At 43.0% G+C, this 144179-nt stretch overlaps 9 protein-coding genes across 13 annotated transcripts in view; 3 read left to right on the top strand and 6 right to left on the bottom strand.

The window, feature by feature from the left end:
* LOC135550285 (EH domain-binding protein 1-like protein 1) overlaps positions 1-17759 on the bottom strand; it is a 28325-nt gene extending 10566 nt beyond the window's left edge. For 3 of the 4 annotated variants that reach the window (XM_064980946.1, XM_064980947.1, XM_064980949.1), the window contains exons 1-13: positions 17109-17759; positions 10013-10070; positions 9787-9882; positions 9572-9625; positions 9254-9432; positions 8991-9130; positions 4369-4428; positions 4007-4220; positions 2714-3217; positions 1795-2403; positions 1241-1651; positions 517-987; positions 1-247 (exon numbers count right to left, since the gene is read on the bottom strand). The exon at positions 1-247 is cut by the window's left edge and continues 212 nt beyond it. In XM_064980946.1, the coding sequence (XP_064837018.1) occupies positions 1-247; positions 517-987; positions 1241-1651; positions 1795-2403; positions 2714-3217; positions 4007-4220; positions 4369-4428; positions 8991-9130; positions 9254-9432; positions 9572-9625; positions 9787-9882; positions 10013-10070; positions 17109-17212 (3147 nt within the window). In that variant the 5' untranslated portion in view covers positions 17213-17759. Of the gene's footprint in view, positions 248-516; positions 988-1240; positions 1652-1794; positions 2404-2713; positions 3218-4006; positions 4221-4368; positions 4429-6712; positions 8127-8990; positions 9131-9253; positions 9433-9571; positions 9626-9786; positions 9883-10012; positions 10071-17108 lie in introns of those variants that run through there. The other variant, XM_064980948.1, reaches the window with a different exon arrangement.
* Positions 17760-20338: 2579 nt separating this feature from the next.
* On the bottom strand, positions 20339-24598 carry fam89b (family with sequence similarity 89 member B). Its single transcript, XM_064980945.1, has 2 exons — positions 23567-24598; positions 20339-21180 (listed from the first exon to the last, which is right to left on the bottom strand). Exons 1-2 carry the CDS (start codon positions 23816-23818, stop codon positions 20896-20898), a joined length of 537 nt encoding a protein of 178 aa, XP_064837017.1. The 5' UTR covers positions 23819-24598; the 3' UTR covers positions 20339-20895.
* Positions 24599-24886: 288 nt separating this feature from the next.
* Positions 24887-29191, bottom strand: znrd2 (zinc ribbon domain containing 2). The gene is made up of 4 exons (XM_064980944.1): positions 29116-29191; positions 28041-28192; positions 26212-26296; positions 24887-25763 (listed from the first exon to the last, which is right to left on the bottom strand). Exons 1-4 carry the CDS (start codon positions 29129-29131, stop codon positions 25318-25320), a joined length of 699 nt encoding a protein of 232 aa, XP_064837016.1. The 5' UTR covers positions 29132-29191; the 3' UTR covers positions 24887-25317.
* A 9833-nt stretch (positions 29192-39024) lies between these two features.
* arr3a (arrestin 3a, retinal (X-arrestin)) lies at positions 39025-42023 on the bottom strand (the record flags this gene model as incomplete). Its single annotated transcript, XM_064979344.1, has 12 exons — positions 39025-39092; positions 39815-39888; positions 40006-40089; positions 40182-40319; positions 40430-40502; positions 40581-40665; positions 40786-40924; positions 41090-41163; positions 41272-41525; positions 41640-41684; positions 41786-41846; positions 41988-42023. Coding segments are annotated over 12 exons (1131 nt in total), but the record flags the coding sequence as incomplete, so codon positions are not given.
* Positions 42024-62536: 20513 nt separating this feature from the next.
* On the top strand, positions 62537-77438 carry LOC135550281 (proto-oncogene DBL). The gene is given in 28 exon segments (XM_064980942.1): positions 62537-62708; positions 68371-68499; positions 68777-68893; positions 69099-69248; positions 69371-69495; positions 69677-69791; positions 69890-70009; positions 70162-70353; positions 70532-70723; positions 71074-71209; positions 71212-71244; positions 71468-71553; positions 72516-72601; positions 72809-72875; positions 72965-73080; positions 73196-73265; positions 73388-73480; positions 73656-73748; positions 73856-73981; positions 74140-74355; positions 74461-74553; positions 74960-75080; positions 75240-75300; positions 75700-75815; positions 76047-76159; positions 76327-76439; positions 76535-76638; positions 76862-77438. Coding segments are annotated over 28 exon segments (3069 nt in total). The 5' UTR covers positions 62537-62657; the 3' UTR covers positions 76897-77438.
* A 786-nt stretch (positions 77439-78224) lies between these two features.
* f9b (coagulation factor IXb) lies at positions 78225-83473 on the bottom strand. Its single transcript, XM_064980943.1, has 8 exons — positions 83294-83473; positions 80459-80628; positions 80325-80349; positions 80082-80195; positions 79720-79851; positions 79255-79610; positions 79032-79158; positions 78225-78938 (listed from the first exon to the last, which is right to left on the bottom strand). The coding sequence occupies exons 1-8, from the start codon at positions 83358-83360 to the stop codon at positions 78358-78360; spliced, it is 1572 nt and encodes a 523-aa protein (XP_064837015.1). The 5' UTR covers positions 83361-83473; the 3' UTR covers positions 78225-78357.
* A 4285-nt stretch (positions 83474-87758) lies between these two features.
* On the top strand, positions 87759-109816 carry LOC135550280 (fibroblast growth factor 13-like). Of its 2 annotated transcripts, XM_064980940.1 has the most exons (6): positions 87759-87841; positions 88257-88379; positions 103164-103274; positions 103482-103585; positions 105808-106006; positions 106578-109816. In XM_064980940.1, exons 2-6 carry the CDS (start codon positions 88322-88324, stop codon positions 106718-106720), a joined length of 615 nt encoding a protein of 204 aa, XP_064837012.1. In that variant the 5' UTR covers positions 87759-87841; positions 88257-88321; the 3' UTR covers positions 106721-109816. The 2 variants fall into 2 exon arrangements, with proteins under 2 accessions (XP_064837012.1, XP_064837013.1); XM_064980941.1 differs by lacking the exons at positions 87759-87841; positions 88257-88379 and adding an exon at positions 99133-99812.
* A 13420-nt stretch (positions 109817-123236) lies between these two features.
* LOC135550279 (zinc finger protein ZIC 3-like) lies at positions 123237-127048 on the top strand. The gene is made up of 3 exons (XM_064980939.1): positions 123237-124473; positions 124707-124870; positions 125577-127048. Exons 1-3 carry the CDS (start codon positions 123513-123515, stop codon positions 125769-125771), a joined length of 1320 nt encoding a protein of 439 aa, XP_064837011.1. The 5' UTR covers positions 123237-123512; the 3' UTR covers positions 125772-127048.
* A 2003-nt stretch (positions 127049-129051) lies between these two features.
* Positions 129052-134455, bottom strand: LOC135549345 (pinopsin-like). The gene is made up of 4 exons (XM_064979343.1): positions 134077-134455; positions 132922-133250; positions 130049-130282; positions 129052-129915 (listed from the first exon to the last, which is right to left on the bottom strand). Exons 1-4 carry the CDS (start codon positions 134453-134455, stop codon positions 129682-129684), a joined length of 1176 nt encoding a protein of 391 aa, XP_064835415.1. The 3' UTR covers positions 129052-129681.
* Between the last annotated feature and the right edge of the window lie 9724 nt (positions 134456-144179).

Below are 144179 nucleotides of genomic sequence, written 5' to 3'. Positions count from 1 at the left end.
GGAACCAGACCCACTTTCACCTTCTTCACTCTCCGTGTTGACAACAGCACATTTTTCCAGGTATAATTGCTTCTTCTTCTTAGGAAGGCGAATGGGGGCCTCCTCTGATGGCGTGTACAATTCCACTGAGCTGTCACAGTCAAAGTAAATGTCTATTTCTCTATTTTCCTTGGAGGGAGATGGGAGGGGAGTGTCCTCTAGGTACTCAGTCAAGTGGATCTCTGCTACAGATCCCTGTCCAGACGGGCTGCCACAGACAGATATGAAATGAGACACTTGATTGGACACTAGTCTGACACCAGCACAAGGACCGGAATCCATAGATTTCTACTAAGGGGAATACGACTAGTCTCCAGAAAAGTTATAGCCTAAACGCAGTGTTATTGGCACTTTTGGGTGAGCATTAAAACATGTATGAAATGTCAACACCACCACAAACATGCATGTCTAATGTAAATGTACTTCACACGGACACTTCATGCCATGCCATGAGGAGTTAAATCCCCAGTAACTTACCCTGTTTGCAAGGTACTCTTTGTTGCCTCCAATGTGCTCATGCCTACTCCCTCTGTCCCTTTCTCCTTAGTTTTCTCTTCTAAAGCAGCCCATAGAGGCTTCTCTGCCTCTACAGCCCCTGTGCTGGGAGGACGCTTCATATCGCATAGGTCCTCTTCGTTTAAATCTGACTCTCCAGCTGGAGAAATGGCTGCTTCCAATGACACAAGCGTGTCTATCTGCAATGAGCGCTTCATGGTGGAGCTACTGAACACCTTCGTGGGGAGGTGCCGAGGGGGTGTACACGGTGAAGTTGATGGTTCACTGTCTTGACCCTCCTCTACAATAGTCTCCTTTAGAAGTGATTCAGGAGACTGGGGTGTGGGCTCTGGGGTGGGTGGTATTTGGAACACCTCTGATTCATCGGAGGTGATTGTCTTGTGACCTTCATCTCTGCTAATGCCAGCTTCTGGCTTAACAGCTTTGTCTGAGCTGAGAGGGCAAACATATGGGAATTACCTCAGTATTACTGTATAATTAGCCTACACACAGTGAATATTTTGCAAGTTCAGACACACTCAAAAGAGGTGTAGGACACGGCCAGGCATCGTCATACATTTGAAGTGTTGCCAAGGATACCCACCAGACTATAAATTCCCACCTTTTACGTTAAGCTTTAACTGGGGGAACTCTGAGGTCATCGATTCCTCTCAGTGGTATAGAGGTGCCTCCCTTCCACACTTACCCTGTCTCCGGTGATTCTACGCCCGGCACTAGCATGTTCTCATCGACTTTCCCCTGTTCCTCTCCGAGGACTTCATCTTTGATCGTCTCCTCTCCAGAGTCCTGCTCTGGTTTCGGATCCTGAGCGTTCTCCTCCAGAGCCTCCCAGAGGGGAAGCTCTGCCTGCGCCACTGCATCCTCAGCTATGGTCTCTAATGTCAAGCTGAATTGGACCATAGGTTCAACAACTTGATATTGAGGGGGTTCAGCCACATGGGGTGTCTCTAGACTTCCTGGCGTGGCATCCATGGTTTTCACTATAGAAATAGGATTACTGATATTTGATAGTAAATCTATTTCTATGGTTCTATCTACACTGACACTGCCTGACAAGGGAAATGTGTCCGCTTTTGATGACACGTGGTCAGAGGAACTGAAAGAGAGACGGAAGGTGAGACGGAACAGGATATGGAGTGGGACAGAGGAAGAGAGAGTTTAGACAATGAGAAAGGTTGACAAGGTTAAAAGGACATTTCGTAGAGAGAAAAAATGTAAACAAAATGTGCTCTCACTTACCGTTCTTTCTGAACACAGCCAGTATCCCCTCTGTGGGCTTCCAAAATGCCTGCCTCCTCTTCCGTTGAATTCCATTCTGAACTATGTGACTCCTCATCACTCCTGTTAGCTTGAACTTCAAGGGGGGGTGATTTGTGCTCATCAGCTTGTGATAATGAGGCCTTCTCATCCTGGGGTTGATTGTCCATCTGTTTCTTGTCCTCCTCTTTGGAGCCCATAACCTCCTCAGCCCATGATGGCCTTTTAGCTTTGATTGGCTTTTTCTCCAGAGGAGGGAGCTCTTGAGTATGAATACTGGATGACTCAGCTGGTGTGGATGTCATACTGGGAGGACAAGCCTCCAGGGCAGCCATGTTTTTCATAATTTCCTTGTCTTCATCTGACTTGTTGAGGTCATATAAACAGGGAAAATCAGGTGTCGGCCTTTGTTTCTCCTGCTTCTTCTCCACGGGCTTCTCTTGGCCTTTGCCGTGCTTCTCGGCTGTGTCTTCACACGTGATGTTTACAATCTCTGGAAGTAGCTGCGTGTCAACTGGCCTGTGCTCTTTTGATGTTGCCATTTTTGAATATGGCCCTGCCGTTGAATTTACATCAGCTTCCTGTTCAACACTGAGAGACAGGGACACTGATGTCAAGGGTTTGAGCGTCAATGGAGATATTATTCTCAGAAGTGGGTGTGTACGTGTGTGTTCGTGTGCATATGTGTAAACACATTTGTGTGTGAAGAAGAGAGGTGCCATTCAATAAATACTTAAAGAGTGCCTGTATAATATAGCCAAGTATAGCGTTCACTCTCGTAAGGATGAGGATACATCGTCACATAAGGATGAGGACGAAAAAAAAAAACAGACTTCTCTAAGAGGCTGCCTTGTGAGGAAAGAGCAGCACTGTCTGCTTGCTGACAGAATCTCACACTTACCCTCCAGCCAGATGTTCCATTTGAGTCTTCAAGATGCTGAATGGCGACCTCTTTATTGTGTCCGCTTTTGATCCCTCTTCGCCTGCGTTGTCCTCCAAAAACAAGTTACCTGCCGTGACTGATGGATCAGGCGTCTCTATGATTACGTCATCAAAGTCGAGCTCAGGCTCAGCCAATGGCGGCTTGTCTGCAATAAAAAGTGTTTTGTCCAGGGTCGAGGGAGAGGAGTCCTCTGGCTTGGCAGGTTGATAAGGCACTTCCTTGGTCTCATTGGATGTCTGTTTGAAGCCAGACTTCTTTCCGGCCAATGGCGGGATATCAGCACTAAATGCTCCCAGGATGTTGGTAGAAGGCTCTTTAGGGGTAGTGCTCTCTGGTGCTTCTGTCTCCGGGCTAGAGAAAGGCCATGGAGGAGGGAGCGCTGGAATAAGCTCTGCTGATTCAGAGACTTCTGTGGGCGTAGGGCCAGGGATACCAGTTGCTGGGCTGCCATCTTGCCCAGAACTGAGGAACAAAGATACTTGGTGTCAGAGCTCAGACGTTCGAGAGCAGGGAGGTTTCCCGGGGCGCACAGCAGGCAGGTCACACACACACACACACACACATCAGGGTCATGATTTGGAAGCACACAGTAGTGTTAGGGGGGGTTGTGTGTTTTATAGAAGGTGAAATGAAAGTAGCAGTAACAAGACAGAGGAAGGGGGTGAGTAATCGTGGGTGGGGAAGCATGCTATGTAGCTGGGTATAAATGGAAAACAAGACCCTACATACATAAATTCCACTCTCATGCCACTCTCTACCACTCCTCCCTGTTTGAGGCCATAAATAGGCCTATTTCTGCCCTTTATGAGTCAACAGAGATCCATCAATCAGGAAATCTCCCTACAGCATGTCTCTGCAACATTGCTGTGAAGCTGAAAGGCGGGCAAAGATTTCTTTCACTCCATTAAACGCTTGCAGCCATTGGCAACCATTTTGCGATTAGTCTCAAAATCATAGCAACCAATAGCAACGAAAAGGCTAAAGCTGCCCCATTTGTCAAACAATTGTGAAATACGATTCATAAAACGTGGGGCTTTCAAAGTCAGCACACACAAACCTCATGCATGTGCTTATCTCAAACTCACAGCAGACATGTTCTTCTCATGCTCATAGTGTACCACACACGCACAAGCTTAACAACCATATAACCTCGAACACTGTCTCACACTTCAACCACAGCATTTGAAAATGGAAGCGTTGAGGTCCCAGCTACGAAGTGGCTGTACAGTACACCACCCACTAGGAACTCACCCTTTAAAGGTCCCGCCATCTTTCAACCCCACGGCTTTCTCGGACTCCGGTCGGCTCTCCCGGTCTCTCTCCAGGGACGCAGAGGCTTGTTGGTTGGCGATCCTGATGGTGCCAGCAGTTCTGGGCGAGCGGAGAGACTCGTCCCCTCTGTTCAGGGCCAGGGGAAGGGTCTCACTTGAGACAGACAGGCTCTGCTGCTCCGACAGTTTCGGCCCTGGAGGGGGTCGGGAGACATAGACCAGTCAAACAAGGTTTAACAGCATTCTTAGTTATTATAGGGAAAACGACATATTATGCTAGAATACAATCCAGTACGTCAATATATTCTGTAAATATAGCAAGAACATGGCAGAATATCTCACCAAGTGTAGCAGGACTGTGGTATTCCTCTTCTGTGAGTGTATTTAACTCCCTCTGGATCTCTGTATAAAAAAATAAAAGAGGCACGCATAACGTCATGGGGATAACATAGAACAATGTTACTTCCGGCTAAACGTTGCATTAGTGAGTACAGTATGACATTGTTGACACTCAGCGGTGCATGACGTGGTTCACAGGAACGTCTTGTCTAGACTAAGATATTACTGGCAGCGGTAACAGAATGCTCTCCTCCATTGCAACAGGACGTGTTGCGTACTGACTACTAGTCCATGAGCCGGGGGGGGGTGTTGGTTGGGTTTACTAGGGGTGACGATGTCTCCTAGGGATTTTTTTTTGTAAGGCCTATGTCCCTAGAGTGGGAAAATGTGTGATAGCAGTGCAGCAATTGGAGCAATCTCCGGATATCACTCTTTCTTTCATCCCTACCAATGGCCTGTTAAAGCTGCCGCCGTGCATTTCATTTTCTTTACGGAGAGCTTCTCAGCTCTGTTCTGGAAGCGGTGCGTACTCTTATCTATTCAGTTGTGTGGGGTCGGAGTTGGACACGCTCTCTGCTGAACGACAGACAGTTTAGTTGGAGTTGAGTCGGGTCTCTCTCTCTCTTCCCCATGTGGTGGATATCAAGGGATCTGTCGAAGTGCTCGTAATAGTTTCCTACTTATATTTTCTATTAGTTTACAATTCTAAACTTTGGTGAAAAGGGAATTGGAACAACATCAAGTAAGGCACATGTAATTTTCTTACCCTCGGCTCGCAGGCCTGCTCCTGCCCATTACTACACCCCCCCAAAATGGATCCAATAAGACCCCAGTTTGGCTATAAAATGTCTGTTTTAGCTCTGTGTGCAATTTCATGCTTCTATCACCAATGTTATGATCCACAAACATAGCTGCCCCACTACATGGCACTCTGTGGCTAAGCTTCCAACATTCTAATGCCAATGGCACAATATGGCCAATTGCAGGTGAATTCAAAGTTGGCTATATTGTATATCATTTGAAAGGTCATTTCATGACCTTTCAGAATCACTTGCTTGTCAAATCATTTATACCAGGTCATTCTGATATGCACCCTAGAGGTCAAAGGTCAGAGTTCTGTTGACACGAACATTCCCCCCAAAAAATGTGCCTGATGGATATCTAAGTCTAAGCATTCCAAATGATATATGATTAAAGGGTATAAGTGAGCAATAACTTGTTGTATACTGACGCTGTTTGTAATAAGGGTCAAATCCCGAGGGGGGAAAATGAATGGGATGGAGAGATGAAAGGAAAAGTGATACCCAGTTGTTGTACTGTCATCACACACAACTCCAGAGACCTAGACCTTCCAAAAACAATCCCTGTGAGACATCCTCACCACATTTGGGGGAATGGCTCATGGACTATACAGACAACTGGGCCTTTGTGCAGGATATATTCTTAGCTAATTACACCACTTCATTGGTACTGTGCCTTCAGCACTGTGCATAGGCATTGAAATGAATTTAGTAACAGCTAAAATTGGCAGTGGAATAGTGTGCTTGTCTCAGTCCTTTGCCAACAGGCAGTGAACCGCAAGGGACAAACTGTCCAGAATGGTTTTATTGATGAAACGAGGCTGATGTCATAGACCTAGTCTTCCCCACCTCCCTCCCTCCCCCACGCCCTGATGGTATTCATGCTGTGAGACCTGTTGGTTCAGTACCTGACTGGGAGGCAGTGAGAGCTGCAGAAGCAGAGGCACGGACAGTCGCAGGAAGCAAAGGGACAGGCTTGGGTAGAGGGTCAGAGAGAGGGGCAACGACTAGGGCACGTTTACAGTGGTTGTTAGAGCGAGGAGAGGGAGGGTTGCGAGAGAAAAGACACTTGACGGGAGGTGAGGACTTAGGGAAAGGGATGGAAGGAGGACAGTGAGGGTCACACAGAGCATCCAGGTCTGGGCTAGTCAGCAGAGGGACAGGGGCCATGGAATCCCTGGGAGAGGGACAGGAATAGGAGGGGGACAGGCCAGAGACAGAGGGGACACTGGGGACTGACACAGGCCTGGGCCTCCCCCACTCCCTTTGCCGGATGGAGGCTGAGAGCAGAGAGTTGATGAAGGGGAGAGGTGGGGTGAACGGGGAGACAAAGATTCATGATTGCGGGTAAACAGAGGAAGAGCGGAAGAGAAAAAGTATATAATTAGCTCATCAACCACCATTAAGAGTACAGACACAGCAGCAAGTAAGCGTCGGCTCACCCTCCAAGACAATACAACGGAAGAGAAGCAATCTACACAAGCTATAACCACTGACGTTAAGTAATACAAAGTGGTCAGCGCTAGAGATAGAATGTGTTTCCATACTTGGTGGAGTGTTGGGGAGCTGAGGTTTGGGTAGGGATGGCTCTGCCTGAGACAGGGCAGTAGCAGTGTTTTCGTCTTGAAGAGATGCAGCAGAGGAAAAGATAGAGGGGGAGGACGGACGCTGTTGAGTCGATACAATCTGAGGACGGAAGACATTTGAGCGAGCTGCAGGAGAGGAAGAGAGGAAGAGAGGGAGGGCGGGCATCAGGCATGAAGGAGAAGACAGGACAGAAAGATGATAGTGAAAAACTAGAGCATTAGACACTCAAACCCAGTCCAACTTAAAGACATAGAATAGCCAATGTGATAAGCAGGTGGCCTTTGACCTATGACCTTCCATGCATCCGGTACCTCTCTGTGGGCCGGAGGGTAGAGAGGGGTGTTGAGAGAGGCCAGAGGCCAGGGGCTCAGCTGGTCTAAACTGGGGCCGATCGGGGGCCACTTGACCAACACCCCGGGGCTTCAAATCCACTGCAGGGCCACACAAAGCCCCCGGGAGACTACTCAGAAAAGACACGGGCGCTAGGAGCAAGAAGAAAAGGAAAATAGGGAAGAAAAATAGCAGAAATAGATAAATAGTAGAAACCAATGAGTGAGAGCGAGGACTTGGTGGAAAGAGGGATACTGCAAATAGACATGCAGTATGACATGCAGTGATGTTACTTTTACTTTCCTTAACCACAGTTTCCTGTTAATAACGCAGAGAACATTTCTGTTAACTTACAGTAACACTGGTGTTCTCTTCAGAAAAAGTCTTCAACACAAGCAAGCAGGTTCAAAAGTGCCACTGGTCGATGCTGCTAGTCATTTGTACGTTGCTCAACTCACTCTCGTAAGACAGCCCAACCCCAGACATTACTACACCATGCTCTTGCCTGGGGGATACTTTTGTTGAACAAAATTAAAAGGTAATTCATAAGCAATTCAGGGAGTACCATCATGCAGATTTAGAAACAAGTTAAGCTTCATTAAGCACTTGTCAAGGCAGCATCATTCAGTCCATCTGCCTGGCTGCAGGTACCTGAGCCGCTGCTGGGACGGAAGATTTTGGGCAGTGCCGGTGGTTGATAGTGGGTAAAGGCAGGCAGTGAGGGCGCTGATGATACGGAGGGTGGTTGATGGCGGGTAAACACTGGTACTGAGGGTCCTAGGGGCCCTAATGCCACTGAGGGAACTGGGAGTCCTAGGGGCCCTAATGGCACTGAGGGAACTGGGGGTCCTAGGGGCCCTAATGGTACTGAGGGAACTGGGGGTCCTAATGGCACTGAGGGAACTGGGGGTCCTAGGGGCCCTAATGGCACTGAGGATGAGGGCACCAAGGGGACTGGGGGCACTGGTGGCCTGGGGGGCTCAGGGGAGGGTGGCACAGAGCGTGCATGTCTGGAGCGGGTTTGAAGACGGGGAGAGGGGGTCAGGGGGACAGGCAGGGGGGCCTTGAATGGAGGACAGGGACAGTGCCAGCTTTGCCACTCTCTTTCCCACAGGCTATGGGATGAAGAGGGGGATGGAGAGACGGAGGGAGAGGTAGATGGAGATGGAGAGGAGTATAAATAGAAAAAGATGGAGAGGGGAAGTGGAAGGAAGGTAGGAAGGATTAAAAAAAAGACAAGCAAAGAAGTGGAATGATATGACAGGTTAAAAATGAAATGACTGTCATAAATCAGATACAACTTCACAACTGACATTTCCAAGAGAACTAGCTAGCTGCTGCATAGCATATACATAGTTTCTAAGTAATACTGTTGCTCTCTATTACTTGTTCTTGGCAGTCCGATATCTTTGGGGAAAGTATCTGATTCGATGGAACATTTGACGACGCAATGTGGTGACTAATGTGGAATCACATCGCTGGGGGATCCATCATTTTGTAATGTTACAATTGTCACTTGTACGGAAATCCATGGATATGGTTTCTCTTTCAAAATGATTGAAAATCCTCAATACGTGAGGTACTATGGTGGGATGATGGGAAAGGAGTCACAGAGGTGAAAACCAAAAGCGAGAACAAGACGAAGAATAAGAGGAAGAGAGGTAAGGGTACCTATGACAGAGGGATGTTTTAGAGAAGGCTTCCTTTCCGGGAGGCGCACTGGACGAGCAGGAGGAGCTGGCAGAGAAAGTGGAGAAAGAAAGCATGAGAAGGAAAAAGTAGGGCCAGGAGATTATGACAGAAATGTGAGGATGCCGTTATTCCAATCATGTGACAGAAAGAAAGGCAGACACAGAGCGCCAAAGAAGGTACGGTTTTGATCTCACGACATTTATGATTCAGGTTTACCTGCGGCCGCTTTGCTAATGCTCGCTCCAGCACTGAACCTCCTGTCGTCCTCCTCGTCGCTCTCATTGAAGTCGTCAAGGTTACCGATGTCTGTGGGTTTGACGCTCATCAGACTGGCCAGACTCTGCATGTCCTCGTCACTGCGGGAGAGCAACACAGCATTGCCACCTCGACACGTAATGTAGTCGTTACTGACGTTATTACTGCAGTACGGCTGCTAATTCTGTATCTACTGTTAGCGGGCTGTTATGGGACGGACTCACGTGGCTTTCCCTTCTCTGAGAAACACACAGGACAGGGAGAGCTTCAGAGTGGCCTCCAGCACCTTGACAGACAGCGGCTTCAGCTTCAATGTCAGGTCTTGCTGTGTGGGAGTGGGACTGGCAAACTTCTTCATGTTCACGTCCACTGAAGCCAACACCTTACGTTGGCCCTTCGTCTCCTGCAAGACAAAGCAGCAGGGATACATTCACAAGTGGGCTTTCGTGGCACCGTTAGCTGGCCTTTTAATGAACGTTCGTATCTCAATGCCGGCTGTTGTGAGCGACTGTAATTAGATTTGAGGCAGAAAGTACACTCACACTCTCAATGACAAACGTCCAGTCTTTGTCTTCAAACACGTCGGAATGGGGATCCTAGTGGGTAAGAATAGGGAATGAAAATAACAGGGAAATGACACGTTCCACACATTGTTGTACGTTGTCAATTTATAATGGAGATGTATACAGATGAATTATCACAGAAACAAACAGCTCTAGAACAGTGTACTCATGAATAGCCATGGGGTGAAATTTACCCTGAAGAGCGTGAGGGAGATATCCACATTTTCAGGTACGGGCCACACCACCATCCCCCTGTATGGGTTCTTGATGCCCGGCTGCCATCCATGAAGCTAGAGCGAGAAATCAAGACAACAAGACTACATCAAAATGTGATACAAGTTACGGCAATGCATCCTTGCCATCCAAGTGGGATAAGAGATCTGCTGTTTATCTTTTAAGTACATCTGGGTGAGTGTTTACCTTGGAACACATACGCCTATTTCTTCTGGTCCAAACCACCCTCACTTTATCTGGTTGCCTGAAATCATAGAAAAGGTATGATGCATCAAAACATGAGACAAGAGACAGTGAGAAATGCAAGAAATTGTTTTGTAACGTCCTTGCATTTCGCAACATACGAGAAACGGTTGAGCAGGAAAAACCCCAGCAGCGTTGCAGTTCTTGACACACTCAAACCAGTGCGCCTGGCACCTACTACCATAACCCGTTCAAAGGCACTTAAATATTTTGTCTTGCCCATTCACCCTCTGAATGGCACACATACACAATCCATGTTTCAATTGTCTCAAATCGTCTTTAACCTGTCTCCTCCCCTTCCTCTACACTGTCTGAAGTGGATTTAACAGGTGGCATCAATAAGGGATCACAGCTTCCACCTGGATTCACCTGGTCAGTCGATGTCATGGAAATAGCAGGTGTTCCTAAAATTTTGTACACTCAGTATGTTTCAAAAAATTGCAAACACCAACACACAAGTTCTGTATTATTTGTTTGTTTATGGAACAATTGTCTGAGAAGAACGGGGAATGCTCCCCCAGTCAGTGTCATTACTGGTGGTTAAGTTACAAAGTATGGTTTGTTTTACACAAACAGAACAATGCAACGGAATCAAGCCCAAACAAATGTTATTATTCACCAACAGACGAAGAAGACGATGGATAGCAAACAGTAAAGGGGATCTTGTGAGAGTCACATGATCACAATCAGCTGTCAATGCCCAGGGGCTGGAAGAGACACAGTGTGTGTGTGTGTGTGTGAAGCCAGGGATCCTTGCTTCTACAGTTCTATGCTACGCAACATACTGTAGCTTTGGTCCAGACTTCCTTTACAAATGCCTTTCAGATGCATCACTATGGAGAATGCCAAACATTGCCTCATACACATCCTCCCAGCGGTGCCGTATCAGCAAGCCATTGGTATGGCATGGTGACTACCTCTTTTAACACATGTGGACTAATTCGTAACATCACACAGACTTTCTCAATACATCTCACACCCATGCCAACTGAATTACTGTAAAACATAATATGGTTTCCTATATGTCTATTGGTAAACTACCAGAGGTGAATGTTGGCATTATTTTTTACATGACATAATAATGCATTCCTGAAATATGAATACATGAAATATGTCATACACTATTCTATCCTCCCTCAATATGTAACATTATAACAGTGTCGCCCTGACTGGGAGAAGTTTTCAAACCATTGTTTTGGCCCTTGTTTTTGTTAGAAAGACGATGAAGCTCTGGCTTCTGCAACACAGGAAGAATGGAAGGAAACTGCAATAAGGCACGTGACCTGGCTCATGGCACTGTATTCTTGAGGGCTTTTGAGGGTGGGGTACCTCACAAGAGGAAGGAACCATATTTCTCAATCCCTTTTAACCTACAGTGCCTTTGGAAAGTATTCAGACCCCTTGACTTTTTCCACATAGAATAAGGCTGTAACCTACCTAACCTAAAACTGATTCAATTTTTATTTTCCCTTCATCAATCTACACACAATCCCTCATAATGACAAAGCAAAAACAGGATTTTAGAAATGTTTGCCAATGTATTAAAAATAAAAAACTGAAATATCACATTTACATAAGGATTCAGACCCTTTACTCAGTACTTTGTTGAAGCATCTTTGGCAGAAATTACTTGGGTCTTCTTGGGTGAGACGCTACAAGCTTGGCACACCTGTATTTGGGGAGTTCCTCGCATTCTTCTCTACAGATGTCTCAAACTCTGTCAGGGTGGATGGGGAGTGTCGCTCCACAGCGATTTTCAGATCTCTCCAGAGATGTTCGATTGGGTTCAAGTCTGGGCTCTCCTCGGCATACACATCACAGACAAACTGAATTGGTCCATTCACAAAGACAGCATCGTGAAGAAGGCGCAGCAGCGCCTCTTCAACCTCAGGACGCTGAAGAAATTGCACAATCGAGAGCATCCTGGCGGGCTGTATCACCGCCTGGTACGGCAACTGCTCCGCCCACAACCGTAAGGCGCTCCAGAGGGTAGTGAGGTCTGCACAACGCATCACCGGGGGCAAACTACCTGCCCTCCAGGACACCTACACCACCCGATGTTACAGGAAGGCCATAAAGATCATCAAGGACAACACCCACCCAAGCCACTGCCTGTTCACCCCGCTATCATCCAGAAGGCGAGGTCAGTACAGGTGCATCAAAGCTGGGACCGAGAGACTGAAAAACAACTTCTATCTCAAGGCCATCAGACTGTTAAACAGCAACCACTAACATTGCGTGGCTGCTGCCAACACACTGACTCAACTCCAGCCGCTTTAATAATGGGAATTGATGTAAAATATATCACTAGCCACTTTAAACAATGCTACCTAATATAATGTTTACATATCCTACATTATTCATCTCATATGTATATATGTATATACTGTACTCTATATCATCTACTGCATCCTTATGTAATACATGTATCACTAGCCACTTTAACTATGCCATTTTGTTTACATACTCATCTCATATGTTTATACTGTACTCGATACCATCTACTGTATCTTGCCTATGCTGCTCTGCACAATCACTCATTCATATCTTTATGTACATATTCTTTATCCCCTTACACTGTGTATAAGAAATTAGTTTTGGAATTGTTAGTTAGATTACTTGTTGGTTATTACTGCATTGTCGGAACTAGAAGCACAAGCATTTCGCTACACTCGCATTAACATCTGCTAACCATGTGTATGTGACAAATAAAATTTGATTTGATTTGACATTCAGAGATGTCCCGAAGCCACTCCTGCGTTGTTTTAGCTGTGTGCATAGGGTTGTTGTCCTGTTGGAAGGTGAACCTTCGTCCCCCCAGTCTGAGGTCCTGAGAGCTCTGCAGCAGGTTTTCATCAAGGATCTCTCTGTACTTCGCTCTGTTCATCTTTGCCTTGATCCTGACTAGTCTTCTAGTCTCTGCTGCTGAAAAACATCCCCACAGCATGATGCTGTCACCACCATGCTTCACCGTAGGGATAGTGCCAGGTTTCCTCCAGAAGTGACACTTGGCATTCAGGACAAAGAGTTCAATCTTGGTTTCATCAGACCAGAGAATCTTGTTTCTCATTGTCTGAGAGTCTTTAGGTTCCTTTTGACAAACTCCAAGCGGGCTGTCATGTGGCCACTCTACCATAAAGGCCTGATTCATGGAGTACTGCAGAGATGGTTGTCCTTCTGGAAGGTTCTCCCATCTCTACAGAGGAACTCTAGAGCTCTGTCAGAGAGCCCATTGGTTTCTTCAGCACCTCCCAGACCAAGGCCCTTCTCCCTGATTGCTCAGTTTGGCCGGGCAGCCAGCTCTCGGAAGAGTCTTGGTGGTTCCAAACTTCTTCCATGTAAGAATGATGTTGGCCACTGTGTTCTTGAGGACCTTCAATGCTGCTGACATATTCGGCACCCTTCCCCAGATCTGTGCGTCGACGCAATCCTGTCTCGGAGCTCTACGGACAATTCCTTCAACCTCATGGCTTGGTTTTTGCTCTGACATGCATTGTCAACTGTTGAGACCTTATATAGACAGGTGTGTGCCTTGTGGAATGTGGAAAAAGTCAAGGGGTCTGAATACTTTCCAAAGGCACTGTATAGTCCATGATTTCTTATGGTATAAGTATCCCCTCCCTCTTTGTATAGCTTTATAATGTGTATCCAGAAAACAGTTGAACAGATTGCTCACTTATATTGGTTGTAAATTGTAATACAAGCAAACAGCAGGCCGTGTTAAATATATTTAACATATATTCGAAACATATTGGAGTTCCTCTGTAAGAGACTCCTTCCTAACACTAGAGAGTTAATAGGCTAATGGAGCCTGTTGAGGAGAACATAGAAAAGCAGGGCCAAATTCAGTTCTGTCTCGGGTTGCAGGCTAGTTATAGCAACATAGCGAATGGGAGCCAAAGGGCATGTTTGGGTGGGGAGGGGGCTGGTTTGAAAGCATAGTGGCATCACAGGGCACAGAAATAGACTGGCAGACTGGGACAGGCAAAGCCATTAGGACAGGAGGAGGCATGTCCATAGTCCTGAATAACCAGAGACCAATATGACTCACATCAAAAAGCAGCCCGCTGTGTCATACTCCAGCTGTCATAAACCCAACCAGAGACAAGACTGATCCTTGGTTGAGTCTGAAGACTTTGACCCACCTGCTAACTAAAAGCTACAATCAATAGCGAGGCTGTCTCTCAAAAAACCTTTGCACTTCATTGGTTCTCATGTTAGAACAGCTTCTGACAAAACATGAGATGGACAGTTTGATCACTCTTCCTGTTTGTGTTATTATGAGTGATATCCAGTTCAACTATTGGGTGCAAGGGTCCAAGGATTATGTATGGATATTGTATCAGATTCAAACAGTCTTTATTTAAGTCTACATCTTATCTATTAAGAAATAATGATCTAATCACACTAACGCAGAAGACACATTTCAATTGAATAGATTCAGTTGGACAACTGACTAGGTATCCCCCTTTCCCTTTTTAATTTATTTTACTGTACAGTACACAATAGCATATACTATTGCTCTGTTGCAACATGAAAAGATAAGCAAGAACGTGGCATGATTGGCAGGCCTGATTGCAAACTACATCGTCGTTGTATAGCCAACTATGGTGCAACTCAGACACTCATTGAAAGATCCCCGTTATCACGGCTAATGGAAAATAAATGTGCCAACTAACTTTAGTATTCCCCTAAGAGACACTATTGTTTTAATTTCATCAATTAGTAGGGTTTTGACCCAGTTTTGACCCAGGTTTTGACCCAGGCTCTTCTCCTCTTTGCTTAACATCAAAGGGTAATTGATGACATGTCAACACCGATGACATCAACACAGGTATCCTTATTAACAACACAAATGAATAAATACCAACAAATTCAATTGTGGTGTAAAAAGGAAAGCTAAACGTTATATCACTCTGGAAAACAATTGCCCTGCTACCCAGTATCTGGTCATGTCAGGGCATCATAATCATAATGATCCAGATCCTCCTGCCAGTTGAGTGGACTGAAGTAAAGGCTGTCATTAATCAGTCTGACAGTGATGTAGTAGGCTAGGAGTATTGATGCCTATTGGGTGCATAAAAGCTGCAGTAGGCCTGTGCCCATTGCCTACTGCCTACTATAGGTTCACTAAAGTAAACGTGGAAATGTAAGGGCTCGATGAGCTTGTTATTCATATTACTGTATCAGAGGAAACCAACCTGGGCTGTAATTCGGGACTCTTCAATTCGTATGATATGCTATGGTATGTATTAATCTGTGCTGTGAATGTCCATCATTCATTTTGTCTGACATGTGACGAATTGCGATTCGTAAAATATACTACAAATTTGCAAAACGGATGATATCATCCGAAATCCAATTTGTTGTGGTTAACGTTAGCTAGGTGGCTAACGCTAATGTTACCTTGGTGGCTAACGTTAGCTTGGGTAAGGGAAAGGGGGATACCTGGTCAGTTGTACAACTGAATGCATTCAACTGAAATGTGTCTTCCGCATTTAACCCAACCCAGAGAGGTGCAGGGGGCTGCCATAATCGGCATCCACATCTTCGGCGCCCGGGGAACAGTGGGTTAACTGCATTGCTCAAGAGCAGAACGACAGGTTTTTACCTTTCAGCTCGGGGATTCGATCAAGCTAGGCTATGGGTTAAAGGTAGGGTTAAGTTTAGGAGATGGGTTAGAGGGTTACGGTTAGGATTAGCTAACATGCAGTTGCAAAGTAGCTAAAAAGTATTCTGAAAAAAAATATATAAATGCAACATGCATCAATTTCAACGATTTTTACTGAGTTACAGTTCATATAAGGAAATCAGTAAATTGAAATTAGGCCCTATAATCTATGGATTTCATATGCCCTCCCAGGCCGCCAATGGTGGGCCTGGGAGGGCATAGGCCCACCCACTTGGGAGCCAGGCCCAACCAATCAGAATCGGTATTTCCCCACAAAAGGGCTTTATTACAGACAGAAATACTCCTCAACTTCATCAGTTCTCTGGGTGGCTGGTCTCAGACAATCCCGCAGGTGAAGAAGCCGGATGTGGAGGTCCTGGGCTGGCGTAGTTACACATGGTATGTGGTTGTGAGGCCAGTTGGACATATTGCCAAATTCTCTAAAATGACTTTGGAGGCGGCATATGGTAGAGAAATTAACATTAAATTATCTGGCAACAGCTATTCCTGCAGTCAGCATGCCAATTGCACGCTCCCTCAAAACGTGTGACATCTGTGGAATTGTATTGTGTGACAAAACTGCACATTTTAGGGTGGCTTTTTTATTGTCCCCAGCACAAAGTGCACCTGTGTAATGATCATGCTGTTTAATTAGCTTCTTGATATGCCACACCTGTCAGGTGAATGAATTATCTGGCAAAGGAGAAATGTTCACTAACAGAGATAGAAACACATTTGGGCACAAAAGAAATAAGATTTTTGTGTGTATGGAAAAATTCTGGGATATTTTATATCAGCTCATGAAACATGGGACCAATACTTTAAATGTTGCGCTTATATTTTTGTTCAGTATAGTTGCAAAGTTGCTAATTAGCTAAAATTGTCAGTGATGAGATAAACACACGCAATTTTTGGGTTGCTGGACGTCCACGTTATACACACACACATCCACCCCTGCTTTATCTTAAGTAACCTTATGTTTTAAGTAACCCTACCAAACGTAATTAGGTTTCCCGGTACTAACTTAGGCGTCCCGGTTTTGCGTTTATTATGTTAAGTCTAGTATATGAGACCAGCAAGGTTGCAACCAGGCTGAGGAAACAACGAACCACATCTCCTTCCTGAAAGTGTAACTAGTGTCACTTGTAATGACGGACTAGGGCCCGTTATGGGTTTGATCAAATAATGGAATAAGTTATTTGACATGAAGCATAAACAGTGGCCATGTTGTTAGGCTGCGGAAACCTACTTTTAAAATAGAAATATTACAAGAAGAAACGCCCGTAATGGGAGCAGTTCAGACGACGTGCATCAATGGGATGTTGTGAAAAGTAGCCTAGTTACTTTTAAAGCAATAACATAACCTACCATTTCTTAGTGCATTCCAACACAAGTTCTTGATAGGACGCCACAAACTGGAATTTTGACGCTTTCTTGCCAACGCGTTGTAATCTTTTCCAAACAGAAGTCATAATTTAGTTGAGGTAATAATAAAGTTTTTAAAAAGTAAGTTCCTCTTCTCTCTCCTTTCAACGTCGGCTAACCTACGGATGGCTGTACAATGACAGTTTGTGGTGCGTGACACCGATGTCTTCAGGCTGCCGTGTTCAACAGGGACACGCCGCCGATGAAGTTTCATCGAGTTGAGTCAACTGTCGCCATATCAACTAAACGCATTGAAGAAAAAACATGTGGCACGAAACTACGGTAGCCTCACTATTTAACAATTTATACGCGGAACGAAATCCACTTTCGTCCTCATCTCAACACTTCCACATGATTCGAATATGAAAAGCAAAAAAAAAAAAAAAAATGCAACAGGTAGTCAGTCCTATTCCCAAGGAAGTCCGTGTCGACAATTCGTTTAGGTATATAATAGTTATCATTCAGCCAGCCAGCCAGGGATAGAAAACTGTCCGATAAAGCCACCATGACACATTTTACATTATAGATTATAGTAAATTGAATACGCTCCCCAAGTGGTAGCCTATCATTTGTTGCGTCTGTGTGGTGCAGATAGAGAAGGGGAGCGGTATGCAAAGCATTGATGATGCGGCAGTATGCAAAGTTGTCTCTATCTTCTGCCTATTGGTACAGCAATGGTAACAACTATAACTCCTCAGACTTTGGATTGGTCCATTGCACGCTGCCACTGCCAGTATGATGGCCAGTGAAGAGCATAGACATTAAGGGTGAATCAGACGAATCCAACTAATCCAATTCTGCTGAACTTTATTCAAAATGAATACTATATGCTGAATTGTTCACTCAACTATCCTAGAAATTCTGCAAGATACATTGAAGCCATGTGTAAAGTTATCTTGCCTATTTGACACTTTTATCCAAAATGGCTTATTTACATTTTAGGAATAGCATTTCATTTCCTTACTTCTCTAAAAGGTTTTGTCAGTCAGTTTGGGTCAAGACACATTGTACAATAAGATAATGCATGAGTTTCCATGAGGAAATATGCCCTGGCCCACCGTGCGTATTAGGAGTAGCCTTGCATAGGGATTTTCCCTTGCTGTGTGGAGTATATTTTTAGGAAGGAGATGAGGGATGGATGGACAGAGGCAGCTGGGGATAGAGGAGTGTGATTCATCAGTGACCTAGAATCATCATTGGACTAGAATCCCTATACCAGCAGCAGCTTACGCGTAGGCCTACCTCTCCTTTCCACTTTGCAATACAGTCTAGTAACAACACTGACAGAGACAGGAGGCACGATCACAGGCTCTAAAATATCAAGGCATTCTGTTGATGTTAGGAGTTTCATTGTGCCCGAGTATGTTCAAAACTCTTCATTACTTAACACAGGGAATGTAAAATATATATATATATACTGTTTCCAGTATTCAGGGCTGAGTAGAGAGCTGGCTAGAGCTGAGATTTTCCTAACTCAACCCACCTTGATCTCGGATGTGCAAGTCATGACTTAACATGTCATTTACTGTGACTCAGGTGGTAAACACTTCACTATTAATCAGTGTCTGAGAGAAATAAGGCCACTGACATTTGCAATTGAGAAATTGAGATCTAAAGTGATTTGAATGCAGATTTCGCAGACAAAACCACTAAGAGTAAGTTATTAAAACTGGGTGATACTGGTCATTTATGTCCATGGCCAACCAGACTTAAAAGGGTCCTCAGACAGGCCACCTTGTTGTGTCTAACAATATCCATAGCATCTGTGGCCTATTTATAGAAACACATGGGAATTTCTAAAAGGGTTGTAAAAGCTCTCACCCTTGTTTTAATGTTCTGTTGCTATATGAGTAGTGAAATGAAATGAGAACTGACCGCCAATGGTAATACGATATCAGAGACTGTTACTACAAAAATAGAAACAAAGGGTGGGATATTGTGGCCTTGCACTGCGGCCATGAGGAAAATAACGATGGATGTCTGAGGGATGTAGGGGGCATCCTGTTTTCAGTTAGTCATTTCCTGGTGGTTAGTGGATCTGTAAAGTAGCTTGCTTAAAGGTATAGGTTTAATCTATTCCTGCAATTACCCTGTCACAAGTTACTATGTGCAGTTGAGCAGTACTTGCCTCTGACCTTTTGTATGTTTTCTTTGAAGACAGAATCCAAATGAATAGTAGCAAGTACTGTCTGACTGCATGTGTACTAATATACTTATTACACTGTGGTTACAGATATTATTCCATTATGCTGGCATAATGTCTGTGTGATGTACATGGACATGTGGTAGAAAATGGAAGGAAATATGTGGAGACAACAATAGGCCTGGCCTACTGGTAGGCCAATGCTATATTGCTTGATGTTGACCTTGATAAAAATAGATATGCGTTGCCTTACAACTTTGAAAGTCACTGGGGCAATGTTTTACATTAAATATGATGGCAAGATAAGTTACCTGGGATGCCCTGCTTGTATCCCTTTAATTCACCTTCATTTACCCCACATGTAAAGGGTGTTTCAAGTTTAAACATTACTTTTTAAATCTTTAATTCAAATTATCTTTCAACCACTCAAGAAGTAGAAATATTAGATGTTCGGGGTTAATTCTGTAGTAATGAATGCATGATGATGGCATTTGTAAATCCATTTAAATGTTTTTCAGCGCCTGTGTTCTGGGCTGCTCCTCCTTCTCCCCCAGGAAGAGAACAAGGATCATTACCTAATAAGACTGTGTGTGGCTGGAATGGTTTGTTTATACTGGCCAGACAGTGGGAGAGTAGTGATCTACTGAACCAAAACATGCAACAGCACAGCCACTGAAAGTTAACCAAATTTATCCACATATAATTCTAGGAAACGTTTTTGCCTTCTGTGAGACATAGTAGTTTGGCATAGTTAGAAACAAGTTGCATACTTTGCTATGAGCCAGAAAAACATGAACTATAGCACAGTTTCTGAAGCTGAAGGTCTTTCTGGCTTAATTTTGGGAAGCACAATATTTCAGGTTTGCAATAGCAGAATGGACCAAAAGCTGACATCTCTCAGGCACAACAAATGTTGCCATCTAGTGGTTAGAGTAAGTCAACAACCCTTTCCAAACCAATACATTACAGCTGAGCTTGATCCATTAGCCCGGGCCAATGAAGTAGAGTTATGAGACATAGTAATGAGACATTTGTTACCATTGCATTTTTATTTTGGGGCCAATATAAAAAATAAAATAAAAAGTTAAACATATAAACTGCGCATACACAACAAACAAAAACGAGTAATACAGGCTTGTGTGTATGTGGCTACGTGTCTAAGACCACATTCAATCTTAAAATTGTAGGAGAAAATTACAAGGCATTAACAATCCTAAGCCATTGACATCAGACACTGCCACTGAACCAGTCTTCAATCCAATCGTAGGTAACAAATGACACCAAATTCAAATGCCTTCAATTCATCAGCTATCTGAAATACTGTATGGCTTTTCTTTTCAAGATGGGCACAATCAGTCCAAATATATTAGCAAGGTCTTTTGAATATAAATTGTATAATTACAAGATTGTTGTAGAAAATGTCAGCTCCTTGTGTGATGAAGACAGTTCAGATCAGAATGGTGCCCGTTTGAATATGTCCTGCTGCCAATAGCCTAGGTGGGTACCAGTATAATACATAATATAAAGGCTATACAGAACAGGGAACAGTTAATATTATGTAAATATTGAGAGAAAAAATTTGTAAGTTTATAAGGGGATGTGGAAAGACTCTTTGATCCATTGGTCACGAGAGTTTTGAGTTGGCTGGAGAGTCAGTGAAGTGCCAGGTGGATCCCTAGGTACATTGTCAACATCGTTGTCCTCCTCTTCGTCATCCTCCTCTCCCTCAGAGTAACCATTTTCTGTAGTGAAGGTGCTCTCTGAAAGCAGAGAGGATGAGATATCCTGGAAGGCTCCTTTATACTCCTGGATAGACTCATAGAGAGACCACAGCTGACAGAGCAGAGACATGTCCAACTGCCTCAGGCCCACCTAGGACACAAGAGGAACAGATACTTGTGTCAATCATCTCATACATGAACTATAGCAACTTTGTCAATTGTGTAGAAGCAGCTATGATTCTATTTGGAAATGAAATATTGCATAATACTTCTAGTAGTTTTCTAGAATAATTGTGTTTGAAATGTGATGTATTTGCTTACAATATCCAAAGTAAAAGCATCAGTGACAAATGAAACTGTCGCTGTATATGACAAACAGGGCTGTGGCCAGGGTCTGAGTTTTAGTGAGGTCCGAAAGTGGGGGTATGACATTTTAAGAAAGTTAAATTGCATTCATTAATTTCTATAAAATGTTAAAACTAAAATGCTATTTGGACAACAGCAAAAACAAGCAAAAATTTCCCCAGCCATTATCACATTGGTTGCTGTAGCTTCATTAAAGGGATACTTCAGGATTTTGGCCATGAAGCCCTTTATCTACTTCCTCAGAGTCAGATGAACTCTTGGATACTACTATTATGTCTCTGCGTGAAGGAAGTTGCTAACTAGCCTTAGCGCAATTACTTGAATTCTATGGTATCTATTAGCATGCTAGCAGTTTCCATAGACTTCCAGTCATTGTGCTAAGGCTAGTTAGCAACTTCCTTCACGCAGAGACATAATAGTAGTATCCAAGTATCCTTCACACAGAGACATAAAATTGTATGCAAGAGTTTATCTGACTCTGAGGAAGTAGATAAAGGGCTTCATGGCCTTTAACCTCAGTCGATCTACAAACACATAGCCTATTAGCTATACAGTTAACCACTACACATTAACTCACATTTACTCAGCACTAGGATTAAAAACTATAATTTATTACATACAGCGGGACCTATGTTATTAGACAAAGTATTTTATTAACAAAAGCTAAACAAATATGTTTGCTTTACATTACTTTTTGTGTGTGTGCAGTTTTACAGATAATTTAGTTCAATTGTCCACATTTTGCCATGGGGTGGTGACACATTTTTGCAGTTTTTAAAGGTAATTTCCTGCAATTCTACACATTTTGCCATGTTAATTTGATCTCTGAGTCAGTGACTAACAAAATCAATGGGTGCTCCCTGGAGGTCAAGGCCAGGTTGCATAAAACATCTATAGGGTTTCCCTTAAGGAATAACTTTACCTTACCTCAGGGAATTGTTTAAGGGTGTTGCATAGAGCCCCTCAAATATTACCTTAGGTCAAATCAAATCAAATTGTATTGGTCACATACACATATTTAGCAGATGTTATTCTGGGTGTAGTGAAATGCTTGTGTTCTTAGCTCCAACAATACAGTAGTACCAACCAAAAAAAAAAGAAGCACAACAATACACACACATCTAAAAGTAAAAGAATGGAATTAAGAAAGATAAAAATATTAGATTGAGCAAATAAGAAAGATAAAAATATTAGATTGAGCAATGTCGGAGTGGCAATGATTAAAACACAGTAGAACAGAATACAGTATATACATATGAGACAAGTAAAGCCGTATGTAAACATTATTTAAACATTATTAAAGTGGCCAGTGATTCCAAGTATATGTTATTAGGACAGCAGCCTCGAAGGTGCTGGGTTGTGTAACCGGGTGGAAGCCGACTAGTGATGGCATACTCAAGGGGTTTTACAGTAGTTTGAAGGCATGTATGGCAGAAAGAGTATCTGGTTACCATGGAGACAGCCTGGTTCACTGATTAAATGCCTCCTCGAAGAGATGGCTCTTATTTTGTGAGATAGCAAGATAGAAATTCTACAATCAAGACAGGATAATAAACCACATTTCTTGTAGTTACTGTTTTATATTACTTTCTAGTATTTCAAGCTAGTTTACATAGTAGCTAGCTAACTAGCTTTGTAGCCATAGATTGTGCACCTTCCATTGTTAAGATAGCTAAGTAACGTTAGCTAGCTGGTTGATGTTTTCCTTTTGTAACCAGAACAGATGAAAGACAGATTCACCTCCACAAATGCTGTTTACACATTGATATTCATATTGAATGAAGCGTTTAAGGGGCCTCATGGCCACCCTTAACCCTTTCCCTTCATTTAAGGGGGGAATTCACATAACATGTTTTGTGCAACTGACTTACAGTTATTAAGGAAACGTTAAATCAGTTGCACTGGTGGGTAATTCGGCCATGAACTTTACACTAACTAGACCAATTTACAAATCTATGTAAATTACTGACATGGACTAATTGAGTGACATATAACAAGAGGAAAACTACTGATACATAACCAAGTTTCACAATTGCATCTTGTGTATTCTACTATACTACAGTAAATTGATACCCCGACTGAGGTCCGGTTCGACAAAATAACGGTGTCCTCATATATAGATAGTAATTTGTCTTCAGGGTCTTAGCTATCAGAAATGGCTTTCCTCATACCATTTCTTTGCGCAGCACAGCGAGCGCTGCATCCAGACTTGGAGGCTTGCTGAGGCCAAGAGAGTTGCTCACTCTCGACTTGCTGATGTCGGCTTGAATGCGTGTCCGTTTACTGTATACTTTTTCAATGTCTCTCCATGAGCCACCACTGGAGTTGAGGATGCCGCTGAGGCCTTTTGGCAAAGGGGGTAGTCCTTCGATTGAAGAGACGCTCCCTGGACATTCAGGAGGACTGGACTGGAACCCATTCATTTTTTTCTACCTCTACATCAATCTCTTTTTGAAAAAGAAAAAAACAAACTTGCCGCGCGTTTAATTATATAGCCTAATATAACTGACAGAAATATTCAATCGTATAGAAAATTCTAAATTCAATCATGGAAGAACACTATCACGTATGTGATTTCAAAATAGTAGTCTTCGTTGATTGCCTAAGATCAGCGTTTTACTTCTACCGACAATGAGCGTTTAGTTACAACAGAATGTTGTATATGTAAAGAGGGAATAGGTCTACCGCAACATTGTTTCAATAAAAAAAATCGGTTCACCTTCATGCCTATTATTGTAATTCCAACGAGTCCTCAATAGTACATTAGAGGAGCCGAGCACACAGCGTCCATCGTTATGTGGATGAAAAATTACTTTGACCATGAAAACATTATCGTATGTTTAAAAAAAAATCTATTAGCAAGATTAATTTATTCCTCGTTTCCTTGTTTTTTTTCCTTCTTCTCCAAAACGCTTTCCTTTGTCTCAACTGACAACCTCGCCCCTCGATAATATCCCCGCCCCATCCCAATTCATCGCAGCGAGGCGCTTCACCGCTGTCAAAACCACTCACTATATTTGGGGATAGAGGAAACAGGAGGATGTCCTTAGGAACAATAACGCTGAGGAACTCAACTATCCTATGTGGATGCCAGTGTTTGATGTAATCCTAGCAATACCAAATTCAAATTTCTAAATGCCTTTAGACATCGAGACACACAAAAAACACGTTGAAAACTCCCACAAAATATTGCTATTCATAAATACTGAATATTCAAATATTGTTTATAGCTACTTTACCTCAAATTCTACTCTATTCCATTTTTTTTTCAATTATACAAACAAAATACAAGTTATAATTATGACACTAAAAACTACTCCCTACAAAAAACATCCCAAGTGCTTCAACACTTAAGGAAACTCTCACTACTACCACAATACAGAATATTAAGTATTTCATCTAGTATAAATTGCTACTGTATCTACAACACTACACAATTACATTATATGGAAAATTGTTTTAAAATGAAGTAATAACCACAGAGAAATGAATAACGTGGATAAATTCTGATTTTATAAACAATTGACATACATTAATACCAACCAGTCAAACACCATTCAACTATATTTAGTTCAAGATATTCGACCACTCAGAGGTGCCCATTGTCATCATGCAAGTTTGTGTCAAAACGTTACCCTGCATCCACAAAGACTGCAAATAAAAAGTAACAGCAATGCATAAACAAAATATAACTACAGGTCAGGCCCTCAAAATGCAAAGTATGCATATGCAGACAGTTGTCCAAGTTTATTACAATAACCTTTACCGGCAGAGGCGAAGCAGCTTCAACTTGTCACAAAAACCTTTGCAAGGGAAACAAGCTGCTATGACTTCCGGTGTTGCTTATGTGACTGAGTGTGTGTTTATGCCTCGTTTCTGTTTTTATTTTTTATTATTTTTTAGAATTGCCATCAGTTCAGTCTCATGATTGGTGAAGCTCTTTCAGGCTGCGCAGTGAATCTGCACAGCTGCGGATCAAGCTGCACAGCTGGATACTGGCCTCTACTGAGGCTGAGTGCTGGAGCTCCTGTGTGGCCCACCGCAGCTTGTGCAGCACTACTTCCTCAGCACTGGATAGGGCTGGGTGAGGTGCAGGGGCTACTAGGGGGGCTGGCACCTGGACTGGCTGGATGGAAGGGGTGGACGGAGGGAGGAAGCTGGGGGTCACGGTGGATGCAGGAGAGGGGTTGGCTGGTGGAGGTAGAGGTCCTCTCAGTCCTGACGCAGCCCCCTCACAGTGCTCTGGTCTGGGCTGCCCAGTGATGGAGAGGGGGGCATCGCTGGAGGGTGCTTCATTAGCCTGAGGGACAGGCTGAGAGGCCAGCTGTCTCTCTCGGACCTGTGACAGGGCAGCTTGGGCATTCAGAGCTGAGTGTGAGAGGAGAGTAAGACAAAAGAGGGAAGAGAAGGATATGAGAGAAGAAAGTTTAGTTGCAAACCGAGTCATAAGTTATGACTCATAATCAGGGCCTGGCATAAAATAAGGAAATTCCTTTCCTAGCATTAGTACCCATACACATCACTCCAGCCAAACGCCATGCCCAATGGTGTTTCTTCTCCACGATGAATCTGGATTTGCTTTCCCCACGGACGTCTTATAGAATGCTAACACATTGACTGTTCTGATTGGACCCAAAAACCAATGGTTTGGGCCAGAGCAACATCTCTCATTTTGACATCAGCACAAACTACTTCGAGGATGACTGAATGTATAGAGCGATCAACAGAGCAGTGGAATTCAATTCAGGATGAGTCGTCAGGCAACTCTTTCACCTACTCATAACAGAAATGATCCTAACCCTGCACAGACTCTTACCTGGGTTGTCCTTGTCTACATCAGAGTCCAGCTCCTGACATGCAACACAGTAGTTCTTCTTCTGCTTGTCCTGAAGGAGAATCGTCTGGAAGCACAAAATACAAATTCTTCAACACAAGACCTAATGTCATACCCCTTATTAGTAAAGCTACTTAGATGCTGACTAAAACATCCAAATACAAGATTAATAAATCTCTTTAGCATAACATAATAAATATATTTAGTTATAGATCTCACTATATCTAATGTTGGCTAACATGTGGCAAATATACACTGCTCAAAAAAATAAAGGGAACACTTAAACACCACAATGTAACTCCAAGTCAATCACACTTCTGTGAAATCAAACTGTCCACTTAGGAAGCAACACTGATTGACAATAAATTTCACATGCTGTTGTGCAAATGGAATAGACAACAGGTGGAAATTATAGGCATTTAGCAAGACACCCCCAATAAAGGAGTGGTTCTGCAGGTGGGGACCACAGACCACTTCTCAGTTCCTATGCTTCCTGGCTGATGTTTTGGTCACTTTTGAATGCTGGCGGTGCTTTCACTCTAGTGGTAGCCTGAGACGGAGTCTACAACCCACACAAGTGGCTCAGGTAGTGCAGCTCATCCAGGATGGAACATCAATGTGAGCTGTTGCAAGAAGGTTTGCTGTGTCTGTCAGCGTAGTGTCCAGAGCATGGAGGCGCTACCAGGAGACAGGCCAGTACATCAGGAGATGTGGAGGAGGCCGTAGGAGGGCGGCAACCCAGCAGCAGGACCGCTACCTCCGCCTTTGTGCAAGGAGGAGCAGGAGAAGCACTGCCAGAGCCCTGCAAAATGACCTCCAGCAGGCCACAAATGTGCATGTGTCTGCTCAAACGGTCAGAAACAGACTCCATGAGGGTGGTATGAGCGCTCAACATCCACAGGTGGGGGGTTGTGCTTACAGCCCAACACCGTGCAGGACACTTGGCATTTGCCAGAGAACACCAAGATTGGCAAATTCGCCACTGGCGCCCTGTGCTCTTCACAGATGAAAGCAGGTTCACACTGAGCACGTGACAGATGTGACAGTCTGGAGACACCGTGGAGAACCTTCTGCTGCCTACAACATCCTCCAGCATGACCGGTTTGGCGGTGGGTCAGTCATGGTGTGGGGTGGCATTTCTTTGGGGGGTAGCCTGACTGCCATTAGGTACCGAGATGAGATCCCCAGACCCCTTGTGAGACCATATGCTGGTGCGGTTGGCCCTGGGTTCCTCCTAATGCAAGACAATGCTAGACCTCATATGGCTGGAGTGTGTCAGCAGTTCCTGCAAGAGGAAGGCATTGATGCTATGGACTGGCCCGCCCGTTCCCCAGACCTGAATCCAATTGAGCACATCTGGGACATCATGTCTCGCTCCATCCACCAACGCCACAGACTGTCCAGGAGTTGGCAGATGCTTTATTCCAGGTCTGGGAGGAGATCCCTCAGGGGACCATCCACCACCTCATCAGGGGCATGCCCAGGCGTTGTAGGGAGGTCATACAGGCCACACACACACACTACTGAGCCTCATTTTGACTTGTTTTAAGGACATAGTTGGATCAGCCTGTAGTGTGGTTTTCCACTTTAATTTTGAGTGAGACTCCAAATCCAGACCTCCATGGGTTGATGAATTTGATTTCCATTGATAATTTGTGTGATTTTGTTGTCAGCACATTTAACTATGTGAAGAAAAAATTATTTAATAAGAATATTTCATTCATTCAGATCTAGGATGTGTTATTTTAGTGTTCCCTTTATTTGTTTGAGCAGTGTATTAACTGGGTAGGTCTGGATTATCCCCCACTCACCCCACATTGCTCACAGCATTCTCCTAACATCTTGTAGCCTTTGAGGAGGTAGGCACCCATGAGCTTGCTTATCTTGTCCTGTCGTTCCCGCTGAGCATGAATAACCTTCATCTCAGATTCTGAAGGGGGTGTCCACTCGAAGTCATCATCATCTGACAGGGCAACCATGGTGGATGAGAGGAGTAAACCGACATTAAAGCAACCAGAACTCAGTCATATGGACACAGCCAGCAGGCTGGCTAGCTGTTTTCAGAGACGTGTGTGTATTTGCATACATTAGATGTTTTAAATGTTTTATTTAACTAGGCAAGTCAGTGAAGAACAAATTCTTATTTACAAAGACGGCCTACACCGACCAAATCCGGACGACGCTGGGCCAATTGTGCGCCGCCCTATAGAACTCCCAATATAACTCCCAATCACGGCCAGTTGTTATATTCAGCCTAGAATCGAACCAGGGTGTCTGTAGTGACGCCTCTAGAGCAGCGGTAAGCAGAGAGGAAGTGGGTCTACAACAGACCCACGTTTGGAACATGTGTTTAATAATATCGCCCTTTCGATAATGTCTCCAATTCCCCCACCGACACAGTAGCTAAGTTGAAACTGAATTGTATTTCACTTCTAGCGGACTGTTTCTGTGCAATACACCCGCGTTACTAAAAGCACCTACAGTAGTGCTGGCTTGCTCATCACGCAGCTAGCTAAATTAGTTAGCTTATCAAACTGATAGTCGATTTCAGTTAACCTAGATAATGTTAGCTGCTGATAATAAAACTTTAGATAATTAAGTTAACTCGATGGCTAGCGAGCAAGTATCACGCGACGTCAGTTTGTGCTAACTGAACTGGAGACACCGGTAGACCAAAACAACTAGCTGGCAAGCTAATTAGCCAACTAGCTAACGTTAGCTGGCTAAGCTAACCATGCTAGCTGTCAAAGTGGGCTTTCAGGCAAAACTTTAATTCCCAAAAACGTGAGAGTCTGGCATTCTGAAAGACACTTAGCAAAATAAACTTGTGAGAACGCCAACCAAAATAAATCATGAGTATTTAAGAAAATAAGTTGTCTTATTTACCTGCATTCAGTGCCATAATTCCACTGCTATGTCTGGTTGCTGCACGCCGTTTCTTCCCCCAAAAAAACGTTGTACACATGCGTGCACTGACTTAACTTTAAGGTGTAACGGTTGAGCTCCGCTACCGCCACCTTTCGTACTGGAAGAACACAGCCATCTCATAAACTGGAGAAAAATCAGATAAGTAAAATTTTAAAAATACTGCATAGAGAAATACCGATTTTTTTTTTTTACGCTATCTAGAAACATATAATCCATTCTCCACAATGTTGTAACATATGGCCATCTGGAACTTCAGCTCTTAAAGACATGCATTGAATGTTTGTTGTTTTGTTCGAGAGACTATGACACCATTTTTTCCCCTGTACAACCGAAGCATCAAGTTAGTGCAGAAATGCCTGCTAGTTTGTGCTTTGCATTTGCTCCTCCATCATCTCCAACCACGCTGTCCTCTTGTCATCCTCCTTGCTACAAACCCTCTATCCAGTGGACAAAACTGTCATCCCAGTCTCCTGGGAGCAACAGTGAGGTAGCCCATCACGATGATAGCTACTGCAGCCACTCTGACCTGGCTGAGCTGTGGGGCTGCAGCGACAGCCCCGCAGAGATACAGTAGGGGTCAGCCATAGTGGAATGCTGTTTGAGATGCCAACAATGACCTCAGGAAAACATGTATGAAGAAACACCATTGTTTCTCTTGATTTATTAGTGGGGTTTTATTTAAACAGATACATCTAATTATTCTGTACCTGTATTAGCTGGGATACTTGGTAACATTCCAAGAGAAATAAGGGTGGAGTAGGCAAGCACACTTCCTAGATTCACCAACACATTAAAAGCTGATGATGAGAGGGGAGGGATACGATTGAAAAATGTGCTAATTTAATATCTGGACAGAAATGAGCAGTGGAGTGTTGCAGAGGAGCAGGGAGGCCTTCACGCACAGTGTGTCCCCGAGGATGTAGTGGGTTAGAGGCCAGTACTCCACAGTACCCCACATAGGACAGCAAAACACCTGCCGCACCCGGCTGCATCTCTCCCACTCACTTTCTAAAAGACACCTGAAAACAACGAACACACAAATATGTCTGCCCGCCACAACAGTTAAGATTTTCCTGTTCTGAACAGGAAGAAGTCTAGTGTCCATGAATGAGTCGGGCGATGACCTGTGTCGGGCGAGGGCTGTGGTTGACGCTGAGCCTACTCCCAGAACCACTCCTGTGATTAGTTAGGAGAACTTATGCAGCCGGTTAGGAGATTTAGCGTAGCAGGTTAGAATAATAAGGTTAATGTTAGGAAAAGGGTTAGGGTTAGCAAAAAAAATCAATATCACCAAAGCTGTTTCCCGTCGAGATATGACCACACCACTAAGGAGGTGTTCAGAACATAGAGATAGTTAGAGGACTCAAAGTGGCCAAAAACGGAGATGGCCTCAACGGCGTTGCTGCGCGCTCACAGACGCCGTAATGGGACAAATACAGTACAAAGAATAGACCTCTATCATTCTCTATTGTTCATAACCCTCAAATATTGGCACTTTCATTTTCAGACTTTTTTAACACACTGCAAAGGGGTTTGGCTTGAAGTTACTGTATTTCATTTTGCAGTACAACAACTGTAGTCTAAATACAGTATCAAAACAAGTACTGTGTAAAGACGCACATTACAATACATTGACCCTGTTGTACTGTAAAAAAGCAAATGCTACTGTTATCGTAATAAATGAATGGATTAATTAAATTAATTGAAGGGATTGAGGTTTTCACAGTATTTGACTGTAATTACACTGAACAAAAATATAAACGCAACATGCAACAATTTCAAACATTTTCCTGAGTTACAATTCAAATAAGGAAATCAGTCAATTGAAACAAATGATTTAGGCCCTAATCTATGGATTTCACATAACTGTTAATACAGACTTCAGGAAACAGCAGAGGGAACACCCCCCTATCCACATCGATGGAACAGTAGTGGAGAGGGTAGTAAGTTTTAAGTTCCTCGGCGTACACATCACAGACAAACTGAATTTGTCCACCCACACAGACAGCATCGTGAATCTTCAACCTCAGGAGGCTGAAGAAATTCGGCTTGTCACCAAATGCACTCACATACTTCTACAGATGCACAATCAAGACCATCCTGTCCGGCTGTATCACCGCCTGGTACGGCAACTGCTCCGCCCACAACCGTAAGGCTCTCCAGAGGGTAGTGAGGTCTGCACAACGCATCACCGGGGGCAAACTACCTGCCCTCCAGGACACCTACACCACCCGATGTCACAGAAAGGCCATAAAGATCATCAAGGACAACAACCACCCGAGCCACTGCCTGTTCACCCCACTATCATCCAGAAGGCGAGGTCAGTACAGGTGCATCAAAGCTGGGACCGAGAGACTGAAAAACAGCTTCTATCTCAAGGCCATCAGACCGTTAAACAGCCACCACTAACATTGAGTGGCTGCTGCCAACACACTGACCACCATTTGCCTCATGCAGGGCAACACATCTCCTTCGCATAGAGTTGACCGGGCTGTTTATTGTGGCCTGTGGGATGTTGTCCCACTCCTCTTCAATGGCTTTGCGAAGTTTCTGGATATTGAACAGGAACACGCTGTCGTACGCGTCGATCCAGAGCATCCCAAACATGCTCAATGGCCGGGCCACATGTCAGATGAGTATGGAAGAACTGGGATATTTTCAGCTTCCAGGAATTGTGTACAGATCCTTGCAACATGGGGCTGTGCATTATCATGCTGAAACATGAGGTGATGGCGAGGGATGAATGGCACAGAAATGGGCCTCAGGATCTCGTCACGGTATCTTTGTGTATTCAAATGGCCATTGATAAAATGCAATTGTGTTCGTTGTCCGTAGCTTATGCCTGCCTATAACATAACCCCACGATGTGGCACTCTGTTCACAATGTTGACTTGACATCAGCAAACTGCTGGCCAACACGTCTGCCATCTGCCCAGTACAGTTGAAACCGGGCTTCATCCGTGAAGAGCACACTTCTCCAGCGTGCCAGTGGCTACCAAAGGTGAGCATTTCCCTCTGAAGTTGGTTACGACGTCGAATTGTAGTCAGGTCAGGACACTGGTGAGGACAACGAGCATGCAGATGAGCTTCCTTGAGACTGTTTCTGACAGTTTGTACAGAAATTCTTCGGTTGTGCAAAACCACAGTTTCATTAGCTGTCCGGGTGGCTGGTCTCAGATGATCCCGCAGGTGAAGAAGCTGTATGTGGAGGTCCTGAGCTGGCGTGGTTCCGCGTACTGTCAAATTCCCTAAAACGATGTTGGAGGCGGCTTATGGTAGAGAAATTAACATTAAATTATCTGATAACAGATCTGGTTGTCATTCCTGCAGTCAGCATGCCAATTGCACACATATGTGGCATTGTGTTGTGTGACAAAACTGCACATTTTTTAGTGGCCTTTTATTGTCCCAAGCACAAGGTGTACCTGTGTAATGATATGCCACACCTGTCAGATGGATGGATTATCTTGGCAAAGGAGAAATGCTCACTAGGAGGGATGTAAACATAATTGTGCACAAAATTTGAGAGTAATAAACTTTTTGTTGGACCAACACTTTACATGTTGCGTTTATATTTTTGTTCAGTATACATGGGATTTGTGAAAACAGATTGGCTGCCCAGTGATGTGCTTACCCATGACAGAATATCAATGAATATTCTAATATTATAACAAAGGCTTCTAAACTGGCAGCAACTAAAGGGCAACACAGACCAAAAGAGCTAAATGCTCAACCATTAAAGGCTTAAGACTTGCTGCCACACCAATGTGTTCCTTATACATTTTAAATTAATGGGGCATTACTACGACCACATACCAGTTAAATTGGTACAGCAGTCTCACTAATGGGTGGAACTAGCTCCAAAAATACAGTACGGTACTGTATTCTGTGGGATGGACATACAGTACCATTCAACAAACAGCAATTCTTTCCCTGGCCACAACATTTCCCCACAATGCACCATAATTTACTGTATGCTGCAGTAAAATGTTTTACAAAATTACCATTTAAATTAGTTTTACATTACTGTGCAGCTTTTGAGGTATTTGAGTTGGGTGGGTGTGGCCTGATCAATACGGGTGTGATCATTATACATTGCAATCTCCTGCTAAACACCATACACAATCGCCCTTTGGGCCACCATAATCACGTAGTTCAACTAAATTTTGCTGTAGCTTGGTGGAAGTTGAACTAAATTGAAATTTACAGTGGGTAGTGTTTTCAGTAGTTCATAACTTTTTTTGCCATATAGCGGTGTAGCTAACTACTGGAACTGCGCAATACTTCTTTTGCAAAAATAAAATAGGAAGAATTTCCTTTCTTTTTCCGGCATCAGGCCTTCCTAATTCTTACTAGATACATAGTTTTTGTGTTTAATAGGCTAAATTAAACATTATTTTAACATCTGTCTCCAGAATGATCTGTTCAATGATATTTCAGATTTAGATATGATTATTTTATCACAAAGTAGTTTTTCAAAGTAACTTCAGTTAAGTAAACTATATGTTTCTTAAATGTAGCTTTCGTTTTGCTTAACTTCTTCCAGTGTGCTCTAATTGGCCGTTCTTCAACTGGTCTTTCAGTACAGTACCTTTTCCATTGAATTAAACGTTGAACACCGTTCTGTCATACTGAATGCACCCGAGGTGTGAAGGGAAATCTATACCGTTGAAAATTGAATGGAATCTTTGATGCGAGTGTCGATGCTCGAGTGAATATCTAAATCTATAGATGCTTTGTGTGGCAATGTCCATCCTCCCCTTCATCCAGCACCAACAGATGTGATGCCCTCATCCTTACACCCAGCGGAGGTTCTAGCCTGTATGGCTCCCTGGGTGAAACCCCCCCCCACCACCATTCTGCACTAACTGTAATTTTCATTCAGACATTTGGAACAACACAAATAAATAATCATAACATTTAAAACTATATAAATATACAAATATATACAAAAATAAGACTCAGAAATATCCAAAAATAAGACTCAGAAATATCCAAAATAAGTAACAAAGACAAATAGAAACAAATTGTGGTATATAAATAAAAAAGAGAATCAAATTATTACACTATTACGCTATTGCTAACAAAATACACACTAAATTGCACAAATCCTATAACACACAAGTACACGAATAGAATAACACACTTATAAAGAAGAGAACACAAACTAAATTGCACAACTAATTGCATTAGTACTGTACAAAGTTAGAGGTGCGCTTTTCTTTTTTTGTGAATTTTACCCCTTTTTCTCCCCAATTTCATGGTATCCAATTGTTAGTAGCTACTATCTTGTCTCATCGCTACAACTCCCGTACGGGGCTCGGGAGAGACGAAGGTTGAAAGTCATGCGTCCTCCGATACACAACCCAACCAAGCCGCACTGCTTCTTAACACAGCGCGCATCCAACCCGGAAGCCAGCCGCACCAATGTGTCGGAGAAATCACCCTGCGCCTGGCAACCTTGGTTAGCGTGCACTGCGCCCGGCCTGCCACAGGAGTCGCTGGTGCGCGATGAGACAAGGATATCCCTACCGGCCAAGCCCTCCCTAACCTGGATGACGCTAGGCCAATTGTGCGTTGGCCCACGGACCTCCCGGTCACGGCCGGTTACGACAGAGCCTCGGCGTGAACCCAGAGTCTCTGGTGGCACAGCTGGCACTGCAGTACAGCGCCCTTAACCACTGCGCCACCCGGGAGGCCCAGAGGTGCGCTTTTTGATAGATTCCGCCGCTCCCCCTACCTCGGGCTTCCAGTGGGGAGACCTGAGGTCAACCGACCCCACCTCCATTCCCTTCTCATACTTCTGAGTGGGAGACCTTCCCAGGCAGTAGCCTGCCTAGCTCACAAACTAGAATCAGAGTGCCCACTCTGACGAGGTTAATTGACCCACAGTCCCCCATGGTGACATGATATCATTGACATGACGTGCAAATGAACAATAGAAAACCGATTGCTCAAATGTAACCATTCCGAATAGTTTTATTTTGTTATATTATTATGCGCCTGCCCATGTCGCCTATACCTAAATTCGCCACTGCTTACACCCACGAAGAATTTAAATAATAATTACAAGCATTTCGTTACACCCGTAATAACATATGCTAAACATGTGTATGTGACCAATAAAATGTGATTTGATTTGATGTTAAGTGGTCGTTGAGACCGATCCAGGAGAGTAGGAAGATGAAGGCCTGGCTACAGCAGAGAATGGTGCTGGCGTCGCCTGCTGAGATGCAGTGGAGGGCCAGCAGATACAAATAGCCTGATAAGACTCCACAGCACCATTCAGGATCACTCTTACTATCATTTTCTCCTCCACCAGTAAACTATTGCACTGCCTGAGACACTGGTGACCTGGTCAGCCCATAGGCCACGCTTGAGTTTCAAGTTTGGGGAAGCAAATTTTGACAATAAAAATGCACCTTCATAAATAAAGCATTCCATTCATCATCGCTGTCACGCCCTGACCATAGAAAGCTGTTTATTCTCTATGTTGGTTGGGGCGTGATAGTGACTAGGGTGGGTCATCTAGGTGAATTGTATTTCTATGATGGCCTAATATGGTTCCCAATCAGAGGCAGCTGTTTATCGTTGTCTCTGATTGGGGTTCATATTTAGGCAGCCATTTCCTCATTGTGCTTTGTGGGATCTTGTCGACAGATAGTTAGTTACCTGTGTGCACACCAGTAACGGTTCGTTTGTGCTTGGAGAGTTTCAATTTATTAAAAATATGTGGAACTCTTTGCACGCTGCGCCTTGGTCCAATCATTTCGACGAGTGTGACAATTGCATTTGCAGACTTATGTAAGAGCCTATATTCATAAGGTGATGAGTAGATTGTATAGTCATAATATAGGTTAATAATATAACTCAAATGCCGTTTGCAAAAAAATAATGTTCAATGCATGTCTGAGCACCTATAGCCTAGTCTATAGGCTATAATGTATTACATAAATTTCTTCTTTCTTTGCACTGAAAACATTTGGTATTTTATAAACACATTTCACGCAATTCTACTTCATTTTATATGACACAAAAACAATAGCAGCCATTAAACTCTAACTGTTTTAAAATCACCAGTGAAATCCCTGAGGGGTTTATTTCCTCTCCGGCAACTCCGTTAGGAAGGACTTGGAAGCCTGTATCTTCGCATTGAGTAGAGACTGGATGTATTAATGCACCATCTAAAGCCAGTTAATAACTTTCCCATGCTTAAAGGAATATTCAGTGTCTGCTTTTTTTTAACCCATCTACCAATTGGTGCCCTTCTTTGTGAAGCATTGGGAAGGCTCCCTCGTCTTTGTGATTGAATCTGTCCTCGAAAGCGTTCCACAGGGATGCTGGTCCATGTCGAGTCCAATGATTCCCACAGTTGTGTCAAGTTGGCTGGATGTCCTTTAGGTGGTAGACCATTCCTGATACACAAGGTAAACTATTGAGAGTGAAAAACACACCTTGCAGTTCTTGACACAAACTGGTGCACCTGGCACCTACTACCTAATACCCCGTTCAAAGGCATTTAAATATTTTTCCTTCCCCATTCACGTTCCGAGTGGAACAAATACACAGTCCATGTCACAATCGTTTCAATGCTTCAAAATCCTTTTTTTTAAACCTTCTCCTCCCCTTCATTTACACTGATTTAAGTGGATTTAACAAGTGACATCAATAAGGGATCATATCTTTCATCTGGATTCACCAGCTCAGTCTATGTCATGGAATGGGCAGGTGTTCGTAATGTTTTTTTTAGACTCAGTGAAAAATCAAGACATTTCAGTTATTTGTACACATTTACATAATGTTCTTCTCACTTTGACATTATGGAGTTTTTTGTGTAGATCATCAACCAAAAAATCCAAGGGGGGTGTGTACTTAAATGTTTTTTATTGTAGTAAAGTATTGAAAAAATATACATGGTTTGCTGGACATGTGCCTGGTGTATGTTAGAGAACACTATAAAACATTTATTGCTATGAAGACCCCTCATTACCCGATGCCAGTTCAGCGCCATGGACATCTCACCTAAATGCACTGCAATGAATGGTTGAAAAAGCAATCTTAGATATGTGGTGTTTTTATTTGGTTCAATTACTTATCAGCCAAAAACATACATCTCACAGAAAAACACAATTCTTTGAACATGATAAACTACCGGACAACGTGTCGGTTAGAGTAGTTTATGAGTAGGATTTTATTGACAAACCAATAAACCCCCCTGTATGTCGGATACAGTGGCAATTTTAGCATGTCAATCTTGTTGGGGCCAAAAAAATATATATAATTATGCATGCAAGCAAAGCCACTACACAACACTGAACAATACATTCATTGCACTATATCGGTGACAAATGGTGCCCCCAAACTTTTATGGACTGCATAAAGCAGAGCTTTCTTATCAGCACTATGGAGTGAATCCTTACCACAGTTACACCTGGCTATCAGTGGAGGTTTGTCTGGCAACGAAACAGGTAATTCAGCCTCATTTACTGCCTTTTCAAAAAACAATGTAACTATTTGTTTAGCAAATGTACAGTGACATATTCTCCCTGTACACCAAGTCAGAACCGTAGGAAAAATAAAGGGGGCATATAAGCAGACAATGAAAGCTCTTACAATATTTGATGATGACATTTCTCTAAAACAGGCTATAGGCTACATGTGCACCATCAAGTCATAACAGTAGGCTAAGTTATGAAGGAGGAAAGGGACCACATTTTTAGGGTGAGGCACATGGGAAACTACCAGCTTACTACACAACATACTGTACACTTAATATTACTTTCTTGGCTACAGTATACATATCTCCCTGGCTTATTACATAATGTATGCAGCAGCATAAAATACATTTTTGGACTCACCTTGTTGTGCTGTGCTCACTTGAACAGGAAGGTGGCACCCGGATGACGCTGGGCCAATTGTGTGCCGCCTTATGGGTCTCCCGGGCACAGCCGGCTGTGACACAACCTGGGATCGAACCCGGGGCTGCAGTGAGCACTCATTGTTGAATTTGCGATTTCCAACTTGTTGTGTAATGTCCAATAGCCGATGAGCACCGATACATTTTATCTGTAATTTCTCTTCAATGATTGAAAAGGATTTGGCAGTAGATTAGCGACTTGATGCATGACGATGACTGCTTGTCTAGCTTGCTAGCTAAGATTTTGAAAGTATGATGTTGACAGGATCAGTCCAATCAAAGCTACGGTAGATATAACGTGATTTAACGTCAATTTATCTGTGGCTAATGACCTTGAGCCTTCTTGGATGGGCACTTCTAATGTAAGTCTATGGCAGCACTCAAGGGGATTGAAATTTCAAGCTCCACCCGTAGATTTTTCAGTGACATAGTGTATTCATGAGTGACAGAACACTGAGGCAATCACGGCGCAACTCGAGAACAAATCCTATGCTCCATATTTTCCACTGGCTGCCCCACCACCATAAAAAGTACTGAGCTAGGCTGAAACACCTGCATTTAGGAGGTGCCTTGCTCAAGAAAGCCAAAAAGAGACCATGTTTTACATTATTTGCAAACTGATATGTGACACGTATGAATGCCAAAATAACATGCAAAACAGGCAAACAAAACAAAACGGGTTCAAAACGGCCTCAGCTGCCCTGAATGACGCGTCGCCACTGGTTGGATGTGATCATTGACTCCCCCCATGGATTTATGTGAGAAGTACTAAGTGAATGGTAAAGCGATATGATTCAGATGCATGGCTGGATATCAACATACAGTACAAGCTCACAAAACCACAACTGAAGACATGTCTGTAATAGTCAAAGAAATCAATATTGTGTGTTTTTGATGGATGGTCCTTCTTATGAGGTATTTCTGTTTCTTCTTTGGTTTGTTCGTAAGTCTCAATCTGAGCAGCTGTCAACGGCGTTGCTCCATACGTCTTTGCAGTCCATCTTTCTTTTCTCTACTGCTGAGGGAATTTACTCAACTTCAAGGGTAACTTCCCTTCTGGGGATTCACAAAACATATACAATCAATATCGCTGCTTGGTGACTGTCACAGATGACTACAGTGAATGACATGTGAACTGAGGCAGTGAACTCTGGTCCTGAAGTAATGCCACGATTACAATGATTTGATTTAGTCACAGGATCACCTGAGTAATCTACAGGTTTTTTTTTGTTTTACTTCATTGAAATACAACCGCGGATGCCTTCATGCTAATTCTATCCAGGGCAAAGCCTGGCCTCTATAAAGACCAGAGTTCAACAGCCCAACAATGAACAACAGGCACTTCACATCAAAGGTATGTCTACTGTACAGTAGGGTCTATAAGTCTGTCGGATAGAAGATCACCTTCACCCTTAGAGGTTTCTACTCTGGGTGGGGGGAAACATGAGAACAACACAAACTCATAAGGCAATTTTTTTTTAAACACTTAAGCTGAATACTGTGGTGTATGCTACTAATACATGCTTGTTAGTTGTATTCTATAATTTTATGCTCACACTTCTGTTCGTGTAATAGGGTTCATTATGGTAGAAGGGAAAAGAGTAGAACGGTTACATTAGCAGCAACTCTGAATGAGTAGAGAGAGAGAGACATTGCATCCTCAGCCCATCAGCTCTACTTTGACAGAGATTATTAGACATGGCAAATCGTATGATTTATTAGGTCATACTATTAGTTTACCTTGGGGTTTGGGATGCATGAGAATCAGCGGGAGCTCCACCTGTATGTCACTGGCTGTGAGACCTCCCAACAAGCTGAATGGGGGTAAAGAACGTAGCAGATTAGAATGTGTTATTTTCCTCCAATTCAATGGAAAGCATGACATTGGCTTACAAACAACAACAACAAAAACTTTTAAGCTAAGCCTTTACCCTCCTGAAGACACCATCAAGTTGACCTTGATTTTGTAGGAGACCAAGATTCCCAACACTTCCTTATCCATACCGGGTCTAATTCTAATTGGGGGAAAGGAGAAGACGGTGAGAGATGGACTCAGGTTGTTCCAGTCTAGATCTGAATGTGATAATATTAACGGACTGCCACTCACATAGTGTTGGAGGCCAGGTTCGTGTCCTCGTCCTTCAGTCTGCCTTCCAGAGCCAGGCCGCGCTTCTTCTTGTTTTCGGCCAGTAGGGGGGTGATGGCAAGGGATTTATTGAATGTGCTATTGGCATCTATTGTCTCTCTGTAAGAGAAGGTCGGAGTTGTTAGGACCCAAAGCATCAGGGGAAGAGCACTCCATAGAAGACGAGGTGGAGAGGGACATTGCCCGAGGGTGGGTTTCTGTCCACTCACCCAAAGTCTTGAGAAAGTACGGTTTTGGTGTATTTGTCTGCGGAGTAGAGAACCACGTCTGTAGTCTGCTCAACTGAAGGAAAGAGACCACCGTTACCAAATGAAGTAGACCATTTTAGTTTAGAATCAGAATCAGTGGTGATAGACTTACCTATGATTTTGATTTTTGTCACTGTTCTGGAGGTTTCATTTTTGACTTTGATGTTGACGTCGATCGGATCTCCATGATAGTAGATCTGACATCAATAAGAAGGCAAAATTGTCTAATGTCTGCATTCCCTTTTCATTATGTTTTCCAATAAAGTCGCTACAGTGGATGCGCTGTAGAATCCAGTGAGGCCTTCTGTGTAACTCACCTCCTTTTCCAGCGAGGCCTGTAGGTGGACAGGCTTGTCCGACATCATGAAGCTCTTGCAGATGTCGGCCCTGGGCCCAGGAGCACCAGTCGCGTCTGGGGCAAACTGGATCTTACGGATGGCCATGCGGGCAGTGTCCCTACAAAAGACGGAGGGGGAAATTAGCAAAGTGAAGAAGGGAGGGAGACAGGGAGGCAGAGAGGAAATAAGGTCAGAAAGAAACAATTGGTTTTAACATGCAGAGAATCCCTAATGTGCGTGAAATATTTCAATAAACAACACAAAGATTTGGATAGCCACTCACTTCCTATCAAGTTTCTCTTCGGGGTCTGCCTCAGTTGCAATGTACGTCTTGACTTCAAAGTCCACACCGCAAGCCTAGGTGTATACAAAAGGTCAATGTAAATATAATGAATCGTGGAATTCTATCTATCTGGGATAAAAAAAACAACAACAACTACAACTATTATCAAGGCAAGGGCCTACCTTTCCAGCATTATCTTGTCCTGGCTGGAGTGTGACAGAGCAGGGAAGGTTTGTGGCAATATCGAAAGTGAAGGCACGACCCTGCTCTCCTGCCTTCTTGAGCAGGCAAACGTGCATGGGAGTGAGGTTGGGTTTGTGGCCAGCATCAGGGTACAACTGGATGTGCTTGACCCAGATGTCTTTCCTAAAGGACAGTCCAATGACATCCAGGTCCTCGCGGCCGTAATGGAAGGCACACGCCAGCTTCACAAACACTGGAGAGAACAGGATAAACATGTACCAGTGCGTTATCATTCCGCAGAATTGCTAACACGAGCAACTTCTGTGTAAAAAGAAAAAAAGAAGGTATTTTGTGAAAGAAAGTGTACCTTTCCTGCCCGCAAGGCCTGCAGGATCAAGTTTCACCACTCCCTCTGTAACACCGATGGGTAGAGATTTGAGAGATTTGCCCCTCAACACAAATATCAAAACTGGATAAGATACATAAGTGCGAAGTCTAATAAGTAAGACTTACCGATAGGGTCGACATTCTGAACATGGTCGACATAGTCTCTCTTTCCCAGATAAAGGGTGAGCTGAAGAAAGGAAGACAACAACAACAAAAATGTCAACACAGAATGTAACTGGAGCTCTTTCACGTTCATCACAAATAGGGGATAGTCTCTATTTCCGTGGGGCAAGTATTATTAGGGAGACGGAAAAAGGTTTTCACTTACTGTGCCATTCCCAGAGGTTTTTTTGTATAACCTTAGCAAAGATCAAAGAGAAAGGAAACAGTCAAATTCAGCAGCATTCAAACCGTTTCACTGTATAATTGGCACATTCTGAAAGGATAAAAAACACACAAAGTTCCTTCCAAGTAGTGAAAAAGACATATGGTCAAATCAACAGCTCATCAAATGTGTGCAGGTGTGCAACTGATGACAACACAACCTGACATAAACATATTTATTCTAAATGATGATAACTGACATGTTTTGTCCAAAATGTTTCCCAATCCTGAGTTTGTAAAATGTGTTTTGTCAGGCCAGCCTGATGGCATGGTAAGTCATGGTCATATGTCGTCTTACAAGAGCAGAGCTGAGGAATTAACCCTTGAGCGTAGTTTTACCTAACCGACTGGATTTGACTTGAGCTGTAAGCCACCCTGCATGAGTGACCATTGATCACATAGTGCTTGGGTTAATCACAGATGCTCAAGTCAAAGCTGCAGCCTTGTCTGCCTCTCTCTCCAATACTGTTGAACTGTTTCTTATGAGAGATGGAAAAGTCTGAGGTAAGCCTAATGTCTCCGACAAAACAGACAAACCCTTTGTGAAAAGTAACACTTTGTGTTATTAATATGCCTGTGCTCAGCGTTGGATAGGACCCAAGTTATTTCTGGTGTGAGCTTTCTCCGGTTGTAGTCAGCAGTCCTCTGAGCTCTTAAAAGTATTGCTTGCCATATTTGTTAGAGACCTTTTCTTATTCTGCTCCATTTAAAGTATACCAGCAAGTAAGGTTATATCAGCTAGACCTACATGAAATAGAAAGGTATGTACCATGGAGTGTTGCTACCCTGTAACAGAAAAGGTTTGACTCACTTAGCCATTCTACAGCCACTTCAGGTATATTTCTGTGGAAGACAAAAAACAAACAAAAAAAACATGTGCAATGTGTGACTTTGTAAAAATGACACAACAAAAAGGTGAATGTAGATCACAATCAGGAATAACCCCTAATCCAGCAATGAGACGGAAGGATGCTCCGTCAGTGTCGAGTGCCAAGGGAAAGGCGGATGGCTAATCTGGTGGAATGAGATTACAGCATCACTGTGAGTTACCTTGAGCCAAATCTTGGCTGGGGATTATCTTTTCGCACTGCTGCAGTCTATTGGATGACAAATCTCATCATCCAATAGACTGCACAGAAAACCGGGACAAAACCTCAAAGTACCCGGGCAGGAATTACACGGTAGCGTATTTCTTATGTCACACTATTCTTCTCACTGCTCAAAGTCAATCTAAAAGGAGGGTTTTCATCCTCACGTCCCTGATGGATTCCACACACTGACCAAAGTCCCCCCCCCCTCCCAAAAGTATTTACAAGGTCACAAGGTGTCTTATTTTCCTGAAAGATTTACAACAGATAGATGAATATAATGACATGAGATCATAACAGTATCAATACACATAAGAGGAGTAAGAAGAAGAATAAGAAGAATCTCATTTTAGTCGAACTGAAGAATACGTTTTAGTCAGCGGCGGTCGGTGCCGTTTAAGATGAGGGAGGATTAGCATGGCCTTATTTCTATTACAGCATATTGGATGACTGTCATTCATATTCCATTCACCCAGCTCCATGTAGCATCGATAGGTTTAGGCTACTACATGATACTCTGATTTCTCCATGAAGGTTTACAACGTAGATCATTTTGAATAATCAAGGTGACATTCAACACCGCCTTGCACACTATTGCCTGCATCTAGCTGATCTAAGGAGGAATCATTAGTCGCAAATGTGAATTTCTATGAGACGAATTTCTGTATTTTTTATCCCCGTTTCATTCTGTTTGCTTTTGGTTCAGAAAGGTTTTTCAACAGAACCAGTGGAATAAATACACCCCTGATCACATGCAAACACAGTTCACTTTCATAGCAGCCACATAAAAACAGCATGATCACTTTGTTCATTGTATATATAATTATTTCTCGCAAACTATCTATGCACCCTCCTCCTCTCAACTTTTCCTTTCACTTGTGTACTTCAGTGCACAACACATCAGCTATCTTTGACCAGGCAAAAAAAACTTTCCAAGCTAAACCTTCATATCATGACCGCTATAACTGCTACACACAGCCTACATCATTGTCACGTCATAGTCAACATAGCTACTAGAACTAACGCGTTAGCTACAATCATGCAGAACTGTGTACAGTCAGAAAGCAGTTTAGCAGTGACACTGGTGGGTCCCAGTGGCAATACATCAATAAAACCAAAGGTTTACCTTCACTTACCTTCACTTGGAAGAGTTCCAGTGTTGGATAGCCATAGCCAGCTAGCTAACATAGCATCCCTCTCTGTTTGTGTTTGAGTAGACTAAATTAGCTAACTGCATTCTCTAGCTAAGCGAACGTATAAAAAAAAATACAACCAAATATTTTTTTGCTTCTACCTTCATATTGGAAGAATTGAATTTGTTCATAAGTGTTCAACTATAGTCTTTCTCTCTCTTTGAGTCAACTACTCACCACATTTTCTGCACTGCAGTGCTAGCTAGCTGTAGCTTATGCTTTCAGTACTAGATTCATTCTCTGTTATTTTGATTGGGTGGACAACATGTCAGTTCATGCTACAAGAGCTCTGATAGGTTGGGGGACGTCCTCCGAAAGTTTCCATAATTACTGTGTAAGTCTATAGAAGGGGGTGAGAACCATGAGCCTCCTAGGTTTTTTATTGAAGTCAATGTACTTAGAGGAGGACAGAAGTGAGAACTATATATGGAAGGGGGTGAACCATGAGCCTCCTAGGTTTATATGCCCAATGTACCCAGAGGAGGACAGAAGCGAGAACCATGAGCCTCCTAGGTTTTGTGACATGGTTTAGTGGTGTGAATAGATTTACTATAGTTTTATTTATGTTTCTCTTTTTTAATTTAATTCAATTCACTGAGGGGGATGGTCTTCAATTTCCTCCACTGGTTTTAGTGAACTAGTCACTACACACTTAGACAAAAAGGGTTCCAAAAGGGTTCTTTGACTGTCCCGATAGGAGAACCCTTTTTGGTTCCAGGTAGAACCCTCTGTAGAAAGGGTTCTACATGGAACCCTAAAGGGTTCTACCTGCAAACAGAAATAGTCCTTCAAAAGGTTCTCCTATGGGGAACGCCGAAGAACCCTTTAAGGTTCTATTTCGCACCTTTTTGTTCTAAGAGTGTACAAACTGGGCCACAGACGTCAATTCAATGTTGGTTCAACGTAATTTCGTTAAAATGACGTGGGAACAACTTTGATTCAACCATTGTGTGCCCAGTGGGCATTATCATTTCTCGTGTTTGTAATTTGGTACTGCATCACTTTCTATACTCAAGAATGGTGCTGTCCATGGTCCGAATCTCAATACCATGCCGGTATTCAATCAATTGATGAGATCAGGACCATGGAGAGTGCCCTTCTCGAGTTGCATTTGGATAGTGATACAGAGACAGTGCACCATTTACAGGTAGTAGTTGACTATATTTCAGTCGTCTACATGAGGTTAAGACTGGACTGGATTGTCAGCAGTCAGCTGTCTTCATAAGAGAGATATGTCCCGCAATGGAATAGTAGTCCATTTCTCCTACAAATGGCGGACAATACCAGAAGGCTGACAGAGATTGAACACACCTACATTTCCAGTGTCAGATATCAATCAATGAGACCGAGTAGTTATAAACCTGAGTGTTGCAAACGTTATGCAACTACAGGAAGGATGAAACGCTGCTTTTCCATCGTTGACCTGAATGACCAAAATAATCCTTACCAAGTAATTCACTAATACCTTTTACTATCCCTTACTAAATCAGACTGACATGTATTAACAGGCTAGACACGAGTGTTTTCGAACATAACATTTGAGGCTCATGGTTGTGGAGCGTGTAATATTCAATTAAAGGCGACAGTTCACTTTCAGCTCTGCAGATTTTGTTGCCTGGAGCTAACTATGCAGATAACACTACTGGGTGATCTGAAAAGTCATAGTCAATCGATCAATAATATAATAATACTTTTAGCAAAAATGTTTATTTTCAATTTGCAATATGTAGAAACAACTTTTGTGGAACATCACAGCACAGTTGAATATGGATGGTGTTAAGAGATAGATGGGAGGGGTTGAATGGAGCTGAAGGTTGGGACTAAGAACAACAAATAATAACAAGATAATTCATGTAAAACATACTGTGTCCGTAAAACGTAAATAGGTTAGGAACTTTTGTGAAAGAGCACAGTTTGAAAGAAATGGCAAATGGAAATCAAACCGGATGGACACCAGAAATAGATGGGGAGAGGTTGAGGGTCGAGGAAGGACATCAGAAATAGATGGGAGAGGTGAAGGTAGAGGAAGGACATCAGTAATAGATGGGAGAGGTTGAGGGTCGAGGAAGGACATCAGTAATAGATGGGAGAGGTTGAGGGTCGAGGAAGGACATCAGTAATAGATGAGAGAGGTTGAGGGTCGAGGAAGGACATCAGAAATAGATGGGAGAGGTTGAGAGTTGAGGAAGGACAGGAGTAAAAACAAACAAAATAAAACTATTGTCAAATAAACTGTGTCCATAAAATGTACATAGTATGTATAATCTGAAAGTAGAAGCCTAAGCGTTGTTGTTCACTATTTTACTCCAATTAGGGGATGGTTGGTAGATTTAGTAATAAAGGAAAATATATTTTAAAAAGGTACGTATATATGTATGTATATGTATGCATGTATGTGTATATGTATGTTTTTATATGTGTGTATGTATAATTATCTATGTATATATATAGATATTATCAAAAATATATATGGGGGATTGGAAGTGATGCAGACAATTACATTGATGGAAGCTACAATCTATCTGCAATATGAAAGCTGATATATATATATATATATATATACATATTTAAATCAAATAAATCAATCAATCAAAATAACAGTTCACTTCACCCATGAACACAGATGTCCCAATTTCAAAATGTAACTGGAGGGCTACATTTACAAATGAAAGCATTTACCAACTTCTTTCAGCTACATTACAGAGGTTTTGTCAGCATGAATTCGAGACTCAAACCAGAAGAAGCAAAAAGGACGGCGATGTCTTACCTTTTCCTAAAGGTATCAGCGCACCTCTGATGCTCAAACTCCTTGTATGTGTCCGGTGGTCAGAGAGTGTAGTCTCTGACTGCTGACATCACTCTTTATACCCGGACCTCATCCTCCTTCCCCGGCCTAACTCTCTTGTTTTAGACGCTGTTGTCCGTCTCTCAATCCAATTATTCAATCAGCAAACATCTTTCTTTTTGTTTCTTTTTTTTCTTTTTTTTACCAGAAATGGTTTAAAAATACCAATAGCCAACTGAAGTAAAATGCTCCATAAATGTAAAAAAAAGTTTATTAGGCAAAGTCAGTTAAGAACAAATTATTATTTACAATGACAGCCTAGGAACAGTGGGTTAACTACCTTGTTCAGGAGCCGAACAACAGGCTTATAACCTTGTCGGCTTGGGGATTTGATCGGGCAACCTTCCGGTTACTGACCCTGATCTAATGTAAATATGAACAACAGTGATGTTCCACAGCCTGTTGTTGGTGCTGTGGCTGATCTTGAAGGTCTAATCCTCACAGGGTATTGCAATGAATAGGAAAGAGCCTCCCCCCTCCCCCCTTTTGTAATTGACAACAAAACGTTGTATATTAACTCAGCTTTTGGCCTTTGAGTTTGCTTAACATGTCTGATATTCATTTGGGATTTTGGCGATGGCAATTATCTACAACCCGGAGTCAGATGAACTTGTGGATACCATTTGTACGTCTCTGCGTCTAGTATACAGTAAGTTGCTAACTAAAGTAAGTACAATGGCTATCTAGCATTAGCGCAATGACTGGAAATCTGTGGGACAGAAATAGCATGCTAGCTGTTCCTGTATTCTTCCAGTCATTCTGCTAATGCTAGTTAACATTGGCTTGCCAAACTACCTCTAACGTCCTCGATACTGGACGAAGATATATATCTGAAAAATATCCACAAGTTCATCTGACTCTGGGGAAGTAGATAAAAGGCTTCATTGAACTATCCCTTTAATCCCATTTGGTCTCACATGCCAAGCATCAGGCTTTGCTTACTGATGATATAGCTATACCATTACTAAACCAAGAGATCATCTGCCACAGCTGATAGTGTTGTTTATTTGTTTGGGTGGCTAGATGTCCTAAGGTCTGAGACACAGGAAATGACCCATTTGAACATCAGTTAGGAAGGTGTTTGTGTCTTTGAGTATGTCCAGGTATTTCTGGTAGAGTAACCTGGTGACATCACTAGTTCCCTCAGTGCAGTGAGGGCATGACAGGAGAGCTGTTGGACCTACTGTTATTCAAGAATGGACCTCACTATGTCTGTTCAGAGAGTATGTTCAAACAATAAGGATAAAAAGGCGGACATTATGTATGTTTACATTGGTATGAATCAACTATGTGAGGAATCTCAGAAGGTCCAGCATGCAGGAACTGTTTACACAACAGCGTGGGGTCATCAATCAGGTACACCGCAGAATCAAGGGAGATGACTTAAATTGGCTCCTATTTCCTTCCAACTACACTTGACTGAATGTAATTGGATTTGAAAAACACATTTTATAGTGTTCTCAGGGAATAACCAACGATTAAAATAATTGTATCTACAGTACCAATCAAAAGTTTGGGCACACCTACTCATTCCAGTGTTTTTCTTTATTTTTACTATTTTATACATTATAGAATAATAGTGAAGACATCAACACTATGAAATAACACATATGGAATCATGTAGTAACCAAAACAGTGTTAAAACAAATAATAAGAAATTTGAGATTCTTCAATGTAGCTACCCTTTGCCTTGATGACAGCCTTGCACACTCTCGGCATTCTCTCAACCAGCTTCATGAGGTAGTCACCTGGAATGCATTGCAATGAACAGGTGTGCTTTGTTAAATGTTCATTTGTGGAATTTCTTTCCTTCTTAATGCGTTTGAGACAATCAGTTGTGTTGTGACAAGGTAGGGATGGTATACAGAAGATAGCCCTATTTGGTAAAAGACCAAGTCCATGTTATGGCAAGAACAGCTTAAATAAGCAAAGAGAAATTATAGTCCATCATTACTTTAAGACATGTATGTCAGTCAATGCAGAAAACTTCAAGAACTTTCAAGGTTTATGAAGTGCTATGATGAAACTATCTCTCACGAGGACCGCCACAGGAAAGGAAGACCCAGAGTTACCTCGGCTGCAGAGGATAAGTTCATTAGAGTTACCAGCCTCAGAAATTGCAACCCAAATAAATGCTTCACAGAGTTCAAGTAACAGACACATCTCAATATCAACTGTTCAGAGGAGACTGCGTGAATCAGGCCTTCATGGTCGAATTGCTGCAAAGAAACCACTACTAAAGGACACCAATAAGAAGAAGGGACCTACTTGGGCCAATAAACATGAGCAATGGACATTAGACCGGTGGAAATATGTCCTTTGGTCTGATGAGTCCAAATTTGAGATTTTTGGTTCCAACCGCCGTGTATTTGTGAGACGCAGAGTAGGTGAGCGGATGATCTCTGCATGTGTGGTTCCCACCGTGAAGCATGGAGGAGGAGGTGTGATGATGTGGGGGTGCTTCACTGGTGACACTGTCTGTGATTTATTTAGAATTCAAGGCACATTTAACCAGCATGGCTACCACAGCATTCTGCAGCGATACACCATCCCATCTGGTTTGTGCTTAGTGGGACTATCATTTGTTTTTCAACAGGACAATGACCCAAAACACACCCGCAGGCTGTGTAAGGGCTATTTGACTGAGAAGGAGAGTGGTGGAGTGCTGCATCAGATGACCTGGCCTCCAAAATCACCTGACCTCAACCAAATTGAGATGGTTTGGGATGAGTTGGACTGCAGAGTGAATGAAAAGCAGCCAACACGTTTTCAGCATATGTGGGAACTCTTCATGACTGTTGGAAAGCATTCCAGGTGACTACCTCCTGAAGCTGGTTGAGAGAATGCAAAGCTATCATCAAGGCAAAGGGTGGCTACTTTGAAGAATCTCAAACATAATGATTTGTTTAAAACTTTTTGGGTTACTACAGTGGGGCAAAAAATTATTTAGTCAGACACCAATTCTGCAAGTCCTCCCACTTAAAAAGATGAGAGAGGCCTGTAATTTTCATCATATGTACACTTCAACTTTGACAGACAAAATGAGAAAAGAAATCCAGAAAATCACATTGTAGAATGTTTCATGAATTTATTAGCAAATTATGGTGGAAAATAAGTATTTGGTCAATAACAAAAGTTTATCTCAATACTTTGTTATATACCCTTTGTTGGCAATGACAGCGGTCAAAGGTTTTCTGTAAGTCTTCACAAGGTTTTCACACACTGTTGCTGGTATTTTGGCCCATTCCTCCATGCAGGTCTCCTCTAGAGCAGTGATGTTTTGGGGCTGTTTCTGGGCAACACGGACTTTCAGCTCCCTGCAAAACTTTTCTATGGGTTTCAGATCTGGAGACTGGCTAGGCCACTCCAGGACCTTGAAATGCTTCTTACGAAGCCACTCCTTCATTGCCCGGGCGGTGTGTTTGGGATCATTGTCATGCTGAAAGACCCAGCCATGTTTCATCTTCAATGCCCTTGCTGATGGTAGGCTTTGTTACTTTGGTCCCAGGTCTCTGCAGGTCATTCACTTGGTCCCCCCGTGTGGTTCTGGGATTTTTGCTCACCGTTCTTGTGATCATTTTGACCCCACGGGGTGAGATCTTGCGTGGAGCCCCAGATCGAGGGAGATAGTCTTGTATGTCTTTCATTTTCTAATAATTGCTCCCACAGTTGATTTCTTTAATCCAAGCTGCTTACCTATTGCAGATTAAGTCTTCCCAGCCTGGTGCAGGTCTACAATTTAGTTTCTGGTGTCCTTTGACAGCTCTTTGGTCTTGGCCATAGTGGAGTTTGGAGTGTGACTGTTTGAGGTTGTGGACAGGTGTCTTTTATATTGATAACAAACTCAAACAGGTGCCATTAATACAGGTAACGATTGGAGGAAAGAGGAGCCTCTCAAAGAAGAAGTTACAGGTCTGTGAGAGCCAGAAATCTTGCTTGTTTGTAGGTGACCAAATACTTATTTTCCACCATAATTTGCAAATAAATTCATTAAAAATCCTACAATGTGATTTTCTGGAGAAAAAAAATCTAACTTTGTCTGTCATAGTTGAAGTGTACCTATGATGAAATTTACAGGCCTCTCTCATCTTTTTAAGTGGGAGAACTTGCACAATTGGTGGCTGACTAAATACTTTTTTGCCCCACTGTACATGATTCCATAGGTGTTATTTCATCGTTTTGATGTCTTCACTATTATTCTGCAATGCAGAAAATACTAAAAAATTAAGAAAAACTTGAATGTGTGTCCAAACTTTTGAATGGTACTGTATATTTGATGAATGGCTATGACTTCTTCCCTAAACCCGTGTCACATTGGACCAACTTAATTGAGATAACTAAAAACAAATCATTGTGGTGTTCTTTTGAACTAATAAACTATTATTGCAGCCATTCCTACATTCGTGGACTCCCACTTATAAGACCTTGGAGCAAAGAGATGGCGTTTGACTGGTATCTTGCCTTTAAATGTTGGTTCTATAGAGCATATCAGAACACTCATGCAGGTCTACGTGTTCTATGTGAAATAGTCTCCCTAAAACCATCCTAAATCTAACCAATATAATCTTATTCTGGTCCCTTCTGGCCTCTCACTCAGATTAGCTCGCCAAACCCCAAACACTAACACTAACCACGTTTCAATCCCACCATTTAAAGTCGATGAATTACGTGACGCATGAAAAAAGTCACGACCGAGCTGATGGAAAGATTAAATTCCAGTACAATTTTATAAATGGCGACAGAGAATGCAAATTGGATGTAAAACCTTGCTCCTGGCCTTAAATAACTCCACTCAGACAGATGCAAACCTAACGGTAATGCTAACCCTAACACATAATGTACCAAGTCTCCAATACACCTCAAACATAGTGACATTATTCCTGATTATTTCGGGAACTTCTAAGAAACACTTATCAGAGCTGCCTTCCTTGATTAGTGTTACTATTCTTAATGGTGGATCTACTTCTACATTATCTGATTATCCTGTTTACTTCCCTCATGGCCTCACCTCTACTGTTTTCTGATTTCATGTGATGCTACACACACACACACACGTGCACGTGCGTGCACACACACACACACACACACACAAGGATTGGTTCATTGTTAATGAGCTCATCTATAACAACTTCACTGGGCCACCATTTGACTTCTAGAAGTCTGGGATTTCCTTCTCATCTAACTTGGATTAGGGATCCAATCACGTTCCCTAACCAGCAGAACAACCATAAATATGATTACAGGAGTTCCTCTGCATCAGCTTGACAACCTCTGTGGCAGGCCTCCAACACACTCAGCTCTATGTACTCATACGTTTGGTAGCGACACCATTGCCTGCATGTCGATCTGGAAGTCAATCTAGATGACTGAGGTATAAGATGTCAAACATACACAAGGCCAAGATGCTTTATGCCTTAGCCTGATACAGACCACATGGTACAGCACGAGTTTGGTAGCAGACTGGCTAAGAACGGCTGTAGAACTTTATTTCCAAATTCTAAGTGTACAATTCTAAGTCATTTCCTTAGTTAGTATCTGTGTTTGAACAAAGGCTTTTGTGGTTCACTGGGCAGCACACACTGCCACAGGCTCAATCGATTTCCAAGCAATGCCAGAGAGTGCAGTGCCTGCCCATAGGGTCCCTCTCTGATGCCTCTCTGTCATGGCTCCTCATAGCCTACACTGTATAGTTTTTTTTGTGAATTTGACAGTAACTTACAGGCATCTCAATGGCATGTAAAATGATGTATTTCATTTTACAGTACACCTACTGTCATATAAATATGGTATCAAAGCAAGTACTGTGTAATGACACACAGTACAATACTGTAAAATGTACGGTATTATACTGTAAAAAAAAAAAAGGGAAATACTGCCATAATCAGAATTAATTAATGAAATTCATTGAGGGGAGGGGTTTGTATATCACAATATTTGAATGTAATTACAAGGGTGCAAGCAGGTTGGCTGCTCATTACAGCCTATTAATAGATATTTGGTGTTTTTATATCACGTGCACTTTTAGAGGCCTGGCAGGACTACAGATCAAAACAGACCAAAAGGACTCAACCATTTAAGATTAAAGACATGCTGCCATACCCCTGTATATAGCCTCGTTATTGTTATTTTATTGTGTTACTTTTTTTTTAATTTGAGAATTTCTGTAAAAATAAAAATAAACATTTTGTTACTTTTTAGTTAGTAAATATTTTCTTAACTCTATTTTCTTAAAACTGCATTGTTGGTTAAGGGCTTGTAAGTAAGCATTTAATGACAAGGTCTACCTACACCTGTTATATTTGGCACATGTAGCAAATTGGATTTGATTTATACATTTTGAAATTGATTGGCTACTATAAAGACATAGAAGTTCAATTGGTACCGTATTAATATAGCCTCTTACAAGGCATGCCTCAAATAATATGAATGAGCCAGAAACAGCATTAACATGCACCAATCACCAGTGGTTAAAAGGTTTTGGGCACTACAAAGATACAGTAGGGTAATGTATCTGTGAGGTGGAATTGCAGTACCATTTGAAATACAGCAATTCCTTCCTCGCTCACAACAGTTTCCCACAATGCACCATAATATACAGTATGCTGCAGTAAAATGTTTCAGACTATTTTACTGTTGATAATACCCCAAATTACCATATATTATTACAGTTTTCCATATCAGTGTAAGCCTCATAATCTCTCAAAGGTGCTCAATCCCCTTGAGTTTGACTGGGAGACCCCTAGTACACAACTCTGATACACAACACAATCCGATTACAGGCTAAGTGAGACGGGGGATTGAGTGAGATTTATCTCTTAATCAATTTCAGCCACCTATATATAGACAAGCCCCAGCCAGTACCCTGCTCTGAACTTCAGACACGGTTACTAGCCGGATACCACCCGGTACTCTACCCTGCACATTAGAGACTGCTGCCCAATGCATATACATCGTCATTGAACACTGGTCATTTTAATAATGTTTACATCCTGTTTTACCCACTTCATTATGTATATACTGTATTATAGTCGAGGCTCATCCGAAAGCGCATTCGAAAGGTATTCGGTCGGACGCCTTGACTTTTTCCACATTTTGTTACGTTACAGCCTTATTTTTTTAAAGAGCAGAAATCTACACACAATATCCCATAATGATGAAGCAAAAACAGTTTTTTAGACATTTTTGCTAATTTATTTCAATTAAAAAACGGAAATATCACATTTACATAAGTATTCAGACACTTTCCTCAGGACTTTGTTGAAGCACCGCGATTACAGCCTCGAGTCTTCTTGGGTATGACGCTACAAGCTTGGCACACCTGTATTTGGGGGGATTCTCCCAGTCTTCTCTGCAGATCCTCTCAGGCTCTGTCAAGTTGGATGGGGAACGTCGCTTGCACAGTTATTTTCAGGTCTCTCCAGAGATGTTCGATCACGTTCATGTCTGGGCTCTGGCTGTTGGAAGGTGAAGCTTTGTGCTAGTCTGAGGTCCTGAGCGCTCTGGAACAGGTTTTCATCAAGGATCTCTCTGTACTTTGCTCCATTAATCTTTCCCTCAATCCTGACTAGTCTCCCAGTCCCTGATGCTGAAAAACATCCCCACAACATGATGCTGCCTCCACCATGCTTCACCGTAGGGATGGTGCCAGGTTCCTCCAGACTTAACGCTTGGCATTCAGGCCAAATATTTTGGATTCATCAGACCAGAGAATCTTGTTTCTCATGGTCTGAGAATTCTGTAGGTGCCTTTTGGCAAACTCCAAGTGGGAGTTTACCATAAAGGCCTGCTTGGTGGAGTGCTGCAGAGATGGTTGTCCTTCTGGAAGGTTCTCCCATCTCCACAGAGGAATTCTGGAGCTCTGTCAGAGTGACCATCGGGTTCTGGTTCACCTCCCTGACCAAGGCTCTTTTACCCCAACTGCTCAGTTTGGTCGGGCGGCCAGCTCTAGGAGGAGTCTTGGTGGTTCCATACTTCTTCCATTTAAGAATTATGGAGGCCACTGTGTTCTTGGGGATCTTCAATGTTTTGGTACCCTTCCCCAGATCTGTGCCTCGACACAATCCTGTCTTGGAGATCTACGGACAATTCCTTGTTTGCTTGTTTGCTTGCTTGTTCTGATATTTCTATATTTCCTAATTCCTTTTTTTCCTGGATTTTGTGTGTTTTATTTTGTATTGTTAGGCACTGTTGGAGCTACAGTAGGAACAGAAGCATTTCGCCGCACCTACAATAGCATCGGCAAAATAGGTGTACACAACCAATACATTTGTATTTAATTTGAAGACACATTGGGACTGGCAACCCTTGTTTCCAGAACGCATGAGTCCTGATCAGACATGTAACATTTATTTATTTCTGTGTGGTACTGTGCCAGCCAGTAGGACAGCTTCTAACAGATGTTTGGGTCGACAGTGTCAGGAGCCTGGCAACCTGCATTCTAAATATGGTCATTGGCATAGCATAGCGAGCAAGCATATCCTCAGAAAGAATGACACGAAATACTACTTAATGTAGTACTTCAAAAAACAACCGAATTCCCAAGGGTAAATATGTATATCAGTGTTAGGGAGAATTAGAGAGTATTATGTCAGTATTAGAGAGTAAAATATAGAGTAATGCTAGATCCACCTGAGATTAATGTAGGCTTACTATTATTACCTTATGGACATAGGGTACATTTGTGGGTGCAACAATTCACACAGTTGCTGAGATATAGTCGACTCAAAGCCACTGCTAACAATTCCTTTGCTAGCTATATATTTTTTGGCATTTTTCTGTTGTATTATGACAGAGTACTTACTGTGTGGTATAGTCTGGCAGCACGCTAGAATAGCTATATTATTATGTGAGGTATAGTGCCACCTACTGGCTGAACAATATTGCTTCTGATCCAAGGACTATATGAGAGATCAGATCACTGTCCAATGTCATGTTGCGTCAGACGGAGGGAATTCCACTGCTGTCCGTGGTGCTAAATCTCGGCTATATGCGGTTTGGTTAGCCAAGCATCAGTCCTTTTCCACTTGACAAAGTCACCATAGGCTAAATCGGCTTCTTTACTCGTCCCAAAACTTTAATATTACCAGCACTGAATTCAGTAATCCATCTATGTGAACGGATAGTGATGGTGTTGTACGAGTGATGCTTCGGTTAGTAACCGAAAATACCAAAGAACGAAATTACAGAGTTATCCAGGAAATCAGCCTAGGCCTACAGGTTGTGATTGAATAGGAACTTGTCAGGAGTCTAGTCAGAGATGAGTTTAGGTGAAAAGTTGAGCTGTTTGGCTCAAAAGGGACAAAAGGACCCAAAGGTGTACAATGTGTAGGTCAATGTGTGATTTAATTCTATTTTGGTATTTTTGTATTTTATTAGGATCCTCATTAGCTGTTGCAAAAGCAGCAGCTACTCTTCCTGGGGTCCACACAAAACATGAGCCATAATACAGAATGACATAATACAGAACATCATTATAAAAGAACAGCTCAAGGACAGAACTTCATACATTTTTTAAAAGGCATACAGCCTACATATAAATGCATAGAAACAGACTATCTAGATCAAATAGGGGAGAGGCGTTGTGGCACGAGGTGTTGCTTTATCTGTTTTTTTAAACTAGGTTTGATGTTTATTTGAGCAATAGGAGATGGAAGTTCCATGCGATAAGGGCTCTATATAATACTGTACACTTTCTTGAATTTGTTCTGGATTTGTTCTGGTGGGATAAGTGTGTATATCAGAGCTGTGTGTAAGTTGACTATTCAAACAATTTGGATTTTTCTACACATTGTTTCCTATAAAAACAAGAAGTGATGCAGTCAGTCTCTCCTCAGCTCTTAGCCAAGAGAGACTGGCATGCATAGCATTTATATCAGCCCTCTGATTATAATGAAGAGCAAAACGTGCTGCTCTGTTCTGGGCCATCTGCAGCTTAACTAGGTCTTTCCTTGCAGCACTGGACCACACGACTGGACAATAATCAAGATTAGACTAAATTAGAGCCTGCAGAACCCGCTTTTTGGAGAGTGGTGTCACAAAAGCAGAGCATCTCTTTATTACGGCCAGACCTCTCCCCATCTTTACAACTATTGAATACATATGTTTTGACCATGACAGTTTACAATCTATGGTAACGCCAAGTAATTTAGTCTCCTCAACTTGTTCAACAGTCACACCATTCTTTACCAGATTCAGCTGAGGTCTAGAACTTAAGGAATGCTCCTAGTTTTAGAAATGTTCAGGACCATTACTGGCCACCCATTATTACTGGCCACCCATTCCAAAATAAACTGCAACTCTTTGTTAAGGGTTTCAGTGACTTCATTAGCTGTGGTTGCTGATGTGTATATGGTTGAATCATCAGCATACATGGACACACATGCTTTGTTTAATGCCAGTGGCAGGTCATTGGTAAAAATAGAAAAGAGTAGAGGGCCTAGAGAGCTGCCCTGCGGTACACCACACTACATATTTGACATTAGAGAAACTTCCATTAAGGAAATGCATGAATACAATGCATGAATGCAATTGCTCACTGTTTGTTATTGGCATTTCCTGCCTAAGTTTGCCCACTTTGCCAATTAAATAATAATTAAAATAATTGGCAACATCAAATGGTTTTGTGATAAATAAGCCATCTGATTCGATGAAAGATGGAGTTGAATTTGTCTTTCTGCCCATAATTTCATTTAAAGTACTCCAACGTTTTTTCCCATCATTCTTTATATCATTGATCTTGGCTTCATAATACAGTTTTTTCTTCTTTTTGTTGAGTTTAGTCAAATAATTTCTCAATTTGCAATAAGTAAGCCTGCAATGTGCAGGCAGATTTATTAGCCACTCCTGTTGCCCCATCTCTTTCAACCATACAGTTATTCAATTCCTCATCATTCCATGGAGCCTTAACAGTTCTAACAGTCAGTTTCTTAACAGGTGCATGTTTATCAATAATTGAAAGAAGCAATTTCATAAATTCATCAAGTGCAGCGCCAGGATGCTCCTCATAATGGATTCTTCAATCAAAATGAGCTGTTTTCTGTCATGCTGTTCCTTATTTTTATCTTAGTGTATTTCTGTATTGTTTTAGTGTTTCATCATAGTGAAGACGTAAAGCTAAGGTTTGTTTTCTGGTTCTCTGTGTTTTTAGTTGGATTACGTTTCTTAGGTTTTTACATTCTTCATCAAACCATTTCTCATTGTTGTTAGTTGTCTTAGGTTTCATGCCAGAATGTTTATTTGATATGTTAGCTGATAGGTCAGATATATTGTTCAAGCTTCCTACTGCTACGTTTACACCTTCACTGTTGCAGGAAAACAGTTTGTCCAAGTAGTTGTCTAGGAGGGATTGGATTTGTTGTTGTCTAATTGTTTCTTGATATGTTTCTACACTACCTTCCTTTCATATACAGCATTTCTTAATAGTGTGCAGTTTGTTTGGCTTCGATGCCTTCAATGTTGATTATTGCTCTGTTTAAGTAGATTGTGGTTTCGCTGTGATCTGATAGTGGTGTCAGTGGGCTGACTGTGAACGCTCTGAGAGACTCTGGGTTGAGGTTGGTTACAAAGTAGTCTACAGTACTACTGCCAAGAAATGAGCTATAGGTGTACCTGCCGTAGGAGTCCCCTCGAAGCCTACCATTGACTATGTACACATACCCAATGTGTAACAGAGCTGCAGGAGTTGTGACCCTTTTTTGTTGGTTATGTTGCCGTAGTTGTCTCTGGGGGGCATATGGGGGACATAATGCTGTCTTCTCCAGGTAGGTGTTTGTCCCACTGGGTGTTGAGGCTATCAGGTTCTTGTCCAGTTCTGGCATTTAGGTCATGTTTAGATCATTCATACCATGTTTCTTGTAGGATAACAATGTCTGTATTTCTAATTTCTTTGGTGAAGTCCAGGTTCCTGTTCTTTAGGCCAAGGGCAGATGACTTCAGGCAATTGGATATTCCAAGATGGTAGTGACGGCTTTGGGTTCCAAGTGTCCAATGTTGTTAGTCATGTGGTTTGGCCTCAGACCAGTAATTGTGAGAAGAGCCTGCTGAGCATATGATACATGCCATTGGCTAGGGTAAGAGTGGAGTGAGGGGCATAGATCTGTTCTGAGGGGGCCTTTATGGGGTGTGGGCATGGTTGGCTTGGGGGGCTATTGATTGGTTGGGGTTGGGGTGTGGAAGTGGCTGGTGGTGCTGTGCTCTGGATGTAGGTCCTCTGGTTCTCTCACACTATCTCTCTCTCTCTCTCTCTCTCTCTCTCTCTCTCTCTCCCACCTCTCTCTTTACCATTCTCACTCTCTGGTTATCTCTCTCTCTTGCGCCCTCTCTCTCGGCAATAATTGCTTTAAGGTGGCGATATGGTTCTTCTGTTGTAGTCATGCTCAATGCTCTTAACTGAAAAAAACATGCTTATTTTTTTCATAATATACAACATTTAAAACGGTCAAACTCTATTCACAACAGTATTCAGTTGGTAAGACACATTCAGTAAATACTAGGAATAGATTGTCCACCATCTACAGTGCCTTGCGAAAGTATTCGGCCCCCTTGAACTTTGCGACCTTTTGCCACATTTCAGGCTTCAAACATAAAGATATAAAACTGTATTTTTTTTGTGAAGAATCAACAACAAGTGGGACACAATCATGAAGTGGAACGACATTTATTGGATATTTCAAACTTTTTTAACAAATCAAAAACTGAAAAATTGGGCGTGCAAAATTATTCATCCCCTTTACTTTCAGTGCAGCAAACTCTCTCCAGAAGTTCAGTGAGGATCTCTGAATGATCCAATGTTGACCTAAATAACTAATGATGATAAATACAATCCACCTGTGTGTAATCAAGTCTCCGTATAAATGCACCTGCACTGTGATAGTCTCAGAGGTCCGTTAAAAGCGCAAAGAGCATCATGAAGAACAAGGAACACACCAGGCAGGTCCGAGATACTGTTGTGAAGAAGTTTAAAGCCGGATTTGGATACAAAAAGATTTCCCAAGCTATAAACATCCCAAGGAGCACTGTGCAAGCGATAATATTGAAATGGAAGGAGTATCAGACCACTGCAAATCTACCAAGACCTGGCCGTCCCTCTAAACTTTCAGCTCATACAAGGAGAAGACTGATCAGAGATGCAGCCAAGAGGCCCATGATCACTCTGGATGAACTGCAGAGATCTACAGCTGAGGTGGGAGACTCTGTCCATAGGACAACAATCAGTCGTATATTGCACAAATCTGGCCTTTATGGAAGAGTGGCAAGAAGAAAGCCATTTCTTAAAGTTATCCATAAAAAGTGTCGTTTAAAGTTTGCCACAAGCCACCTGGGAGACACACCAAACATGTGGAAGAAGGTGCTCTGGTCAGATGAAACCAAAATTGAACTTTTTTGCAACAATGCAAAACGTTATGTTTAGCGTAAAAGCAACACAGCTCATCACCCTGACCACACCATCCCCATTGTCAAACATGGTGGTGGCAGCATCATGGCTTGGGCCTGCTTTTCTTCAGCAGGGACAGGGAAGATGGTTAAAATTGATGGGAAGATGGATGGAGCCAAATACAGGTCCATTCTGGAAGAAAACCTGATGGAGTCTGCAAAAGACCTGAAACTGGGACGGAGATTTGTCTTCCAACAAGACAATGATCCAAAACATAAAGCAAAATCTACAATGGAATGGTTCAAAAATAAACATATCCAGGTGTTAGAATGGCCAAGTCAAAGTCCAGACCTGAATCCAATCGAGAATCTGTGGAAAGAACTGAAAACTGCTGTTCACAAATGCTCTCCATCCAACCTCACTGAGCTCGAGCTGTTTTGCAAGGAGGAATGGGAAAAAAATCAGTCTCTCGATGTGCAAAACTGATAGAGACATACCCCAAGCGACTTACAGCTGTAATCCAGCAAAAGGTGGCGCTACAAAGTATTAACTTAAGGGGGCTGAATAATTTTGCACGCCCAATTTTTCAGTTTTTGATTTGTTAAAAAAGTTTGAAATATCCAATAAATGTCGTTCCACTTCATGATTGTGTCCCACTTGTTGTTGATTCTTCACAAAAAAAAATACAGTTTTATATCTTTATGTTTGAAGCCTGAAATGTGGCAAAAGGTCGCAAAGTTCAAGGGGGGCGAATACTTTCGCAAGGCACTGTATGTGTTATCAAGGCAGAAAAGAGAAATAGGCAAATGAACAATTCGATTTAGAGCAATAAAGAAATTGAATAATTTATCTGAGCAAACCAGAAACATTTCAATATATAAATTCAAACAATACTTTAAAACCATTGAAATATAATACATAGGAAAGTTGTGCTGGAATATGGTAGAGGAATAATCACTCTATCTTCTAGACTGTATTTATCTGGTCAATATGTCAGTCTGTTTGTAACAGTGTGTTAAACAAGAAAATGTGATTGTATTATAAATTGCATTTTTATGTTAAAGGACTCCTGGAAGATTAGTCGGAATTTAGACTAAAAGAGATCCTCATCAAATCAAAATCTCTCTCTCTCTCTCTCACACACACACACACACACACACACACACACACACACACACACACACACACACACACACACACACACACACACACACACACACACACACACACACACACACACACACACACACACAGTGAGTCCTATAGAAAATATTGCTCACACACAGCATGGCACAGGGAAATGCATTCTTTTGTAGAAAATGATAAAGGACATAATTCGTATTATTTACATGAATTTGATTTTGCAGTTGACGTGAAATGCGCGTGACAGTGACACTGACACACCCCTATTCTGAGTGGACGCAAGTGCGTTCAAGGTGTTGCAGACAGACAGCGCAGCCTGTTACTGGTGATGGGTATTCCGAGTCTTTTCGGTGAACCGGATCATTTGGCTCCTTTCACCTAAAAAGAGCCGTTCATTTGGCTACCAAACGGCTATTCGTTCAGTCGTGCTTGCAAAGTGACCTTAAACCATAAAAAAATAGCCAATCTCTAATTTAATGCCTAAAACGTTGCCTACCATTAGGTCAGATCGTGAAATGCGAGTTCAACTATATTTTTACCAGACCAAATATATGAACAAATATAATGCAATGGAAAAAAATAGCGTTGATCAGAATGAGGCTCTCTCCTCACTATATGGTTCCGGCATTGAGGAATGACCATCTTCAGATAATGTTTTTATAATTTGTCTGCAGATAATCGATGTCTGCAGCTGAAAAAAGCAACAGTAACAGTATGCAAATAAGGGAGCCAAATGGACGGCTTTTTCACCGATGCAATTCGATTCCCAACGTTCACCAAAAACAGCCGTTCAAAAAGAGCCGTTCGTTCGTAATCACTACCTGCTACCCACCCGGCCACTGCAATGCGATGCTGCGGCTGCTCACTACTGCCGAGAGTCCCGCGCAGTACTGATGGAGGGAGGGAAGTTGTGAGGCGGCGAGATATCCCCTTAAAATAGGGTGATATCCCCTAGAAAGGCCAACCCAAAACCATGGCGGAGGCCAATCCTTTTAGGGGACTGCCCCGTTTGCGGAGGGCCGCGGTAAGATGTTTACGATATAAGTATTTATTTGATGTTTCCCGAAATTAGGAATCAGGATCTGTCTATTGCAGCATAGCGAGGCGAACACTGCTTGGCCGGAATGTGCCCTACTGCGGCATCAGCTAGAAATCGCATGCGACTTAAGGCATATACAAATGTCAGATAACACTCGAGTTTCTGTCTGTTCTAGTAAGCGTGAATTTCAAAAATAGTTTACATAGTTGCACGTCTATACATGTGTTTGGAGATGTGGGGGGGTCGGACAGGACATGCCAATGACAAATGGTGTGTATGATGAGTCTTGCGGGATAACAACAGTAACATTAGTTGAAACAGGTCTTTAGGCATTGAAGAGTGATATAACCTAGTGTTTGTTATAGGAGGGTATTATCTTCAGTGTTATCTTTATCGACAGAGAGTTAATGAATATTGTATGACCTTAAAATATTATTGCAGTAGCCTAGTTGCATTTCTACAGCTGTCTGTATGTATCCGTCTGCATCCTTCATATACAGTTAGCTAATAACTGATATAGCCTATTGTACTATATTTGCTCTGTAGTTCACCACAGGGCATCACAGGCACCACAGCCAATTCCTACTTTGGCCGCCTTTCCTTCCAGTTCTCTGCTGCCAATGACTGGAACGAATTGCAAACATCACTGAAGCTGTTGTTTGTGTCACGCTGCATTGCTTTATCTTGGCCAGGTTGCAGTTGTAAATGAGAACTTGTTCTCAACTGCCCTACCTGGTTAAATAAAGGTGTACCGTAAGCAAGGTATTTCACTGGCACAGCAGTGTGGTTGCAAACGATGGAGACAGTAGTTTTGGTAGAGCTGAATTATACCAAAAAACTGTCTCTCATAATACATGCATTATGTGATGGTATTAGGGGTCTATTTGAGATGTGTAAAAGGCCAAAAAACTGTTGATATGCATGTTTCTGATCTGTGCTGCAGTGGTCAAACTAATCTTCAGCATGTCTCCACTAGGATTGACTGAGTGTGAGGGAAAGCTGATAGGCTTGGTGTCGCCTGGTGTGTTTCATTGATCACCTGTCCCGCAGACATTCAGATTGACTTTGCCTTATATCTATTTGCATTCACGCTGCTGCTCAAAGCTGCCCCTTGGATCACAGTGGCCTGTACATGGAAGTACATCTCCAATTGGCCTACGCAAAGTTCCTTTACTGAAGTCTTATTCACTTTTAGTGCTGAGCCTGAGGTGCATTTGCCTCACACATCTGGAGAGTCTGACATAGAACAACAGCTAGTTGGTCACAGGGATGTTATAAGAGTCTAAGGACCTCCACTGCTGTTGCAGTATGATGGAGGGGTTGCAGTATGATGTTGGAGGTGTTGCAGTATGATTTTGGAGGCGTTGCAGTATGATGTTGGAGGCGTTGCAGTATGATGTTGGAGGTGTTGCAGTATGATGTCGGAGGTGTTGCAGTATGATGTCGGAGGTGTTGCAGTATGATGTTGGAGGCGTTGCAGTATGATGTTGGAGGTGTTGTAGTATGATATCGGAGGTGTTGCAGTATGATGGAGGTGTTGCAGTATGATGTCGGAGGTGTTCCAGTATGGTGTTGAAGGTTTTGCAAAATGATGTTGGAGGCATTGCAGTATGATGTCCGAGGTGTTGCAGTATGATGTCGGAAGGCGTTGCAGTATGATGTCGGAGGTGTTGCACTATGATGTTGGAGGTGTTGCAGTATGATGTCGGAGGTGTTGCAGTATGATGTTAGAGTTGTTGCAGTATGATGTCGGAGGTGTTGCAGTATGGTGTTGGAGGCGTTGCAGTATGATGTCAGAGGTGTTGCAGTATTATGTTTGAGACGATGGAGTATGATGTCGGAGGTGTTGCAGTATGGTGTCGGAGGCGTTGCAGTATGATGTTGGAGGTGTTGCAGTATGATGTCGGAGGTCTTGCAGTATGATGTCGGAGGTGTTGCAGTATGATGGAGGTGTTGCAGTATGATGTCGGAGGTGTTGCAGTATGATGTCGGAGTTGTTGCCGTATGATTTCGGAGGCATTGCAGTATGATGTCGGAGGTGTTGCAGTATGATGTCGGAGGCGTTGCAGTATGATGTCGGAGGCGTTGCAGTATGATGTCGGAGTCGGAGGGCCTGCTGTTACGGAGTCCAGTTGATAGGTGTCTGTCTTTATTCCTTTATCCAATATATCATACTGAAACAGATGCAGTATAATGTTGGAGGTGTTGCAGTATGATGTCGGAGGCGTTGCAGTATGATGTTGGAGGTGTTGCAGTATGATGTCGGAGGTCTTGCAGTATGATGTCGGAGGTGTTGCAGTATGATGGAGGTGTTGCAGTATGATGTCGGAGGTGTTGCAGTATGATGTCGGAGTTGTTGCCGTATGATTTCGGAGGCATTGCAGTATGATGTCGGAGGTGTTGCAGTATGATGTCGGAGGCGTTGCAGTATGATGTCGGAGGCGTTGCAGTATGATGTCGGAGGGCCTGCTGTTACGGAGTCCAGTTGATAGGTGTCTGTCTTTATTCCTTTATCCAATATATCATACTGAAACAGATGCAGTATAATGTTGGAGGTGTTGCAGTATGATGTCGGAGGTGTTGCAGTATGATGTTGGAGGTGTTGCAGTATGATGTCGGAGGTGTTGCAGTATGATGGAGGTGTTGCAGTATGATGTCGGAGGTGTTGCAGTATGATGTCGGAGGTGTTGCAGTATGATGTTGGAGGCGTTGCAGTATGATGTTGGCGGTGTTGTAGTGTGATGTTGGAGGGCCTGCTGTTACGGAGTCTAGTTGATAGGTGTCTGTCTTTATTCCTTTATCCAACATATCATACTGAAACAGATGCAGTATAATGTTGGAGGTGTTGCAGTATGATGTCGGAGGTGTTGCAGTATGATGTTGGAGGTGTTGCAGTATGATGTCATAGGTGTTGCAGTATGATGGAGGTGTTGCAGTATGATGTCGGAGTTGTTGCCGTATGATGTCGGAGGTGTTGCAGTATGGTGTCGGAGGCGTTGCAGTATGATGTCGGAGGTGTTGCAGTATGATGTTGGAGGTGTTGCAGTATGATGTTGGAGACGATGGAGTATGATGTCGGAGGTGTTGCAGTATGGTGTCAGAGGCGTTGCAGTATGATGTCGGAGGTGTTGCAGTATGATGTTGGAGGCGTTGCAGTATGATGTTGGCGGTGTTGTAGTGTGATGTTGGAGGGCCTGCTGTTACGGAGTCTAGTTGATAGGTGTCTGTCTTTATTTCTTTATGCAACATATCATACTGAAACAGATGCAGTATAATGTTGGAGGTGTTGCAGTATGATGTCGTAGGTGTTGCAGTATGATGGAGGTGTTGCAGTATGATGTCGGAGTTGTTGCCGTATGATGTCGGAGGTGTTGCAGTATGGTGTCGGAGGCGTTGCAGTATGATGTCGGAGGTGTTGCAGTATGATGTTGGAGGTGTTGCAGTATGATGTTGGAGACGATGGAGTATGATGTCGGAGGTGTTGCAGTATGGTGTCGGAGGCGTTGCAGTATGATGTCGGAAGCATTGCAGTATGATGTTCGAGGCGTTGCAGTATGATGTCAGAGGCGTTGCAGTATGATGTCGAAGGGCGTTGCTGTTACGGAGTCTAGTTGAGAGGTGTCTGTCTTTATTCCTTTATCCAACATATCCTACTGAAACAGATGCAGTATAATGTTGGAGGTGTTGCAGTATGATGTCGGAGGGCGTTGCAGTATGATGTCGGAGGTGTTGCAGTATGATGTTGGAGGCGTTGCAGTATGATGTTGGCGGTGTTGTAGTGTGATGTTGGAGGGCCTGCTGTTACGGAGTCTAGTTGATAGGTGTCTGTCTTTATTCCTTTATCCAACATATCATACTGAAACAGATGCAGTATAATGTTGGAGGTGTTGCAGTATGATGTCGTAGGTGTTGCAGTATGATGGAGGTGTTGCAGTATGATGTCGGAGTTGTTGCCTTATGATGTCGGAGGTGTTGCAGTATGGTGTCGGAGGCGTTGCAGTATGGTGTCGGAGGCGTTGCAGTATGATGTCGGAGGTGTTGCAGTATGATGTTGGAGGTGTTGCAGTATGATGTTGGAGACGATGGAGTATGATGTCGGAGGTGTTGCAGTATGGTGTCGGAGGCGTTGCAGTATGATGTCGGAAGCATTGCAGTATGATGTTCGAGGCGTTGCAGTATGATGTCAGAGGCGTTGCAGTATGATGTCGAAGGGCGTTGCTGTTACGGAGTCTAGTTGATCGGTGTCTGTCTTTATTCCTTTATCCAACATATCCTACTGAAACAGATGCAGTATGATGTTGGAGGCGTTGCAGTATGATGTTGGCGGTGTTGTAGTGTGATGTTGGAGTTGTTGCAGTATGATGTTGGAGGCATTGCAGTATGATGTTGGAGGTGTTACAGTATGATGTTGGAGGTGTTGCAGTATGATGTTGGAGGGCGTTGCAGTATGATGTTGGAGGCGTTGCCGTATGATGTTGGAGGTGTTGCAGTATGATGTTGGAGGTGTTGCAGTATGATGTTGGAAGTGTTGCAGTATGATGTCGGAGGTGTTGCAGTATGATGTCGGAGGTGTTGCAGTATGATGTCGGAGGCGTTGCAGTATGATGTTGGAGGGTGTTGCAATATGATGTAGGAGGGTGTTGCAGTATGATGTTGGAGGTGTTGCAGTATGATGTTGGAGGGCGTTGCAATATGATGTTGGAGGGTGTTGCAGTATGATGTAGGAGGGTGTTGCAGTATGATGTTGGAGGTGTTGCAGTATGATGTTGGAGGTGTTGCAGTATGATGTTGGAGGCATTGCAGAATGATGCTGGAGGTGTTGCAGTATGATGTTAGAGGTGTTGCAGTATGTTGTGAGTTTCTCTGCTATTCCAGAGACAGTAGAAGGTTTCTATTTGACCGGTATTTCTCCTCTTTCTCTATCACTTGTTTATTTTAGTCATCATGTAGAGACAATACTTGTCATACTTGTTTTGCAATGCTTTAAAATGAACCGGAACCTATTTTCCAGTGGACAGAATTAGAACAACTTGGCCAAATTAGAGCCCATTACATTCATCCAGAGCCATATAGTTAACGTGTAAAATATGTATCAAAATATATCTCTGCATTCATCTATCCATGCAACATATGGGTTAACATTTCTACCAAACATCAACATGCGCGCTGGATGCGCGCTGTGCTAAGAAGCAGTGCGGCTTGGTTGGGTTGTGTTTCGGAGGACACGTGGCTTTCGACCTTCGTCTCTCCCAAGCCCTACGGGAGTTGTAGTGATGAGACAAGATAGTAGCTACTAACAGTTGGATACCACGAAATTGGGGGGAAAAAGGGGGTAAAAAAAATAAATAATAATAAAATCAAATAAACATGCTGACTTAGGTTTATTCACTTGTCTATTGCGATAGGGAGGAGGGCTTTATGTAAGAGTTATCTAATGAGCTAAGAAGGTCAAACGCTGTGAACGTCCACACTTACTGAGTAGGATGAAAACTAAAGAAGAACCGCTTGAGAACGGTAGTGAGGCAATAACCAAGTAGGAATTAAACAGAGCAGGCTGACACAACAGTCATGCCACACAGGCAATAAGGTCCAATGATATCAATTATCTTAACTGTTGTTCTCTTCTCCTGCTGTCTTCTTGCTGCAGATGTCCTTCCCGGGGAATCTCCACCTGGTGTTGGTTCTGCGGCCCACCAGCCTCCTGCAGAGTCCCTCAGGCACCGGCACTGACTTGGGCTTCCGCTTCAGCCAGGATGACTTCATGCTCAAGATGCCGGTAAGAAGTGGAAAATGACGAAACCAAGGCTTGTTTGAAATGTTGAGCAAATACCCGTAACAGAAAGTGGTTAAGGGGCCGTATTCGGGCGATCCCAGTAGTTGTTTCAACAGTCGGACAATATCAGGGGCTGTGGAGAACTCTCTTAGGTTGTGTTTACCCACACTCTCTCTCTAAGATGTATTACTGTAAGGTGAGGAGTGATTATGATCGATTCTGGTTGTCACGGTGGTTTTGTGCTGTACACCTCGGTCTGCTACTCTGCGTTCTTCCACAGGTGGTTATGCTCAGTTCGGTTACGGACCTGCTTCGCTACATCGATGAGAACCAGCTGACCTCAGAGTTTGGTGGAACTCTGGACTACTGCCATAGTGACTGGGTTGTCCTTCGTACGGTAAACATGCTGTCCCACGGTGTCACCTGAAGCAACACATCGATTTATAGGCAGACCTGGTATTTTGGTACACGGACCTTCGTCAACAACATGTAGACAATTACACCGCAAAGCAGCCTAGATGTGCAGTGTGGCAGAGTACATGACAATATCGGTGTTTATGGTATAAGGCAAGACGTTCATTACTCTTTGTCTCCCTCTGTAGGCTATTGAGAGCTTTGCCGTGACTGTCAAGGAGATAGCCCAGTTGCTGCAGTCGTTCGGCACCGAGCTCGCCGAGACCGAGCTTCCAGATGAGGCCGACGCCATCGAGTTCCTCCTCAGATCCCACACTGACAAATACAGGCAGCTGAAAGTAAGACACGCCTCCCATCACAACCTCGGAACTATTCAGAGTTTTTGTTGTTGTTGTCGCAAGGCCGTAGTAGTGCATGTTGCTGTGATGTCCCGTGAATAACTGAATGGCAACGATTGCAGGATGACATCAGGTCAGTGATGCGGGAGGGCCGTCACTTGCTCTCCAACCTAGAAGCCGCCAAGGCAGCTAAAACTGATGGCCAGGAGGACAAAGATATCAAACAGGACTGGGACACGGTGCAGAGGTACAGTACACTGTTAAAAAAAAGATGGTTCAGACAATTGTGTTTCTTCACATGCCGTTGGTGTGTATAGTTTCATTTATCTCGTGTTGTCTTTGCGGTAGCCATGGGATGGGGTTCTGGAGGAGTTATTGTTTTGATAAAGTGTTTGACCTTTAGCTTGTGTACCATCTGTTTTCTTCAGGCTTCTGGCCCAACTACGGGACATGGAGATGGCTTTTGATGGCTTTTTTGAGAAGCATCACCTGAAACTGCAGCAGTACCTTCAGCTGATGAGATATGAGATGAGCTTTCATGAGGTACAGCCAGTTTACAGTGGTAAAAGGGAAAAGTGTCAATCTGTACTATTTCCTACATTTAGTGCCAAAGGTCAAACCTCCTTTTTGCTGTTGCTCAGATGGAGGAGATCCTGGACCAGCTGTCTGGTCAGGAGAAGGAGGTCGCTGCCGTGGGCGGGACTGTGGTCCAGACAGAACAGCTATTAAAAGATCTGGAGTCACTGGACACCCGCGCACAGGTCAGGGTCCCACGACACAAACAAACCTCTTGACCCTTATCGAGTACATCTTGAGATTTCTGACAGAAAAACGTAAACTGCTCCAGATAGGTGCACCTATGTTGGGGATCCTTGACTGTTTTTTGTTGTTGTGTGATTGTGGTGGTTGTCAGGAAGAAATGGGCCGCGCCCAGATCATCATCCTGCGCGGCCACCAGCTGGCCACCGGTCACCACTACGCTCTGGCCCTGATCGTCCAGCGGTGCAACGAGCTGCGGCACCACTGTGACGTGCTGACCACCGCTATCCGAGCCAAACGGGCTACCCTCACCCGCATACGCCACCTGCTGCTGCGTCTGGAAGAGGCATGCGAGCGCACGCACCACACACACACACACGCACACAATTGTAACCCCCATCCTCCCATATCCACTCATAAAGCTTGTAGAGTCTGTGATGTCTGTGATGGTCAGTGTGTCATGCTTCCATGCGTCTCTCTGTGTGTGTGTGTGTCTGTGTTTGTGTGTCTATATCCGCCTTCAGGCCCGGCGCTGGTGTGACGAGGGGGCTTACCTCTTAGCCAATCAGCTGGTGGATAAGTTCCAGTCCAAGGAGGGAGCTCAGGGAGCGCTGCAGGATATAGAGAGACTCCAGGAGGAGACACCGTTGTGTCTGAGCCAAAGCCCTGATGTCCTCAGTCTGGAGTTTGAGGCCATCCTGACCCCTCAGCTAGAGGTATGCATCCCTGTGCCATAGTGTGTTCTTTGGTATCAGTCACATTTCCACCCAGCCTGGCTCCAAGTCATACCGTGCCATTTCCTCCCGTTATCACCGTATCATTTCATCCCAAAGCTCTTTGGTGCGACGACAACATCCTGTCGACACGGCAAACTTGATACGTACTCTAATTCTACAACTGCCACAAGCGTAGGGTATTACTATCAACAACCTGCTGTTGCCAGCACTTTCCACCTTTCTCTTCCCTCATGCAGATCCAATACGCCTGTCGATCTCTATCAGTAATCTCTCTCTCTCTCTCTCTCTCTCTCTCTCTCTCTCTCTCTCTGTCTCTCTCTCTATCTCAGTCTCAGATTGGGGTGGCCACTGAGAAGCTGTCTGCCATGCAGAGAATGATCCACAACAGACAGGCATGTCTGAGGAAGCTGGCTGACATTCAGGTGCGGCCCATCCAGCTGGTGGCCCCTCGGCCTGAGCACTCTCCCGGTGTAAATCCCCTCTCTTCTCCCCCAAACACAGTACGTTACCATAAATACACAACCACAAAACTCTTACCGAGGCCTAACGGACGCTGAATGTGAGTTAGTTCTGGTACTCTGATTATTAGGTGTGTGAGAAAAGGTTTTTCAAGGATGATAGTGGACATTCAGCAGCCTGTCTTCCTCAGATCAAGTGTTCATACTTGAAGTAATAGTCTTTTTTTATTTTTTATAATCATTCTGTGCATTTTCATGCCTGCAGGTGTAGATTTCAACTCGGTTCTCAACTCAAGGTTCTCTTTTGACCTCTTACCTGGCAAGAGGGCAGCTCGGAAAAGCCCTCGAAAGGTGAGAGTTGGGTTGTGACACCTACAGATCAGAAGGTTCCTTAAGACCCACTGCATTCATCAAGTGTCTGACACGAACGAGACCTGTATTAATATAGGCCTTTGGCTACGTGGTTGTTTCGAACCGGAACACGTCCGTTTTTTCCCCAATCGACGATTCGAATGGGATTCGTTTTACCAAACTGCCCCGGGAAATATATCATTTTTCTCAATTCAAAATGGACCATCGTGACGGGAGACAGGATGCTGTTCTAGGTGTGAATATATTTCGACTTACATGCGTGAACTGTATGCAGTCATTCAATTAGCTGACGTAATTGCCAATTGATCAATTCATTGGCACAATATCATCCTCTTAATCTTTCAAAAGAGAAATAGGCACTGCCCGCTGGTTGAGTCAACGTCGTATCCACGTCATTGTAATAAAAGGACGTTGAACCGAAGTGGAATAGACGTTGAGTTAAAGTCTGTGCCCAGCAGGCGAGAAAGTTGGTACATGACAAAGCAGATCCAACATCTGTACGCTACGCGCGTGGCGCTTTGTTTTAAGACTGCGTGCAGCACCTGTAACATCCCTCAAAACACCGGGATGACGATGCACACGGAATAAGTAGTAGCAGAGAACCTGGGGAGTCTGGAATAATAACCTACCTGCCAAGTAAAAATGACTGACATGGCAGATACGGACAAGACTAAAATGACGGATGTGGTGTTTTGTGCTCGTGCTGGTAATTACATTACCCGACCATCCCAACCTCCCCCGTCCCAATAGGGCTATAGAATGTCCCTCCTTTACATTTCATGTCAACACGATTTGCATTTTCTCCAGTGTGGGATAGCATTTTTTTATTTTTAATCTGACCTCCACATCATCTTTGTCCTACAGAGTGGCTTATCACTGTTTCAGCTTGTCATGTTGACTAAATTCATTCTTGCCCTCTCTCTCTCTCTCTCCCCCTCCAGATTGAGGTGATGCATGACTATGAGGAGAACCGCAACTCTCTCTCCTACGGCCAGGAGGGAGAGGAGAACCCAGACCAGCTGAAACGGTGAAACAGCACCCCACTCATCATCAGTCTGCATGTACTGTCTGATTCCAGCTTGGTTTCATCAACTGTTTATCTGTCTTTGTCTGTTATCTGCCTAGAAAATGTAATTGCATTTCATTTAATAAAGGAATTTCCCTTACTGGTGCCTCTCTGTCTCTCTCTCTCTCTCTCTCTGTGCATCTTGCTGACTGTGCTTTGTGTCTTCAGACACATAATCAAAGAGCTTATTGAGACAGAGAGGATCTATGTAGAGGAGCTGCTCTCTGTCTTGCTGGTAAGGTGTTTCATTTAACAGTTGCACAGACACACAAACCATCCCAAAGGGTACAATATTTAAAAAAAAACAAGTCTTCATTTCTGTAGGGTTACAGGGCAGAGATGGATAACCCCGCCCTCTCCAACCTACTGCCCTCTGCCCTGCGCAGCAAAAAGGAGGTCCTCTTCGGGAATATGCCAGAGATCTACAAATTCCATAGCAGGCAAGGAAGTGCACAAACACTCGCTCTTTCACACGCAGTGAGGCACTGATAAGCAAAAGCTCTGTTTTTACAGTGAGGAGAGTATTGATTGAAGTCATGCCTCTCCTCTCTACAGGACCTTCCTCCAGGACTTGGAGGGGTGCCTGGAGACTCCCGAGAGGGTTGGAGCATGCTTTCTACGACGGGTGAGCAAGCTTCTGATCACCCCTCTCTGACTTCATGTGGTATGGGGGTCATCAGGCAGAGCCCCCTGTAAACCCTCTACAGTCAGTTGGCTTGGTTTTGACATTTTCTCTGTCCGTTTCAGAAAGAAAAGTTCCAGGTGTACGAGCGTTACTGTCAGAACAAGCCGCACTCCGAGTTGCTATGGAGACAGTGCTCTGCTTCCCTCTTCTTCCAGGTAAGTGGACTGCCAAACTGTTTTTTTTTTCATTGAAGAGAGATGCACTTCCCCTTACCCCCCACTTTTGAATCCCCTTTCACGTGTTGATAAAAGTGATGTAGTTTTTACGAACGTTGCGTCTTCTGCATACATTTGAACGATTTCTTCAGTCTTTACTCTCCATCCTGTGCAGGAGTGTCAGAAGAAGCTGGAGCACAAACTGGGGTTGGACTCGTACCTCCTAAAGCCTGTCCAGAGACTGACTAAGTACCAGCTGCTGCTGAAGGTAGGGCTTGGGCTCAGCCGACATCTTGACTTACATGGTCCGTGTGTGTGCTTTAACATTCCATTTGAACACATTGGGGCCTTCCGGGCTCCTGTCTTCCCCGACAGGAGCTGTTGAAGCACAGCGCAGACAGTGATTATATCTCTGAGCTGCAGGGGGCACTAGAGTCCATGCTGGATCTCCTCAAGTCTGTCAACGACTCCATGCACCAGATTGCCATCACAGGTTATGAGGTAAAGCATGTGACTGAGAGAATGTATGAGTGACTAAGTGAGAATGAATGAGAAAGGGACAGATGTGCATCTTGTTTTTCTCTCTGTGAATTTTGTAATGATTATGTCTTACCACATCCCAACATGCTGGGTTGTGTTGTGTCTGGCTGTGTCCTCAGGGGGAGCTGAGTGACCTGGGCCGGGTGCTGATGCAGGGCTCCTTCAGTGTGTGGATCAGCCATAAGAGGGGCCCGACGAGGATGAAGGCCCGTTTCAAACCCATGCAGAGGCACCTCTTCCTGCATGAGCACGCTCTGCTCTTCTGCAAGCGCCGTGAGGAGCATGGGGAGGGCCACGACCGCACCCCCTTCTACAGCTTCAAGCACTGCCTGAGGGTAAGGCACGTCCAGCACTTCTGTTCTTATCATATGGACACGCGTTCGCTTTGATTAAAGGGACAGTCAACACACTCGGGGTGGTGAATTGTGTTTTCTCTGCAGATGAGTGCTGTTGGCATCACTGAGAATGTCAAAGGAGACGTGAAGAAGTTTGAGCTCTGGTACAGTGGCAGAGAGGAGGTGTACGTTGTTCAGGTGAGGGCCACATTATGTATCGTTTGATTTTGATGCTCTTGTGCTCTCAGTTTAGTCTGTGCCTTGGCAAGTGATGGAGTGGGCTTGGTCTGGGCTTCTTACTTCATATGTATTCACTGTATTCTAGTCAAGGCTCACCCTAAACAACTACTGCTGTGCCCGCCTTTTCTATTCCTACGCTGTCCATAATGTCTATACACACACCATCCTGTACATTGATATTCCGGACACTGACATTGCTCGTCCGGACATTCCTCAATTTTTTCATTTTATGTTTGGTCGAAACACAAGCATTTCGCGGCACCCGCGATAACATCTGCAAGATGTGTACGCTGCCAATACAGTTTGGTTTGATTTGACTCGCTGACACACACGCGGTACTGATGCCCGTGCCTGTGTTCCCCAGGCCCCGACGTTCCAGATCAAGATCACCTGGCTCACCGAGATCAGGAAAATTCTCACCAACCAGCAGAGGCTCCTCCAAGGTTTCTACTTTGCGTCTACTTGTCTGTCAGCTTCCATGTTGGGTGTGTTATCCATTCCCCTTGTCTTCTATTGTGGTGTGATGTGACTCGTCTGTCTGCATGCCAGTAGTTTGGTTAAACTACCTGGAGGTCTAAAATCACTTTTATCTGCCCTCTGCCCTCTGCCCCCCCCCCCTCCCCTCTCCCCTCTCCCTCTCTCAGAAGACATTCCCCCTAGTCAACTCTCAGAGCAGACTCCTCTGTCTCCTCCCTCTACTGACAGGTGATGCTCTTTGCATGTCCTCTCACATCCTCTCATGTTCTCTCATGTCCCCGTGTCTCACAATTTGCATGATGAACAAAGAGAACGTTGGGGATTTCCTGGAAATGTTTGGAAATGAGCGTGCGATTCGCTTGTGGTCGATTCCAATCATAGCTTGGTTTCAACTCATCTCCAGCCTAGTGACTCCCGAAATGTCAAGCTTGTTTCTCTGGCATTGGTCTGGAGAACGGTGTGACTTAGCCAGTGCCTGAGGCCAAGCTTGTGACCATGTGGATGTTGTGTTTCTGCCCCCCGTTCCTTTGCGACGCGGGACAGTCTGGCTCATATGTCGGTGTGCATGCCGTGGAGTCCCAGGCAGATCACTGGCTGCTCAGGTTGTTTTGATGTCCTTCCTCACAGTAAGCCTCCAGACCAGTCCCTCAGCACGGAGGAGGCCGAGTCGTCCGGCCGCACCAGCCCCGTCCTCACAGACCCCGTGGTCTTCTCCCCTCAGCCCCAGCACAACAATCGACGCAGTGAGTATGCGTGGAAAACAGCAACCATTTTGTCTCACACACTTTAGTAGCAAAGTAGACTCCAAGTCTACTGGCCAATTGGGGCCGGTCGGTGAGGTTTTGACACTGAAAAGTCCAGCATGTCTTCGCAGTGGAATTGTGTTTTTGTCATCAGTGGGAAGGTTTTGAAAGTGAGAGGCCTTTGACTTGCAGGGAGGGTTGTAATCAAGAGCTTCTCTATGTAAAACGTAGGTTGGCCTGGCACCTCCCACTCAGTGGACATCTGTGAGGGTCCGGAGGACTGGAGCACCACTGACTTGTCCAACCTGTCAGACTCTGACGAGGAGGACGACCCTACTCCACTGGTGAGCCGGTCTAAACGTCACCTGGCGTTGTATTGTCAAGTGTTCCTGCAAAACAGTTTGTGGACGTAATTGGACATTGGAGTTAGAGCACGATGTAAAATACGAGGCTATTGTCAGTCTGTTTTTCTGTTTATCTGGTCTTAAGGGGACATGCTTTCCTCTCACAGGTTCCTGGGAGGTACAGGGCCCTGGTGGAAAGTAGTGTGTGCAGTACAGATGACCTCATCATTAAGTGCGGCGATGTCATCCAGCTGCTGGATCAGGACACTGTAGGGAAGTGGTGAGAAGCCCCGTTACTAACATCACTACCGCTGTTGCTGTTGCTGTTGCTTGCTGTCGTTACTACAGCAGTACTCCTGATTCTCTCTCTGTCAGGCTCGTGAGGAATGTCAGTCGTTGTGATGAGGGTCGGGTCTCAGCTGATAACCTGCACAGGATTCTGGGAGAGAGTGGCCGTGCCCACTCAGGCAGGATGGAAGGTGAGGGGCTCCCCGTGGACCAGTAGTAGAGCTCACTTTTCTGGTGTTTGTAGCTATTAGCATGGATGAATAAGATGTCCTCATATCCACAAACATACTTGCACATTACGACCTTACTACCTGTTTGTTTCTCTACATACCTGCACATTACGACCTTACTACCTGTGTGTTTCTCTACATACCTGCACATTACGACCTTACTACCTGTGTGTTTCTCTTTCAGGGAATCAGAAAACCCGGAAGCTCAGCTCTCTCTGAATGAAGCACGTGCCATCCACCCTCCGTCCGGACACAACCTCTGACCCCACAACTGTCGTCCTGACATCCTTCCCATCCAAGGTCGTCTTTCCTGGAGTCTCCAGGGGCCTTGAACATGCTGCCAGAGACCGACCAGTCATCAATCAAACCAGAGGATCTGAAGGGTCGGCTTCTTTTAACCGTCCATCTCCGGAAATGTATAATAATCACCACCATATTAATACCATGACGATAAAACCACAAGGACGTCTTTTTACATTTCCTCCAGAGGGTGCATGTGTTGCCGTGGGTAACGTCCCTACCCACGTCAAGCAAACAACCTCGAGCACAAGGCAGCGGACTGAGTCTACTTTCCGACCCCCGGGCAGCATCACAACATCAACCTTAAAGAACTGTCACCCCGGGAGATAGGATCTCCATGTCTTCATTTTCCTGGATGAGATGCATGAACTGTTTCTAGTCCACTTTATAAATACATTTACTTAGTAAATGACTGTTTTACTTCTGTTACAGTGAATGTGAATCCAATCTCTCTCTCTCTCTTTTTTTTTTTTTACATTTGTGTATTGCTATCATGGTTCATGATAGACCATAACGGATTTCAACATATCGTCAATACCAGGTTATGTGCCAAAACATGCTATTGTACAGTTTCCCTGTCTGCTTTATTTGTTAGAACAGCCTCATTTTGTACCACTCATTTACTATGGTAAATAGCTGACATTTCAGTGTGAAATCTAACAGCGAGCAAACTGTGCCAAGCATTGTATTTCTATGCTCACTATTCTGCATGAATGTCGACAGGGTGTTGCAAGTGGTCAGTTCCAAGTTGAACATTGCCGAATACTTATTTTTATGTGCACTGCAGTTTTGTGCCAGTAGGGGGTGGTGTGTCAGTCGTCTGACCATTTGATGTGAGAGGAGGGTCCTGCAGTGCTGCTGCCGCTACTTCTGCTGCTGAGTGAGTGTGATGATTGGATGTTGCAGCTTCTATGTTAATTCTCCACATAGACGGACGTTGGGGATTCATGCGAATCTACAGAGAATTTCATATATGATATGGATGGAAATTATTTTACCAAATACAAGCACAAGAGGATCTGATGGGAGAGTCTTTCTTTACATTCTAGTAATTTAGCAGACACTTATCCATTTTCATAAATGTTTCTTTACTATGTCTTAACTTTATTTTTATTTTTTCACCTTTATGGGTGTGGATGTGCATTCTGTAAATGTTGCCTGATACAACTGTACAAGGCGTAGGCCTCTGGGTCAGTCCCTAATGTTTCTGAATCTGCCTGACTATTTTGAATAACTTACAGAAGACATTCAAAGAGACATCATTTCCCGGATCCCTTTTAATTCATCAACAAAGAGTAAATCAGCTCAGTTAAACATTACACAATGGTAATCATCCAAAACGTTAAGTAACGTAAGGGCGGGGGGGGGGTCTTGGACCTCTCAGACATCAGGCTCAGAATTGGAACCAATGCTTCTAAGCCCAGTGACATTGGAGATCCACGGGAAGTAACGTGACACACGTGTGTAGATGCCATACTTCCCTTCCTTGGCGCACTCCTCCCCCCAGCTCACGATGCCTGTCAGAAACCAAGTGTCCCGGTACTGGGTGACATGGGGACCGCCACTGTCCCCCTGGCATGAATCCTTCTGCTCGCTGCGGTAACCGGCACAAAACATGAAGCGGGACACCCGTTCTGCGCTGCTGCCCTTGCACTCGGTCCTGTCCACGTAGGGCACCTCCACCTTCTGCAGTATGGAGGACTCAGGGCCCTGGAAGCGCATCCTGCCCCAGCCGCTGACCACCGAGCTAGAGGCCTCCCTCAGCAGCGTCTCGGTGAAGTCCTTGGGCCCCAGACAGATGGGGAGGCTGTAGTCAGAGAGGTGCGCGGGCGTGCGGAGCTTGAGCAGGGCTATGTCGTGGTTGTACTGACTTATCTTGGCGTCGTATCTCGGGTGCATGTGATGCTCAGCCACAGCGTGGTCATGCTCCGTCCCATCCTTGACCTGCATGTTGTGCTCCCCTGGCGAGAGGAATTGTGATCAGATGAACATTATTTTGAACGAATGAAGCACAAATACCAAATAGGCAGTCACTCCTACTTGGTTTGACTCACCCACTCTGATGAAGAAGGTTCCAATCTTGCCCTCGTTCAGGCAGTGGGCAGCGGTGATGACCCACATCTCACTGAGGAGGGTGCCACCACAGAAGTTCTGCCCGGTCAGCTTGCTCATCAGGGACACCTGGCAGTGTCCCAGAGGTTAGCACAGACAACCGCAGTCTAAACACATTGACTGGAGGGGCTTAGTTACACTCACACACTCACACGACTGTCCTACCTGCCAGGGGATCTCCCCAGGTTTCACTGTGTTTCCCCCAACGATGCGCTGGTCGCTGGATTTCTCTTCCTGGATGGTGGGCAGTGTTGGGAAGAAGGCCCAGGAGGGCAAGTCCCCCAGCACTGAGGAAGAGTGGCTGCTACTGGTGCTGCTGACGCGGTGGGGGGTTGTGGTGGTGGCGTTGATCACAAGAGAATCCAAGGTGTTGTTCACAGTGGCCTCCGGTGTCTCAGTGATATTGAGGGCGTTGGATGTCTCTTCCTGCCGAGTCTGATCAACATTTACGGCTGTGATGATCGACCGAGAGGACAGTGTTGCGCTTATAGCCTTGCCAAGATGACCACAGGGGAATGGTCCTGGCCAAAACAAACATAGATAAGACCGGTTGAAAAATAGATGATAAATGATTTAAATCAACGCAAAGAGAACAAGGTGCGCGGACTTATATGCAGGATCAATCAGTACCTTCTGGTTCGCAGGTGGTCTTGTCCGGAGCCAGTCTATACCCTGTGGCACAGTCACACACTGCATGCTGGGCGTTCAGCACACAGAAGTGGGAGCAGCCACCGTTGTTAATGTCACACTGCTTAGCCATCTCTGAGTAGGGAGAATCCATGAGAACAGGATTAGGAGACGAGTTGATTTTGAACAATGGGGGGGGGGTTAACGAGGTTAACATGTAAGCTACTAGAAGGTAAACATATGCAATGTTCAGGTTAAAGCAGGAATATCTGCAAATCCAATCGAATGCCAAGTGGATGACAAGTTGGTTGACGTTACTGCGTTTGATTTGATTTTAAACAGATAACAGGGACCGCGTTGCTCACCGATCTCACAGTTTTTCCCATTGAATTGAGGTAGACACCAGCATACGTAAGCACTCATGGCATCTTTACACTTCCCCCCATTCTGGCATGGGTTGGACTCACACTGGTCCCCGTCTGTAGGGGCACATAGACAAAGACTTGACTACAGGTATATGAGATACATTATACCAATCAGCTCATTGTACAACTCTACTATCTCTACAGAATATTGATTAATTAATTTTTTTTTGCCTTAATGCTTACCAAGGTAATTCGCCCAGAATTTCATCTAAATCAAAAGAAAAAGAAACACCATTATTGATGCTGTCCATCACTTGACATGGCAGAGCCTAATGGGCAGATGGACTTCATGTGGGGTTGTAGGGGATGTTACCTACTGTTTTCTCCTCATTCTCAAACACTTCCCTCGCCTCCTCCAGATTGCAGCGCTCCTCGATACACTCCCTCTCCAGGTTGTCCTTCTTCATCTCCTCGAAGGCCCCCGTGTTGTAGCGCTTCTGCCTCCTCAAGAGGGTGTCTGCAGACTGCCTGGACAGAAACACTGAGGCTGGGGAGGAACCGAGGACAGAAATGGATGAACAATTGAGTTGAAATGAATTCCCCTTATAGGTTCAGGTTGGCAAAGCATATGTCGTTTCCCATTAAGAAGAAAATATCATCATTGACATATAGAAAACGTCCCTTCCTCTGACTCTTCTCATCCTCGCCCTTATGCTCTCATCCTGTATCTGTACCCTGAAGTTTATACAATGTGCCACTGCATTTGACTGACTGACAACTGAACTGGAAGGAGCAGGGGTCACATGCACACCAAAATTCGGAGGGGGCGCAAAGTATGCGAGGATGACTAGAGGGGAGTCTGGAGGGGGGCTAGGGCCCCCGTCAGGAAGTTGAAGAATTTTGCATTTTTCAAACACTTTAAACAGCTTTTTCCTGCAATCTAGAGTCATAATCATTATGCTTAATTCTATTAAAAAATATATGCTTATTTTTCTGCATGTCTAAGCATACCTCTTGAGCTGTCTGTATCCTCCCGAAGAAACTAAATATACAAACGTATGTGGACATAACAATCGAGCACACAGCCATGCAATCTCCATAGACAAACATTGGCAGTAGAATGGCCTTACTGAAGAGCTCAGTGACTTTCAATGTGGAACTATCATAGGATGCCACCTTTCCAACAAATCAGTTCGTCCAATGTCTGCCCTGCTATAGCTTCCCTGGTCAAACTGTAAGTGCTGTTATTGTGAAGTGGAAACGTCTAGGAGCAACAACGGCTCAGCTGCAAAGTGGTATGCCACACAAGCTCACAGAATGGGACTGCAGAGTGCTGAAGCGCATAGCAGGTAAAAATGTGTCTGTCCTCAGTTGCAACACTCACTACCGAGTTCCAAACTGCCTCTGCAAGCAACGTCAGCACAATAACTGTTTGACAGGAGATTCATGAACTGGGTTTCTATGGCTGAGCAGCCTCACACAAGCCTAAGATTACCATGCGCAATGTCAAGCGTCAGCTGGACTGTTGTAAAGCTTGCCACCATTGGACTCTGGAGTAGTGGAAATGCATTCTCTGGAGTGATGAATCACGCTTCACCATCTGGCAGTCCGACAGATGAATCTGGGCTTGGCGGATGCCAGGAGAATGCTACCTGCCCGAATGTATAGTGCCAACTGTAAAGTTTGGTGGAGGGGGAATAATGGTCTGGGGCTGTTTTTCATGGTTTTATGGTTTGGGCTAGGCCTCTTAACTCTACAGCATACAATGAAATTCTATACGATTCTGTGCTTCCAACTGTGTGGCAACAGTTTGGGGAAGGCATTTTCCTGTTTCATCATGACAATGCACTTGTGCACAAAGTGAGGTCCATACAGAAATGGTTTGTCGAGGCCTCCCGAGTGGCGCAGCGGTCTGAGGCACTGCATCGCAGTGCCAGAGGCGTCACTACAGACCCGGGTTTGATGCCAGACTGTGTCACAGCCGGCCGCGACCGAGAGGTCCATGAGGCGGCGCACAATTGGCTCAGCATCGTCCGGGTTAGGGGAGGGTTTGGCCAGCCGGGATGTCCTTGTCCCATCGCGCTCTAGTGACTCCTTGTGGCGGCCAGGTGCGTGCCGTTTACTCCGACACATTGGTGCAGCTGGCTTCCGGGTTAAGGGAACAGCGTGTCAGGAAGCAGTGAGGCTTGGCGAGGTCTTGTTTCGGAGGAAGCATGGCTCTCGACCTTCGTCTTTCCGGAATCGGTACAGGAGTTGCAGCGATGGGACAAGACTGTTACTACCATTTGGATATCACGAAAACGGGGTAAAACGTGGAAGAACTTGACTGGCCTGCACAGAGCACTGACCTCAACCCCATCAAACACCTTTGGGATTAATTGGAACGCCGACTGCAAGCCAAGCCTAATCACCCAACAGCAGCGCCCAACCTCACAAATGCTCTTGTGGCTGAATGGAAGCAAGTCCCCACAGCAATGTTCCAACATCTAGTGGAAAGCCTTCCCAGAAGAGTGGAGGCTGTTAAGGCAGCAAAGGGCAACTAACTCCATATTAATTCCCATGATTTTGGAATGAGATGTTCGACGAGCAGGTGTCCATATACTTTAGGTCATGTAGTGTGTGATTCCCTTCATCTCTGCTAACTTCTGTGTAAAAGATTGAAAGGAATGTGAGTCTTATCCATTTAGCTATTGCATTTATTTTCTAAAGTCTACCAACCTTGCCAGCAGGCATGCCAGCTAAGATAGTTATACAAGTAATCTACTCTGACTTGATAACCTGAAATGGCTTCTTGGTAGCTAGTTATAAGGATGGGTGATTGAGAACCTATCTGGGCTAGCTAAAACAACTTCATAAAATTGCTAGATGGCTAGGTATTACAGAGAAACAACCACAAAAGAATGCATTAAAATTATTATAGATATATATTTTTAAACAGGACAAAGCTGAGGGGGAACATGCCCCTGTGCCCACTACGGGCATGAGTTATCAGGGAAGAAGTGAGGCCAGTTTACTGAAATCAAAGTCAAGCCCTGGTTTGGGTTTATGTTAAGCGGATATAATAGAAAATGTTATGTGAATAATATGTGAATCAAACATCACATTCGTACGGTATTTCTATACTATCATAAAGACTGATAAAGAGGCACTTGTGAATAGCATAGGATACTGTTTGTCGATATCTGTTTTTTTGTTAAATGTGTGAAGCCTACCTCCAGAAGTGAACTCGTTTTCCACCATGAATACCGCAGTTATGACAAATAAACAAATCCTTGTCATCTTGTTGCTCTAGGTAGTTATTCTTATTGATATCCCACCAAACAAAAAAGACCAAAAAGGAATGGACAAACTTGACTCTAAACTCCAAAGTACAGGAGACTATTTGCACATGACCACCTGGGTAAGCGAATCTCTCTCTCCCTTTCGCTTTCTCTCTCTCTCTCTCTCGCTCTCTCTCTCTCGCGCTCTCTCTCTCCGTCTCTCTGTGAGTGTATAAAATTCCTCTTCAAGTTACATTTTTTTTGTGGGTGGCTTGAGTTAAAACCTAACTGTTATTATTAAATCTATTGGTCTATATATTTTGCTGATTCAAATGTAATTGTTCATACATTTTTACTAATTGAAGACAAATGTGGTCCAAACTTGGGCAACACAACAAATATTGACAGTTGCTGCCTGACTTTTGTCAACCCCGCTGAATAGTGGTTCTTCAACCACAAGGTTATTTCCACTCTTGATAAAAGTTAAAAGCGGCTGTTGTAAATTCTAGTCTGTGTCACAAAAAAAACAATGATTGTGTACCCAAATGAGGGGCAGAGGTGGGCATGTCAGTATAACTCCTAAGTTGTACAGTATTTGCAGAGCTCGCAAAACTGTCAGCTCCTGATCTCTTCCTAGGGACGATGCCAGCTCAGGCTGATGAAGTTCTGCCTCGCTAATTATGTGTATTTTCCCATATCTAACTGTCCTGCTATTTTCCCCGTCTGAGCTTTCATGACCTTTGGATGATAAGAGTATAAACAGGGCACTAGGCCTCTAAAACAGGCTACACGCAGTCACAATGTGAGTGTGGTACTACCAGCAGAACAGGCAGTGTGAAAGCATCAGAACAAAACATAGGACATGGAAACTATTGCGAATATTTCTAAAATGTACAACTATAAAGTCCGTATTAACCATTATATAGTTTTGCACAGCTAACAGAATGTAAGATTTATCATAGACAATGCTGTCATCTCCCCAATGGACATTGGCAGCACCTGTATTCAAGCAATGATCTCATTCACAGATAAATATATTTTGCTTAGAAATTACAATGACGAGCTGAAATATGAATTTGGTTCCTGTTTATGAAAGCTTGGCCCTTTGAGTCGGTACCAATGATGTACTGCATATTAACCCTGGATTGCTGATGTTATGCATTGGCCATTGAGAGGATATGAAGCCACTGGTCGGCCATATTGGCACTACCCAGTAGGAGCAGTCCTCCATAGCAACGAATGGAATTAAATGTTTCAAGGACAAAATGACATCTATTTAGGTATATTTGTGTTGTAGTGGGGACAGTAACATTAGTACTCTCTAAGAAAATACTTAAAGGAAAATGTAGTTTATGTAGTTACACAATGAGTAAATAAATACACAATGATTAACTAAAACTTGACTATATACACGGTGCATCAGTACCGAGTCGATGTGCAGGGGTGAGAGGTAATTGAGGTAGATATGTACATATACTGTAGGTAGGGATAAAGTGACTAGGCAACAGGACCAGCAGCATATGTGATGAGTCAAAATAGTTATCAAAAAGATTCAATGCAGATAGCTAAGTAGTTTAAGCAATAGCTACCCGGACTAACTATTTAGCAGTCTTATGGCTTTGGGGTAGAAGCTGCCGTATGGTGTCAGAGAGTCTTTGACAATTTTTAGGGCCTTCCTCTGACACCGCCTGGTATAAATGTCCTGGATGGCAGGGAGCTTGGCCCCAGTGATGTACTGGGCCGTAAGCAATACCCTCCCTCTGTAGCGTCTTGTTGTTGGATACCAAGTAGTTGTCATACCAAGCGGTGATGCAGCAAGTAAGATGCTCTCAATGGTGCAGCTGTATAACTTTTTGAGGATCTGAGGGCCCATGCCAAATCCTTTCAGCCTCCTGAGGGGGAAGAGGCATTGTCATACCCTCTTCATGACTGTGCTGGTGTGTGTGGACCATGATAATACCTTAGTGATGTGGACACCGAGGAACTTGAAGCTCTCAACCTGCTCCACTACAACCCTGTTGATGTGGATGTGGGGGTGCTTGGCCCTTTGTTTCTTGTAGTCCACAATCATCTCATTTGACTTGATCACATTGAAGGAGAGGTTGTTGTCCTGCCACCACACTGCCAGGTCTCTGACCTCCTCCCTGTAGGCTGTCTCATCGTTGTCGGTGATCAGGCCTACCACGTGTTGTCTGCAAACTTAATGATGGTGCTGGAGTTGTGTGCGGCAACACAGTTGTGCGTGAACAGTGAGTACAGGAGGGGACTAAGCACAGACCCCTGAGGGGCCCCAGGGGTCACATTACACATTTAGTAATGACAGAATGCATTTGAAACTTCACACACGGTAACACTTTCGTATGACTTAATACAGTGCCTTGCGAAAGTATTCGGCCCCCTTGAACTTTGCGACCTTTTGCCACATTTCAGGCTTCAAACATAAAGATATAAAACTGTATTTTTTTTGTGAAGAATCAACAACAAGTGGGACACAATCATGAAGTGGAACGACATTTATTGGATATTTCAAACTTTTTTAACAAATCAAAAACTGAAAAATTGGGCGTGCAAAATTATTCAGCCCCTTTACTTTCAGTGCAGCAAACTCTCTCCAGAAGTTCAGTGAGGATCTCTGAATGATCCAATGTTGACCTAAATGACTAATGATGATAAATACAATCCACCTGTGTGTAATCAAGTCTCCGTATAAATGCACCTGCACTGTGATAGCATTTAGCATTTTTACAGCACCATCTAGTAGTCCGAACCTGGTAATATCAGGATGTAGGATGGGACGTAAACCCAACAGCTTTAATGGCAAATTACTCTAAACAGGGGGGGGGGGGACTATAACAAATTCACTGAGAATACATTGCATAGGATGAAGAAACAATACTTCCGAGCCGCAGCGCCATACTACTCGTCAGACATAGAAAACTGAAACTATATACTGGTCGTTGGGGTGGGATTGGCATGGTGTGTGGGGGGATCCATGGGTAGCTTCTGACCACTTCTTTGGATTCCTCATGTCTTGTTCATTGTTAGAAAAAAAGCTTGGTCCAAATCAGGATGTTAGGTACTATAATTATTTAATATTATATGAATCCTATAAATTAAAATAAATGGCTTCTGGAAAGCTTATCTTGTCTTCTTTCTAACTGCAGAAACGATTTCAGAACAATCTGAAATGGCTTGCTGAAATGACATGGAACGATCCACTTACAAAGTAAATTGCTTACCATTGAAAATGTACTTTAATCTTGTTGCAACATAATATCCAACAAAAAAATGTTGATTGTGGATGCTCTATCAGAAAGCTATTGGAATCCTATTGGACTGCTTTCTTTCATGGACATCAAAAGTAGGCTAATCCTAACGGATCCTGTAGGATTCTCGCAATGCTGTAAGATTTTGTATCGCCTCTATCAGAATCCTATTAGTGTATTAAGGAAAAAAATCCTTAAGAATGTAACATAAATATATATACAATTCCCATCAACAAAATGTATTTAAATCCTATACGAGAACAAAAAAAACTCGAAATCCTATAGGACACTATAGGATTCAAATACAAGGATCCAGTTACAATGCAATTAGAATCCAATAGAAAAAATCTCATCAGATTTTGGAACCAGTCCTAACCAGTCAAGATTCTATCCTATAGGATTTTACATACAATAATCTCATTGAAAAATCCTATCAATGTGCTGAAGTCTGTTCCGGACGATGGATCACATATGCCCACTCCGCCGACTGTCTGTGCCCTTCACCACTTTATGTAACCCTCTCTAATATCTGCCTCCCTATCTGTAATTTAATCTGTCCTATCAAAAAAAAAATACAATAAAATAACTCAGATCTCCCCCCCAAAAAAGTCAGTTGGCCTTATGCCTAATAAACCCAGTCAATCTACTCTGCCCTCAATCTTGTAGGCTGTAGTTTAGAGCCAGTTACTCTTGATTGGTTCGTTAGTATAAGAACTAAATGGACCTCAGAAAGTCATAATGATCATGACAGGAAAGAAAGCCAAGACTAAGATAATAAAATGTTCTAAGTAGGCTTACCACTAAATACGTTTGATTATATAAGCACTCGTAGTCGTGATAATCACAACAACCTAAAACGAAGAAGTATTGACAGATGATGATGATGATGATGATTCTGATCACGATGATGATGATGATGATGATGATTAGGCTGTCACGCGTTATTGAAGTCCTTTTTGGAAGAGGCTAGTGCCTGTATTGGAAGTAATAATACAAATACGGGGAGTAATTCATGCATTTCAGATGATTTAAATGTCGTTTTATTCATTTTGACTGTTTTGTTTCAAGAAATCTCTTTAAACAACTTGACACTTGCACTGTGAAGTTGGCTCCTTGGAATCTTGAGTCCCGGATAGTGTTCTTCAGAGTCTCGCAGGCGCGGACCTGTGTGGCTGAGTGGCGGCTGCGTTGTCGGTTCTTGTGGAAGGACACCGAGGGAGGTTACTCAATCTTGGTAAACTACCTCCGTTCACTTGTCATTTTGTATCACCTGCTATCAATTTGACACCTTAGAAATATGATCATTTGTATCAATGTGTGTATGTCTCGGTTATGGCAGTTTTGCTTTGCTTGCAAAAACGTGGCGGAGTGGTCTGAGTATCGAACTGTTTAATGTGGTTTACAACAATGCTGAAAATATCTTCTTTAATGTTACATTAAGATTACGTGTTTTACTGGACACTGAATTCACATGGTAAATTATGTTTTATATATTACCTCTCAATAAATCAAGTCAGCAGACTCCCTGGCTAAACGACCAGTAGTTTACGGTCAAGTAGCTTATCCTTAGTGTTTTTGTGCCACAGAGCCCCACCTGATGATAAATAAAAAAAATCTGAAACCGCTTTACATATTCTTGTAATTCGAAGGAGAACCAGTGTGGCGTTGTTCTGCTGGGTTGAAGCTTCATTGTGCGATTTACCAAGACGGCTCTATGAGTGCGAAAACGGCGAAACAAGTGACAAAGGAGGAAAAGGAACATGCAACCAGAGGTGAGTGATCAGCCTACCTAAATGACAGAATGTATAGCCTTTATGAATGCTTTATGTGACTTTCACTGTAATGTAGGGGTTTAACATGAAGTCGGTTAATGATCTTTCAACTCAACAAATTCAGTGCAACTCATCAATATAATATCACAACGGTTTTGACTATTATCAAGGTTACCTACACACAGTCGATATGATATGCAAATAACAAGGAGAAACGACTGGATAAAAATGTAAACAGTGTAGGCTAAACAGAATATGCCGTGTGCATGGAGAGGAGAGGAGAGACAGACACCCGGTCTGTTATGACAACTGTAGTGCGTAATGGAGAGGTTATGGTGGTTCACTGCGAGGTGCGCGTTCTGGACAAATATTTATGTCATGAACAGAATCTCCGCGGGAAACGCCGCAATGGAAGCTGGGAAAATAAAATTGCCATGGAGACAAAGGAGGTAGTAGACCGCGAGTTCTCACTGCTTTCACTACAGGGAGTACACCAAATGATGTATATAAACCCTGGATTGCTGATTCTATGTATTGGCCATTGAGAGGCTTTGAAGCCACCGGTCGGCCATGTTGACACTCCCCAGTTAATGTATTTAAGTATTTTTTTGTTGTAGTGGGGACAGTAAAATTAGTAATCTCTAAAAAAATATATTTGTATATATTTTTCCCTTTTGCATTTTTAAGTTTGCAATAACTTGTCTGAAATAGAATACATGTGCCAAAAAAAGAATGTAGACGTTAATAAATGCATTTCTATTAGATTCCAAAATATTTTTACACTGTGGGGGAGTGCAAAGATGGAGGCACGGTGGCTTCAACACAGCGCCCCTTAATAGTCATCTAGTATATATATATAATTCATTGAGTAGACCTCTACAGGGAGTAGACCTAACAGGGTTTAGACCAGGAGCTCTCATAATGACATCATATTCATACATTAGAAAAACAATGGTTCATTCATAGCATTCACATGACTAGAATGACTAAATAGTAGCCTAGGTGGCAACTAGGTAATTGTAGCTACTCAGAGTAAGGATAAATCAAAACAGTTATCTTGTAAGGGTACAACAAAACATCTCTGCTCTCTCTCTCTCTTTGTCTCTCGCTCTCTCTCTTTCTCTGGTAGAAGGTTAGATGCCATTTAGACAGTTTCTAAGGATCCCAAAGGATCTTGGATTTTTAGACTTTGCAGCGGATTAAGTTATTGTAGACTGTAGACACAAAGTAATTTAACGTTTATAAAATCATGTGAATTAAGGAGGTTAAATAAAGTGCAGATAAAGGAACAGAACAGTTGATAACATAAGGATTTGAAGTTGAGATGATGCCACTTTCAATTGCCTTTTTCCTTAAAGGATACTAAAGGTGGGGATCTTCGGGAATGTTTCAGCTCAACATCCATACTCGATTTTTCCAAACTGACTGTCAAAGGGGTGTTTTGTGTTGTGTTTCAGGCTCCAACATCTTCTATAAACAAATGTTTTTATATATATATTTTTGTCCCATATGAATTGGTGCTTTAAAGCCCTGTTCTACGCTTTAGACATGAACACAAGTGACTGTCAATTGTGACAGCGTAAGCCACATTATTGTGGACTGTTATTCAGCAGATGGAGGTCTGCCTCTGCCCATAGCCACAGCAGACCCTAGGGCTGCAAGACTGCTGTCTCTCACCGCCCACTGATCATGTGTGGACACTAACATATCTATCCTGACAGTTTATCATCAGCATTAAAGTGTAGGAAGCTGGAGATAATGTAACTCACCGCAATTTAACTACATGCATATATTTTTGGATTCTGATTATTACCGTTTCAACGTATCCATTTATGCCAACTGATCATTTATCCAAAAACACAAAGCAAATTTTGTATGGACAAAGTAGAAGTATCAAAAAGGCTTTTGTGGAAGACATTTAAATCCCATTTACACTAAAAACCCTCTGTCTAAACTCCTTCGCCACAGGGTTACACATGACAGGATCCCATCGACATGTATCTTGGCAGCACATTCACTCATTCTGAGTACTGCCAGTGCCTAGTCACAATTTAATTTTCCAGGCCAAATGGTGTGCATTACCTCCAGAAGAAAGATGCTCGGGCAAAAAGATAATGGACACGGGTGTTCTTCCTTGATCTCGCAGGATATTCTGCTGTCTCTGGTGAGAGAGGGTTATATAAATCCACGTCTTACTGTGTGTACAGTATGTGTATTGTTGGTGCACAATCAAACAAATTTTATGGTAGGATATATTATAACCACGGTGCAAGACCCTGGATTATGTTCGGTTACGGCAGGATTCTAGCCAATCTGTGGAGGTGGTGATTATTGTGTCCCCCTGCCGTAATACGTGTCACAAAATCTTCTGCTGTCGATTGAAGCAAGCCATCAGAATGGGAAGAGAAATCTCTCCTGGGGGTTTGTCCATGAAAATGTCATGTTTGCACCTGGTTTGTCTTTTTGATAGACATCTTTGGGCTTTGCTTGAATTCAGTTGTCCTTTGAATGGCATGTTGGTGTCATTCAACAGGATTAGGATGTGCTTTTTTCCCAGCATTGGAACCCCCCTAACCCCAGCCTGGATGCACCACAGTAAACCTTCAATGCTTTTAGCATTGGAACCCCCCTAACCCCAGCCTGGATGCACCACAGTAAACCTTCAATGCTTTTTTCCCAGCATTGGAACCCCCCTAACCCCAGCCTGGATGCACCACAGTAAACCTTCAATGCTTTTAGCATTGGAACCCCCCAAACCCCAGCCTGGATGCACCACAGTAAACCTTCAATGCTTTTTTCCTGGCATTGGAACCCCCTAACCCCAGCCTGGATGCACCACAGTAAACCTTCAATGCTTTTCCCCGGCATTGGAACCCCCTAACCCCAGCCTGGATGCACCACAGTAAACCTTCAATGCTTTTCCCGGCATTGGAACCCCCCTAACCCCAGCCTGGATGCACCACAGTAAACCTTCAATGCTTTTCCCCGGCATTGGAACCCCCTAACCCCAGCCTGGATGCACCACAGTAAACCTTCAATGCTTTTCCCCGGCATTGGAACCCCCTAACCCCAGCCTGGATGCACCACAGTAAACCTTCAATGCTTTTCCCCGGCATTGGAACCCCCTAACCCCAGCCTGGATGCACCACAGTAAACCTTCAATGCTTTTCCCCGGCATTGGAACCCCCTAACCCCAGCCTGGATGCACCACAGTAAACCTTCAATGCTTTTCCCCAGCATTGGAACCCCCTAACCCCAGCCTGGATGCACCACAGTAAACCTTCAATGCTTTTTCCCGGCATTGGAACCCCCTAACCCCAGCCTGGATGCACCACAGTAAACCTTCAATGCTTTTCCCCAGCATTGGAACCCCCTAACCCCAGCCTGGATGCACCACAGTAAACCTTCAATGCTTTTTCCCGGCATTGGAACCCCCTAACCCCAGCCTGGATGCACCACAGTAAACCTTCAATGCTTTTCCCCAGCATTGGAACCCCCTAACCCCAGCCTGGATGCACCACAGTAAACCTTCAATGCTTTTCCCCAGCATTGGAACCCCCTAACCCCAGCCTGGATGCACCACAGTAAACCTTCAATGCTTTTTCCCGGCATTGGAACCCCCTAACCCCAGCCTGGATGCACCACAGTAAACCTTCAATGCTTTTTCCCGGCATTGGAACCCCCTAACCCCAGTCTGGATGCACCACAGTAAACCTTCAATGCTTTTTCCCGGCATTGGAACCCCCTAACCCCAGTCTGGATGCACCACAGTAAACCTTCAATGCTTTTTCCCGGCATTGGAACCCCCTAACCCCAGCCTGGATGCACCACAGTAAACCTTCAATGCTTTTTCCCCGGCATTGGAACCCCCTAACCCCAGTCTGGATGCACCACAGTAAACCTTCAATGCTTTTTCCCGGCATTGGAACCCCCTAACCCCAGCCTGGATGCACCACAGTAAACCTTCAATGCTTTTTCCCCGGCATTGGAACCCCCTAACCCCAGTCTGGATGCACCACAGTAAACCTTCAATGCTTTTTCCCCGGCATTGGAACCCCCTAACCCCAGCCTGGATGCACCACAGTAAACCTTCAATGCTTTTTCCCGGCATTGGAACCCCCAACCCCAGCCTGGATGCACCACAGTAAACCTTCAATGCTTTTTTCCTGGCATTGGAACCCCCCTAACCCCAGCCTGGATGCACCACAGTAAACCTTCAATGCTTTTTTCCTGGCATTGGAACCCCCCTAACCCCAGCCTGGATGCACCACAGTAAACCTTCAATGCTTTTAGCATTGGAACCCCCCAAACCCCAGCCTGGATGCACCACAGTAAACCTTCAATGCTTTTTCCCAGCATTGGAACCCCCGTAACCCAAGCCTGGATGCACCGCAGTAAACCTTCGATGCTTTTTCCCAGCATTGGAACCCCCGTAACCCCAGCCTGGATGCACCACAGTAAACCTTCAATGCTTTTGTCCCGGCATTGGAACCCCCCTAACCCCAGCCTGGATGCACCACAGTAAACCTTCAATGCTTTTTTTCCTTCAAGGGAGAAGTAGTAGGTGATGATGTCTTGGACCACATTTTTGTTTGTACATAAAGTGTGTCAGAGTAGTAGTGCTGATCCTAGAACAGTACTCATATCCTGACCCACTTTATGAATATGGACCCTGGAGCCCCACTCACTCCTAAATGATTTTACTTTCATTTGGCTCCATCTAGTGGAGAGTGTTCCAGTTTGACGAGTTACAACTCAACGGGGATAAGTTATCACCAGTTTGTAATACTGCACATAAGAGGGCATACCTGGTATGCTGGTGTCCTTATAGCCTACCTTGAAAATACAATCTGTAGACTAAAGAATCTGAATCGGATTGGAAAAGAACGCACCTGCCCTGAGATTAAGTTAAATGGTAGAGATTTAATGGTAGAAATGAATGGAAATAGTTTCCGGGAAGCTGGCTATTGTGTCTACCTTGAAGTTTTCCCCCCAATGACTGTGGAAATGTTTATGTTTGTGGTCAGTTAGACTTTCTATTAGAGTTATCTAATGATAGACAGGGTTGCAAATATGACTGCAGCTTACAGATTGTAGTTTTATATACTATATAGCCCACTCCCCACACTAATTATGACTCATTCTAATTATTGAAAGATCTTTTTTTCATTTGATCATTTCTCTAATGCAAAACCGTTGGCCTATTGTTCACCAGGATGACGACCATCTGTGTCGTAACTGGAAGAAAGAGCATGTTAATATAACTGCCCCGAGCTGTAGGCCTAATAAGACTTCCTTATTACTTCTGGATTTAATGAGTTGCGAGTAAAATCTTTAAAGCTGGAATCCTTTAATGGTGAAACTGCCACGTTCGTTTGCGATATTACAACAAAGAAGTTACTCCAGCAAATGAACACTTGCAATAGAACAGAAGCATGTATGTACTGTACATTTTGTTTGCCATGATGCGCAACGTTCCCCCAGCGCTCCCCACCTCTGCTTTCTGCTGTGGGGCAGAAAGTGGCTCTGTTCCCCCCTAGTGCAGAATCCATCTTTAAGGGGGGTGGATTGCTTGTATTGTAGTCTATGTTATGGATACCTGCGATCTATTTGATGTTTAGATCAATTCAGCCATGAAGACATCAATTTCACAGTCCATAACATTCACACTTTACAGTATATTTAATGCCAGGGTGAATAAAATGAACATTTGCCATAACAAAGGATAGACTTCCAAGCCAGTATATGCCACGTTATGTTTGTAAAGGGGTTCCCTTACCTTCCTGCACATCAGCGTAGGCTACAGAGGCCCATTGATATGCATGTTTTTTCCCCCGATCAACGATACCTTGGGATAAATCATTAACGAGTGTTTCTTAAGTCATAATAATGGCCTTCCACTAATGCTCTATAATGATATCCTATCACAACCACGTGCACAGATGTAATGGATGGAATGGCTTTGAGAATTGTCGGTTTAAACTTCGGAAAGTCCTGCTGAAACAAAGGACTCTTCCTTGGCGAAGCATGACTTTCCCTCTGCGGAGATCAGCATTAGGTACGCTCACTTAAATACGTTTTATTGTTAAAATATAGAATAATCTTTGTGTTTTTAAAATAAAATAGCAAAAAATGAGTTTTGGGGGGGGAGGAGGCCCCGATTTAGCTAAAAAGTGTCGTACTTTTCCCATTCAATTCAATCAAATATTAGGCCTAGTCCACACTCTTAGCAAAAAGGATTTCAAAAGGGTTCTTCGACTGTCTCCATGGGAGAACCATTTTTTGTTCAGGTAGAACCCTTTTGGGTTCCATGTAGACTATCTGTGAAAAGGGTTCTTCATGGAACCCAAAAAGGATCTATGTGGAACCAAAAGGGTTTTTACCTGGAACCAAAATGTGTTCTTCAAAGAGTTATCCTATGGGGACAGCCGCAGAACCCTTTTAGGTTCTAGATAGCACCTTCCATTCTAAGAGTGTACTGAGCCTACATAGCCTAATGCTCTTGTTGGCATACTGTAGGTTGAAATAGGTTGACGTAGTTTTCCCCTCCTGGAGTGCCTGTTGTGAGTATGAGTGCTGTCTACGGTGCTGATCTTAGAGTAACGGTTCCTGTCCATTGTGCTGAGCTCAGAGGTAACATCCCTGTCCCTGGTGCTGATCTTGTGACGTTTTTGCTCACGGTGCTAATGTAGTGACATTCCCTGTCAAATATAATTTAATAGGTATTTCATAGAAATAGTAGTGTACGTTTGCGCTGTCCACGGTGCTAAAGTTAAGTGACGCTCCCTGTCCAAGGCACTGAAGTCATAAGTGATACTCCCTTTCCAATGTCCGGAAGTTATAAATGACGCTCCCTGTCCAAGGTGCTGAAGTGACATTTTGTTGCCTTCCTGCGATATGTGATGTTAAAACATTTATCTATTCACAGTTTAACTGTTGTTGTTGGTATGGGTGAGGTTGTTATTTTACTGTTGATACGAGAAGGCAAGAATTAGGTCATTCTAAGTGTGAGTGATTCTCTATGAACTGCAGGTGACGCAATTGAAGAAATTATCTGTGTTAAGGGCCTTAGAGAAGGCAATTGAAGAAATTATCTGTGTTAGGGGCCTTAGAGAAGGCAATTGAAGAAATGATCTGTGTTAGGGGCCTTAGAGAAGGCAATTGAACACCAGAGGAACGCAAACAGAAAATCAAAACAACAGTGCCACTAGTATAAACCTAGATTTATACCACGAATCAAGCAACTAAAGGGCTTTAAAGTAGGGTTATCATTTTATGGAAATCATTCATCCAAATACAAAGAAAGTTATAGTAGGGGAAAGTTATACAAGCCTACGTGGACATTTTATTTCACATTAGATCTCATTAAATCTCAATCAAAGGATATGATTGGTTATGCTTTAATTATTCATCCAAATAAAACCAGGAGACGCCACTCATTGATCCTCGACCTTTCATTGACCTGAAAGGACCTATAGGATATATGGCGCCAAATCCGAAACCACAACTAAATTTAAATGCATTTCAATCTGATGACGGGTGTGGTTGTTACCTGAGTGAAGACAGGCACGGCATTGACGTTAGATAGATTTTACATCAGGATGAAGACCTATAACAGTCCTTCTGCAAACCGATGAGATCTCGGTTTATGTTCTCGGTGCTTCGGGAATGCACCGATTGAATGAACCTTTTGGAAAGTATATTATGCAGATTCATATCACATGACCACATCCCTGTTGGAGAGGGGACAGGGAGCTGAATGAGGCAGGATCTGCCGCAAACAAGTTAGTCTTAGCAGAAAACACTCAACTGGACACACACCTCCCTCTCCTGATTAGTTTTGCGATGAGGACATATGCGACATCAGAGCTATCTATATATATCCCTGGATTTATACGATACAACGTTTTCTTTAATTGTTTTTGGATCAGCGTCTCATGCCTGTCATATGCTTATATTCAGTTACCTGTTTCTCCTAATCAATTTGGACAAGACTCCTGTCTATTGCGCAATTCATACCGCAGAGTTAGGGAGGTGAAAGGAGTAATGGCACCACTAGTATTCTGCCAGCAGCACAAGTTATGGCGTCACTTTTATATGGTCATGAGGAAACCTTCAAAATATAAGCCCACCACTTTTCAACATCATTTTCATTCAGCCATGAAGACATCAATGTGACAGTCCATGACATTATCCATTTACAGTACATTTAATGCCAGGGTGAATAAAATGAACATTTGCCATAACAAAGGATAGACTTCTAAGCCAGTATATGTTTGTAAAGGGGTTCGTTTACCTTCCTGCATGTGAGGTTGAAAAGTGTCCGAATTGCCCTTTAATCATGAAATTATATTTAAATATACATTTGTTATTTATTTAATGTAGTGGTGGGCACCAATGTTGATAAGTCGATGTGATATCGATATTGTTTGATATCGATATGAGCAAGGCTTATCGTGATGTTGGTTTATTCTTCAGTGTTCTGTAAAAAAAAAAGCTTACATAACTCTTCCTGCATGCGCAACGCCCTCCGACAGACCTTCTCACAGGCCGCTTCTCATTCTTTAAAAACCTCCACTAAAACTGAGACAGGTTCCTTAGCATACTTAGTTGCCTGCTGATGGGCCATCAACTGTGGATGGGTTTCCCATTGTATTTAAAACTGTTTAGATAGGTTTATGCCACCATAACACACCTGGCCCAATAGGAAATCCACAAGCAGTTGTCTGGACTATACAGAAACATTCCACACAGTCGCAATGTGTTATTCTACAAACCGACATATCAATATTGAATCGAAAAATGCAATTGATGTCGATATAGATTTTCCATATCGGTGCCCATCATTCATTGTATTTATTTATTCAATGAGTGATTGAAACGAATCATAGAGTGTGTTAGACCATGCATTTTTAGCCATTTAAACATTTTATGAACGTATCCCAGTGTGTTAAAACGGGAATTAACTGACACTTTTTATTAAATCAATTCCAGTGCTTCTCATAATATTTTCTCTTTCGACTGTTATTGTGGATTGTCTGACGCAATGCACTTTAAACTCAGATAAAAATGTCTTTGCTGACCTTCATAGACAATCACCATAATATAGATTGTAAATGATCTTCACTCTGTTATTGTTTTTGAAAACGAGTTAATAAACCTTTACTGTATACTGCTAACCTTGTTAGATAAGCAACACATAAAGGCCTGTAACTTGTAAATAATTGTGTCCATTGCTGTTCAGAAAGCGTGATTATACTGTGTACTAATAGCCTGGTTGATATTAATTACGTTCACCTTGTAAATAAACACGATTTTCATTTTTAATAAAATGTTTGCAAGGTGCGTTTGTTTTTTGAGTGTTGATAGTTCTGTGTGTATATCGGCATTGACTTCAGGACCACGGATAGCACCAGATCATTGTAAGGCGGTTTAACCTACAATGTTCCTATTAAGTAGTTGAATTACTGAGGGTTGTTGATAGAAGTCGTCCTCATACATTTCAGACCCACCATTTCACAACACTTAAAAAAAAAAATCTACAGTCAAAAATGTCTTCGGTGTTTCAAGTTCAGCGTCATCAATGAATTGCAGTGCATTGAGGAGAAAGAGAAGAATGTGCCGCTGGGTATTTAGACCACAGTCCCTCATTAAATGGCACCATATATAGATAAACTATATGATGTATCTTTCTCTATAAGCCCATATGTAATTGCTGGGGACCAATGGATTGGTTGTATTAGAAAGTCCTGCTGGGTATTTAGATCACATTTCCTCATGAAATAACACCATACAAAGATTCTACAGACCCCACTGAGTAATCCCAACCCCCTTTTTACCTCGGCACATTGGATCGCTTTTTCTATATAAGCCAATATGTAATTCATACACAGTGTATGGATAGGGTGGATTAAGGAGTCACTAGCTGTCACGTTCTGACCTTTATTTCCTTTGTTTTGTCTTTATTTACTATGGTCAGGGCGTGAGTTGGGTGGGCAGTCTATGTTTGTTTGTTCTATATTTTGGGTATTTCTATGTTTCGGCCTAGTATGGTTCTCAATCAGAGGCAGGTGTCATTATTTGTCTCTGATTAAGAATCATACTTAGGTAGCCTGGGTTTCAATGTGTGTTTGTGGGTGATTGTTCCTGTCTCTGTGTCTGCACCAGATAGGACGGTTTGGGGGTTTCACATTTCTTGTTTTTGTAAGTTTGTTCATGTTAAGTGATTTATTAAAACATGAATCAAAATAACCACGCTGCGCTTTGGTCCGCCTCTCCGTCAATGGAAGAAATCCCTTACACGAGCACTCTGTATTAAACCCATTGCCCAGACCAATTTAAGTTTTGCAGACTCTATTGAGTAATTCCAGTTACATATATTTGTATTTTTTTTTAAAGTGTATTTCTTTATATATATATAGTCTACACAATAGCTTTCAACGTACCAGTATTGGTGTAAGCCTTCTAAAGTGGTTGCAATGCTGTGAAAAACATTTGTACTGCACTAGAGTACTAAATATATATATATTTCTAATGTTTTGCGTGTCTTTGCAGGGGGACTCTTATTTTTAAATAAAATAAAAACCTGTGCTCTTGCAGCCAGCATAATATCCTGCTGCTAGGAGAACGGTAATAGAGGAACCTCTGCACCAAAATGAGGCTAGACTCTCTCTCTCTCTTTCTCTCTTTCTCTCTCTTCACAGCATAACATACATGATTTTTATACCTCATGGCTTTAACAGGTTCTATTTACCGTAAGCCATACTGTACGTGGCATTGGCTCCAACTCGGAGGAGAGGATTGCTTGTGGTTGCTGCATCAATGGCACACACAACTATGGCAAGAGTTGTTTCATTGACTGAAAAACAATTTGAGGACTGCATTTTTCTCACGTAAAGTGGAACCATCACAGCCATGGTGTGCATGCAAGAGAAGCTGCAGTGATCAACAACAAATCAAATGTATGAATTGGAGGGACGAGCTGTTGATTCACAGCTGAAGGTTTCTCTGCTTGGACTATTCAGAATCTTCTTTTCCAGCTTTGACAATTAAAATGTGTCGGCTAATATAATGCTTTTATTACACACTTGAAGGCTATCATGGATTATTTGGTTGACTTAAAAACAATACTACAAAGACTGCATTGGATAATATTCATTGTTTGGTGAGCGGAGGATCTCACATTTTCTCCTGGGACGTTTTGTCATCACCAAGCCGCCAAGCTGGCTATGGCCGCGGCGATCGCCAGCTCCCTCATTCGGCAGAAGAGGCAGGCGAGGGAGCGGGAGAAGGCGAATGCCTGCCGCTGCGCAAGCAGTCCGGATAATTGCAAAGCAGGGGACAGGGGACCCTGTGAGAAACCGAGCAAGCTGAACGTGTTCTCACGCGTCAAACTCTTTGGCTCTAAGAAACGGAAGAGAATAAGGCGACCAGGTGTGATCTTTCGACTTAACACAAAAAAACGGTTATCATAACCATCATCATCATCAGCGGTGTAGTGATGCCTGGAGAAGTGGGTATACTTTCATTTTGCTAATCACTTCCCAAACGGTCAGCCCGGAAAAAGGAAAGGTGCCCTGTGTGAAAAAGTCTATGAGCAACAGTGACATACACTCTGAATGACCTAAAATGATGAATCCCATATTGGTCTCTCACAGTCAGGCCAACCCAAGCCGTACTGTGCAATTAGGCTAATTGTAGGCCTACCATTGAAACAGATAAATGAGGCTGTCAGAAATGTACAGGTTTAGCATTTTTCCCATTTTCTTCAGGTTTTTGGTCTCACAGTCACACTTTTTTAATAGAAAAAAAACGAGAACATTTCATGTTCTAAGTCGATAACAAACCTTAAACCACATCAGGAGACCATTTTTGAGGTTTGGGAAAAATCTAAAAATGTTAGATTTTTAAGTGTAGTTACCCTTTAATTCAAGTGTGCAGGCACCGAGCACTGTTGTTTGGTTCGTGGTGTTTCTGTAGCACATAAGATGGAGATTGCAAAATAAATTGCCAATGGATTGATGCAAATAATCATGATATCATTCTGCCAGGTAGGCTACTTTGTAGCTATTTAATATTTAATTGTTGAAACCTGAATGTTTTACCTTGCTTTAAAGTAGCCTATAGCCAAAATCCCACCATAGAAACATGGAGGCAATCATTTTATAAAGACTTCCTCATTATGCGTTCTCCTGTTCTATTGGTTTTCTTTCCACTTTCTTTCATTGTCTAGCAGCCAAAGGCATTATCCTAGTCATATTAGCATCCCATGATAGTTGTTGCATCTTTAGATCCCCCCTCTTCCTAAATTTATGCTCACGTGCAGTACGCATTTTTAGAACAGTATTTATCCGCAAATTGCACTTTGGAACATTTGCACATAAGGCCTACCGCTGCACCTAAAATGTGAACCAATAATAGTTGGCCAACATTTTAAGATAAACATTCTGATCTGTTCAATTAGCCTTATTCATTGACAATGGCACGTACCTCCACCACACTACTCTGATACACATCGTGGGGACTACGAAGTGAGTATACGCAATGCCCACTGAAAAACAAGTCGGTATACCCTTCACTACACCACTGATCATCACCACGAACGCCAACAGCACCACTTCTATCCCACTTTAAAGCGTGAAGACCTTGGAGTAATGGCACCTCTGTCCAAATGGTGATGTTATTGCATACAGTGGGGCAAAAAAGTATTTAGTCAGCCACCTATTGTGCAAGTTCTCCCACTTAAAAAGATGAGAGAGGCCTGTAATTTTCATCATAGGTACACTTCAACTATGACAGACAAAATGAGAAGAAAAAAATCCAGAAAATCACATTGTAGGATTTCTAATGAATTTATTTGCAAATTATGGTGGAAAATAAGTATTTGGTCAATAACAAAAGTTTATCTCAATACTTTGTTATATACCCTTTGTTGGCAATGACAGAGGTCAAATGTTTTCTGTAAGCCTTCTCAAGGTTTTCACACACTGTTGCTGGTATTTTGGCCCATTCCTCCATGCAGATCTCCTCTAGAGCAGTGATGTTTTGGGGCTGTTTCTGGGCAACACGAACTTTCAACTCCCTCCAAAGATTTTCTATGGGGTTGAGACCTGGAGACTGTCTAGGCCACTCGAGGACCTTGAAATGCTTCTTACGAAGCCACTCCTTCGTTGCCCGGGCGGTGTGTTTGGGATCATTGTCATGCTGAAAGACCCAGCCACGTTTCATCTTCAATGCCCTTGCTGATTGAAGGAGGTTTTCACTCAAAATCTCACGATACATGGGCCCATTCATTCTTTCCTTTACACGGATCAGTCGTCCTGGTCCCTTTGCAGAAAAACAGCCCCAAAGCATGATGTTTCCACCACCATGCTTCACAGTAGGTATGGTGTTCTTTGGATGCAACTTCAGCATTCTTTGTTCTCCAAACACAACAAGTTGAGTTTTTACCAAAAAGTTACATTTTGGTTTCATCTGACCATATGACATTCTCCCAATCCTCTTCTGGATAATCCAAATGCTCTCTAGCAAACTTCAAACGGGCCTGGACATGTACTGGCTTAAGCAGAGGGACACGTCTGGCACTGCAGGATTTGAGTCCCTGGCGGCGTAGTGTGTTACTGATGGTAGGCTTTGTTACTTTGGTCCCAGCTCTCTGCAGGTCATTCGCTTGGTCCCCCCGTGTGGCTCTGGGATTTTTGCTCACCGTTCTTGTGATCATTTTGACCCCACGGGGTGAGATCTTGCGTGGAGCCCCAGATCGAGGGAGATTGTCAGTGGTCTTGTATGTCTTCCATTTCCTAATAATTGCTCCCACAGTTGATTTCTTCAAACCAAGCTGCTTACATATTGCAGATTCAGTCTTCCCAGCCTGGTGCAGGTTTGCAATCTTGTTTCTGGTGTCCTTTGACAGCTCTTTGGTCTTGGCCATAGTGGAGTTTGGAGTGTGACTGTTTGAGGTTGTGGACAGGTGTCTTTTATACTTTTATACAAGTTCAAACAGGTGCCATTAATACAGGTAACGAGTGGAGGACAGAGGAGCCTCTTAAATAAGTTACAGTTCTGTGAGAGCCAGAAATCTTGCTTGTTTGTAGCTGACCAAATACTTATTTTCCACCATAATTTGTAAATAAATTCATTAAAAATCCTACAATGTGATTTTCTGGTTTTCTTTTCTCATTTTGTCTGTCATAGTTGAAGTGTGCAGGCCTCTCTCATATTTTTAAGTGGAAGAACTTGCACAATTGGTGGCTGACTAAATACTTTTTTGCCCCACTGTAAGAAAGACCTTATTTGACAACCTATTCCATCAAACTCTGGTGATCCTGCAAGTCCATGCACTCATCAATTCATTACCTCACTCGAACACTTAAGACACCAGCAATACGTTCAGTGTCATTATCGGATACGTGCACAACACCTTCACACTTCCATGCTTCTGTTGTGCATGAAATTATCATCTAAACAAGAGTTTCATTCAAAATACATTGCACCGTATCCAGAAAGCTAGTGCACCTGTTTTTGAATCTATGAATTAGCTTATTTTTTATTTGTTTTTGCATGGCCGGCCACCACGATCCCAGGTACCCATCACACTGTCTGGGTTTGTGCCATAGTGTGATGTCTATGGGATGCCTGAGGTTCCCCCCTGAAAGTTTACTACTGACTGTGAAGCCGTGGAAAACGAGTAGCGTTGGACTATAGACTTGGCATATGTCCAATCTCTCCTCTCCTCCTCTCTTGCCTCTCCTCCCATTCTCCCATTCTGCCCTGTCGTCTCCACAGAGCCCCAGCTCAAGGGGATAGTGACAAGGCTGTACAGCCGCACAGGCTTCTACCTTCAGATGCAAGCTGATGGAACCATCGATGGAACCAAGGACGAGGACAACAGCCATGGTAGGACTGTGTGCATTTGACTGTGTTTTTGCCTTTAATTCGTGCCGATTTCAGATTATTGTTATGTCGAATTCAAGAAGAAATGTCGGCTTGACTTTTTTTCTCAACCATTTCCTGTAGCTGTATTTTCACTATTGCATATTGAGTATAATGTTTCTCTTATACAGTATACTACGCACACTCTCTCTTTTGTATTCCACATTGCAGCTGTGTTCAACCTCATTCCTGTTGGGCTGCGAGTTGTGGCCATCCAGGGGGTTCAGACCAAACTCTACCTGGCCATGAACAACGATGGCTTCCTGTATACCTCTGTGAGTCTCCTTCCTTCCCAACCACAACATTGGGTCTCCTACACGCGGCACACCGGTTGTACAGCACATTCGGAAAGTATTCAGACCCCTTGACTTTTTCCACATTATGTTACATTTACAGCCTTCTTCTAAAATTGATTAAATAAATGTTTTTCCTCATCAATCTACACATAATAACCCGTCCGGCGAAACTGAGCAATCGGGGGAGAGGGGCCTTGGCCAGGAAGGTGACCAAGAACCCGATGGTCACTCTGACAGAGTTCCAGAGTTCCTCGGTGGAGATGGGAGAAACTCCCAGAAGGACAACCATCTCTGCAGCATTCCACCAATCAGGCCTTTATGATAGAGTAGCCAGACGGAAGCCACTCCTCAGTAAAATGCACATGACAGCCCGCTTGGAGTGTGTCAAAAGGCACCTAAAGGACTCTCAGACCATGAGAAACAACATTCTCTGATCTGATTGAACTATTTGGCCTGAATGCCAAGCGTCATGTCTGGAGAAAACCTGGCACCATCCCTAAGATGATGGTGGTGGCAGCATCATGCTGTGGGGATGTTTTTCAGCGCAGGGACTGAGAGACTAGTCAGGATTGAGGGAAAGATGAACGGAGCAAAGTACAGAGAGATCCTTGATGAAAACCTGCTCCAGAGAACTCAGGACCTCAGAACGTGGTGAAGGTTCACCTTCCAACAGGACAACAACCCTAAATACACAGCCAAGACAACGCAGAAGTGGCTTCGGGACAAGTCTCTGAATGTCCTTGAGTGGCCCAGCCAGAGCCCGGACTTGAACCCGATCTAACATCTCTGGAGAGACCTGAAAATAGCTGTGCAGAGACGCTCCCCATCCAACCTGACAGAGCTTGAGGGGATCTGCAGAGAACAACGGGAGAAACTCCCCAAATACAGATGTGCCAAGCTTGTAGCGTCATACCCAAGAAGACTCGAGGCTGTAATCGCTGCCAAAGGTGCTTCAACAAAGTACTGAGTAAAAGCTCTAAATTTTTATGTAAATGTGATATTTCGGGTTTTTTATTTTTAATACATTTGCAAAAATGTCCCAAACTTTTTTTTTGCTTTGTCATTATGGGGTATTGTGTGTACTGTAGATTGATGAGGGAAACAAGCAATTTAATACAATTTACAATAAGGCTGTAACGTAACAAAATGTGGAAAAAGTCAAGGGTTCTGAATACCTTCCGAAGGCACTATATATCACAGCACAGTAATTACCTGTATTACTGAGCTAGTTGATTACATTGAAAGTCACCTTAACCGCCATGTTAATTCTATTTAAGAATCACTTGCTGTGAAAACACAAGTTGGTTCCATTTGTTATGTCCCCATTGGTAACCTGCATCTTATTGAGAGGGCTGGTTTGTATTCTGGAAGAGTTGCAAGTCACCATGGAGACACATGAGTATGACAATGCTAATGTTAACCATCTCAAGTTGTTCTTGTTTCAGCTTTGGTAAGGTTATATAGCAATCTGGATGGATATTGAATTTCAAACACTTTTTTTAGGTTAATTCATTATGCTTATTATGTGTGTGTGTGTGTGTGTGTTTGTGTGTGTGTCGCTGGATATCTCGTGCCAGAATGTGATTTTGTATCAATCTTTACCAAGGAAAGTATTGACTTTTGTCTGGCAATTGAATGAGTCAGTGTTTTCATAGCGTGCAGTTTAAAAGTCACAATCTGAGCAAGCTGTGAGAGTGATGGATGGCTCATGGTGGCTCCAAAAATCAGAGATTCCCATCCTAGGCTTATTCACATAGTATGGCAAGCGAGTTGATGGATGGCAATTCAGCTCACCAGTCACAACTGAGGTTTTCGCATTGTAGATTTGCTGCTGGGCACTGTGTGGCCGGCCTATCCTGACTTGTACGTAAAAGGTTCCCAAGCATAGAACTAGAATTGGTCACAACTGCATTTTAGCTCAGTCTTCTGTGTCCGCTTTCAACCCGATTCTGTCAGTGTCTCATTCCAGTTAGTTCTTTCCATCCCTTCTGTTGTCATTTACTCCCCCTTTGGGCATTTGATATGAATGGATAGCCTCGTGAGAGTGAAATGGCTGAAACTAGGTGGAGCTTTCTTTCTTCCTCTCTCTCTCTCTCTCTCTCTATGTCTGTCCATCTCTGTTTCCGCTCTCTCTTTATTTATTTTCTCACATACACACATTCCCCCTCCTGTCTCTCTCTCCTCGCTGTCCCCCTCTTTAGGAGCACTTCACCCCGGAGTGTAAATTCAAGGAGTCGGTGTTTGAGAACTACTACGTGACCTACTCCTCCATGCTCTACAGACAGCAGCAGTCAGGCAGGGCCTGGTACCTTGGCCTCAATAAAGAGGGGGTCATCATGAAGGGCAACCATGTGAAGAAGAATAAACCAGCGGCCCACTTCATCCCTAAACCACTGAAAGGCAAGTGGGCCTTTTTCTACGAGGCTTTGTGCGTCTGTGTTGAAGTGTGTTGGTGGGAACCCTGAAATGGCTCGTTAGAAAAACTCACTCTAGTATATTTTCTTTTGCCGTTTTACGGAAGAATGTTTGTCAGAAGCTTAATCAAGTGTTGGGGAAGCTACTCTGGAAATATAGTTTACCAAGCTACCGGTTACTTCACACCGGCATAAGTTCAGCGACACTAAAGAGACCCTTATGAAACACATTGTTTACTTAACTAAAGGTTCTTTGAAAAAGTAGTTTCCGACATCCAAACTACTTTCGATGCCGATAAAGAAAGGAAATTCTGTCTTACTTTATCCATATTTACTTTCTGCAAAAGAAGTAGTGCGTAGTTCCAGTAGTTCGATACACTGGTCCATGGCAAACAAAGTATTTAACTACTGTAAACACCACCAAGATTTGAATGTGGTTCAACTACCACCAAGCTGGAGCAAAATGTAATTACTACTCCCCAACACTGTGCATAATACAGATAACCAGACTTTATCTTTACCAAACGTGAGCTCCTCTCTGCCTCTTTCTCCTCCAGTTGCCATGTACAGAGAACCCTCACTCCATGACCTGACCGAGTTCTCCCGCTCCGGCAGTGGTACTCCCACCAAGAGCCGCAGTGCATCGGCCTTGCTGAACGGAGGAGGGAAGACACTGAGCCAGAACGAGCAGTCCACATAGCTGTGGGGAGTCCGTCTCGGGCAGAGGGCGGCTCTCCCAATCGTACAGTAAGCAGACTCAACTGATCCTCGTCCAACTGATCAGGTGGAGAGCAAGGGAATTAGCTTAGCTTAGCGTGTACTGAAACCACTGTGACAGACTATGACATCATCAATGAAAAAATCCATGGGTTTCTGCGGGTCAAATTTGCTATGAACTTTGATACAAAAGGCCTAAACCATTTTGCTGGTCTGGAGTATATATTCTTCCTTGGATTATTCTTGAGCATATGTAGCGTATTAGCCATGTTTCTCTTTCTCCAAGGGTCTTGAGAGGGAGAGTTACTGGCCAGTAGTTATGTGGTCCGTGATCGGTCGCTTCCATGCCTCCTAAAAAAAAGCTCTTTTTTGGGGTGTTTGAGTCCAAGAAAGGTGTACATATCTACAAGCCTTCTGCATCGGTCCAACTATCTGCCATATACAGTGCTTGCCAGCCATACCAATTGCGTTCATTTGTTCCTGTGTACCAAAGACTCAAACCTGTTTCTCTGGTTTTGCTGAAGACAAAAAAAGTCGGAAAAACTGTGGACTAATCGTACTACATACTATTTACAACATACTGTTTGGCAAAAAAATGTCCTCAATAAGTAACACATTCCAAAATACTAGGCTCACTCATGGTGAAAATGCCTCATCTAATGCACAATTGCGTTGTTTTCCAACCTTCATTCATTTTGGTACAACTCTTCCCCTGATTATCAGCTGTTGCCAAGCACACGTTGGTCTGAAAATATGTTTCTCTCCCCCCCCCCCAATAGCATGTAGCAAACTCGTACTAGATGAAACGTGAAATGACGATGACATCGTGGCATTTAAAGCGAATAACATTTTCGAAATTTGACACCCTATAACACTTTCTGTCGAACGCAAGTAGACTATGAGTAGGACACGGGTAATTGGACACGGCCAATGTGTGGTTTATAGGGACTTGTTTTCACAGACCCTCCTCTGTTTATCTATATTATTTGAAGAGTCTGTTTCCATCTTCGGTTATTACATCCGAATGCCTAACTAGAAACCTCTTGAGTTTTGGGAGATCTTGTTGTTTGAATAAGTCACTTATATCAACCCTTTTACAGCATTGTGTCATTAGTAGGCTCCTTTTCCATTCTAGGGGACTTAGCAAACCATGAACGTAGTTTCATAGTGTATTTAGATGTGTTTCGTCATTTGTTTACGTGTATGTGTATTACGTGCTTGCTTTCGTGTATGTGCAAGGATAATAACATAATCCTCGATTTTTTTTAAATGTACAATCAAGTGGGGGTTATTAGTGAAATGGAGGGCTCTTCCAGATAAAATGATTGTATGTATTCTCCTGCATTGTTTTTTCCTTCCCTGGGGCCAAATGCACTGAACAAAAATATAAATGCAACATGCAACAATTTCAAAGATGTTACTGAGTTACAGTTCATGTATGGAAATCAGTCAATTGAAATAAATTCATTAGGCCCTGATCTATGGATTTCACATGACTGGGAATACAGATATGCATCTGTTGGTCATAGATACCTTTAAAAAAAAGGTAGGGGCATGGATTTAAAAAGAAAACTGTCCGTATCTGGTGTGACCACCATTTGCCTCATGCAGCGTGACACATCTCCTTCACATATAGTTGACCAGGCTGTTGTTAGTGGCCTGTGGAATGTTGCCCCACTCCTCTTCAATGGCTGTGTGAAGTTGCTTGATATTGTTGGGAACTGGAACACACTGTCATACACGTTTATCCAGAGCATCCCACACATGCTCAATGCGTGACATGTCTGGTAAGTATGCAGGCCTTGGAAGAACTCAGACATTTTCAGTTTCCAAGAATTGTGTACAGATCTTTGTGATATGGGACTGTGCATTATCATGCTGAAACATGAGGTGATGGCGGTGGATGAATGGCACGACAATGGGCCTCAGGATCTCGTCACAGTATCTCTGTGCATTCAAACTGCCATCGTTAAAATGCAATTGTGTTCGTTGTCCGTAGCTCATGCCTTCCCATACCGTGACTCCACCTCCACCATGTGGCACTCTGTTCACAACGTTGACATCAGCAAACCGTTCAGCCTCACAACGCCAGACATGCTGTCTGTTAATTGCCCGGTAAAGTTAAAACTGGGACTCATCCGTGAAGAGCACACTTCTCCAGCATCGGAGAAGTCGGTTACGACGCCGAACTGCAGTCATGTCAAGACCCTGGTGAGGCAAACGAGCATGCAGATGAGCTTCCCTGATACGGTTTCTGACAATTTGTGCAAACCCACCTGTCCGGGTGGCTGATGATCAGATGTTCCCACATGTGAAGAACCCGGATGTAGAGGTCCTGGGCTGGCTTGTGAGGCCATTTGGATGTACTGCCAAATTCTCTAAAACAAAAGAGAAATTAACATTCAATTCTCTGGCAACAGCTCTGGTGGACATTCCTGCAGTTAGCATGCCACTTCCTGCAGTTAGCACGCTCTACTCAAAAGTTGAGGCATCTGTGGCATTGTGTTGTGTGACAAAACGGCACATTTTAGAGTGGCCTTTTATTGTCCCCAGCGCAAGGTGCACCTGTGTAATGCACATGCTGTTTAATCAGCTTCTTGATATGCCACATCTGTCAGGTAGATGGATTATCTTGGCAAAGGAGAAAGGCTCAGTAACAGGGATGTAAACCAACATGTGCACAAAACTTGAGAGAAAGAAGCGTTTTGTGTTCGTACCGGAACATTTCAGGGATCTTTTATTTCAGCTCACAAAACACGAGGCCAACGCTTTACATGTTGCGTTTATATTTTTGATCAGTATAGATGCTGATGTCTACCATTTGGTTTGATGCATTGATTTATTGACACTGTTATTGCATGGGAGACTGTGGACCTCTGGGAACTAGCAGCATGATGTACTACTGTAGGTCTAGTGTTCTTATTATCTATCTGTCTTGGACCCTGTGTTCCAGTCTGTACCAGACTACTAGTGAATGATCCATAGCACAGACACACGTTTAATCTGGAACCTTCTTCCAGTTTGTTATTTGTTGTTCTAATGAAAAAGCACTGAATAAAATGTTTATAAGGAAATGTGATTTTGCTTATGCTGTCCCTCTTTTCCACTTGTTGATACTAGTGGCCCCTCCCCAGGTATGAAAGGGTTAAACCGCTGTCATCAGTGCTAATACTGAGACTACAATATCCTGGGCGGTGTAAAATGTCCATCCATCCATTATGGATGGGCTAGCTAGATCATCTTCAATGAATTCTTAGGGAAGTGATACACCCCTCTTCTAGTGGTGCTAAAGACTGAGAGGCCATTAATATTGATGGTAATTCCTCACATGTTGAAATCCAAGGCCATCTCAGCAGGAGGGGTAGCCAATCACACCAGAGTGGAGCACAACTCTAGAGCTCTGCTTGAGATGGGATAGACCTCAGTACAAACAGTGTTATAAATGTGAGTGCACACAAACCGAGAAAGAGACAGAGAGGGTCAGGATAAAATGGGGAAACTCAAATAAAATATTGGCAAAAAAAACAACATTTGTTTTAATTTATTTGGTAGAGCATGTCTATTCGCCACAGAAATAAAGAAATGTAGTACTGTGGGGAGAGCCCTTCCGTGCAGTGAGGGTGGAGAAAGCATACAGATGTAAGATCTTAATTTGAGCCAGTTTGCTACAGCAGGAGAAAAATCTTGCAGCAACAGGAAAAGTGAATTATTATATGGATTATAATTAATGGACATTTTTTGTTGGGGATGATACATTTTTCATTCAGGCAAATCAAGTCTGACATTTCAAAATGGAAATGACAACTTTAGAAGCTTTTTTAGACCTTGAACACACTATAAGTTAGCATTTCCCGCTCTGCGGGGGAAGATTCTCAGCAACAAAAGAGCGATCAGATTAAGATCATGAGTTGTACATGGTCAAGACCAAAGGGACTAACTGTCACTCATGAAGGAGGAAGTACCACTAGGCTCATAAATGTCCTGCATTGGAATTGATTATGGTATTGATGACAACACAGAGGACAGTGCACTTCCTTGACAACAATCGATAGATGGACCTCGAGCCCTGGGTTCGTAGATTAAGGGCCGCACTGTGTGGTACTGTAATCTTTCAGATCCTGACCTCTCAACTTCTGAGCTGTTACTGACCACTCATTTTGCTACCCATTGTTATGTTTGTTGGGAAACCTTTTCAAGTCACACACTTAGCCTCAGGATAAAATGCATTACTGTCTTAGTATCTCGTGAGGTCAACTCTTTCCTCAAATCTCATTTACTTTCTTATGATATAAAACACTGTTATTTGGTATTTGTATGAGTTATTCATCAATATTGACAGATTCAAACGAGAAACTTACTGTGGCCACAGTGCTATTACCGCAGACATGTGACTGGCTTTTCTGAGGATATAGAGACAGCTAGATTTTACTGAAGGCATTTTACTGAAGGCATTTTACTGAAACCTGAGTCCCAATCAGTGCAGGGAATGGCTACATAAAGTATGTGGATACGTGAACATCTCATTCCAAACTCATGGGCAATAATATGGAGTTGGTCCCCCCTTTGCTGCTATAACAGCCTCCACTCTTCTGGGAAGGGTTTTCCCAGAAGCACGCCGCCATTGGCCTCTGGAGAAGTGGAAAAGCGTTCTCTGGAGTAATGAATCACGCTTCACTATCTGGCAGTTCGACGGGCAAATCTGGGTTTGGCGGATGCCAGGAGAACGCTACCTGTTCCAATGCATAGTGCTAACTGTAAAGTTTGGTGGAGGAGGAATAACGGTCTGGGGCTGTTTTTCATAATTTGGCACTACGCCCCTTAGTTCCAGTGAAGGGAAATCTTAACACTATAGCATATAACAGCATTTTAGACGATTCCGTACTTCCACCTTTGTGGCAACAGTTTGGGGAAGGCCCTTTCCTGTTTCAATATGACAATGCCCCCGTGCAAAAAGCGAGGTCCATACAGAAATGGTTTGTCGAGATCGGTGTGGAAGAACTTGACTGGCCTGCACAGAGCCCTGACCTCAATCCCATCAAACACCTTTGGGATGAGTTGGAATGCCGACTGCGAGCCAGGCCTAATCGCCCAACATCACTGCCCGACCTCACTAATGCTCTAGTGGCTGAATGGAAGCAAGTTCCCGCAGCAATGTTCCAACATCTAGTGGAAGGCCTTCCCAGAAGAGTGGAGGCTGTTATAGCAGCAAAGGGGGGACCAACTCTATATTAATGCCCATGATTTTGGAATGCGATGTTTGACGAGCAGGTGTCCACATACTTTTGGTCATGTGGTGTATGTCAGAGACAAAAAATGTCAGAACAAGGGGTTCTGTCAAGGTAGAGATGGACCTCACTAGAAACAAACATCCTACCATGATATAACAAATGATTGATTCTGAATTATTGATTGAATTGAATTTGGCCTAATAGGTTCAAATGAAATGATTGTGATTGTTCGGAACATGACAATGACTTCTTGTGAATAGAGTGGAATTAATTCTCCATCGGACACACTCCTGAAGGAACGCAGATATGTAGCCAAGATTTGAGAGGAGTTCTGCAGCAGCCTCGCCATCGTCTGTGAGTACCAGAGTCGCCATCTACTGGTGAACAAAGGGAGCCACCCATTTAAATGGGAAATCTACCATTCAAACAAAAACAAAGCGCCTACCCCAGCCACTTTCGGGGAAACAGCTGAGGGATGGGGCTGGAAAAAATGTAACCGCTTTGAAATTCATAGACAGAGCTATGGATGCAAGGACTGACCATCCATGACGTTACAATTACAGTCTTAAGCATGTTTTGAGGCTATGCTTTTGTTTACAAGCAAATAAGTAAAACGAGCTTATATGTTGGGTTCTGATTAGGTTAGACAGTTGAACTAAGCTCACGAAGCCTTTCTAAGTTATATTCTTCAAGAATCAAAGGCTGTGTAGGGTGAGAGAAAGAAATGTATGTAGCAAATGCAGATTGAACCTTTAATGTAATGTAGAGACGCGCGCCGACTGGACAATGCTCTTTTCGGTTTAACTCCTGCGTCCTCTCTCCTCGGTCTACTTTCGACTCATTTTGAAAAAGGTCGAAGGTAAATCGAGGAGAGGCGGCCAGGAGACTGAACGTGGGCGAAAATGCGCTTGTATGAAATGAAAAGCGCCTTCCTCACTGAGCACACACTGGTTGAATCAACGTTGTTTCCAAGTAATGTGAATGAAATGACACTGAACCAACGTGGAATAGATGTTGAATTGACGTCTTTGCCCAGTGCCCACTCGCACATCACCAGGCAAAATATGTTTACAGGGGTGGGATCCCAAAATAAATGTGCAAAGTGATAAAAACAAATGAAGTTAGTTGTACAATACATGTTTATTAAGTAGAATATTGTTTTTAAATGTAGACTATGCATGCTTTTCTCCTACAGTACAATATAATCTGATTCAAAGAGTGGTGGAAAAACTACTAAATTGTCATACTTGAGTGAAAGTAAAGATAGCTTAATAGAAAATGAAGTAAAAGTGAGTCGCCCATTAAAATACTTCTTGATTAAAAATCGAAAGTAACTGGTTTTAAATGTACTTAAGTACAGTGGTGGAAAAAGTAGTAAATTGTCATACTTGAGTAAAAGTACAAATTACACTTAAATGCTAAACATCAAATCCCTTTTATTTAGCAAAACAGACGGCACAATTTTTATTTTTTATTTTATTATTTACGAACAGACAGGCACACTCCAACACTCAGACATCATTTACAAATGCAGTATTTGTGTTTAGTGAGTCCGCCAGATCAGAAGCAGTAGGGATGACAATGTGTTATATTGATAGGTCCGTGAAGTGGACCATTATTGCTGTCCTGCCTGAGCATTCGAAATGTAACTCGTACTTTTCGATGTCAGGGAAATGTATGGGAGTAAAAAGTACATATTTATTTAATGTATGTAGTGGAGTAAAAGTAGTCAAAAATATAAATTGTAAAGATACCAAAAAAAAACCAACGGTTTAAAGTAATACTTTAAAGTATTTTCACTTAAATACTTTACACCACTGGGTGTGGCAGATATCAAAAGTATTCCGCAGTAGGATAGACTTCCTCTCCAAAAGGAGGCTATCGAGGAGGGGAGGACCGTTTTCCATTTGTCTGCTAACGAATTGACACAGTCCTCGACTACCTATTGGCATCCTGGTCACGTAGGACAGAGAACGGAGGACATACTTTTGCCCAAATGAGAAAAGGCCAAGGTATGGCCATCTGTGCACTTCTAGAATTTGTTAACCCCATTATTTGTTAACTCTCTCTTTCTCTCCCTTGCAGTTAGTCGGTGTAATGATTAGGGCTCATTCACTTGTTCAAAGGTGCAGTAAGAGTTGTATTTGACACCTGGTTGTTAAGGATTTCTGCTGTGGTTTTGGAGTGTGGAGTCAGGGCTTGATTCATGCCATCTGGGTAACTGTCTGTTTGGGTCGACTAAAGCCCACCAACAGGGTCATTATCTCAATGCAGTAGAATCCCACTGGACAGCCATATCATTCTGGTTTGAGATGTGTCAGGGCCACTAGCAGCCATTGTTGAGAACAACGGTAGGATTAAGTTAGGTTGAATCAATTTTCACGGCAGAATACAGCAAAAGAAACAGTCACACAGCCATGGTTGGTCACTCCGATATAGAGGGATTTAATAGAGCAGCCCCCCTCCCCCCTCTCTTATCTGCCTCAGAAATGCTTTACCTCAACACATACATGGAAACATGGACCTTTCATCCTTCAAGCAGAAGTTGCTTCTTGAATTTGTTCGATATGGAAGTGATTATGGATTCATCGGGAACCATTTTGGTGGGACAGAAAATGTGAAAAAAAACTTGATGTTCCTGTGTTTTATATTTCCACACTATGAGATTGGAATAATACTGTGAAATTGTGAACATGATGATAATGCCCTTTTTAGTGTAAGGGCTGTTTGAAAAGACCGACTGAAAGTTCAACCTGTTTTGGTGGGGTGGAGTTAATAGACCAATAAGAAAGAGAGTTCCAAACTCTCGGCCAATAACAGCAAGTTTTCAGTTTTCCCCCTTCCCACTCAGACCACAGTCCTAGCAAAATTCTTATTTGAGGAATTTCTCTTTGCTAAGAAGCTATTTTTGTTTATTTTTGACCATTTGAATTGAAAACAATGACAGTAAGGTACTTCATTGTTACCCAGAAAGGATTTGATATTGAGATAAAAACAGCTGCATTGAACCTTTAAGATTGAGTACTGAGCTCAAGATAAATTGCTGCATCAACCATAGTGCACTAGATTTAGCTATGCAGCAGAGGGCACTCTCTTCTAATGTAAATGTCAATTTTCTGCTACTATTTTGAATAGTACAGGTAAAGTGTAATATAAACGGGATAAAATGATATGTGCCATCATGTAAATATGATGACATATCCAAAGATTTAATTTATTTATATTGAAACCAAACCCACAAATCGTCCAAAACCCGGTTGGACGACTAAATTTTTTAAATCATAGTTAGTGTTGCGAACAGCATCATAATACTCTCATCATCTCACATAACCATTCATGGAAAAAGACAATAGAATGACAGAACTAGCCAGTAGGGGGCATAGCTTTGTCTCTCCCTTGTTTTGTGACGAGAAAGGCCTCTAATCTATATCATTTCTCTCACATCTCCTCTTCCCTTTTCATCCATAAACAGATAAATAATCACCTATTCAATCTGTCAGCCATTCAACTGTTTATTCTCTTCTGTCAAGTGGTAGGCCTGCTATAGATTGATCATCACGATGAGCAAGACCATAGTTATTTGTATAACTGTGTGGGGGACATTTGAAAAGAGACAAAAACAGCAAGAGCTCCTTTTATAAGGGAATGGGACACCACTACTTTAATACCCTCCCACCTCCCTCTCCCCTCTTCTTCCACATATGCTGTATGATCAGATCCTCAATCTGTACTTTAAAAATAAACCTAAAGTCCAACATCGTTCTCTTCTGATGGCTCATATAATGGAGGTTTAATGTGCCATCCAAATTCTCACAAAGACTCCTTCTTAGTATCTCCTCATAAAAGCTACTGGCCCAAATAGAATATGTAGTCTTAAGTGAGTGGTCCATTGTCCTGTATGTCCTGTATGTCCTGTATGCTTATATTGGGGATCTTTTCATAGGTACCGGAGCCAGCAGTGAAATATAGAGGTGCTCCTCCAAGGTATTGTACCCTCTTCTCACTTTTCTCCTCTGCGATAAATAACTTTTAGAGGGCAAAGGTTTTAATGTGAAAACATTTGAAATACATGGACAGATTTTGTGGTAATACATTTTTGGGTAAGGATTATGTTTGGGACAGGTTACAAGAATGCATGTACAGTGTTCAGTTTCCGTTTTACAAACCTCATCTCATCTCGGATTGCAATTGTTCAAATAATAGCCTGTGCATTTTTGTCTTTGGGTAATGTGATGTTAGCTTGTTCAGGTTTTGTAAACTGTTAGGTTATCGTCAATACAGGTTTGTCTGTGTTCATGGATCATACTTTGTAGTATGAATGGCAGGTCATTTGATAAGGGATATTAGAGAGACTGTATTGTTGCTGTCACTGGCAGCCAAAGATCTCAATACTTATACTCAACAAACTCTGAGCAATCACGGGTTGGATGACACATCACTGATCATGTACATGACGATGTACTTTATTTGACCTCTGAACTGGTGGGTTTGCTGTACGATTAATACTGGTTAGGCTAGTGGTTTACTTTCTCTTCATTGACTTTGTCTTCACATGAGATTCAATAAGAACACAAGCAATACGTATGGATATATAGTAAATCAATACCTTGTATACTACTGTTGAAGACTCAATAGTAGGGATTTTCCTTTTTTTTCTCAAATTATTTTAAGCTTCACTATTGATGCTGCTTCTGCTTTTTGCTAATACGAAAACACACAGGGACATGGAAAGTTAACCGTAGTGTCAAAGATCATATTTACCCATCAATTATACAATGAGCATATTGTGACAATAGTGAGTAAGGATCAATTGATACATTTCTCATAAGTAACACAGAGATGAGACAGTCACAAATATCCTTTGTTCTTACATTGCCACTGCTAGTATTGGAATAGCTTCAATTACAAATGTTCTTCCATATCAAAGGCTGTGATCAAATTAAACATTACAAAATCAAAGTCACGCCGTGAGTAATATTTCAAATCTTTCTCACTGACAAATATTTCAATAATATTTCCAACGCATTGAAACATCAGACTCTCACAAAACACGGAGGATCCTGATACAACATTTCATCCTACCAGGGACAAGAACATCTAAAAATGGCTACCATCCCTGAGTCATATTTTTTCTTGACAAATTAATGCAGTGCATGACAGCTCGTAACATAATCTTAGCCTTTCTTTACATACACAGACATCAAAAAAAAAAAAAACGTGTTGGTTGGGTGCGTTTAGGGATGCGTTCGTTAGATCTATTTAATCCATTTGGCCAGTGAATGACTTTGAACAAATTCAATCTATGCTATTGTGTCTGTATTAAAGATCAGGCTCAGAGATGTTTCAGCTTCCCGATGCCTCAACACCCTTTGTCTCGTACTGGTGCCCTTAGGATCATGAGAGTGTTTTGATATTGATTTAATAATGTAACTCGGTTACTATGAACTGAATCTCGTATGCTCAGTACTTGACTTGGACTGAATTAGGTGCTGGTATTCATTTTGGATGCTGCTAATGTTTATATTTAGATGCAGGGGCTCCACAATACGTCTGAGCTAATGTTCTATGAGGAACAGGAGATCAAGCAGTAGAATATTTTAAGTCATGTACTGAGCTCCGGTGAGCTCCTGCCCAAGGCAAGCACTGTGAACGCTGCCTTTTGAATTTTGAATTATTAAGGAGCTTGCTATTGAGGCCTGCATTCAATGCTTTGCATTTCGACCAAAGACAGAAGGAGTGATCATCAACAAGGAATTAATTCATGTTTACTCTGTGGTTGCGGAGAATTCCTTTTCAATGCCAAAGGCCTCTGAATAGTAGTTGCATGAGATTGCTGATGCCTCTGATAAAAGAGGCCACTTGAACGAATCTGTATATAACGTCCCAACACGCTAGATTGGTTAGTGCACATGTTTATTGCCTATCACAAACATAATATTACCAATCCAATTGTTGTTGCGTTTTGTTGCGTGAATTATCAATTTGTTTGCTTATGGGGTTATTGAACACGCCTTACTTCTGAGAAATCTGCGCGAGCCCTCGAACCATGGATCACAATAGTCACACTGACTCCTCAAATAGGAAACAGAGGGGACATCCCTGCAGCTAGTAGATAAAAAAAAAAAAAACATAACTAAGGGGCTGGCATTTCTTATATGGCCGAGAAAGTAGATGGATAGCAAAGGGAAATGCTTCTTGCATCCAAAAAGTAGGTCCATGTTAATGATGGGGGAAAGCTTCAGGATTTCCTCACTTGCACGTTTTGATCCGCCAGACCTACCGTTTCCAATGGCTCCAAACTGTTTTTACAACAATGGGATTACGATTAAAGGCACCATTGAACGTCTTCAAATTTTAGCTCCGTTTTCCCCGAATTAGAAATGTCATAGACCAGGATACCTGGATAGTTCATTCTTGTATTGATTTATTCATTTCGTTAGAGCTACGGTCTGCTGCACCTGGTACTCTATGTGATAGGCTACCTACGGAGGGCCGCCGTAATGCCCCAATCTGATCCGTGACACCGCCTGGAGTTTGTTAAACTTGATTGGCACTTGGATTGGAACCGGTGCTATGGTTAAATAATAACATGAAAGTAAAGCTCTTCGGCCACGCACACCATTTATTTATTATTTTTAATTTAACCTTTATTTACCCAGGCAAGCCTGTTAAGAACAAATTCTTATCAACAATGACAGCCTACCCCGGCCAAACCCGAACCCGGACGACGCTGGGCCAATTGTGCGCCGCCCTATGGGACTCCCAATCATGGCCGGTTGTGATACCAGTGGTGGGTTTGGTATTGAAAAAAATAAGCATATGCAGAAAAGTGCCTCATACCTACGGTAAAATATTGTGATGGATTGTTGATGTTATTTTAGTCAAAAGCCTGGTTGCCTCTTTCAGGAGTCTGTCAATTGGCAGCAAGTGGATCTTCCAGCAAGACAATGACCCCAAACACATATCAAAATCCACAAAGAAATGGTTAATTGACCATACAAATAAACATTTTGCATTGGCCATCTCAGTCTCCAGACATGAACCCCATTGAAAACCTGTGGCTTGAAATGAAGAGGGCAGTCAATAAGCACAGGCGAAGGATATCAAGGATGTGGAAAGATTCTGTATGGAGGAACGGTCTAAGATCCCTCCCAAAGTGTTCTCTAATCTCACAAAACATTTTAGAAAAAGGCTCAGTGCCGTCATCCTCGCAAGGGGAGGGTGCTGGAGTAGTACTGAAAACAAGGGTGCCAATGATTTTGACCCTTGTCTTTTAAAGTTATTATTAAACAACATATTTTTCTGAGCAATTGTATTGGTATAAAATATTAATATACAGTACCAGTCAAAAGTTTGGACACACCTACTCATTCCAGGGTTTTTCTTTATTTGTACTATTTTCTACATTGTAGAATACTAGTGAAGACATCAAAACTATGAAATAACACATGGAATCATGTAGTAACCAAAAAAGTGTTAAACAAATAAAAATATATTTTTTATTGGAGATTCTTAAAAGTAGCCACCCTTTGCCTTGATGACAGCTTTGCACACTCTTGGCATTATCTCAACCAGCTTCCCCTGGAATGCTTTTCCAACAGTATTGAAGGAGTTCCCACATATGCTGAGCACTTGTTGGCTGCTTTTCCTTCACTCTGGGGTCCAACTCATGTCTTAAAGTAATGATGGACTATCGTTTCTGTTCTTGCCATAATACGGACTTGGTCTTTTACTAAATATGGTATCTTCTGTATTCCACCCCTACCTTGTCACAACACAACTGATTGTCTCAAACGCATTAAAAAGGAAATACATTTCACATATTAACTTATAAGAAGGCACACCTGTTAATTAAAATGCATTCCAGGTGAATACCTCATGAAGCTGGTTGAGAGAATGCCAAGAGTGTGCAAAGCAGTCAAGACAAAGGGTGGCTACTTTGAAGTATCTCAAATAAATAAAATATTTTTTTTTGTTACTACATGATTCCATATGTGTTATTTCATAGTTTTGATGTCATCACTATTATTCTACAACATAGAAAATAGTAAAAATAAAGAAAACCCCTTGAATGAGTAGGTTTGCTCAAACTTTTAATGGGTACTCTAATTTTCACCAAAAAAATGCATGCAATAGAGCTCAGTGTGTATATTTATTGTGTAGTATTTTTGCATATCTTTATCAAGGGTGCCGATAATTATGGACCTGACATTATATTCCTCAAGAATCAATGGGTATATATCATTAATTTATAAGTTAAAAAAAATGGATGTAAGCAACTAAGGATTCTAGCTTTTAAAACCTTGAATTAATCACACATGCACCAATGCAAATTGGAATGTTGTCTATTCTTAGGCTATATTTATTGAAATTGTTTTTTAGTAACTATAGTCATTCAGCTAACCATAGCAAGGCATATTTTACTTTTGTTTGTTTGAATTTTTAACTGTCTGGTCACACGGTTATAGCCTACCACTGTAACCTACACGTGGCAGCAACACTGGATGAAATTGCTCAATTGCTCTGAAACAGAAGTGATTCTTGGGTTAAACAAATATAGTCTAAACCTCACGCTACATAAAACCTCCCTGAAATGTCCCATTTTTTTAGGCCTATGCGCACATAAACAGTCCTTTCAAATTACGTGTAAATGATTGGTGATAAAATATTCAATAATATATTGTTGCATAAATACATGAAATGTTAAACAGTGTGTTAAACAGTAGTCTAAGATAATTTCTATCTCGGTTTTTCGAACACAGGGCGATTCATCTATTGGGGCCTGTCTATAAATTCAGAAAAGAACACATATTTACACAGTTGATAGGCTACTTGTGTTATTATGAATTCTGTAGCAAAATATCAGTTGTTTCAAATACACTACTTTTATTTTCAGACATGCATTGGGGGGAGGGGGGGGACAGGATCAAACGTCCCAGATATTTTTATGTACAGTGAACAAAGACAATATTTACATGCAAAGAGTTGGTTTCATAAAATATCCCAGAAATGTTCCACATGCACAAAAAGCTTATTTCTCTCAAATGTTGTGCACAAATTTGTTTACATTCCTGTTAGTGAGCATTTCTCCTTTGCCAAGATAATCCATCCACCTGACAGATGTGGCATATCAAGAAGCTGATTAAACAGCATGCTCATTACACAGGTGCACCTTGTGCTAGGGACAATAAAAGACCACTTTAAAATGTGCAGTTTTGTCACACAACACAATGCCACAGATGTCTCAAGTTTTGAGGGAGTGTACAATTGGTATGCTGACTGCAGGAATGTCCACCAGAGCTGCTGTCAGTGAATCGAATGTTAATTTTTCTACTATAAGAAGCCTCCAATGTTGTTTTAGAGAATTTGTGGCATTACGTCCAACCGGCCTCACAACCGCAGACCACATGTAACAACCACAAACTGTCAGCAACCATCTCGGGGAATCTCATGTGCGTGCTCGTCGTCCTCACCAGGGTCTTGACCTGACTGCTGTTCGGCGTCGTAACCGACTTCAGTGGGCAAATGTTCACCTTTCGATGGCCATTGGTACGCTGGAGAAGTGTGCTCTTCACGCATGAATTCCGTTTCAACTGTACGGGGCATCTCTTTCAAACATACAGTTTTTTAATTCCTCAATTTGAAGATTTCAAATACAGGAACCTCGATTCTTTTCCTCTAAGGTCATCAGAGTAAAAGGAAATGAAGGACCTTTTTTATTCTTCAGATATGCTTATTTTTGTTCCTCTGCAGTCAAAACATTTGAGGTTGTGAAATGCTACATTTTACAATAATATTCTACCCTCTTGGTAAACCTCAATGTTTACTCCTACGTGGTTATCTCATCTGTTTTCAATTTATTTTGTGTTGTCAATGTGAACTGAAAATGTATGATGTCCTGCAATTGTATTTAAAAAAATCATTGAATGATCTTGTATGGCGTTGTGTGGGAGAGCGGTTTGCTGATGTCAACGTTGTGGACAGAGTGCCCCATGGTGGAGGTGGGGTGTTTGTACGGGCAGGCATAAGCTAGGGACAATGAACACAATTGCATTTTATGGATGGCAGTTTGAATGCACAGAGATACTGTGACGAGATCGTGAGGCCTTTTGTAGTGCCATTCCTCCCCCGCCATCACCTCATGTTTCAGCATGATAGTGCACAGCCCCATGTCGCAAGGTAGCCTGCATGGCCCCTTGTCAATGTTGTGAACAGTGTCCAATGGTGGAGGTGGGGTTATGGTATGGGCAGGCATGAGCTACGGACAATGAACACAATTGCATTTTGAATGCACAGAGATAGCGTGACGAGATCATGAGGCCCATTGTCGTGCTATTAATCCGCTGTCATCTCCTCATGTTCCAGCATGATAATGCACTGCCCCATGTCGCAAGGATCTGTACACAATTCCTGGAAGCTGAAAATCACCAGACATGTCACCCGCTGAGCATGTTTGGGATGCTCTGGTTTGACGTTTACGAAAGTGTGATCCAAGACCCACCAATATCCAGCAACTACGCACAGACTTTTGAAGAGGAGTGGGACAACATTCCACAATCACCCGGATCAACTCTATGCGAAGGAGATGTGTCATGCTGCATGAGGCAAATGTTGGTCATACCAGATACTGACCGGTTTTCTGAATCAAGCCCTTACTTTTTTTTAAAGGTATCTGTGACCAACAGATGCATATCTTTATTCCAAGTCATGTGAAACACATAGATTAGAGCCTAATTTATTTATTTTAATTGACTGGCTTTCTTATATGAACTGTAACACAGTCAAATCGTTTTAATAGTTGCATGTTGCGTTTATATTTTGGTTCAGTGTTATCATTTTGCAACCGGCACGAATGTAATATTTATTTGGAGGCATTTTCATGGGCATGGGCTTAGAGACCTGTCCGGTAACACGTGAGAGGTTACGGTATAAATACCTCAGTGCGGGTTTGGTTGAATTACCCAATACTGAAATTCCAAACATTGCCGATCAAAAGCAGCAGCGTCATTGCAGGTAGTGGTGGTAATTAGGGTCAAGCGTATAGCAATGACGCAAAGCAGAGTCATGGAAGACATGGGAATAAAGGTACACTTTTTGATATACAAGAAATAGGAGAGCTGGCCGGGTTTGGTGTCACTACAGACGCTTATGGGACATGCAGGCTACCAGTTTGCAATGAGGAAATAGCTTGTCGATTAATTCACTGTGCGAAAAAAAATCACGTGCCAAGAAGTTATCTTGGATGTCATTGGTTACTGTATGGGTGCTGCTGTTGTCGTATTTTGGTGGGGTGATTGACTTGATTCGACCAAATACATTAGGCTACTATAGCCTACGTAATCGAAAGTGTTAGGAGTTTGACCCCCTCTCACTTTGTACCCTCTGAAAAGCTTGGTTTCAATGAATTTTGTGGGTTAGCCAACATTTAACAGATTAGAAGCATACATACGATTTTCGCGCAGTATGGCCATGTTGGAGACCATTTGGCTGTTATGAAGCTGTAAGGTTTCCGTATTGCTTTATTTATTTTCCATCTTCTGCGCTTCAATGACCAAGCTAGTTGACGATGGTGCGCAATTCTCCGCGCTTGTTGTCGGAGGCGTTGGAATACCAAGACAACATGAACCGGGGGACAACAACGTTCGGTTAGGGATCAGCCCGTATGGAGAGACCTCTCACTTCGCAGCCTTCAATTTCATTGCCCCCACACAGAAGTCCCAGTTTATTCCCCAAGTCTCCGGATACGCAGCTGCGCTAGGAAGCCACTGCGGAGGGCACATCGGTTCACATGGACACAGAGCTATCGATTCCAGGAATATTACGTTTACCTATCGCACTCCAGACATTGTCGATTCCGCAGCAAGAGATACTCGACACGGATTTTTAAGCCGCACCGCAACAGGAAGTGTACGAACTCCCCCAAGGATCTCTGAAAACCGAGCGCACAATCTCTTTTCATCTATAGGTGAACAGAGCGCATTCCCAAATGGATACATGGCGAATAGCAGGGCGCATTTGGGTACACGGGGAGACATATTCGTGGGAGCAGATCCGCATCAACCTGTCTCGAACCCGCACCCGCATTTCAGTGATACCCAGCTACACTTTGATCACAATGTGGACATGGGCATGAGAGTGACAACACAGACTGGTCACGGTGCTTTCTTTCGATACATGCGACAGCACTCTAAGCAGGATGTCACTTGTAAATGGATAGATGCGAATCAGACGAATCAACTCCAAAAAACGTGCGGCAAGATGTTTTGCTGTATGTCCGAGCTGGTTACGCACGTCTCCGTGGATCACGTCGGCGGTCCAGACCAGAGTCTGCATACTTGCTTTTGGGAGGATTGTCCGAGAGAAGGCAAATCTTTTAAAGCGAAGTATAAATTAGTCAACCACATTCGTGTACACACTGGAGAAAAGCCATTCAATTGTCCATTTCATGGCTGTGGGAAAATGTTTGCCAGGTCGGAAAATTTGAAAATACATAAAAGGATTCATACGGGTAATGAGCCAGCCATACATGCTATAAAACCAACCGGCTTATAACACGCAATATTTAATGTTTCATTTGAACTTGGTGGAAGTTACAATGCTTTTGTTTAAGACTGCTATGGGTCCAACTTGGGCCAATTACCAGTCAATAGGCATATCGAACTGCAATTTTGACCTACAACACATTACAATTTCTGAACTCCACGCCTGTGTTAAAATTAGGCTACACATTTTCTTTGGCAGGTGAGAAGCCCTTCAAATGCGCTTTCGAAGGCTGCGACAGGCGGTTCGCAAATAGCAGCGACAGAAAAAAACACATGCACGTTCATAACTCAGACAAGCCATACATCTGCAAGCTGTGCGACAAGGCCTACACTCATCCCAGCTCTCTGAGGAAACACTCGAAGGTAAGCCATTTTCTTCTGGATAATGAATGCAAACGTCCAGGTAACTGCCAAAATAAAGGAAACACCAACATAAAGTGTCAATAGGGCGGTAGGCCATCAGGAGACAGAACAGCTTCAATTAACCTTGGCATAGAGTTCTGGGGGTTGCGACACCATTCTTCCACGATAAATTCCATAATTTAGTGTTTAGTTGATGGTGGTGGAATACGCTGTTTTAGGCACCGCTCCAGAATCTCCCATAAGTGTTCAATTAGGTTAAGATCTGGTGACTGAGACCGCGGTGGCATATGGATTACATCGTTTTCATGCTCATTGTGACCGCTCCTACCTTATGGATGGGAGCATTGTCATCCTATGGGGCTATCTAAAGTAATGGCCTGCCCAGCATTTGTATACTTTACCCTAAGCATGATGGGACGTTAATTGCTTAATTAACTCAGGAACCCCACCTGTGTGGAAGCAACTGCTTTCAATAGACGTTTTATCCCTCAGTCACTCAAGTGTTTCCATTATTTTGGCAGTTACCTGTAGGCCTATATGACCAAGAAATCACGTTTCTGCATTATTTCAATGTTTTTTTTAAACACACACAAAATATTACAAAAACAACGGAAGGACCACATAGGATTTTTTTGTTTATCAATTGGATCAATAAAAAAAATAGTTTTAAATGATCAAATGTACAATACATTTTCTCACTTCGCAGATTCACAAATCTCAAACCTCCGAGAACTCCCCAACGGGAACTTCTGGATATGAGTCGTCCACGCCACCAGCTCCGTGTAGACCTACATCCTCAACCATCAAAGACTCGACAAAAACATCCATGCTGCTGGTCAAGCGTCATAAGTCAATATTTAAAGATGCTCTCTCAACCGATTTGGTTGAATGGTACGTTTGAAAGGGTTAACTGTCCAAGTGTAACCACTAAAACGTCAATAGAATTAGGAACACAGACCGGTTTGCCAAGTTTTCAACAAAGTTATAGAAAACACAGGGTATAGGCCTATGCATTGCCTTAGTGTTACGCTTTAAAGGCGCCATCATAAAATGCTGTAGTTTTGAAGTAATTTCTATTCGGTGTCCTCCCTCCCAAATGTTTGGAAAAGTCTTATCCATTAATAGACAGGCCTCTTTGTATAAGCCTATAGGCTACTGATAAATAGACAAATAAATTAATACATGATGAAAGACAAAAATACCGAAATGAATAAGCAAAGGTCAAATAAGCCTATAGAAACCAAATGTATAAAAAGAAAGAAGGAAAGCAGATGACCGAGGAAATATATTAATAAATAGAGTTGAACAGTATAGGCCTATTTGCATTGTTGATAGGCTAGCGCTAGCCTATTTGAGCTATTTTGTCAGAATCCGTTTTCAGACAGAAAACGATAGGTCTACTGTGGTCGACATTCCATGTCGCCTTTAGAAAAGAACAGCATACAAATGAATGGCTTTATTTCTCTATCTTAAAATATACCGTTTATAATATCATTTATTTCATTGTATTATTGTTGCAACGTATTATAATGTTGGTGTTATACATTTCTGGATATAAATAAATCAAATACAAATTATATTTCTAAGAGGCATGCAACTTGAGTCAACTTTAATAAGAAATATGTTTATGGGCATTTTATACGATGTTGAGTCTAATAACTTAGGTAAGATAAGATCCATTTGTATAGATGTTTAGGCGTTTATTTTTTTTAAGATTCTGGAGTCGTAACCTACCTTTTGCTAAATGATTCCCACATCCAGTGTTTGAGGACAATGCTAAAGTTGACAACCCATTACTGCCCACAAGACACAAAATAATCTGAAAGTATTCAGTTGAACGTCAAGGGAAAGGTTTTAAACAAGCAATTTAAATACATCTGGTACAGGACTAGTATGTTGTTCAGTTCGTCAAAACTAGCATCAGATTTAGACTCAAGTAGGCATCTGTTGTTTTCCCCGCTGGAATTCAAAAATTAAATGAAAGCTAAATGCAAACTACCATAGAACAAGGCAAAAGTTTAATAAATATCAGGAAGAATATAATAATATATTACATAAATCTGACCTTTAAAAACAAAACAAAAATTGTGGCCTTTATTTTATGGCTCGTTGATTAGTTGGAAAGGATTCCATCGGTGCAGTGTATCCCAAATGGCCAATAAATTGGTACTACTTTAATTTTGCCTTCCCTGTTTATTTATCACGATGCTGTACATTGTGTAGATCCGTACACTAATCTGCTCTCAGTATAGCCTATGAGATATCGTCTGCTTAGAAAATTAAGAAATTGTGTAGAAATACCCAGTTTATTAGAATTAATGCAATTTTGACGATGAGCACGGGAGCAGAGAGAACCCATATTTAAATCAATGCACTGCACCTTTCATGTATTATCTATTGCAAGTGTTTATTTTACTGTTGGCCTTGAACGGGCACACAACAGTTACTCACCTCTTCAACCTAACCTTCAGCTCTATTCGTCTAGATCTGCTGGCTTAGCTCGCACTACGTTCTAAGAGGATCAACCCATATAAGCATTTTCCAACGGCCCTTTGTCACGCAAGTGTCTGTGTCATCGTTGAGGGGGTCTCGTCGTGTTGATTTCTAAAGAATAGCCTGGCAGTGCCAATGTCAACAGACTTCCTGTCGGTATTGCGTTGTGGGGGACAACCTCACAAGTATAAAATGTGTACTCAGTAAGATCACCTCAATTTCACAAGCGATTGAGTAGTCATGCTTGCCACATATTTGATTTCGATTTTTTTTTTATTCCCCCATATCTTCATCTTCCCTGTTCTCTTGCTTCCTCTAAACCATAATCATCCTCATTGCCCTCCACCACACTGTTCTGAGGAGACTCCTGTCATAGGAGAGGAGCGGTCAGCCATGGTGGTGGTGGTGGTGAAGGTTGTGGTGACAGGCTCGAGCCTGCAGTAATTGCGCCCCTGCTGAGGTGCTGGCTTGTCTTGTATCAGGGCCCAGCAGGAGGGGGGCCCCTGACCCTGCAACCATGGAAACAGCCAGGGGGGTAGGAGGAGGTGAAGGGCCTAACCAGTCACAGACTAAGACCTCCTACTGGCTCATCTCTCATACTCACTCAACTGAACAAAAATGAATCTTTCACCTCTTTGGAAAACTTGGGAGAGGAGAAACTGATGAATAAATATGAAATTCCATCTACAGTTGAGGCTGACGAGGAGGGAAGGGAAGTTAAAGAGACCTAGCATTCACAAAACCGTTTATAGTCAACTATTAGTTGATTATCTGAAGACCGATGAGAAAGAGAAAAATAAACTATTTGTAAAACATAGGTCCTCATCATTCATTCCAAAATGTTGCTCCGCTTTTCTGATTCCAAAGTATTTTTTTCCCTCTCTCTGTGTGTGTGTGCGTGCATTTGTGTCTACTACCCTTCATTACTTTTCAACTTATTTTCAGCTGTCTCTCCTCTCAATGCCAGACCAAGCCTCCAGGCTAGTAAGGTACACATCTACCCCTGACCACCTGCTGGGCTCAGAGCAATGGCCCAATCAATGACCCCCCCCCCCCCTCTCCATCCCCTCCCTCTCCAGACATTTGCTTTGGTCCCTATTTTTGTCCACTTTCCTATCTTCACATCTGGGTCATTTTGGACAGGTAGATGAGCTATCGCTATATTATAAGCCCCCTCGTACTGTAGCTGTATGCAGACAGAAGAGGAAGAGTCTACTTCACAGGACTGTCACGTATAAAGAGGGCTGATACATTATGAATCACATGGGTTTGAAGTGGGTCATGTCGAGATGTGGTTCCAGCTTTTGTCAAATTGATCTTTAGATGTATCTTTTCTTTTTGGCATTTTAGCTAACCCTTTCCTAACCTGCTGCGTAAGTTCTCCTAAACATGCTACGAGAAGTCAATTTTGACAAAAACTGAAACTCTTCTAGCCATGATCTTAGAAATGGTTTGTTTACCTCTGCTCGTGGCATTCCATTTTGAGGTGTGGTTCATTGAAGTGATAAAAGCCCATTGGGACTCAGTGCCATCTAGTGGTGAAAAGGAGATGTAGCGGGCAGCCTTTCAGCAGTGTGACGGTCCAAATAACACTGAATCTTCCTTTACACATGATCTTTATTAAACAGGTCACTACATCAATGATAACTCAATGTCAAAGTGTAACAATGTTCATAGATGAAGAAAAGGTTAGGAGCCCCTTATCAGAGCCTCTTAATAATGTGACATCCATCTTGTAAAAGAATGGTGATTCTCAACATGAATAGCGGGAGCGTTGTGAATGTTACTGTGTTTGAACATGCTTACACAACAAGGCATCCAGGTTCTAGTTACATGTGAGAGAGAGAACCCGTGATGAACAATGGGTTGCCATCTCATAATCTACATCGGAAACACTGCCATCAAGTTCTGCAGCCACATCAACTCACCGACCACTTGGTACAAATAGTATATACAGGAGATCTTACATCTGGTGGTATGTAAGGGCTGGGTTTACTAAGACGGATGAATGTTTATCTCTACAGACTCCAGCATAGGTCAATGTTACAGCAGGCTGCCACCTTGTGGCCGAACAGCACACACTCAACCGCAGGGTGACGGAAAAGGTTGCTGCGATATAAATGACAGAGCATTTACACATCCAGGTGACAAATTACACCATCTAACGAAAAGAGAGATACTTAATGCTTCTCCAGTTTGCAGCCGAATAGATAACTTCCTCTATCATATCATATGTTGCAGTGTGGGGCACCATGTGTTTAGGCTTTAATGAGCAGGGGAGTGGGCTTTTTCTCCAATGCCCAAAATACCTCTGTTCCTCAAGGGGTGTAGTGCACAACCAGGACCAGGTCACGTTTGTCTCTCTGCTGGCCATGTGTCTGAGTCTTCGAGGAGGTCCCACTGCCGTCCAGAGGCTCGCGTGTACCAGGCTCCTCTGGGGCTGGAGAGTTGCCATTAGGGCCAACCACTCGGCTGCTGGGCAGGGTGTGGAGGGTGTGGCTGCCTGCTGCCTCTGACCCACAGCTCATGAAGGCCAGGAAGCACCTGTAGAACTGGCACACATGACATTATCAATGCGTCCACTGTGTAATAACAGAGTACTGACGTTAAAGGTTTTTCCCCCATTTCCATATCAGATCGCTAAGAAGTAGAAAAATGGCCAGTGTCCCGTTGATAAGCCATTACCTGGTTATTTAAAAGCCCATATATGACAGGGTTGAGAAAGGTGCTACTTTTGGCAAGGATGGAGGGGACAATGCTTGTGGTGGGGCTGACCACGCCAACCTGGCCGAAGGTGGCCAGCAGAGCCACCACCCCGTAGGGCATCCAGCACAGCAGGTAGCAGGACACCATGGAGACAACCATCACCAACACATGGGTCTCCCGCCGCTGTGCAGACGACTGGTTGATTTTGGCTACCTGAGGAGAGAACACGTTTTTTTTCAAGTTACTTACAAAACCCTGTACCAAAGCCTCACTACCATCGGGTCATTAACATGAAATCCATAAATAATTTCATATGCTGCATTTAACTGATAGTTCTCCCTGCAGGGTAAACTATAGGTAATGATGAGAATAGTGGGGTGGAGATAACATCTTGTTGATGGATGTGGAACAATATTACCCCCCATCAATTACAATTTAGCAACGCAGATGTAGACTACCTAGTAACCAAATTGTCGCATTTTTCATCAAATAAGAAAACGTGTCTGAAACAGAGAAATCTGGCTAAAAGAAATCTCAACTTGTTTACATGAATGAAAAGTAATCTCTCATCTTAATAATCGAACCACAACAAATACACGGCACACTGGAGTGGAACAAGCCTTGACACCTGACAAAGGAACTCAAACACAATGGGGGGGGGGGGGTTAAATCAACAACTGTCAATTCCTGCTGTCATTCCAACTTGTCAGCCACCTACAGCGCAGTCATTATTGAGTCCTACGGATTTGCTGAGAAAGTCAAGCTGTACTGAAGACTGCCTAATGCATAAAACCACAGTTGGTCTACATTGTATAAGCGTAGCAAAACTGGTGCTCAAAATCATACCCAAGCAGCATGCATTTGTGGCCCAACGCCAAGAAAATGTGTTCCTAAATGGCCACAGGGAATATCGATCTGAATGAAAGGAGAGTGAACAAAGACTTATACGTTTATGTTAGGATATCGGACAGGCAATGTGGGTACTCCTCTGAGCGTTTGGTTTCAAAAGGGCCTTGAGAAATTCTGGTTACCATCAGAATGTCCTCTACGGCAGTCAGTCTTCTACAAAACACTTCTGATGTTGTCTTGTCCTTGGTCCCTCCGTGTGACATGGGTATAAAACAAGGAAGTCAGCGGTACCACAGGTTGTCGTCATTAGTGACCAATGATAGACACATTCAATCTGGATTAAAAATAATCCCCGGGATGATTCATTCATGAGACCTATACGAGCTCTGGCCACCAAGACGGACGACTTTCAGACAGGTTGCATCAGCAGCTATCTCAATCAAACTCAGCTCTCCCCGTCTCCCGCCCAACCTTCCGCCACAAGGCGAAGGACACCACCTCAAAAGGGCACCGTGTTGTGGATGAGCCACATTTGAGTTAAGGCTGACAGCCTGTTGTAAACCTGACCTCTCTAAGCATATTTTTCCCCCTGGAGGAAAGACAGACGGTGCCATTGCCACAACCGCTGTTACTCATCTTCTATATATTCTTACACAAAAAATGTGTGAGAGTCAAGAATCCTTTATGTTTTCATTTGTTTATGTCCCAAATGTCTCACTATTGCACTAGTGGAAAGGTGGACTAGTAAGCCTGCATCGCTTTCAGAGTGAGGACTGCAAGCTGGCAGAACTGAGCCTTAATGATTTTGGCCACTAGAATTACATGATAAATGGTTTCAGTGGACTGAACCTGTGGTTCAAGGATTTCTTGCTAATATATTTAACTAAGGTCTGCTATACAAACATTGAGACATTTCCACTTCCTGCTTTTTCAATTATTTTCTCTGTCTTTAACATTTCACCATACCATGTGGAATATTCATTCTGCTGTGATCACACAGTCCTGAAGATCACACAGTCTGAAAGATCACACCGTCCTAAAGATCACACAACCCTAAAGATCACACAGTCCTAAAGATCACACAGTCCTAAAGATCACACCACCCAAAGATCACACAGCCCTAAAGATCACACTGCCATAAAGATCACACTGCCATAAAGATCACACAGCCCAAAAGATCACACAGCAATAAAGACCGCATAGTCATAAAGATCACACAGCCCTAAAGATCACACAGCCCTAAAGATCACACAGTCCTAAAGATCACACAGCCATAAAGGCTACATAGTCTAGTTTATATATTTATTTATTAACAAAACACATTAGGAGCTGTGCAAAAACTCCCTTCAGTGACACATCAGAGACATGATAGGAAAGAGAGCATAAGTGCTGCAATTCAAGGACCGTTTTTAAAAATGTATTTGTGCTGCCTTGATCTTAATCAGTTTTTTACACGTCAGGCAGCAAGCTGAAGCACTCGGAGGAGTCTTTTGGGAGCGGTCTGGGACAGGGCCGTGGCAGATTGATGGCTCTCTGGAGAGGGAGATGAAATATGCTTTTTGAGAGACAGATGCTGCCATCAGAGAGAGGTGAAGATGTTTACTCAGGGCAAAGCTATTTGAAGACTCCTTCAGCACATCAATGTCGTTGTGTGCGGGACAAGCAGTCGAAGAGATAACCAACCTTGACATGATTATCGTTGTGTCCATTGTCATGGGGCGGCAGGGTAGCCTAGCCCAGGGTAGCGTTGGACTAGTAACCGAAAGGTTGCAAGTTCAAATCCCCGAGCTGACAAGGTACATATTTGTCGTTCTGCCCCTGAACAGGCAATTAACCCACTGTTCCCTGGTAGGCCGTCATTGAAAATAAGAATTTCTTCTTAACTGACTTGCCTAGTTAAATAAAGGTCAAATAAATCTTCGCAAGCATGCCCACTACCATCATCAAAATTCTCACCGTGATCAATATAATCCGTACAGCATGAAACAACGACACTGACTCACCCCACGGATGGCAAAGAGGATCTTCCCATAGCAGAACATCATGAGCAGCAGGGGAAGCAGGAGGCAGAAGATGAAGAGGCAGGTGACATAGGAGATGTTCCCAGAAGAGCGCTGGTGCCACTGCACTGAGCACGTGGTTCCTGGCCCCTCTGGACCGTAGCTGCTCCAGCCAAAGAAAGGTGGCACCGTCCACACCAAGGAGTAGAGCCAGGCGCCCGCGATAGCCAGCCAGGCCTTTTTGTAGTCAGACGGGTCAGCCTTTGTGTAACACAATATCGTGGAGTAGCGCTCGTAGGAGAGGATTGCCAGGGATACTAGAGAAACGATGCCTGCACAGAGAAATGGATGGAGGTAGAGTTGTAGCTGTGGTGAGCATAATGATGCATTCTTGCTGTGGACTTCGTCAAATGCCAAGGTTATGCAATACACTGTCCAGAATGTCTACATGGAGTACATTACCAATTGGCCATTGCAATGCATGTGGCACACACATTCACATGCTTGAGCATAGAGGAAGTAAATGTTTTCACATTGCAACCCTTAACTCCCTTGCACTCTAAAATCTGTAATATAAATTACACTCTGTCTCCAGATGTCAGCATTTTAAGTCCTAAGCAAGCCCAGGTTACTCCACTTGGTGTATGAAATGCATGCAGAGCATGCACAAGGGCACAATTTTGATCATTTCCGCTGTGGCAAAAAAATCCAGTCAGCTAAATATGATGTAGGTATGATTCTAATGGTTAGCAGGCACCTTAACCAAGGTGACAGTTTGTATATTGTTGAGCTATGGACAAAATACAGAGTAAACTTAGGCCTACATAACAAAATAATACAAACATGTATCAAGAAAGACTGGTTTGACTCGGGAACATTTGGCTCAAAATACAGTATGTCTCATTACCAGTCAAACTGACTGTAGCGTGTCTCGAAGATCAAAACTGTTCGTTGCTTATTTACTGTTATGTTAATTCATCATCCATCATATTCAAGACTACATGTAGCACCTCTCACACAGGGCAGAGAGCATGGCGTGAGGGGACCTGTTGAATCATGAGATGACGTACTTTTCTCCCTCGGATTCCAGTCTCTCTGAAACGTTACCAGTATGAATAGGATAGGATAGGAAGCGTATAGATCATCAAGTCAACTCACCGAAAAGCGAGTTGGCGAAACCGTACCATTTGCACCCATGAGCTCCAATGAGCCATCTGCCATAGAGGCTCGCGGCAAAACTAAAGGGAGTTCCGAAGATACACACCAGCATGTCGCTCACACTGATGTTGAGCAGGATGAGATTGATGGGCGTCCTCAGCACCTGAAATCGCGCAAAGACGAGAAGGACGAATAAATTGCTGAGGAATCCTAACAGGAAAATGACACCGAGAAACACGGCTACCACTGTGTGCCCTGTCCTGCCGAGGTCGGACTGGTCCCTGGACGTGAGAGTGTCGCGGACACTGTCTTTCGGGCTGAGGTTCGTCCCGGAGCTGTCATCGGTGCTAAAATTGAAGTTGCCGCTCTCAACTACCATGGTAGCACTTGCTGAGTTGGTGGCGCTGGACGAGTAATTTCAAGGTGCCGGGGGAAGAGTTTTTCTGGATCTTCCACTTACACCTTGTCAGTGCAAACATGGGCAATAAATATCAGTCGCCTGCAGATTTCAGTTTCTCCTGCTCTCGCTTGCAGCTCTACAGATGTAGGCTCTTAATTTGATCACTCTTTTGTTGCTGAGAATGTTCCTGCACAGAAGGAAATGCAAAATGATAGTGTATTCAAGGTTTAAAAAGGCTTCAAAATATTGTAATATTCAATTTAAAATGTCAGACTTGTTTTGCCCTAACGAAAAATGTAACCAGTACAACAAATATCCATTCGGCCTGATTATAATACTCATAATTCACATTTCCTGTTGCTTTAGGATTATTTGTCTGTTGTAGCAAACTGGCTCAAATTAAAATCACACATCTGTAGCTATACACTTCCAAAAGAGTACGAGGCTATCTATCGACAAAAGCTCAACGCCAACTCTTTATTTATCTCACTGGCAGCTGTCTTCGTTTTCATTTAATACCATGCTACACAAAGAACAGGGCATTACTTTAAAATACACTGAACCACTATATAAACACAACATGCAACACTTTAAAAGATGTTACTGAGTTACAGTTCATATAAGGAAATCAGTCAATTTAAATAAATTCATTAGATCCTAATCTATGGATTTCACATGACTGGGAATACAGATGTGCATCTGTTGGTCACAGATACCTTCAAATAAAGGTAGGGGCGTGGATCAAAGAAACAGTCAGTATCTGGTGTGACCACCATTTGCCTCATGCAGGGCGACACATCTCCTTCGCAAAGATTGTGGCCTGTGGTATGTTGTCCCACTCCTCTTCAATAGCAGTGCGAAGTTGCTGGATATTGGTGGGAACTGGAACACGCTGTCGTACATGACGATCCAGAGCAAACCAAACATGCTCAATGGGTGACATGTCTGGTGAGTATGAAGGCCTTGGAAGAACTGAGACATTTTCAGCTTCCAGGAATTGTGTACAGTTCCTTGAGAAATGGGGCCGTGCATGATCATACTGAAACATGAGGTGACGGATGTGGATGAACGGCACGACAATGGACCTCAGGATCTCGTCACGGTCTCCTTGTGCATTCAAATTGCCTTCCATAAAATGCAATTGTGTCCGTAGATTATGCATTCCCATACCATAACCCCCCCACCACCATGGGGCACGCTGTTCACAGCGTTGACATCAGCAAACCATTCATTCTGTATGCCGTCTGCCCGGTACAGTTGAAACCAGGATTCATCCGTGAAGAGCACACTTCAGGGTTCCAGTGGCCATCGAAGGTGAGCGAAGGTGAGCATTTGCAACGTCGAACTGAAGTCAGGTCAAGAGCCTGGTGAGGACGACGAACACGCAGATGTGCTTCCCTGAGATGGTTTCTTACAGTTTGTGTAGAAATTCTTCGGTTGTGTAAACCCACAGTTTCATCAGCTGTCCGGGTGGCTGGTCTCAGCCGATCCTGCAGGTGAAGAAGCCAGATGTGGAGGTCCTGGGCTGGCGTGGTTACAGGTGGTCTGCGGTTGTGAGACCGGTTGAACGTGCTGCCAAATTCTCTAAAACAACGTTGGAGGCAGCTTATGGTAGACACATTAACATTAAATTCTCTGGCAACAGCGCTGGTGGACATTCCTGCAGTCAACATGCTAATTGCATGCTCCCTCGAAACTTGAGACATCTGTGGCATTGTGTTGTGTGCACTTTTATTGTCCCCAGCACAAGGTGCACCAGTGTAATGATCATGTTGTTTAATCAGCTTCCTGATATCTTTGCGAAGAAGAAATGCTCACTAACAGGGATGTAAACACATTTTATTTCAGCTCATGAAACATGGGACAAGCACTTTACATGTTGCGTGTATATTTTTGTTCAGTGTAGTTGTATTAACCAACAAGGGTAGGCTACGGTTAATAGACTAATGTGATTAGACGAACACCCAAAATTGTTTCTATTCCATGAAGAAAGCATGCTATTGCACTAATGCACAGAGTGTATTTTTACCACGAGCTGTGAGTCATGACGGAATACAAGGTGTTCTGTTGAGTGGCTAATTCCCTAATTAGTCACAACCTGCACACTTGGATATATGATACTTTTCACAGTCAGATAATGTTACACCTATGTTCCTGTAAATATAAAAATAGCTGCATGCAAGAAGATCTGTGGCCCAAGGCTTTTATTTGAATGGAGCTCTTCTTCCTGTGGTTGAAGAAAGAGGCATCTTCTGTCTGAAGTGCCATGATACTATCCCATCTCATGGGGCATCTCACTTCCCCCATACAGAGACACACTGCTTATCTATTGACCATGTGGAACCTGAAGCCAGCACTTCCCCCATCAAAACAGAAAGCAAGACAATACACTTGAAATAGTCTGACTATCTCTTCTGGCTGTCAAGTAGAACTGCATTTCAGTGTAAACAATACTATTGTACCTCTGGCTTTGAGTATGTTGGTCATCGAAAGAGTACAAAAAAAAACACTTATTTCGAGAACCTGAGAATGTGCAATGAGGCTGCTCAAAAGCTTTTCAGATTGTTATCCGGGAGAAAGAACTTCTCTGAGCCATTATGCTCACAAGCTTCCAGGGGTCAGGATGTAATCCTTTGAGAGAGATACACCCTTGATCTCATCAGTCTTAGCAGTCTATTAGACCAGGTGTCACATCAGTGCGGCTTCTTGATCCCCTCTCTGCTTTGCTCGTCCACAGTGGTAATGAATTGTAAAATCCTCAACATCGTCTCAAAAAGTAATCACTTATCCCGGGATATTACAGTAGATCCAATGATGTAGGAGGTGGGGGCTGAGGCAAGAGGAATGAGGGGCAAATATCAGGGATCTGTAGACTTGTAAAGGCAGAGTGCAGTCAAAAATGTGTTTCTCCCGTGTTTTATATATATTTCCACACGACGAGGCTGGAACAATACTGTAGAATTGTGAAAATTATGACATTGCCATTTTAGTGTAAGAGCTGTTTGAAAAGATTGCCTGGAATGTTTTCCTGTTTTGGTGGGACAGAGTTTGGCCTGCCTGGTTGACATTATTAGTTAATAGACCAATAAGAAAGAGTTCTAAACTTCTGTTCCAATAAGAACTCATTTTCTTTGGTTTTCCCCTCCCCACTCAGACTACTCTCAGACAGTCCTAAGCAAAATTCTTGCTCGTGAAATTGCTCTTTGCTAAGGAGCTATTTTTTGTTTCTTATTTACCAATTTAACTTAAAACAATCAGTAAGGTACTTAATTGTTACCCAGAAATGATTTTATATTCAGATAAAAATGGCTTCATTGGACCTTGGGGGCCCCTTCATTGGCCCATAGGGCCCCCTCAGATTTTTTTATTTAACTTTGTTTGTCACGCCCTGATCTGTTTCACCTGTCCTTGTGATTGTCTCCACCCCCTTCAGGTGTCGTTTACTTTCCCCAGTGTATTTATCCCTGTGCTTCCTGTCTCTCTGTGCCAGTTCGTCTTGTATGTTTCTAAGTCAACCAGCGGTTTTCCTGTTCTCCTGCTTTTTGCATTTTCCTTTTTCTAGTCCTCCTGGTTTTGACCCTTGCCTGTTTCTGGACTCTGTACCTGCTTGCCTGACCATTCTGCCTGCCTTGACCACGAGCCTGTCTGCCACTCTCTACCTCCTGGACTCTGATCTGGTTATGACTTTTTGCCTGTCCACGACCATTCTCTGTCCTACTCCTTTTGGACTAATAAACATTAAGACTCCAACCATCTGCCTCCTGTGTCTGCATTTGGGTCTCGCCTTGTGCCTTGATAGTTGTTCCCCTGTAATACTACTAGCCACTTAGCAATTTTATGAAGTTGGCGCTAGCTAGCCCAGAAAAGTTCCCAATCTTACAACCTCATAAATAGCTACCAAGAAGCTAGCTGCTTTTAGCAACGCTAAAAGGGTTGGTCCTTATGCGTGGGGGAAATTGAGAAAAAACATCTAATAGAATGTAATTTAAACAGGCTTTCCAAACATGGGTCTGTTGTAGACCTACTTCCTCTCCGCTTACCTGTAACAAAAAAGCAAGAACTTGTGTGGGACTTTTATTTTGACATGAGGAAAGCAGAGAGGAACTGACCCCGCTGAGGAACTGCAAAATAATGAAATTCTGGAGTCCTATTTTGGTATAGCAACAACAGTCTACTTGCCAATCCCAAATTCAAGACAATCTGGTTTAGGTTGCACATAAAAATATGTTGAATTATGCATTCCTGCTGATTTGCTAGGTGTAAGATTTTATGAGATCATTTTTTTCCTATTGTGTGATGCCTTGGCAAAACTTTGAGTCGGATTCATTGGCTGGTGCCATCAAAACCTTTCAGCAGGGGAAAAGGTTAGTCTGGAGCCCTGACTTACTATATAATGCTGTAGTATACTGTAGAATACTACTGTATATTACACACTGTAGCATCCCTCAATCATGTGTACTTTAGGTAGTGGGGTGGCAAGGTAGCCTAGTGGTTAGAGCGTTGGACTAGTAACCGAAAGGTTGCAAGTTCAAATCCCCGAGCTGACAAAGTACAAATATGTCGTTCTGCCCATAAACATGCAGTTAACACACAAAATAAGAATTTGTTCTCAACTTACTTGCCTAGTTAAAAAAAAGTAGTAATTACTGTAGAATTCTGTGGATAAACTGTAGAAGGCTACATTGTATTGATATACCAGAGTTTTAATTTGCATATACCCATCCCCCATATCCCAATGTTCCATCCATGAGTGAGAAACCTATAGGCCATATATTGTGTTCCCAAGTATTTAGTCAGCCACCAATTGTGCAAGTTCTCCCACTTAAAAAGATTTTTACAAATTTGTTTCTGGTGTCCTTTGACAGCTCTTTGGTCTTGGCCATAGTGGAGTTTGGAGTGTGACTGTTTGAAGTTGTGGACAGGTTTCTTTTATACTGATAACAAGTTCAAACAGGTGCCATTAATACAGGTAACGAGTTACAGGTCTGTGAGAGCCAGAAATCTTGCTTGTTTGTAGCTGACCAAATACTTATTTTCCACCATAATTTGCAAATAAATTCATTAAAAATCCTACAATGTGATTTTCTGGATTTTGTTTCTCATTTTGTCTGTCATAGTTGAAGTGTACCTATGATGAAAATTACAGGCCTCTCTAATCTTTTTAAGTGGGAGAACTTGCACAATTGGTGGCTGACTAAATACTTTTTTGCCCCACTGTATATTTTTCTTCTTTACATTTAATTATACAATGAAGTTTGTCTTCATTCAAATCAAGCCCCCGTGTCCCTTGCCAAACCTCACTCTTGACTGGACGGACACACTGAGAAGAGTGGTGGAAGCCCTGAGCTATCCCTACAAGCCCCAATTCTCTTTACTTACTTACTACAGCTTATGGGAAATATGCTCTTTTAGTATATGTCCAGTGGTTTTCCTTAAGGAGAGAGGACCTAAGGGAAGTTCCAGCCCAGACCTTATGGTCTTGTGCCCTTGTGTGCCTGCTTGCTCCTCAGGTTGTCCTTCCTCCCCTCTGCAGACCCAGATCCCAACCCAGCATCAATCTCGGTTCCTGTTTCCCAGTTCCCTGCCCCAATCCCCAGTTCCAGTCCCAGCAACAACTCTAGACACAGGAGCAGACACCACAACTGCCACCTCCATCCAACCACTGCCAGCCCAGAACCCATCCCCTACACAAGGACGCAGACACACCGTCAACCACTCCACCAGACCAAACTCATACAAGATTCATTCCGCAACAGACTTTGAAGAGAAACACAGAAATACGAACAGTGAAAGCAATACTTATCTTACTGATTTCCTTATTTTGCTTTGAAGTTTGTTTTGTTGCTTTGATGGTGATTCGTTGCTTTTTCCTTCTGGGATGACAGTAACCTTTGTTGTGTTGATGATTTCAAATCAAATCAAATTGTATTAGTCACGAGCCGAATACAGACCTTACGGTGAAATACTTACTTACGAGCCCCTAACCAACAATGCAGTTTAAAAAAATATAGATAAGAATAAGAAATAAAAGTTGCAAGTAATTAAAGTGCAGCAGTAAAATAACAATAGCGAGACTATATACAGGGGGGTACCGGTACAGAGTCAATGTGCGGGAGCACTGGTTAGTTGAGGTAATATGTGCATGTAGGTAGAGTTATTAAAGTGACAATGCATAGATGATAACAACAGAGAGTAGGGTGGCTGGAGTCTTCAACAATTTTTATGGCCTTCCTCTGACACCGCCTGGTATTGAGGTCCTGGATGGCAGCAAGCTTGGCCCCAGTGATGTACTGAGCCGTTCGCACTACCCTCTGTGCCTTGACATTGGAGGCCGAGCAGTTGCCATACCAGGCAGTGATGCAACCAGTCAGGATGCTCTCGATGGTGCAGCTGTAGAACCTTTTGAGGATCTGAGGACCCATGTAAAATCTTTCAGTCTCATGCCCTCTTCACGACTGTCTTGGTGTGCTTGGTTCATGTTAGTTTGTTGGTGATGTGGACGGTTTAATGTGTTAGAATTGATTTGATGTTTAGTTTTGACTGTTGATTGATTTGAAACTTAATATTGAATTTGACTATTGCTTTTGATTTTGATTGAACAGAGAAAAAAACGTAATGAATTTAGGAAAAAACAGAAAGACCCCACTGAGATGACTAAGATAATAAAACAAGAGTAAATACTATATTTGTTTTTTTAACTACAGTATTTATACTATAGTAAACTGTAAATACTATATTATACTACAGTATGCAAAAAAAAATGATGTACTGAGTGTACAAAACATTAGGAACACCTTCCTAATATTGAGTTGTACCCACTTTTGCCCTCAGGGCAGCTTCAATTTGTCGGGGCATGGACTCCACAAGGAGTCAAAAGCATTCCACAGGGATGCTGGCCCACGTTGACTCCAATGCTTCCCACAGTTGTGTCAAGTTGACTGGATGTCCTTTGTGTGGTGGACCATTCTTGATACACACGGGAAACTGTTGAGTGTGAAAAACCCAGCAAGCAGCGTTGCAGTTCTTGACACACTCAAACCAGTGCACCTGGCATCTACTGCCATACCCCATTCAAAGGCACTTAAATCTTTTGTCTTGCCCATTCACCCTCTGAATAGCACAAATACACAATCCATGTCTCAATTGTCTCAAGGCTTAAAAATCCTTCTTTAACCTGTCTCCTCCCCTTCATCTACACTGATTGAAGTGGATTTAACAAGTGACATCAATAAGAGATCATATTTTTTACCTGGTCAGTTTATGTCATGGAAAGAGCAGGTGTTCCTAATATTTTGTCCACTCAGTGTATAGTGAATACTACAGTATACTAGTCATAACCGCAACAAAAAAACTAGAAAGAAATACTACAGTAATGTCTGCATAAACACTAATACTACAGTATTTATACTACAGTAAACTATAGTATTTCTTCATGTAGGGCTGGCAGCACCGTGCTCTATAACAAACATAGCCATATTGTACATGTACTGTCAACCCCACATTGACATTTCAGATGAGGCTGGCCTGCGAGCAGGAAAGTAACAGAGTGGCAGGATGCATTGGATAAAACAATACATGCCAGGCTAGCGACGGTCTCTGACGTTCTAGAACACGAGACCGGTATAGGGTAAAATTGGACAGGAGAAATCGGAAGAATTCTTGTCATTGTCCATCTAAAAACTCCATCTAGATGAAACAGATGGAGGAAACTAATATTAGTGCCAGGGCATCAATAATCTACAAGAAGGCATGTTAAGATGTCTGTCCTTCCATCTGTGGCTCCATTACTGGCAGCCATGCTGGCCAAGCCTATACAGTGTGATAGGGACGGGGGGGTCCATCCAAGCCCAGTCTTGGAGCTTCGGGGTGCAGGGTCATCTGTTGATACAAGGTCCTCATCACCGCGGTATCCAGACTGGTCACAGGGTCATGGAGAGGACAATGGCTGGGGCTTCAAGTTCTTCTATTCTACCCCTTTGGTCATTTTAGTGGTTGGTCGTTGGTGTGGCCTATTATTATGGGATGCAGTCCCTTCAAGTAACCATTGCAAATCCAGAATCATTATTTACCTCCGTATATATACTGTGGGGCAAAAAAGTATTTAGTCAGCCACCAATTGTGCAAGTTCTCCCACTTAAAAGATGAGAGGCCTGTAATTTTCATCATAGGTACACTCCAACTACGACAGACAAAATGAGAGAAAAAAAATCCAGAAAATCACATTGTAGGATTATGGTGGAAAATGAGTATTTGGTCACCTACAAACAAGCAAGATATCTGGCTCTCACAGACCTGTAACAACTTCTTTAAGAGGCTCCTCTGTCCTCCACTCGTTACCTGTATTAATGGCACCTGTTTGAACTTGTTATCCGTATAAAAGACACCTGTCCACAACCTCAAACAGTCACACTCCAAACTACACTATGGCAAGACCAAAGAGCTGTCAAAGGACACCAGAAACAAAATTGTAGACCTGCACCAGGCTGGGAAGACTGAATCTGCAATAAGTAAGCAGCTTGGTTTGAAGAAATCAACTGTGGGAGCAATTATTAGGAAATGGAAGACATACAAGACCACTGATAATCTACCTCGATCTGGGGCTCCACACAAGATCTCACCCCGTGGGGTCAAAATGATCACAAGAACGGTGAGCAAAAATCCCAGAGCCACACGGGGGGACCTAGTGAATGACCTGCAGAGAGCTGGGACCAAAGTAACAAAGCCTACCATCAGTAACACACTACACCGCCAGGGACTCAAATCCTGCAGTACCAGACGTGTCCCCCTGCTTAAGCCAGTACATGTCCAGGCCCGTCTGAAGTTTGCTTGAGAGCATTTGGATGATCCAGAAGAAGATTGGGAGAATGTCATATGGTCAGATGAAACCAAAATAGAACGTTTTGGTAAAAACTCAACTTGTCGTGTTTGGAGGACAAAGAATTCTGTGTTGCATCCAAAGAACACCATACCTACTGTGAAGCATGGGGATGGAAACATCATGCTTTGAGGCTGTTTTTCTGCAAAGGGACCAGGACGGCTGATCCGTGTAAAGGAAAAAATGAATGGGGCCATGTATCGTGAGATTGAGTGAAAACCTATCAGCAAGGGCATTGAAGATGAAACGTGGCTGGGTCTTTCAGCATGACAATGATCCCATCCCAACGAAGGAGTGGCTTCGTAAGAAGCATTTCAAGGTCCTGGAGTGGCCGAGCCAGTCTCCAGATCTCAACCCCATAGAAAATCTTTGGAGGGAGTTGAAAGTCTGTGTTGCCCAGCAACAGCCCCAAAACATCACTGCTCTAGAGGAGATCTGCATGGAGGAATGGGCCAAAATACCAGCAACAGTGTGTGAAAACCTTGTGAAGACTTACAGAAAACGTTTGACCTCTGTCATTGCCAACAAAGGGTATATAACAAAGTATTGAGATAAACTTTTGTTATTGACCAAATACTTATTTTCCACCATAATTTGCAAATAAATTCATTAAAAATCCTACAATGTGATTTTCTGGATTTTTTTTTCCTCATTTTGTCTGTCATAGCTGAAGTGTACCTATGGGGAAAATTACAGGCCTCTCTCATCTTTTTAAGTGGGAGAACGTGCACAATTGGTGGCTGACTAAATACTTTTTTGCCCCACTGTACAGTGTTCTTGTAAGATCATCTTTAATGCAAATGTGACAGTGACAAACATGGATAATGT

This window comes from Oncorhynchus masou, chromosome 12 (assembly GCF_036934945.1).
Source record: "Oncorhynchus masou masou isolate Uvic2021 chromosome 12, UVic_Omas_1.1, whole genome shotgun sequence".
Taxonomy (NCBI): domain Eukaryota; kingdom Metazoa; phylum Chordata; class Actinopteri; order Salmoniformes; family Salmonidae; genus Oncorhynchus; species Oncorhynchus masou.
This window is presented reverse-complemented; position numbering and strand designations above follow the sequence as displayed.

Coding starts and splice junctions, on each gene's coding strand:
- fam89b (XM_064980945.1), bottom strand. CDS start 23,818: ATGAATGGGTTCCAGTCCAGTCCTCCTGAATGTCCAGGGAGCGTCTCT. Junction 21,181..23,566: donor CTGTGCTGCGCAAAGAAATG/GTATGAGGAAAG, acceptor CTTGTGTCCTAG/GTGGGCCTGAGGCAGTTGGA.
- LOC135550279 (XM_064980939.1), top strand. CDS start 123,513: ATGACCAAGCTAGTTGACGATGGTGCGCAATTCTCCGCGCTTGTTGTC. Junction 124,474..124,706: donor ACATAAAAGGATTCATACGG/GTAATGAGCCAG, acceptor TTTCTTTGGCAG/GTGAGAAGCCCTTCAAATGC. Junction 124,871..125,576: donor CTCTGAGGAAACACTCGAAG/GTAAGCCATTTT, acceptor CTCACTTCGCAG/ATTCACAAATCTCAAACCTC.
- znrd2 (XM_064980944.1), bottom strand. Junction 26,297..28,040: donor AATGCTGTGAGCAATGTGGG/GTGAGTGGGGGA, acceptor TTGTGCTTCCAG/ACGATTCTCCTTCAGGACAA. Junction 25,764..26,211: donor TGTAGACAAGGACAACCCAG/GTAAGAGTCTGT, acceptor TCTCACACTCAG/CTCTGAATGCCCAAGCTGCC.
- f9b (XM_064980943.1), bottom strand. CDS start 83,360: ATGACAAGGATTTGTTTATTTGTCATAACTGCGGTATTCATGGTGGAA. Junction 79,852..80,081: donor TGGGAAAAACTGTGAGATCG/GTGAGCAACGCG, acceptor CTCCCTACTCAG/AGATGGCTAAGCAGTGTGAC. Junction 79,611..79,719: donor GACCACCTGCGAACCAGAAG/GTACTGATTGAT, acceptor TGTTTTGGCCAG/GACCATTCCCCTGTGGTCAT.
- LOC135549345 (XM_064979343.1), bottom strand. CDS start 134,455: ATGGTAGTTGAGAGCGGCAACTTCAATTTTAGCACCGATGACAGCTCC. Junction 133,251..134,076: donor TTTCGCCAACTCGCTTTTCG/GTGAGTTGACTT, acceptor TTCTCTGTGCAG/GCATCGTTTCTCTAGTATCC. Junction 130,283..132,921: donor TCCTCTTTGCCATCCGTGGG/GTGAGTCAGTGT, acceptor TTCTCTCCTCAG/GTAGCCAAAATCAACCAGTC.
- LOC135550280 (XM_064980941.1), top strand. CDS start 99,608: ATGGCCGCGGCGATCGCCAGCTCCCTCATTCGGCAGAAGAGGCAGGCG. Junction 103,275..103,481: donor GGACGAGGACAACAGCCATG/GTAGGACTGTGT, acceptor TCCACATTGCAG/CTGTGTTCAACCTCATTCCT. Junction 106,007..106,577: donor CATCCCTAAACCACTGAAAG/GCAAGTGGGCCT, acceptor TTTCTCCTCCAG/TTGCCATGTACAGAGAACCC.